Below are 132,080 nucleotides of genomic sequence, written 5' to 3' on the forward strand. Positions count from 1 at the left end.
CCTGATTTCTAAAACCTGAATCCAATTACTCGAACAGCTTAGCATCAATGAAATGTAGAAGGGCTGTAGCATTGTGAAATCAGAACAGTGAGTTCTGAATGCTGATAGCTGGAAGGGACTTGATGGGCTACCAGATCACAGCCAGCCAATAGTGACCTGAACAATCCAGAGAGAAAAGGTGACATACATACAATGGTCCTAAATCTCAAATTAGATCTGTCTTTGATTCCAGATGCTTAAAATTTATACCAGGAGAGTTCACTATCAAGGGAAATGTTCTTATCACAATGAGTGTAAGACAATGAGACTACTTCCTAGTTAGGATGAAACAGGGATAATGTTAACAGGTCTCATTACTCAAAAAGAAAAGGAGGAAGTGATGAAGAGAGCTGTAGCTCACGAAAGCTTATGCTCAAATAAATTTGTTAGTCTCTAAGGTGCCACAAGTCCTCCTTTTCTTTTTGCGGATACAATCTAACACGGCTGTCACTATGCAAGGTCTCATTACTGATTTTCAGAGGCTGCCCATTGTTTGAGCTATACTGACCTCTAGAGGCTCTCTCCTCTCTTTAATCATTTTATTTTTCTATACAATCTCCTCTACGGTAAAGTTTCCATCGTCAAAAAGGGGGAATTAGATGAGGAAGGGAAAGTTGAAATCAGTGTGAAAATCTATGATGAGGAAATCTGAGCCAAATATGCCATGCTATTTTTCATTAGCTGTGGCTGTGCAAGATAATCCTGCTCCAAAGTAAGTGAGAAACTTGGGAACATATTATGAATCTTAAAAAAATCTCAGGTTCCTGCTTTTAGCCACTGGACTACTTCTGTATATCCCAGCAGAGCTGCCGAATGGACCAGGAACGTCCTGACATTCTGTAGGAGCCAATGGAATGTTCATGGCTGGTGGAGATACAAGCAGGAGCAATAGAGAATGAGGACTGGGAAAGTCATTCATAATGATCCTTGTACCTAGAAAACAGCCTGTTTTCAGGTTAAAGCCAGAGGGTGGAGAGAGATATTTTTATCCCTTTCATCATATACCCATCTGCAGGGACTCCCAGGGAAGAAATATCCACAAGGAGCCCCTCACAGAGCTTTCCCCCCCATTCTTTTATCAGGGTGAGGTGCTGTGGCCCATCCTTGCAGAAGCCCTGTGCCTCCTCACAAGTTCTGACCCTGACATCCTATTCCTTGGCGCCCTGGCAACATGACTCCATTGGACCCAGGCTTCCGTGTCAGGGATTTCCTCTGGCCATGATGGCTTCTAGAACTCTAGAAGGAACTCTGCAGAAAAGAGAGCACAGAGCCCTGATTTACTAGCCTTTGCTGCTTAAGCTGCATGGGGCTGGAAGTAGTGAACCAATGTACACCCTTCCCACCACTGCCCATCCACATCTCCCTCTGGTTCACCAGTCCTTGTCCCACAGGGACACTGGACATACAGAGTGCCTTCTGAGAGCAATGGTGCTGTGGGGAAGATGTGAGACCAATACTTTGGAAACTGTTTGTTTCCCACCCTCTTCCTCTTGTGAATGAGGAGATCCACACAGAGATATTCTCTCCACGTGCAGGCCTAGGGAGAATAACATGGGCCAAAATTTTTCAGGTGGCTGGATACCACCTTACCTGGGCTGTTTACTGATAACCAGCTAGAAGACCAGTAGCAATGCTGGCAATCAGCCAGCTGGCAGATAAAGGCCTTCCCCAACACTGAATATCCAATGCCACAACCCTCATCAGCTGTTGCCAGAACCTTATGTTGAATGTAATGATTGGGCCAAATTCATCACTGGCATAAATGGATGCAACTCCATTGATTTCAGGAATTACATGTCAATGGAGCTGTCAGTGGTGAATTTGGTCCATTATTATATAAAAGTTTGCCTAGAGTCTGAATGCAGCAACACAAAACAACAACAAAAAAAGCATTAAAGATGCAACCAATGTCAGCTCATTGAAGTTAGAAATTTCTTTTTAAACTTCTCGGAGAAGTTATCAACTTTTACGTAGAACATGGGGAAAAAATTCTAGGAATACAAATGAAAGATGAAATACTGGCCTCACCAAGGTCAATGGCAAAAACCCACATTGACAACAACAGAGCTAGGATTTCACCCTAACCGTTTTAGTCCAGAAAAAAGACTCGTCTGCATTATTTCACCCTATTTTTCAACCTGAATTTTACAAAGAAATAGATGGTGCAAAAACAGTGCTTATTCATCTGCCAAAACATGAGCATCTCTCTTTAAATTGCAGCTCTGATGTCTTTATATGGAAAAAATAAAACTACAGTTAAAACATGAGTGGTAAAATAAAATATAGTTTGTAGGGTTCTCAGTTACTCCACACACATTCAAGGTAAAAGATGATTTCTAGTGACACTGCGGCACTGCCGACTGAAAATGCTAGAATGAAGAAAACAAATGGCAGTAGGTCTCACTCACAAGTCAAATGAACCATAGCATAAATTTTAATGCATACTATTATTAGCATTTGGGAACAGTCCTGACTGCATCCTACACTCCTTTCCCTGTCAGTTTAAGTAACATTACAGTATCTGTCATAAGTTGGAGAACAAAATACCCCACCTCCCAGTTTTAAGTAAAAAGGTCTGAAATGCAAGGCATCAGCCACCTGAAGCATTCAATACGTGTTAACAGTAGCATAAACAAGCCATAAACCACTAGTTAAACAATTACTATTAAGAACAACCTTCCTTCTGAATGAGCTGCATCTGCATTTAGGTCTTACATTAAACACATTTAGTTGGGATAGTTTCCTTAAAGTCATCCCTGTGCTGGTTTTATTTCATTTACTTTCACTGTTCACATGAGTGCACATCATGACTTTGTATTTTGGTCTCTATAATGAGAATGCATTGCACAGCAGCACAGAACTAAGCCTGGATTGGATTTCTGTAGGATTTTTATGAGCTTCTTGCTCAATAAAAGTTATCTAGAAACCAGAAAAACTGCATTAGAAATGGTGGAATTTAAGATCAACTCCTAAAACTAGCAGAGTTTAATACACATTCTAAAGCCCCTAGAAATTTTATTCACCATCAAGTCTTATATTTTACATAAAAAGTTACTGTGTAGAACAGCATATTTTCACCTCTTGCAAAGAAATCTTAGTAATCAGATTTAACAGCTCTCAGACTGATGAGGTTCTGATCTCACAGGAGTATAGTTTAGAAGTAGGCCCCAAATCTCCTCTCACTATCATCCTTCTCAAAAAGAAAAGGAGTACTTGTGGCACCTTAGAGACTAACAAATTTATTTGAGCATAAGCTTTCGTGAGCTACAGCTCACTTCATCGGATGCATTCTAACCTTCTGAGCAAATAGGACAGTTTGGGTGGGAGGAAAGAGATTAAAGGAAGCTGCTGTATCTATGACACTTTTCTACATGTCTTTTGACCCCAGGAGGTTCCTTCTAAAGTTGAACAGGGAAAAAGCTCTGCAAGGCAGGAGGAAACAAAGCCAGGAACGGGGCCACTGAGCACTGGTCTCCACTATGCCCCCAGAAACTCAGGGGGATTGCTCATGTAAGACATTACTGACCCCATGTGCATTATCTTAAGTGTAAAGAGACACTAAGTAAAATAAAAAGAAAAGGAGTACTTGTGGTACCTTAGAGACTAACAAATTTATTTGAGCATAAGCTTTCGTGAGCTACAGCTCACTTCATCGGATTCATGTAAAATAACTCTCCCAGCTTGAATAACAGGTGTGTGGCAGTTGCCAGCAGACAGCTATAAGGAAGCCAGGGAAGCGAGGAGGCAGTTGACCTTCAAACAGGTCTGGCTTTCTTCAGGCAGCTTAGTCAAGAGGGAAGGATGGGTGGGGAGGAACCCATTCCCTTGAATTGATTCATCAGAACCAAGACAAAGTTCCCAAAGTTAATCCACTTAAGTAAGGAACGCTGTTACATCTATCATTAGAAGTCCTTGCAATTTGTCTACTTAGATTGTAAATACTGTAGGTCAGGCACTGTGACACCTAGTGTATTTTGTATTGCATTGAGGATGTTGTTACTGCTCACCCTTTGCCATTACAGTTTATATTTAACCTCTGTCCTTTCAAAGCAGGACCTCCTGAAGCCATGTTGCCTACTTATTTTTTCTATTCTTTCTCAGAAGAAATTTATATTTATGTTGTACTTTAGCTGTATTTTCTTTCAGGTGAAAATCCAGCAGCTGCTGTTAAGTTCAGACAAATTTCCCCCAGGCCCTGCTTTGGGCAACAAAAGCATATATGGACATATATGCCTTTCCCCAGCCTACCAATCTCAGCTGAGAGAACAAGGAGGCAATAGACACTGGAACTGGGAGCAGGGACACAAATTCGTTGCTTGCTCTACCCCATAACAGAACAATTTTCAGTCGCTCTGAATATAATCATTTATTTATCTTTACAGTGATGATGGAAGAATGTACAGGTGTTTTCACTCAACAGCAGTATAAAAATCTGTTTATATACATTGAGTCACAATAATCTTTAATTCTCCTGATCCATCCTTGTTCTCCTGATCCATCATTATTATAAACCACAGGAAAAACAAATATTAAGTACAGGCAATATAATTCCAGTAGGTTTGCAACCTAGCGTCAAAAGCTCAGCTTTAGTTTAAGGGTACAGTTTGATATTTTAAAAAAGACTATTTTAAGTCGTAAGACACAAAATAAAGTTTGCTTTTCAAATAAGATATATACATCAAAAATAGGAGTCTAAAAAGGCATTGGTTTTAATGCTATTAGAAAGCTATATAAATGTGCATGGGTCCATTTCTTCTTACAATGAAAGACCGAAGGAGAAAGTGCCTCTGTTTTTTTTAGGAAATTCCTCCTGGGACAAGTCAGTGAAAGTACCTGTAAGTTAGAGAGAGGGGTAAACAAATCAAAAGTAGAAGTATTTCTTTGGAGAAATGATAGGTTGATCACAATATAAATAAGAATAACTTTGTTGAAACATATAGCTGTGTTTCAGTCACATTTCACATTAAGGGCCCACTTAGAAATAGTTGACAATAGTTGACAAGGCTAATAAATAGTTGATGTTTTAATAAATGGTTAATCAACTGTTAGAGTCCAACAGGTCAGTAAGTTACTTGTAACCATCTATAAACACTTTAAACTGATGCGCTTATAACCATCTAACTTTACTCACATATATATTTATAACATCTAACCCTTTACAAACTATTTACAAATATACCCTTAAATGTGACCTGCATTTCTATGGCATTTAGTTACATTGCTCCTTAACCTAATTTTTCATTTTTTGATAAATAGCTTCCATTTTATATATATTACATAATATATAAAAGTTCATCTCAATAACACATTTTCTTCCAGTTTAAAGTTTTTAACCCACCAACTATATACACAAACTGATCACTTATTCAAAAATCCTGCTTAAGCGTGCAGTTAAAATGGCTGTTAGAAGAAAACAGAATAGAAAGATAGCATGCCGGCTATGTATATGTAACAAATCCATTTTTCATGGAACTACAAAAAGGTCTATTATTAAGTTTAAATAAGTCAAATTTCTGCAGAATTATCCAATTAAAATAAGGATAATCATTATAAAACACAATAGGTCTATATTATAACCTCATTAATATCCATTTCAAAATAATTATTTGTTAGACAAAAATTTCATACTTCTGACTTATGTTTCTTGACTCCATAACTTTGACGTTTCGCAAATAAAAGAATGCTAAAAGTTAGAGAAGTATCTGAGTGCTTACAAAAATATTTATAAAATTTGTTAGAAGAGGTGATTTGAGTAGAACCAAGCAAAGGATGAAAAGTATGATCACAGTAATTCATTTAAATTGAACAAAAATAATTTCACACCTAGCCCATCTATTTCTCTCTCCCCCCCAATAAAAATCAAAAGTGTAGTTTTATATATTTTAGAAAAGTCAGTAATCTCACTCAGTACAAAGGACTAAATTCACTCTTGTGCAGTAGTAAGTGGTTCACTGGGCTTAGAATAGCACTTTCTGCACTAGCATGATTTTTACTTAAGTATTTTATTATATTGCATGTTTCTACTATTTCAGGACTTTTTTTAAAAAAAATCTAAAGTCTGAGAACCTTTAATATGTACCCAACTCCAATTGGCTTCAGTGGAAGTTGTGAATGTTCAGGAGAGCAATGTGGTTGCCCTCAAAGAGTTAAATGTTAGCTAAATAAAAAATGCACAAATACAAAATGGGGAATAACTGGCTAGGCAGTAGTACAGCAGAAAAGAATCTCAGGGTTATAACTGATCACAAATTGAACGTGAGCCAACAGTGTGATGCAGTCACCAACAAGGCTAATATCTCTCTGGGATGTATGTAAGACTCGGGAAGTAAGAGTTCCGTTCTGCTTGGCACTGGTGAGTCCTCAGTGAGGTATCCAGTTGTGGATGCCACGCTTGAAGAAAGATGTGGACAAACTGGAGAAAGTCCTGAGGAGAGCAACAAAAGTGATAAAAGGTCTAGAAAACCTGACCTATGAGTAGGGCCCTACCAAATTCATGGTCCATTTTGGTCAATTTCACAGTCATAGGATTTAAAAAATCATAAATTTAATGATTTCAGCTATTTAAAGCTGAAATTTCATGTTGTCATAATTGTAGGGCTCCAGATCCAAAAAGGAGTTGTGGGGGGAGTCACAAGTTTATTGTAGGGGAGGTTGCGGTACTGCTAACCTTACTTCTGCACTGCTGATGGCAGCAGCACTGCATTCAGAGCAGGGCAGCTGAAGAGCGGCGATTGCTGGCCGGGAGCCCAGCTCTGAAGGCAGAGCCGCCACCAGCAGCAGCACAGAAGTAAGGATGGCCTGGCACGGTATTGCCACCCTTCCTTCTGCACTACTGCCTGCAGAGCTGGGCCCTCAGTCAGCAGCCGCCACTCTCCAGCTGCCCAGCTCAGAAGACAGCAGAGCAGAAGTAAGGGTGGCATGGTGTGGTATTGCCACCCTTCCTTCTGCACGGCTGTTGGCACGGCGCAGCCTTCAAAGCTGGGATCCCAGCCAACGGCTGCCGCTCTCTGGCAGCCCAGCTCTGAAGGCAGCGCAGAAGGACGGGTGACAATACCACGAACTCCCTAAAATAACCTTGCGACCACCTTCTGCAACTCCCTTTTGGGTCAGAACCCCCAGTTTGAGAAATGCTTGTCTTCCCCATGAAATCTGTATAGTATAGGGTAAAAGCACCCAAAAGACCTGATTTCACAGGGGGAGACCAGATTTCAAGGACTGTGACGCGTTTTTCATGGCTGTGAATTTGGTAGGGCCCTACCTATGAGGAATGGCTAAAAAAAACTGGGCACATTTAGTCTTGAGAAAAGTTCACTGAGGGGGGACCTGATTTCTTCTTCTTCCCTTTATCCCATCATGTGGGGTTAGGTCCTCATACAAGCATCCGCCATCTTCACTTGTCCGAGACAGCACTAAGGTCTACCTGCTTACCATCATCTTTGATGCAATCCCTCCAATGCTTCCTTGGCTTTCCTCAGGGTCTCTTTCCTACTACCCTCTCCTACCACTTACCAGATCCTCTTCTTTCATCCTCTGTATGTGTCTGAACAACAAAGTTGTGCTTGCTGAATTTTGTCAGCCATATCACAGACTTTGACTTCCCTCCTAATGCTTTCATTTTGAAATCTTTCTCTTTGTGTAGCTCGTTTTATAGCATAGAGACATCTCATCTCAAAATACCTGCAGGAGTTGAACCTGCCATCTCTTTACTGCCATGGTTCTGCATCACACAGCACTGTGGGGCACATCATTGTTCTATACTGTTAGGCTTCCAGTTTCAGTGGCATATGCTTGTCATAAATAACACCTGAGATGTTATTCCACTCTTCCAGCACTGCCCAGTCTGGACTGTATCTCAACGTTCAAGCTTGCTGTCTTCCATAAACCAGCCACCATGGCACTTTAACTGGTCAGTCTGGTTTAATTGTCCTCTGTTAATATTTACATCCACTTTCCCTGTACCGTCTCTATTAACCCACACAATATCAGTCTTAATTGTGTTCAATTTCATAACTATGCCTGCTTAGCTGGTCACATCTCTGGTTTACTATTTCCTGTAGGTCTTGTTTCCTCTAGGGCAGAGGTGGGCAAACTATGGCCCATGGACCGGATCCGGCCCCTCAGGGCTTTGGATCCGACCTGCAGGATTGTTACCTCTGTGGCACTGCGGGCCCCACACCACTCTCAGAAATGGCCGGTTGGCCCCTGGTGGGGGTGCAGAGGGCTCCGTGTATTGCCCTCACCTCCAAGCACCACCCCCCACAGTTCCCATTGGCTGGGAATGGGGAATTGCGTCCAATGGGAGCTTCGGGGGAGGTACCTGGAAGAGTGGCAAGGGCAGCATGCGGAGCCCTGTGCCCCCTCTCCACCAGAGGCCACAGGGATGTGGTGCTGCCGTTTCCGGGAGCGGCATGGCGCGGGGCCAGGGCAGGCAGGCAGGGAGCCTGCCCTGGCCCCAGTGTGCGCCGCTGCCATCCCGGAGCCGCTCTAGGTAAGCGGCACCAGGCCGGAGCCCGAACCCCTCCTGCACCCCAACTCCCTGTCCTGAGCCCTCTGCCTGTACCCCACACCCCTCCTGCACCCCACACCCCTCCTGAACCTCCTGCTGCACCCCACACCCCTCCTGCACCCCAACTCCCTGCCGCACCTCGCACCCCTCCTGCACCCAACCCCCTTCATACATCCCGCACCCCTCCTCTGCCCCAACCCCTTGCCCTGAGCCCCTTCCTGCACACTGTACCTCCTCCCACACCCCACAGTCCCTCCCGCACCCCAAACCCCTGCCCCAGCCCTGCATGCAATTTCACCACCCAGATGTGACCCTCGGACCAATAAGTTTGCCCACCCCTGCTCTAGGGGGACCTGATAACAGTCTTCAAACATGTATAAGCTGTTATAAAACAGACAGTGATCAATTATTCTCCATGTCTACTGAATGTTGGACTAGAAGAAATTGGCTTAATCTGCAGCAAGGGAGATTTAGAAAATTTTCCCTAATATCTAACCTAACTATGAGGATATTTAAGATCTGGAATAGGTTACCAGGAGAGGTTATGGAATCCCTGTCATCTGAGATTTTTAAGAACAGGTTAAACAAACACCTGTCAGGGAGGGTTTAGATATACTTGGTCCTGCCTCAGCACAGTGGGATGGACTAGATGACCTCACCAAGTCCCTTCTAGACCTACATTTCTGTGATTCTATACATTATATACCATCGCTGAGTGAAAGAATTAGAACCCTTTTGTCCTGTGGCATGGGAAGTTATTTTAGAAAAATCACCAAATACATTTTTATAAAAGAAAAAAAAATAGAACTGGATGAAATGTAAGCACTTTGTAGTTCTGCAAATTCAGTACATCAGATAATGGTTAGGGACAAATGAAATCTAAGGAGGAGGAAATTATGAACTCAAGCAATTTTCACAAAAAAAAAGAAAAAAAAATGGAGAAATCATTAATTTTTGTAGAATGTTCAAAAATAAGTTTGAAGCCTTCTTAGATGTTAATGTTGCAGAATTTGACCACTGTTTTCCATCAATACCCACTTTCTAGTCAAACAGACTAGTCGCTTGAGTAAGGGTTTTCAGGACCGGGCCAAAGAGTCATGTTTTCTTCTTCTGTTGCAGTGGTATCCTGGACAGCATATTTCTGATATTCTGTGTTTTAGCATGCATGCAGAGATAGCAATTTAGTATTTTGTCAGCCACAATGTATGTTCCTTGATACTTGTATGGGACAAAACAGGGCTCAACTTTTGAGTGAGATGTAAGTGCCCATTGGGTGACTCAGTAACAGTGTTAAGATGAACAGCTGTTAAGATCAACACTGCTAATAACTACAAAGTATTCCTATCTCACAGAAAAACCACCTGGAGTTCTGGCTTTACCTGATCCTTTTCTTATGCATCATCTCCATTGTCCATTTCCACATCCGTATCTTTTGTTGTATCAGCAGCCCGCGACAAGATGTCTGCCATAAGTGCCTCCTCCAGTTTTTTACGCACCTGTTGCACCCGCTCTTCCTGTTTTCTGTTTCAAAAACAGAGCGACAAACATTTGAAACAATAGCAATCCGGTGTGTATATTAACATAGGACTATAACATTTGCCTAACCTTCACTCATAAGAAAGGGTTTGCAAGACTTGGTTTTTAGTCTAAACAGAAACATTTTAAAGCTGAAGTCATGAATCCTACTACAAAACTGACTTTTCACAGCATCAGGTAAAAGGATTTTTTGGATTTTTTTTGTGTACTGTAAATATTCAGCCACCAATTTAGCTCTCACAGAGCCATCACTCAAAAACATAATTGCATAAGTTCTCAGGGCTCATCGGTTGTCACACAATAATACACAACCTCCTGTATCACAATATGGAACAGAGGAAAGAACTATAAGTGCAATGCCAGACTACATTTTTTTTCTGAGGTTTATCAGTATGTACAGCAAGTGTATAAGAACACCTTCCAAGTATTTGTTTCTAAAGTAGATGTTAAAAGCACTATAGAAATCATGTTTTCTGAGATGACAGTTCAAACTTTTATTCCATAAATGTGAACTCTAATTTAGAGAGTTATAGTTTGATGGAAAAATTCCTCTAGGTTCTAAATGTCACTCCACACCTGAGAACATTTTTAAATAGCCACTAGTTTACCAAACCCCATAAAATATATTGGTCTTGTTTAATTATTCAACCTAAGTATAATGTAACAAAACAGTACAGTGACTTTTAAAAATTTTATATTATCAGAACTGAATAAATTGAAGTGCTAGTACAACAGGCAAGATTTTAAAAGTACAGTTTTTATCTGGACATTGTCTCTAATTGAAACTATTCCAAGTTCTATTCTGACTTCAGAGAAAAATGTTAGTTCGAAAAGCGGTTTGATGCTACGGAAGAAGCTGCTAAACAGACAACTGTGTTAATTTCAGTTTCTTTTAAGAAAAAGAAAACAAGCCACCAAATACACAGACAACTTACATCTATTAAAAATAAGTATTTTAAAACAAACTGGATGAAATTCTGTCCTGTGCCTTGTAGAGTTTTTCAAATTTTAAGAGAATGTTACAAAACCCAATTTAAACAGATCTCTTAGAGCCACAGCATAGAACTCTTAGCTCAGGGGGAGGGTGACACTAAAGTGTCTGCCCCCTTCTGATCCTGGGCAGCTCCTGGAGGCTGGAGGAGCCCCCAGCATAAATTATATAGTCTGGAGGTCTAAGTTACAGAAACCACTCTATATTGCCCTACGGGCTTCAGTGCTGCGTCCCCACCCCTACCATACCCCTCCTGGACTCAGCCCCACCATTACTTTGTGAGGGGTTACTCAGAAGGCAGTCTTTTGTCTGTCTTCTGCAGTGCCTGAACCAGGGGATTCTTTCCCTGGATACATATGGGGCTTTTAAGACCCTTTATGCTGCTCTGACCCTGGCATGAAGATCTCACTCTGCATTAACCTAGGTACTTTATTAAGCCACAACCTGCATATGGATACAATGTTAGAAAAGTTTGAGATGCAATAAGCTTCATTTCATGTTTTATGTCAAGTTCACATTGTGGGTGAAAGAAGGTCTTGTCAAAACTTGATTAAATATCTTTCTGCTCAGCACATCACATTAGGTTGGACTTTAGCAGTGTTGGGTACAGTAACAATGCTAATTAATGTGATTTACTTTTAAGCAAGGTGCGGGCAATATGAACTAGATCTCCAAAGTATAGGTCAGGAAATTCAAGAGATATAGCCAGTTAGGCAATGGACCTAAAATTTTTCTCTTACATTAGTTTTACATTGGTGTAATTCCATTTCCTTCAGATTTTCACTGATATAAATTGGAGCAGAATCATTCAGAGTCCAGTGCATGTCCAGATCCTCTGATGATGGCACTCTATGCCTTATAACCACAGCCACACCTAGGAAGTGTTCTCACTTGAGTAGTTCTGATCACTGAAGACTGTATTTTTCTCTACTTTCTCCCCACATTTTCCAGTCAAAATTTCTTATGTGAAAAATTTTCATTTTCCCATGGGAACTTTTGAACAGATTCAAAACAAGAATTTTTAGTTTCAAACTGACACTAAAATCAAAATGTCATTTTGTTTTGATTTGTTTTTTCAAATTGAAAATGACAGTTTAAGTCAAAATGAAAGAAATTTCTCATTTACATTCCAAAGTGTTTGTCTGAAACAAAAAATTCTTTTTGAAGTTTCTCCACAAGAAAAAACTAATTTTGCATCAGAACTGACGTTTTTCTGGGAAAACTTTCAGTTTTGACAAGATCATATTTTTCAGCAGGAAAGCATTTGCACAAAAAATGTATACCTAAATCACTAGAGCTGGTCAAAGGTCGAAGCCAATCTGGACTGTAAGAAATGTGTGCTAGATGGATACACAGAGGATCCAGTGCCTTTGTTTCCATTTGCGGTGGCGGCAAAGATACTAAGAAATCTGCCTCAAGCAAAGATGGAAGCAGGAGACCTGTGAGGATGTCACTGACACTGCTCAGCTGAGCTGAACAGATGCAATCCCTAGCACTCCCCAAAGTACGTCCCTCTCTTCCACAGAGAGCAAGAGGAGAATAAAACAAAGCAGCAGAGGTCAGTAGAAAAGCTGATGTAAAAGCAGAGGCAAAACTGTCTTTTTACTCTAATTTTCTTACTTCTCTCTAGCACGTTGACTCAGGCCTGGTCTACACATAAAAATTAGATCAGCACAGCTGTGGTGCCCAAGGTTGTGAAAAATTCACATCCCTGAGTGCCGTAGCTATGCCTACGTATCCCCTGGTGTAGATACAGTTAGTCAACAGAAGAATCCCACTACTTGGAAAGGTGGGTTACCTACAGCGATGGAAAAATCCCTTCCACTGCTGTAGGCAGCGCCTACAGTAGGGTGCTACTCAGTGATGAGCTGCCAAAATCTTAACAACCAGTTTCCTATAAAAAATTCTTATTTAAGGGATGTGCCCCAGTATGTATTTTTTGTACCAACAGGGTTACCATACGTCCATATTTTCCCGGGAGGAATTTTAAAAATTTAAAAATTCCTCCCGGACGGCGATTTAAGAACCAAAAAGCCTGACCCGTCCGGGAAAATACAGCTGTCTAAAGTTCTTTTTTAAATACCTGCCTAAAGTTCTTTTTTAAAAAGATGGGCCTGAACTAGAAATGACCTCCGTTTCACATGTGTGGGTCCCCGCCACTCCCTGGGGGTGTGCTAGGGTGACCAGATGTCCTGATTTTATAGGAACAGTCCCAATTTTGGGGTCTTTTTCTTATATAGGGTCCTATTACCCCCCACCCCCTGTCCTGATTTTTCACACTTGCTGTCTGGTCACCCTAGGGTGTGCACATGTGTGGGTCCCAGCTGCTCCCTGCCCCTCTCATTGAAGCAGGTGTGCAGGGTTACTGCCCTGGGAACTGCACAGCACCAGTGGACGTGGGGCCAGCTGCAGACAGGGGCATGGGGCACGGCTAGCTGGAGGCAGGGGGTGCAGGGCTGGCTGCGGGCAGGTCAGGGGGTGCAGAGCTGGCTGGAGACAGGAGGGTGCGGGGTTGGCTGGAGGCAAGGGGGTGCGGGGCTGGCTGCGGGCAGGGCAGGGGGTGCGGAGCTGGCTGGAGGCAAGGGGGTCTGCACAGATCATGTGAAGCAGTATCAACCAAGAGTTTTATACTCTGATGCTGGTCAGCTCTTCTGTACCTACTGTAGATGACAAACAGTGTCTTGTCAGGCATTTGCCAAAAGAGAAAGGCACAAACCCAAAGTGAAGCGAATGCTTTACTTGAGAAGGAAAAAAAAATGGTGACTTTCTTGTTTCAAAATTCCACTGAAAACCCAGAAACATGTAACTTCCTACTTTGACTAACAGGGGTGTTTATTTGCACAAATATTGCTCTTAAAGAACTGGACAACCAAAACCTATGGGAATTTTTCAGACAGAATGTAGCAAATGATGGAAAAATTCCTTCATCAACTCAGCTGTGACCTAAAGTGTCACAAGCAGGAGATTATGGAATTGGTGAAGCAGTCTAGATGCTTGTCCTTGGCCACTGACCTATTAACTAGTACCCAAGATCAGTTGTGTTACATATTTTGTTTGTTTTGCAAGGCCTAAATGGTGAAGACACATCTGACTTGGAATTGAAAGCTGTCCTCGCTGATCCAATTTACCTATAGTCTGTTAATTACAACATCACTGCATAAACTATTGCAAGTGCTTGAATACCTTTGGGGTGGATTTTGATGGTATCAGTGCATTTAATCTCTGATAACGCATCCTATAATCAACTGCTTCAGAGATTAATGCCTAACTCAGTTCATCTTACCTGTAATGCTGGTGATATCTGGAGGCCCAATTTACTAGATTCATAGATTCATAGATATTTAGGTAAGAAGGGACCATTATGATCATCTAGTCTGACCTCCTGCACAATGCAGGCCACAGAATTTCACCCACCACTCCTGCGAAAAACCTCTCACCTATGTCTGAGCTATTGAAGTCCTCAAATTGTGGTTTAAAGACTTCAAGGAGCAGAGAATCCTCCAGCAAGTGACCCGTGCCCCATGCTACAGAGGAAGGCGAAAAACCTCCAGGGCCTCTTCCAATCTGCCCTGGAGGAAAATTCCTTCCCGACCCCAAATATGGTGATCAGCTAAACCCTGAGCATATGGGCAAGATACTACGGAAAATTCTTTCCTGGGTAACTCAGATCCCACCCCATCTAATAATATCCCATTACAGGCCATTGGGCCTATTTACCATTAATATTTAATTACCAAAACCATGTTATCCCATACTAGATATTGACAAGCTAATAGGCAATAGTCAAAAAGGTTTTAAACATTGTCTGAGCAGAAAATTGTGTTTTAAAGAGCAATGTGCAAATCACAGTCCAGGCTGTGGGTTCCAATCTTCCTATAAAATTGCCTCTTAGCCCAGGTGAGCAAAGATGGGGAAGCTGGTATGCTGCTACTGAACACCATGCACAGTACATGACTTTTTACTTCAGTTCTGTGGAGGAGCAAATGAAAAATATGCCAAACACAGAAGTGTTAACGGAGCTGAAACGTCTGTTGAACCATTCAGGAAAGTTACAGATTCAACTTGACTTAATCACAAGGAATGGCAAAGAGCTTGTTAATTTAATCAAATAGTTTGAAAGCCATGAGATTTGTGTTCATCAGTTATACAATAAAGTTGCTGGCTTAACACTTATCGAGCACTTACAGGTGAGCAACGCAGCAGCAGTGCAGGGATTCAAAACCAATGTATTAAAACTTTTATGGAAATTACAGACTTAAACGACCGAAGTAAAATTCTTTAGCCTTTTTCTTAAAAATCAGTACTTTCTACTGATGGAAAAGCAGAACAGCAATGCAAAAGTGCCCTCTGCTGGTAGTTATACAAAATATTAATTACACATAAGCAGCTTGTAATTATTCATAATTAAACCTCTCTTCCACTAGGAAGAAAAAGTAAAAACCCTGACTCTAGGTTATTTGACATTCTTGCTGCAAGTTTCCTAGTGAAGCTGAAAAATGTTTAGTCCTGAATACTAAAGATGTTAGATAACTATTATGAAATGCTTTTGTAAGTAATACTTTATGTTTTTAATTTAAGGATTTTGGATTGAGTTTCGAATACGGCTGCATTTCTCTCTTTGGAGCAAATAAAATATAAGGTTGCCTGTTTTTAAATAAATACCTTTCCCAGTTTCAATGAATTCATCTTTAAAAAAAATAAATAATAATAGAGTACATGTTGAAGGCAAAATACTAGCTCTACTGAAGTCAAAGGGAGTTTTGCCATTGACTTCAGTGGAGCCAGAATTTCACCCTAGGAGCTTTTGTGGATCAAGACAGGACACACAGGTCACTGAACATATGTTCTGGTGGCTATTTTTCTTAACTAGAACCACACAACACGGCTACTTGTATATGTATGTGGTGGGCAGAGGAGGTAGGAAAGTATTACACTGAAGAACATAAACTGTAAGAATGTGAATGGCTGGGGGAATATGAAGAAGCCAAACTCTCCAAAAATCAAATTACAATTAGGTTATACTAGTTTTAACTGTAGCAAAAATGCTACGGCAAGAAACCATGTCACGCCTAAATAACGGCAATTCAAGATCAACAGTTTCAAACTCTGAACATACTTTAAATAGATTGTTTTGTTTTCTTGTACAATCAACTATCTAGCTTTTTATACAATGGGCCTAGCATGATTTTTACATTTATACACTTTGTTCCATAGATACAGAGGAGAACACAAAATAAAGTGTTCTTTTAGGCAAATGCTGGTTCAAATAACTGTACATAACCACACTACAGTGTTGTTTGAACTTCCACCTATGATTTCCCCCCTCACTTTTTCCATACTGTGAAGGCCAATACAGCTCCATTTGATTTACTTTCTTGTTTATGTACCAGAACTGCTGTATTTGTTCTGTCAGCAAAAATGTACACTGCTGTAGAAATAGCCGTTAGCTGCTGTTATAGCAGAAGCACAAAATATGTCCCACAAAATTAGTGCCTTTTCATTTGAGACCAGTTTTTGATTTACAACCCTCACCCCATCCCAAACACACAAAGCAGTATATTCTTCATCCTAACATACAATAGGGATGGATATTCCACTTCTAGGCAAGTGTTTACAATTTCTGTAGGCTCTAATACCTGGTAAGTAGCCTCTAATAAATTTGTAATGGTGGTAATTATCCTAATAAAGAGTTACCCAAGGCTCAAACTGGCAATAATTTTACTCTGTGGAGGTAGCTGTTATGCTTGGTCTTCAAAATTCATAGCCATTACTTGCCTCTGACCAGGTGTGACCAAAGCTTTTTCTCTTTATCCCTTAATTTTTCAATGCAATTAGTGTTTTTTAGAATTACCACCTTTTTTTGCAGTGTTATAACAGATAGGCTATATTAGGATGCTACCTTTTACACTGTTTTAGTTTCATAAATGGTCTTTGTGTGAAGTTTGCTTTTCATTTCTGGCAGTAATAAAGGTTAGTTAAAATAATCATACACAAATGGGCAGGAAAGCATTCTGTGCTTGCTAGTGAACAGTCAAAAGGGCCACCGTTGAGTTACAAGTAATTTCAATTACTACACTTGCTGCTGCCCTCAGTCCTCATGGCCAACTGTTGTGATTTATAATTTTCTAAGAAGTGTATCTTCTCCTTTGTTAAGCTGAAAAAACCACACCTCACACACTGTCAATACAGGAAAAGCTGCCCTACTATGAATAAAATGCTGTAATTGTAACAATAACAGGTAAAATATTTTCAGACAGAAGTCTTATTTTTTAAGTTGATGTTCCTTTAAGGGGGAAAAAAAATAAATCAAACAACATGGTCTAGAGCTCTGGACCATGGACTGAAAGTCAGGAACTCCAGTGCCCCATGCTGGCTTTGAATCCAGCTCCCTGGGAGGACTTCAGCATGTCGTTTAGTCTCTCTAACTCAGTTTTCTGATCTATAGAACAAAGGCAATAACATCACATTCAGATTATATGAATGTAATATTTGTTCACTGTTTTGGAAATTAAAAGCATGACAGTGAATAGAATAATTAATCATTAATGAATCACTCCTAAAAAAGAACTCCGTTCTATACTACCCTATTCAACAGTATTCAGGAGACATCTTAACTGCTGGAAGAAATGTTCAGAATTCCAGGAGTTGAAATGCTTAAAGTGGTTAGAGCACAAAACTGGGAGCCAAAACTCTTGGATTCGATTCCCGGCTCTGTCAATTAGAAAAATTGGAGTGCAAGGCTACAAGGTGAAGAGCTTGTCAGCAAAAGGACCCCGACTCCAGCTTTTCCAGCCCTGCCTAGTTTATATATTGCAAAAAGCTAAATGGTGGCTAAAATAGAGCTCAGATTCTTTGTGGCTCAAAAACCATATAGAAAAATGGGTATTCATGTTTTACAAACAAATTTATCAACAAAAATCTATCCAAGGTACTTATTTGGAGCCCCCGTTTCCATTGTATCTGAATGCCTCATAGTTTTCTGGTAGGGAAGTGCTATTATCCCTACTTAACAGACCGGTGACTGAGGCACTGCGTGACAAAATGACTTGTCCAACGTCACAGAGGAAGTCTGTGGCAGAGTAGGGATTTGAACCCAGGTCTGCCAAGGCTCAGACTAGCACTCTAGCCATAAGAGTATTTTTTTTTTATTCTGTTAAATGCAAATATATTTAGGAAGCAACCATTTTATTCTGCAGTTTAACAGATACACTTAACAAGTTCCAATGGGAAGGTACATGATTCTGTTTAACGTTTTGGAATATGCTCTGGTTTTTCATTAGAGATGAAGAGCAAGCTCAGGATATGAAAATGCACATTTTACTGAAAATTTCATGTCTCAACTCCCTTACCTAATGTCCTCATCCGTAACAATGAATGCTTTGCAAAGGGGCTGAGATGTATTGAGCCACACTGCTGGGTTCTTTTCCACTGCAGCAGAGAGTTGCCCTGTGATAGGTGCAGAACTGGTGTGCAAAGCACTGGCGACAGCAGATAGGAGGGTCTCATCATTGTTGCCTGGTCCAACTCCTAAAATGTAAATTACAACACAATTAATTTATTTATGTCTTACTGTACACATGGTATGTATGACCTTAAATGGCAGACTTTCTCCTGTTTGCAAGACAACTATGTATAAGATGTCATCCAGATGGATGAGCATACACTTTAAGACAACATATCTAATGGCAATGATGACTATGAAATACAAATGACTTTGAAACCCTGTTAATGCAATTTTAACATATAGTAAAAACCGCCAAATGTCTTCTATATTTGCTATTTGTAAAGTGCTAACTTACAAATTGGCTACAGTTTCCTCAAAGGTCAACCAATTTAATGATCTGGGTTCCTTCTCCAGCAATTATCTTGTCTTCAAGTACATTTATTAATGTAACATTTGATCTTGAAATACAATTTCTCTTTGTAGCTTTTAACGTTAATCTATACCAGTATCTCAATTCTCTTTACTTCAGTGCCACAAGGAATGAAACCAATGCTGGCAAGTAGTAGTGAAGTCTTTCACAATTCTTTCAAATTTCTATAGAGGTCTCCAATGTGGTAGAATAAACAGTTACTAACTGTGACCTACAACTTACTTGAATTTCATATCAATTGCACTTCTGCCAAGAAAAGAGTACAACTCTTAAATGTTCTTTATATTAGTTAAGTAAGTAACTCAGTAAAAGAGAAAACCCTTTTGAGGAGACAGATGTTTCTGCCAGCAAGTGCATGTCAAGATCTGAGGGTTACTAAAGTAAATTAAAGTCAGAGATACATACTGTAACAGCTTAAGAATATTTGAAAAGCTAACTATCTTTTTTTATACATTCTGCTGACTAAGCATAGCATAGTTACTAAAGGCATACAGTACCTTGAAGTCCTTTAGGTAGCTCCATGGATTTTATAATTTGTTCACTTACATCAGATGCACTTAGGCCTTGTAGCCTCTTCTCCCAGAAAAGCTGAAAGATGGAAAGTGAGATTGCTTGTTAGCAAAGAAAAATATATGTGGAAGCATAGCACAAACAGAATCATGTTTATATTAACATAGAGTTTATTCACAACTAAAACATATAGGACACTTAAACAAGGAAAGTGATAACTGGTGACGTACAACTGCACCCTATTAAATAAAAAGGAATAATATCACTTTTTAATATCCACACCACTTACTACATAAAGACTGGGGCATGTTTATTCTTCCACTGATTATTCCATCCACTGATAGGAGCTTTGTCATTGACTTCCATGGGAGTGGGATCAAACCCTTAGTATTTTCTAATGAAAAAAGTTATCTGAAATACAACTCAAATTAAGTCCACTTTCTCTACCTCTGCCACCTGTTTGCCAGGCACAAAAATGGATTAGTAGCCTGAGATACTCCCACAGAAGGGTACAGATTCCTTCTTTCTACTTCTATCTACCAGTGTTATGACTTTTAGGAAATGTCTACATTACGTTTTGAAATCTGCGGTAGAGTCTCAGAGCCCAGGTCTATGGACTCAGGCTCACAGAGCTCGCACTAAAAACAGCTGTATGGATGTTGAGGCTTAGGCTGGAGCTTGGGTTCTGAAACCCACCCCCTCCTTAAGCTTCAGGGCCCACACTCCAGTAAAGTCTACATTGCATAGCACAAGCCCAAGACTGTAGACCCAGGCTTTGAGTCTCGCTGCTGAGAGTTTTAAAAACACAGCATACACATACTCTTAGGCTCCTCCTGCCAGTACTACTGAGTTCTTAATACAATACTAAACCAGTCATATTAGTGAAGTTCACTCAAAAAATGAAAAATTCTCAAAAAATTGGCTAGAGGCAACCCGTGTCCACTCACTGTGGTCTTCTTGTACATGTATGAGTAGCCTACACTCTGGTTACGATAGAACACTGCACAATTGGACATATAGTCTCCACAGCTATCACCTCTGAACACTGAAAGCAAGTAGGAATAAGTTCCATTTTAAATAAAATTAGGCATTGACTTCATTCTTGGCAAGTTAGTAATGTACCACTTAGTTGGGATCTCCGATATAGAGCACAAACAGTAAGGGATTAGTGGCTATAACATTTGGTTTTCCCCCTCCTTCACCCACCACCTATCTTTGGAATTAATGAGTGTACTCAATGTATTCAGGCTTCCTTCATTAAAAAAACAATCAAGTTCATATTGAAATGCAATAAACTTCTGAACAAGAATCATTAAAGAGAAATCATTTTCTCAGGAATGGAGGGCACTATCCATGGGGAGGAAAAGGTTAACGAGAAAGTCAACTGTTTTTAAGCACTGACAGGAAAATGTGACAAGTAATTGCTCTGGGAATTCTTGTGCTTGTTCCATCATGACATCTGGACCAGTGGGTGAATGATAATTTACCTACTCTGAATGTTGCAAGTAAAAAGAGATTAACTTTCTACAGATAGTCATCCAACACCACTGCTCTCTCAACTGGACAACAAAATATTCATGACTGTTTTACAAATTGGATCTTAACTGAGTAAGACCTTTGGATCATCCAGTTTGACCCAACACTTGTGCTGATTGTAGGACTATTTGACTACAATAGTTCCACTGACAGATTACTCTAACCTGTTCTTGGACATCTCTGTGACTCAACAGTTTCCTTTGATATCCGTCACTCCTCATTTGCTCATACAACTACGAACACTTAATCTGAATCCTAAAATTCTTCCTGTGAACTCTCCCCCAATTTCTGAACTCTTATTTCTAGCTGAAGCTTTCTTTTCCTCATTTTCAGGCCAGGGTTTTCCTGTCTCACCCTTTTGTGAAAAAGATTCCCTCTTTAAGTTATAGCTCCCTCCCTTAAGTTATATTGTTACCTTGATGGTAGTTGAAGACAGATTATTTCCCTTGCATCTTATTTTTTTAATTGTATACATTTAGCATCCTGAGTCTTTTGTGTGTATTATTTGACACTCTCTGTATCATTAAAACATTGTATTCCAAAGAAGTGTAATAGATTTCCTCTAAGAACCAATACCACTCTTTGGATAAAGTGACAATGCCTTTAAAATTCTAGAACACTAAAGAAATCCATGTTATAGTTACTATGAAAGTGTAAGTAGCAACTCTATAACTAAGAGTACATTGAGATATGCATAAGCAGTGAAAAAGAATTAAAATCCTTCTCATTCAGTTTAATCATTGATTTTAGTCTCAGTTTGTCTCACAATAACTCTTCTGAGGACAAATGAGTTATTTTAGTAAATAGCAATCCACAATGAGTTATTTTAGTAAATATTAGTTTTTACTAAAATAATATTATTTTACTAAAATAACTCATATTTTGGTTATTTAGCAATGAGTTATTTTACTAATATTTTATATTATATAAATTATATTATATATTTATATTTATTAAATATTTTATTTATAATTTATTTATATAATATATATATATATATATTATATATATATATATATAATTATAATTAAATAATTAAATATAATTAAATATAATTAAAGTATATGGTGGCCACACACACCAGCTCCCTGTTTTGTGTAGAGTCAGGCAGGCACTTAACTCATTCCTGCAGGAAATGCTTTAGGTATCTAAGATGCTGGACTCCAGAATGACTGGTTCTTGTTTGTGGATTGCTATTTACTAAAATAACTCATTGCTAAATAACCAAAATATGAGTTATTTTAGTAAAATAATATTATTTTAGTAAAAACTAATATTTACTAAATATTTATATATTTTATAAATAAATTATATATATTTATATTATTTATTTATAATTTATTTATAATTTATTTATATAATATAAAATATAATTTTATATTATATAAATTATATTATATAATATTTTATAAATATTAATATATTTTAGTAAATATTAGCAATAACTCATTGCTAAATAACCAAAATATGAGTTATTTTAGTAAAATAACTGCTAATTTCTGCAAAGGAAACTTTTTAAAATGCTTCCTTTCAAAAATTGTGCCCTGTTACTCCAGCTAAACACTCAAGGCCCAAGAACTTCCATCTCCACCCACAGAGATTATATCACAGGGTATGTCTATACTGCAAAGAAAAACCTCCAGCGCTGGGTCTCAGAGCTTGGGTCAACTTACGTGGGCTCCCAGGGCTCAGGCTGCAGGGCTCAAAATATCAGTGTAGACATTCAGGCTTGGGCTGGAGCCTTGGCTCTGAAACCTGATGAGGGTCAGAGTAGGAATATCTACGCTGTTATTGTTAGTCCTGCAGCCCAAGCCAATTGACCCGGGCTCTTGAGATTGGGGTGATAGACTTTCTTTGCAGGTAGATGTACCCTCAGATACTATTGTTCTCTGATGCCAACAGCTTGCTTCCCCAAATCACTCTCTCTACTCCTCACATAGACCATGAGGTGCCAGGGAGGAAGGTTAGATAATAGGGGATATACGGATGTGTGGAGGCACTGGGAGAAACATGGCTGCTCCAGGATGGATATCTGGAGAGCAGGGATATGCGAAGAACTTGGAGTAGGAGGCCCAGTGCCCAGGGAGATTAACTGTACTTCCCTACCTCACAGGAATGTTATGTGGATAAATACTTTAAGAACTGTGAGGTACTCAGATATTATGGTGATAGGGACTGTATAAATACCTAAAATAGATAAATCATTCTAGTCTGACCTCTTGCATATCACAGGCCATAGGACTTCCCTGAATTAATTTCTGCTTCAAGTCCAATAGCTGTGGATTGAACTAAAATCATGTCTTTTTGAAAAACATCCAGTGGGAAAGATTGCTAGTGATAGAGAATCCATCACAATCTTTAGTGAGTTGTTCCAATGGTTATAAACCCTCAACATTACAAATTTGCTCCTTATTTCTAGTCTGAATTTATCTAGCTTCAACTTTCAGTCATGGGATCTTGTTATATCTCTTTCTGCTAATTAAAAAGCCTTCTATTATCAAATTTGGGTTACCCATATAGGCAATTGTAGACTGACCAAGTCACCTCTTAACCTTCTACTTAATAAGCTAAATAGATTGAGCTCCATGAAACTTTTGCTAAAAGGCATGTTTACCAAAACTTTAATCATTCTCGTGGCTCTTCTCTGAAGCGCCTCCAATTCATCAACAACTTTCTTGTACTGTGAACACTAACACTGGACACAAGATTCCAGTAGCTGTTGCACCAGTGCCAAATACAAAGATAAAATAATCTCCCTACTCTGACTCAATATTCCCCTATTTCTACACTAGCCATGTTAGCCACAGCTTCACACTGGGAGCTCATGTTCAGCTAATTATCCACCATTATCCAAGTCTTTTTCAGAGTCACGGTTTCTCCAAATAGAGTCCCTCATCCTGTTAGTATTGGGTACATTCTTTGGCCATTCTCCCAGCACTCCAGTGAAATAAGGAAGTATTCTTTTACAGAGAGGGAATTGAAGGAAAGAGATTAAGTGACTTGCCCAAAGTGACTCAGGAATCTGTGGCAGAGCCAGAAATTCAGCCCATATCTCCTGACTCATCAGATATAACCTACCCTTCTTCTCTGGTGGGAGAAGTAATGAGGGAATGTGAAGCCACAGTTGCAAGGATGGGTAGAACTTTATTTCCTTGCTACGTTTCTGTTGGTGATCCTTTGCACGTCCTTTGCACTTGTACAATTAGTTTATTTGGATTTTTTTTAAGTGAAGTATTTTGTTTGGCAAATCATAATAAACAATAGTTTTAAATAATTTAAATAATTTAAAATAATTTTTAAAAATTAAAAAAAAAACAACAATTTTGCCTCCCTGATATTCTTTCACTTTTCCAAGAAAAATTTTGGATCATGTCTCTGTCTGGCCCAATGATTGAAGTATTTATTCACAGTGGAACAGACACTGGGCCAAGAGAGAGCAAGACCGTGAAAACAGTCCCTCTGCTTCAATCACTTTCATTGTTTATCCACAGAGGAAGAGCTTCAACAGGAGAGATTAAGGAAGCCTACATCAGACTATCAGTGATTCGAGCACTCTCCTGAGAGGTGGGAGACCTCTATTCAAATCTTTCTCTCCCTCTGAGAATTGAACCTTGCTCTCTCACATTCCAAGTGAGCAGTTCTAACCACTGGGCTTAAAGTATATGGTGGCCACACACACCAGCTCCCTGTTTTGTGTAGAGTCAGGCAGGCACTTAACTCATTCCTGCAGGAAATGCTTTAGGTATCTAAGATGCTGGACTCCAGAATGACTGGTTCTTGTTTGTGGATTGCTAAGCAGATACAGGCACCTTCCTGCAGCACAGACTTATGAGCCTATCTCTGAGAGAGAGGTGGGGCTTAGCACACAGCCTCTGGTCAGCATCTCCCTTTGGCTAGCTGAGGCAGCTCTGTGACTAGTGTGCTTCCTCTTGTGGATAGCAGTCTAAGGTGTCTATCTCTTCCTATTCTACGTATAGGAAGCTAGGCGCCTTGTTCGGCTTTGTGGATCACAGTGTTGTTCCTGTGATTTTTCTAGGCACCTAACAGTTAGGTGCTGTAATGTTCAGTATTGGAATGCCCAAATCCCTGTGCAGATCCACTGATAGATTAGTCTCCCTATTACTGTAACCACTGAATACAAAGTGTTATGAGCTGCCAGTTTTCCTTAGCGCAATAAATGGAAACAGCCTGTTTTACACAGTTGCCCCAAAATGACTAAAGAGTAACATGACTGCACTGGCCTTTTCCATGTCATTCCTCATATTAAGTGTTACTTTTAAAAAGGTATGTAAGCATTGGAATCACTTTGCTAATAAGTGATTGCACATCCAGTTAGAACAAGTAGTCCAGAACACAGAAAGACTAAGGGTCTCAGGGTATGTCTACACTGCAATTGGACACCATCAGCTGGCTCAGGCTTGCAGGGCTCAGGCTAAGGAGCTGCTTAAATATGATATAGATGCTTGGGCTCTGGCTAGAGCCTGGGCTCTAGGATCCTCCCACCTCAGAGGGTCCTAGAACCCTATCTCCAGCCAAAGCCTGAACATCTAAACCACAATTAAACAGCCTACAAGCCTAAGTCCAGAAAGTCTGAGTCTGCTGGCATGGGCCCATCACAGGTTTTTAACTGCAGTGTAGACATACCCTCAATCTTGCAAACCCTTAGCATTGGAAGTACTCTCATGGAAGTCAACAAGACTGCCTACAGGAGTTATATTGTGCAAAACTGGACCCTAAGAGGACAGGGCAATCTTACATATTATAATGTAAAGCATAAGATAGTTTGCAGCTTAATTACTGAAAAGCTACACTTTAATCCTTCTATGGTGACAGCTACAGAAATGATTTCTCTTCCTGATATTCCTTGCATTGGTAGTTAGAAATTTAGATTTTTTCCCCCCAGTTACTATACAGTTTAATAGAGAAGAAAGAGGGACCAGTTGGTTGGGGCACTGGCCTGGGATACGGGAGACTCAGGTTCAATTCCCTGCTCTGCCACAGAGTTCCCATGTGACCTTGGGCAAATCACTTAGCCTCCCTGTGCCTCAGTTCCCCATTTGTAAAAAGGGGGTCGAGCAGACAGGAGCCTCTGAAATAAAACTGCACATGGAGAGGTCATGAAAATGACACCCCTAAAACCATGTCAAACTTTATGTGTGTATGTAGTCTGTGCTTAATAACACATATTTTACCAGGTATCACAAAATGTGTGAAGTTGTTCAATACTGTATTAAATCAAGAAGTGCAATACATGATTTAGAGTCTCCACAAAAGGTTTAGCTGGAAACAGGAACTATGCATGGAAGATGCAGGGAAGCCCTTCTTTCTCCAACTTCTTAGAGTTAACGATCCAACAATCCAAGGGAAAAACAGAACAGGCAACTCACACATTTACAAGCTCTTAGGAGTACTTGTGCTCCATTAGTATATATTATCAGTTTTTGAGAGTTGTTTAAAAAATATCTTAACAGAAAATGGCTTTGGAAAATTGTTACAATATAATCCTTAGGTACCACTGATCAGCTAGTCAAAGTTCAGGCCCTGGGACAGAGGCACTGACTTTCTAATGTGCCGAGGGGTGTGGGGGGGTGCTCAACCCCCAGCTCTGCCCCAGACCCCACACCCACTCCACCCCTTCCCTCAAGGGCCTACCCCGAACACGCCCCACTCCCTCTCCCTCCCCGCGCCTCCTGCATGCCGTGGAATAACTGATCCGGGGTGGGCAGGAGGCATTGATCGGCAGGACTGCCGGCAGGTGGGAGGTGCAGGAGCAGCTGATCAGGGAGCTGCTGGTGGCACCAACCAATTTTTTCCCTTGAGTACCTGAGGAGTCTGCGCCTATGCCCTGGGGCATTTCCAGTTGGAAAGTGGAAGTCCAGTATTCTGTTTGATGCAATCATATATTTACACAGAATGTAAAAAATCCTGCTTCTCCAAATGCAGGAGAAACTAAAAACAAAAGGAGCAGCTTTTTAGCTCACAACTCTAAACCTCTTTTGCCAACAGATGCAAAATCTCTCTTTCTAGCTTTTCAGAGTCATAGTTGAGCCCACAGACTTCTGCTTGACTTTCTTGCTTCTCCCTCTTTCTCTCACTGTTCATTCTCATTCTTTCTCTCTCTCTCTTTCTGTGAGACATCATATTAGTTTCTTGGCAGACTCCATTAGGCCTTATTTTTTGTGGCCCCTGAAACTCTCTCTTCCAAGTAACTTAAATTAAGGGTGTGTTCAAATATCAGATTGAATTAGGTTTTAATTCAACCACAACAAGAATTCACCCAGCTCATAATATAAATACATGCAACGGTTTTAATTTAATACATTATTCAACCAGGATCAGCCACTACATCCTATTCTGTACTACTTTTCCTGCTTAGCTGCAGATTCTCAGAGTTCAACTCTCATTTCAGTGAGCACATGTGATCCTTAGGGAATGTTACAAGGCCCATCTATTGCTCAGGATTATCCTGAGGTAAGTGGGTGAAGAGAAGAGGGTCAACCCCTTTTGGAATTTCATTTTGGGAGGATCTAAGACATCAGCTGGGATATATCATCTGATTCCTTAATTCCTATGGTAGAGGACCTTTTTCTGGTTAGACTGTATGAACAACCTGTGTATATTTAAATAATCCATGAGAACCTCTGGACTTTTAAAGCCACACGAAATGTGAAGGCACCGAGCTGAAACATTGGCAAGACAAATGTGATTAGCACTTATGTCATATTATACCAGCATTAAAAAAAAAAAAATGTAAAAATTAAAACCAGATTTTATTTAAAACAGATTTTTATTTGAACAAGTTTATTTTTAAAAAAAACTATTTAAAATAAATTTGAAATTGACAACTTATTGTGATCTATTTAAATCATTTAAATACAAAAAATAATATAAGCAATACATATTTGCTGCCAAGTTTCAAAGAAAGTCAAACCACTGAAAAAGAGGAAGTCACTGGCTTAGCACCTGGAGCCAGAGTTTGCTGAAGTGCTAAACCAGCTTTAGACAGCAGTAGCCTTTTCTGCAGCTGCAGAGAGAATACTTTCTTCATTTCAGTTTATTCACCTAGTTCAGTTCAATAACTAATTCATTCAAAGTTCAGAAACCAACTGGGAGTTAAAAAAAAAAAAGCAGGAAAGCTTGTTTTCCTTTTCCCAATCTATGAATAAAATCTAGGTGTGAGAGAGTATGATCTACTTGTTCTAAAATCCTGAAGGACATGGTGACCACAAATCAGTTCATTTCACTAACTACAAATACTTCCTTTAATCAGTTTTAACTGCAGAACATGCTTTGATAAACATTTTTTTCTTATTATCAAACACTTAATATTTTTATTGCATAAAACTAAAATGCTGTTTTTGTGCATTTTAATGGAATTTGAATTTCTATCCAAATTGGGCTTGACATAATAATCACAAGTAAAATATTAATCATCTAGTTAATAAGAAATGCATCATTCACCATTTTCTAACATAATAAAAATGTAAAAACTAAGAATCTGAATAAATATGTTATGTAATTACTTAAAGAAGTGTGTGTGTGTGTGTGTGTATGTTGTATCCTCCTGATTAGCAAAAGGAAGCACCAAATTAGTGTAAATGCTATGTTGATTTTCCAAAATCAACATGTTTTAATGGTTACCAATTAATGAGACTCAACCTTTCTTTAGGAAAATACCTAAAAAGTACAAATAAACAATAGATTAAAATCTATTATTTAAATCAAGGTTTTCTGCTTGTTGAGTTAAATCATTTTAAAATCAGTGATTCAACTAGTTTTGACTTAAATCAATCCATCCTGAATTATACAAACAAAATGCTTGCCCTAGGCACTTGGCACTCATATTTAAAAGCACTACACTCATGTAATTCCAGCAGATAACTGGTCAAGTCTCAAAATATCCACTACATAAAAAACCCTATTCCCTAAGTGAGACTTGTGTTCAAACTTTTGGGGAAGAAACAGGTGGGCTTTGTAGCATGCACTGGAGGTCAAAAAGTTCAGGCTAGTTAGCACCAAGGAGACCTGTGTTTTCAATGAGAGAACATGTGCTTCACAAATAGTACAGCTTTTGATTACACCTTGGAGCAGTAACCTCTGGAGACTGAAACAGAGCGGATACCTAGAGGGCAGGGATACTGAAATCCATGAGGAAGAAAGGAGTTTTGGTTTGCCATGTCACTGAATATTCTTCAGTCAGATGTGAAACACTGAACAGGCCAGCAGTACTAACTTAAGCAACTGATTGGCTAACTTATTGCCTGTTGACTTGAGGTGTAGCTCTTGGGTCTCCACTGGACTGTATTTTTTTTTCTTCTGGGAATCCCCACTCCAGGTTCAAAAGGAAGTATGTGGCAGGACTAGAGAGTATGGAGTACTACCACATCTGGTGTTCTTTTGGATGGGAAGGGAGAGAGCAGTAGTTGGAAGAAGGTGCAGTTTCCTGACATTAGGCAAAATCATACTAGCTTTCAGCAATGATGAGGAAACAAGCTTTCTGCTTCTTACTGATTAAACTGCTCTTGAAGCCAATAGCTATTCTGACATTTTTCATCCAGAGTGATTCTGGGTAGCAGTCCAAGGTTGACTGCTTAACCTCAGCCAAAGCTGAGTGCAGTGCAACTCTGAAGCAGTAAGACAAGCAGCCATGACTGGAAGACTGAGGGTTTCTGGTCCACGTAACGAAACAGACAAGAAAATGAAGCCTGGAATAAGGGAAACAAAATGCTACAAAATGCAAGTAGAAAAAAATAATCATCAAAGGAGTAATTTTACTACTTTGAGCCACCTCAGTGAGACCCCAAAACAGGTTTTGGGTATGAGAGTAATTTCGGAAGAAAGTGAAGTAGCTACAAAAGGACTGTGTGAATGAGACAGACTTGAAGTTTGGCAGCATGTGGGCAAAAGCACTGTGCTTTGATGACAAATATAGTTTTAGCAAAGTGCCTCTGGATTGACTGGTGTCAGTGTATGAAAAAAAAAGTTTGAGGATTTTAAAACAATTCATAGAAGTTGAAAGTGCATTCACTAGTTCAGCAGTGGGGGGGGGGGGGGGAAGAGGAGAGAGAAAAAAAAAGAGTAGTTTGTCAGCAAGCTTCTGTCTTCAATAAATAGACTCAGTCCCCACCTAAGGATACAGCCTAGATCTAGGAACCCTGGATGTGCAGCTCTACCTTCTCACACCCTCGTGTGGATTCCTCTTTCTTGATGAGCAAGTAAGATAGAGAACCAAGAACTACGTATTCCAGATGTTCCTGAACTGTGATCTAAAAGCTCTTTCCAGTGGCACATGAAGAGCTGAGCAGTGTCATGATGATCCTGGCTCCATCCTTTGTGTGCAACTGCTGCCAGGACACCTAAAAGCATAGAACCACAGGTGCCACTAGGGTCTGTTGCTCCATAAAAGGAGTTCCCAACTCTACCAACACCCACCCCAGAAGGAAGCTGCTGCTGTAAGGTCATAGAGGAGCGACCATAAAGACATCTGCTACCTGAAGGAGCTGAAGCCCGAAATCTCACTGCAACACCACCTAGGAAGCCAACAGAGAGATTGCTTCTGAGGCTATCACGTGACAAAGAAACTACTGGAATTGCTAAGGGGATAGCTACCACAAAGAGGACCACAAAAAGAAGCCATTGAGACCACCACATGAAAAGTCAGGCTATGAAGGACTGTTGGCAAAATCTGGTTTCAAATTCTATTGTGAGGAGGGAGGTAGATGGAGGTAAAAAAGAGAAAGGAGGCCAGACAAAGGTACTTAGAAAAAAAAAAAGGAGTCAGGGACCTAGAGGGAGATTTGGGTTAGGATGGGAGAATAGTGAGGAACGTAGGCATAGAGAAACCAAGACGCCTGAAGGTAGTAGATTGATTGAACTTGAGTTTTAGTATGGGGGAAATTTGTACGCATGTGGGACTTGTGGGGGTGGCAACATCAACAGCAGTGGGAGTTTATTTTGAATGTGTATATAGGGGAAAGCGTGGAATGGATTTTGTTTGGAGGGGAAATTGATTGTATGTGGGAGGAATTCACTTTGATTTGGAAAGAGCAATCATGAGATTGCCTCCCTACTAAGAGATGCTCTACAATATAAAATGTTGGGAAACCCTGGTGTACTCTCTCAGAGTCTAACTGAACTGTCAGTATCCAGTCCTGCCTCATTACTTTGTCCTGTAAAAGATCCTAACAGGGAACCATATCCTTGTTTTGTGGAAAGTAAGCAGGGCCTATGCACTCCATTGGACTTCTTCTATACTCGGTAGAATGTGCAGAATTACAGAATTTGAGTGTGCAAATCTATTCAAATGCACAATTAGGATAAAACCTATCATATGCATACACACATATGCAAGTGATTGCAGATGTGCAATTGCACACAGAGGTGGTAGTTGAGATCCCTCTGGACCATTTGGCAATTTATATACCAAAAAGACTTCTATCATCATTTTGTGATAGATTATTTTTCCATGGAGGAGACTAATTTTTAAGAGATTTACATGTCCTATATGAAAAGCATATAATCAATTGTCAAATTGTTTCACTAATATTTGTTACAATGTAAATAACAAGTAATCTATGGCCTGTTTTGAATTGCGACTTTCCTGAAATACAAAGCACAGGGAAGTCTTTTTATAAACACAGTCTCTATCACAATTTATCTGGAGGTTAATTGAGAAGTGCTGGGAAAGTCTGCTTCTATCTGCATAATATTTCTACCAAGAAAACCCATCCCTAAATTTTAAAGAGGGTTTTAGGATTCCAGATTATTTTCTCTTTCTTTCTTCCTCCCCCCTCCCCCCACTTTTCTTTTAAGTTGTTGTACCAGAAAAGTCTCTACACATAGTTTGGAAGAAAGTTTTAAAGTATCTAGTATGCAACTAACTTCTTTGTTTACTGCACCATAATAAAAAAAATGTACTGTTTATAAAGTTTCCAGGAGGGACTTTTACAACAATTCAAATTTATGGTTTGAAAATCTAACAACAGACAGGCTGGAAAGGAGTACAAAGGAGTGGGAAATATCTTTGAGCTGAACTTCACTCCCATGGTTGGTCCCCTCAAATCAGTCATCTTAGCAATTGTGAAAAGTGTAATTTTTTGTCACTGTACGCCACCAATCCAGATTAGTGAGTTTACATATCACAGGATTAGTCAAGCAATTGCAGCACTACGGATTTTAAGCTTTTTGGATTTTCTGCATACTGTTAACTCTGCACTACCCAGAACCACATGAGCTTTACTGAATAGAAGAAAAAGCTAGAATCAGTGCCTTTAAAGACCCAGGGAAATTGCAGACAAGCTGAAGCCACACCAGCTTGTGCTTTAGAAGTCAGATTTAAACAAAAAGAATGGCATCTCCAGGTTCTTGGGATCTATGTGACCATTCCAAAGAGATGAAGTGCATTGGAGAAAACAAGAACACTGCTTTTAAGTTAACAACAGCCCTAGAATTATTGTCTAAAATCAGCACTAAATAGGGAAGGGGTGGGGGGAAAGAGTTTTTTAAACCATTTCAAACCCAAGTCTCCAAAAACAATAAAAAAATGTCACCGATCTTTATAGAAACCTCTTCTGCTCAGAACACCAACATTTTGCTTGGTAATTTTGTTCAGTGTGTCCTCTTACCAAGAAGTGATGCTATAAAAGATGAGAATGGAATCTGTTCAAAAGTAACCAGGATGTCCAATATAGCAGGTGTTGTTTAGCTTTAGATCTCATTCCATCTTCTTAATTTATTAAACCCTCTCTTAGAAGGCAAAGACCTCGCCCAATTGAGTACTGAAAGTCATCTATAATGGGAATCTTTAGGAGGAAAGATTACTCTTTCACATAAAGATCAAGGGACTAGTTGTAGAAGACCTCAGTCACTAAATTTGTGGGAGGTAAGGGAGCAGACAACCAGGGAAGGGTTTTGAATCAGTCATCAAGGTATGAACTGGCAGAGATCCATTTCTCTAGAATGAAGGTGCTACAACTGCTACCATTTGGTGAATATTAGTGGTGCAGCAGCCGCACTGAAAGGAAAAGCCTGGCACTGGAAGTGTAGTAGCTCAAGGGAAACCCAAAGAATATATGGTGATAAGAGGCTGTAGACCCATGCAGTTATGTATCTGTTAGATCTGGATGTGATACACTTACATGGCCCCTGCTGAACTTCGTGGGACCAACAGTGAGGCAAGTCGAGACCTTCAAATCTTGCTGAAAGACCTCTATAACAAGATGATCCAATATGGCTCCAAATCTCTTCTTTTCTGGCTCACCTGAAGAGGAAGAAACACTACACAGGATGTAGGATCCAAATTCTTTAGATAGATTCTTTAAGAAAACAAAGCCCAATCATGTGTGATAGGTCAAAACTATTTCTTACAAGATCTGCACACAGGAACCTTGAGGGAGCAATGCTGATAGAAGCAGTCTTGATTTCATAGGAAATGAATGTTAAAAGCATGTTTGCCCCAGAACTTAACTCTGTTCTATAATAAGAAAGGGGCCATGAGAGTGTACCGAATACATACATAAGTGCTATAGTATTTTCTTCTTAAAACAGCCAATGTATAAGGCATCTTAATTTGATGGTAGCAACCTTATAGGGACTTGATAAATAAGATTACATTGATCCTTCAGGTACTGTTTTTAAATCTCACTCATATATACACAGCACTAATAATTAGCTAACAGGGAGTTCCTTGTGATAGTTCTTGCATTTGTTCATTTCTTTTCAAATGAAGATCCCTTTGGTGTGAAGAGATGATCAAACATCAGTAAAAGAAAGGGATCTAAATGAAATCCTGTACAAAACAGAATTTATAATAATATACTCTACTATTTTCTAAAAATGAGCATTCATCAAAAGTCTGCTTAAAGGGGATTTAATGAATTTAAGAGACACAAAACAGCATTTTTTAATGTTTTATGTAAAGCCTTCTTCCAGTAAAATGCCTTTTACAAAGGTAAGGAGTACTTGTGGCACCTTAGAGACTAACAAATTTATTTGAGCATAAGCTTTCGTGAGTTACAGCTCACTTGTATGTTCTATCCCCTCCCCTTTATAAAACAGCAAACTTTTTAGGAACAAATGCTGTAAAGAGGGCAATACAATGAAGTTTGATGCTTCATGTCAAAATACAAGGATTGTTTTTAAAAAGTGTTATAACTCAGTGAAATTCTCTAATTGTAGAACCATGAAGGAAGGTACGGATTAAAGAGTTAACCTCCTACACACTCATTTTAACATGCATGGAATCAAGCCTTTTCAGCTACTTCTCCACTACACTTTTTTTTTTAATAAAAAGAAGAGACACTTAATAGAATCACATTAAGGACATAATCTCCCCTGGAATGAAATTATTCTGTCTTAAATTTAAACTAGAGCCAATTAGACCTCAGGTCACAATACCACTTTCTGAATGGTAACAACAGGGAACTGATGACCTTCTTACCTGGCGTGGCTGTTCAGTCACTCGTTGTGGATCTGATCTCACTTTATTGCTAGGATGGTTGGTAACTTTGGTTACTGGCTGTTTGAAAATGGATGCTGTTTGTCTGATTGGCAGTGTCGTATTTAAGTCTGGTTTACCCTGTTTAAAAAAAAAAAAAGGATTAGCAAGGACTGTATAACAGATTGCTGTTGGATTAACCCATTTTTACTGACTTGTGAAAGAATTTGTTGTTACTGCACTAATGAGTTCTTGGATAGCTAACCTTTCAACCAACTCACTTATTTTAAAAGAAAAAAGTGAGGTTTAGAAGTTTCACACCTACTTCTATCTCGTGGAAAAATAAAGCCGCATGAGAGCCCACCTTTCCTTATTGGAAAATATACGTTATTTATTTAAATGACTTGTTGCTAAAGTGAGCTATTGTCAGAAAGCTAATGACAAATTCAGCCTTCCAAACCTGTTTGAAAACATAATCAAAGCAAGTAATTTAAGGTTCTAAAAAACAAAAGTGTTATTCAGAAATTCACAGATCTTAAGATCAAAATGGACCAATATGATCTAAATGAACCGCCTACATAAAAATAGATCACAGTATTTCCTGTATCAAGGATCTTCATAACTTTAATTGAGTTAGAGCATCTCTTTCAGAAACATTTTAAATCTTAGACTAAATGACACTAAGTGACAAAGAAACCCCCACAACCCTAATAAACTGTTCTAATAGTTAATTACCCTCACTTCTGTGAAAATAACTTGTCTCTATATCAATACCTTCTATAATTTTTTAAATTTTATATTTTGAATGCGTTTCATCTTGGTGTGCTGTATTTTAGATTTTAGAAGATAAGCTGTTTGACCTATAATCTAGTTCCAAACTAGAATACTTACTGTAAAATCTTGTTTCCAAGAAGAATGAAAAAATTTCCCTATTTTTAGATCAGCTCAGGAGAAAATGGAGATAAAAATGTATCATAAGTCTGAATTTATTTTTATTTTACTGAAAAATGAATGTTTGCACGATTGGCTTTGTTGTGCTCAGGTATTTGCATTAGGTATTTTATAAGGGGATGATATTTTATTTCTCATATACCAGTGACAATATTTTTAGGATACATGATCCAGATAAGAGTATGCAAGTTTCCTCAGAAGTAGTCTTATGCTTGATATTTTGGCAGTCGTGTCACAGGTTGAAAAAAACTTCTGAGACACAGAAAATACCAAATATTTTAAGAATTGCTGGCTAACACACCCCACATACTTAAGAACTTCGGACAGTCTTTTCGTCCATGATAACAGAGTAATTTCGGATTTTCAAAGCTTTTTATTTCAGAAATTTCAGATATGCATTATATTAATACAAAAATACATGTATTGACAAACCTGAGCAATATGTAATCCTTTACAGCACAAAAATGCGGTAGCCTACATTACGTTTACAGACAATTTTTTTTAACCAACCAAAATTGTCAGGTTTAGAACATAAAAAAATGTATTAAGTGATAATCACTATAAACACAAAACAAAATTCTTGTTACACAAGACTATACAATTAAAATGAAAGTTGGAGTGTTGTTTTATGCAACAATCTAACAGCAAGGGGAAATTTGGAATATTACATTTCTGCTTAAACTAACATTTTATTGCAAATATCTGTATATCACCTATATCACCATACAAATATTCATTGACACATGCTTAGGATGCATTAAAACTCATTTGCGCGTACATCTTCATACTTTCCAATCACATACAGTAACGTTGCGGGGTTAGCACTCGTTCAAGATTGGAGAAACTGCGTTCAGCATCAACTGAATTGCACTGGATTGCCAAAACAACATGAGCAATCTGGCTAAGTCTTGGCAAACATTTGTCCATGCTTTTCCAAAAACTGGAGAGAGCAGTGTCATTGATACTAAGAAGTTAATTTACAGTGTTCAAGTAAACTGCTCGCTCACCCTCAGATACAGAACTCAGCAGTGGTATACTCTCTTCATAGTCACTGAAGTTGCAGGAGAGTACACAAACTTGCTTGGGATCAAGAATTCTCACATCACGAAAAAAATGTATATGCTGGCTGTTTGTATTTAAGTATCCCTGCAATTTCTCTGCAGAGCTCTGAAAAACGTAACACTTGAGATTGTACAGTGCATTCTGTCCTCTGTACTGAAGTATTGCTGGCAGATCAGATGCAACGTTGTACACTTCTGTTGGTAATGTCGACCGTGATTCAAACTTAAGTGGCGTCTGAACTAGTGGAGTTGCTTCTGCTTCAATAAAAATTAAATTTGCCACAAGCAATTCTCTCTGCGATTAAACACTTAGCTCCTCTAAAACGGCAGTCATATCCTCCCCTTCGATTTCCCAAGCAACGAACCCACATGTAGTACTCCACGTGATGTACAGTGGAGTACTCCACATGATGGCAGTGATAGTCTATGGCTTTAAACAAAGTAGTCCATCTTGTTACAACTATTCCAGAGGTAATGTTGGACTTTCAACTCCATAGTCAATAAGATAGTCTCTGAAATGAACACATCTGAGTAGGGGTTTTCAGAACAGCTTTTTTATTAGAGCACACAGATGGTCCACTTCTGTATACAAATGGCACCAGCACTCACCTAGTAAAGCTGTCTTGTGTGCCCACCAGGCACATGAATGCAGTTGGTTAAAATGCCATTTAAACAGTTTTTGAATGACTTTCACATGTTCTTTGCATTATCTGTCACATAAGCCACTACATTTGAAAAGTCAATTTCATGGTGTACAAGGGACTTTATAACAGCTTGTGCACTGTAGTTTAACATGTTCTAACTCTATCGTTTCTACGAGCTTGGCAGCAGCTGGGAAATCTTCTGAAACCTGCATCAGCTCTATTAGAATATTTGCAACACACTGATGCAGGCTGTCTGTATATTTATCCACAATTATAGCTGCTTGTTGATCCTTCAGTTCAGCAATCAGTTGTTGCTTGTTTTGTTCAAAGATGTGGGAAAGATGGACTCATCTCAGTGTACTTGTTTGCTGGATACAGACCCCATTTCATGTGTGCTTATTTAGGAATTCTCTCATTTTGGGATTGTCTAGTTTTTCTAGTGGGATGTTTGCACTGCAACAGGCCTTCACCCATTCTTGTACTATATCTTTTCCCTGTAATTCTAATTTTCGTTTTGTCATACAAGCACACCAATAATCATGAGCTGTGCCTTTGCTACTGTCACTTCACCACTCTTTGCCCTTTGTTTTTTGTTTTTCCGTTGCTACAACATGACATGGACCTTTAATGTGGTTGACTATGTAGTCCTTTTTAACATGGTCAAGAACTTTGCTTCAAATTGTACAAAATAACATCCCTCCATCCATATGGAACATATACTTGCCGAATTCTTTAACACTAGCCTCATGTTTAACCATTTAGATATTGGTAGAAAACGACTCAAATGCCTGAAGCAGAAGGTAGAAAATCATAAGGACTCGGTGATTTCAGAAATGGAAGGTAATTTCATGAAAAAAAAACGCAGCAATATTGCCAGTTTCCAGAAAACACTGGCCCTACTAAGAACATCCCAGCCTTTTTCAGGGTGTACCAGTGAAAGCGTGGCTGGGTGCACATATATCTGTGCAGACACCTAATAAAGCCACACAGGACAGGCGCTCGAAAAAATGAAGTTCCCCAGGATTAAACAGCCTGAAATATTTTCCCGTAAAGTATGTTCTGTGTTTTAAAAAGTCTTGAGATACTTTATATTGTCATCTGTAATTTTTGACAAATAATTGTTAAACTTGTACTTATCAAGAATATTCTTTTTAAGATTGTATTATAATATCTGTGCTGGAAGGAAGGAAAAGGGTACCCCATCATGTATGTTAAGGAAAAGTTAACACACGTTAAGGAAAAGTTAGCACATGTGACTCCATTTTGGTTTGGGGCCCACCATTGTCTAAAAGCAAGCACATCATGCACCAGGAGGAGTGTTCCTTAGATACTGCATTCCTGTGAAAATCCTCCTCCTTGTCTCCAGCCTGCCTTGACTCCCAGTATCTGTTCTTTGTCAGTCCCTAAACTCCTTATCTCCTGGCCTTTGATGTGAGGCCTCCCATCCTGATAATAAAAGTTACTGATGCATCGCTTTAGGACCATGCTGTGTAATTAACATACTGGTTTAGCACGAGAAATGCACCAAGCAGGGATAGGTGGTAGATAAGAAAAGGGTTTGTTTATTGGCTAAGGTTTTCGGTGCACGAGGGCAACATGCTTTGCCAAGAGGTATATAACCTTTGTATAATCTGTATTCGGGGTCCCCTCCTGGCTAGCAGGGGGGCACCACACTCGAGCGTAATAAACTTGGTGTTTTTGGGGAACTCGGCAGTTGTGGACTTTGTTTATGTGCCTCAGCCTAGATTCAAACTGTGCGTGACCTACCAGGTATAATTCGCAGCATCTGTGTGCGTGTCCTACCAGGTGTAATTCGCAGCATTTGTGTGCGTGTCCTATCAGGTGTAATTCGCAGCATTTGTGTTGTCAAGGTTCCTCCCCCACTCTGAACTCTAGGGTACAGATGTGGGGACCTGCATGAAAAAACCTCCTAAGCTTATCTTTACCAGCTTAGGTCAAAACTTCCCCAAGGTACAAAATATTCCCCCCGTTGTCCTTGGACTGGCCGCTACCACCACCAAACTAATACTGGTTACTGGGGAAGAGCTGTTTGGACGCGTCTTTCCCCCCAAAATACTTCCCAAAACCCTGCACCCCACTTCCTGGACAAGGTTTGGTAAAAAGCCTCACCAATTTGCCTAGGTGACTACAGACCCAGATCCTTGGATCTTAAGAACAATGAACAATCCTCCCAACACTTGCACCCCCCCTTTCCTGGGAAATATTGGATAAAAAGCCTCACCAATTTGCATAGGTGACCACAGACCCAAACCCTTGGATCTGAGAACAATGAAAAAGCATTCAGTTTTTTACAAGAAGACTTTTAATAAAAAATAGAAGTAAATAGAAATAAAGAAATCCCCCCTGTAAAATCAGGATGGTAGATATCTTACAGGGTAATTAGATTCAAAAACATAGAGAACCCCTCTAGGCAAAACCTTAAGTTACAAAAAAGACACACAGACAGAAATAGTTACTCTATTCAGCACAATGCTTTTCTCAGCCATTTAAAGAAATCATAATCTAACACATACCTAGCTAGATTACTTACTAAAAGTTCTAAGACTCCATTCCTGATCTATCCCCGGCCAAGACGACTACAGACAGACACAGACCCTTTGTTTTTCTCCCTCCTCCCAGCTTTTGAAAGTATCTTGTCTCCTCATTGGTCATTTTGGTCAGGTGCCAGCGAGGTTACCTTTAGCTTCTTAACCCTTTACAGGTGAGAGGAGCTTTCCCCTGGCCAGGAGGGATTTCAAAGGGGTTTACCCTTCCCTTTATATTTATGACAGTGTGCGTGTCCTATCAGGTGTAATTCGCAGCATTTGTGTGCGTGTCCTATCAGGTATAATTCGTAACATGTAAGAAGGAAGCTTTATAATTGGCTCGGAGGTTGTAGATCAGATATAAGTGAATAACTGCTTTCAATATAAGTATATACATACCTAACCAGATGAGAATTATAGATATAACTGATTTGGTGAAGTTCTTTTGTTTGGTTATAAATCCCAACAAAAGCCACATTCTTAGACCCCTTAGAATTTATAAGGGGATTATTTTTGTACTCATCTGATACTTTACTTCCAATATTAAGATTCACTTGTCTGATTTGATAGTTTCATAGTGTTTTATTTTTGTTTAATATTCAGGTTAATTCTGGTGATAGGTTTTCTTGATTAAACTTTAGTTTTAGAGTTTTAATAAAATTTATAAAATAGAAACTGATAATGAGTTACAATTCCTGAGTCATATTTCTTTCAGTAAGGAACATGGGTCCAGAACCTTTCAAGGCCTGGGATGGATACCAGCCACTCTACCTAAAGGCCTGACCAGCACCCCTAACAAATCTATAGATCTTATGCTACAAAATTTTCTTATTTTTAGTCTGAATGTGTCTCTTTGAGCTTCTAAGTCGAACAGCTTAACTCAAACAGCTTCTATTTTGAGAAATCTTCTCCCTATGTAGAAGGGATATTTACAGACTCTGATCTCCTTGTGTGTATTAGTGCCATGTGTTATAATAATGAATCCTCTAAACATTGCTGCCAATGACATGTCAGACCCATAGAGCTTTACTGGATTCCTTTTAAAAACATTCACGAGTGTGTCACTTATTGCTCACGTCCTATTGAGCAACTAGTTTTCAAACTGTAGAACTAGATCTCAAATTGCTTGTTCACTTTCACAAGGCCAGAGCTACAGTAATCTGGCAGGTTTGGATGTCCATGCACTGCATATATGGGCATCCTGTGTTTACAAATAGGAGGTCATTACCCTTCTCCCCCCCGCGCTCCCCATGCTCTCACTCAGGAATAGAGTGGTCTCCTCTTGGAGGAGGATTAAGTTACAGCAAAATAATTACTCCTGAACAACAGCACCCACACAGGGGTTAACATTTTATGTGCACCGACTTCACACCTTTAGTTGATATGCCTCAACTTTGTTTAGTGTTTTGGTGCAGACATGCCCTAAGAAGTAGCCCAATGAATGGTAACAAATTAACACATGGTAACTTGTAAATCTCATTTTGAAGATGTTTCCAAAAGGGAAGGGTTGGGAATTTTCAGGGTGGACTGAGGGCATTAGTTTGCTTTTGCTGAAGTCCGAAATATTGTTGTGCATTTGTTAATATAGTAAAGCAGCTTTGGACAATGAGGGTCACAAAAATGCAACAATGTTCTTACATTATGCACCTCTGATTTTCTAGCAGATAAAGAAAACAGACGTTTTGAGATTGTCCTGCATCCAATAAGAGTAACTTGTGTTAGGCTAATGAATATAAATGTTTCCGTCAAAAATAGGGCAATTTTTTTCTTTTAAAAATACTGTGTTGTAACTATTTTTTTCACTAATGACACAGATCTAATGGAGTCAATGGAGTTAAGATAATGGATGAACTTGGCCCCATCGTTTCTAAGTGTATTATATTCCACAAGCACTTTCAACATAGACATGAACACCAGTCTTTCACAGCTTTTCTGAGACAATGACAAGTCTTTTGGCATTATCTCCAGAGACTTTTAAATCCAAACAAACTTTAGAATTTCAGAACTTTTACATTATAAACAACCAGGGACACTTAAAAACAAACAAACAAACAAATAAATAAAAGGCATTTTGAATTGTACGTTCAAGACATTTTGTGCATGCAACTTGAGTTCCTTTTAAGGGAAAGAAAAAAAGTGTTCCCCTCAAATTATTCAATGAAATGAAATATACTGTGTAAGTACTGTGTAATCTTTCATCTCATTCTAGCTCCAATTTTTATTTTAAAGGTATGTTTCTTTAGATATCTTTCTATAGTCATACAGGAGAGGGATAAACAAACCAAGCTGTGATACTTTAGCACACTACTAAGAGGCAAATAACAAGATATTGTATTTTGTGTATGTGATAATACGTATAGAATCCACGCATACACTTAAAAGCAGTGAATGGGAAGCTTTCCCTGGGGAATGTAAGATTCTGGAGTTGTTAAGATTTCATTTTTTAAAAAGTTTTTAAGCCTTATAATTGCAGAGAAATGCGAAACAAGTATTAACGATGGGGGAGCATAAGATTTACCAGACACCTAACTAGCCTGAAGTCAGCCAGGGTTGGTCTGGGCTTCAAATTTCTGTGGTGCCATGGCCCTGGAAAGTTCCCAGGCTCTTCCATATCAACCACTTTCTAGTTTAGTCTGACAGCTAGCAGGTGTCTTTCAAACCGTACAAGCAAAGAGTGAATCAATGTAAAAGTATTCTGTAACCATGCCCTTACCCTCTTTCTGGCCTGCTTTTAGCGTCCTTATTATCCTCACTTTTAATGTCATATCTGTACTTTCCATTGACTTCCGTGGGCTATTGAGGAAGTCCCTAACGTTTCCCACTAATTTCAGTGGGCTCTGAGTCAGTCCCCTAAACAGTTAGCAGGGAACTCAGCTATACTTGTTTTGATGCAGCTCCCCGCATACTTCTGGATGTTCAGAAAATCATAATTAATTATAATTATGCAGTACAGTGTTTGGTTGATTTTCAGAGTACAAACTGAGAATTTTTAATGAAACCATAAACTAGCATTCATCCATAGTTCATTTCATGGTGTTGGATTATGCTCCAATAGTTGCATCCTAGCGGTGAATGAAGTAGCACCTCTGTATTTCACATAGTTTAAATTTGTATAAATTTGGAATCCTTCACAGTAAAGGACACAATGTAAAATGTAATGAAATGTCTATAAAAGGTCTAATAAACATCACTTCATTTAAGACACAAAGTAAGTTATGGTATTCAGTTACCAACATACTTGTTATAAAAAGCTCAATATTCTTAATCAGAATGGGTTTAAAGGCCAAAGACTTCTCTGCCAGGTTCTGCTGCTGCTTGATTAACATCCTTTAAAAGCAGCTCTCCCCAAATAAAGTCCCTTTGCCCTTGAAGGAACTAAGGTATTACATCATCTGTCAGGCCTGTCAATGCATCCTTGTGCCACATCTATGCTCCATCCAGCTGTATTCTTCCTTACATAATATTTCTATGCTAGCAGAAATGTTTTCCAGAAGGCCGTCCACTATCCTCCTTCTGGAAAAGATACTTCATACTGAGTATGATTTAGAAAGTTCCCACAATATTATTTGCAAGCCTTTCCAACCAGATGATCCTTAGGTCACTCATTACATAAATGTTTGGTTAGACAGTAGTCTAATATACTTTTCTTTCAAAATAAAGCAAACCACCAATTTGGAAGGGTCATGGAAGGCATTTTTACAGCCTAACAGTAGCACCAAATAACTGCATTTATTAGTTCTTATTCAAAACTACTCTGAATCTTATCTTCAGTTCTCTCTTCAGGAACCTCTCAAACCAGCAAAATAGTTTTAAATACTTAAAATGTCCAAATTAAAGGCATTACAAATTATTTGAAAAGATTACTGTAAGATTGAAGCAAAACTCCTCCTTCCCTCCCCCACCCCAACAAAGCCCATCAATCAAAAGGGTTTTATTGCTAATTCTGTAAGTGCACTGATACCTAATCAGGATGCCTTGCAGTTTGTGTAGAAGACCAGATGACAGATTGTAAGTGACCCATAAATGTTAACAGCACAAAGAAGACGATAACTTATTTGCAATATCTATATGCTGGTTTCAAGCTAAAGATATCATAAAACTTAACTAATATGTTCAATTAATGATTGCAGAGGCAAAAAAAATTTTTTTAAACAGGATTTTTCAATTACCATCTGTATATAAAACATAGAACAAAAAAGCAGCCATACTGAGTCAGACCAAAGGTCCATCTAGCCCAATATCCTGTCTTCCAACAGTGGCCAATGCCAGGTGACCCAGAGGGAATGAACAGAACAGGCAATTATCAAGTGATCCATCCCGTTGCCCATTTCCAGCTTCTGGCAAACTGAGGCTAGGGACACGATCCCTGCCCATCCTGGCTAATAGCCATTGATGGCTATATATTTAACTGTCTCAATATGGTTGAGAAAGACAGCTTAGCTGCAGTTTTATACTTCGTCCTTTGCAAAAAATATGAAACAGAGGCAAATGATTTAGAAACCACTCATGGTAAACTGTTTGTACAAGACTAACAACTAGCACAGTATGTGTGAATAAGTTTATGCACAAACATGACAAGGTAAATCTGTTAGAGGTATTGAAAAGAATTCAGCTGCAAGATTTACTAGAAGATGAACACCACATATCACTCTGCTCTAACAACTGTGTGTTAGAACTCACAAATAGCAAACTTCAAGATTAAATTTGAAGTCCTTTTTACTACCTACTGAAGAAATAATCTAGTAGCCCACAAAGTACGGATTTTAAATAGCATGGGATATTAAAAAGGATAGATTCTGCTCTCACTTACACTGCTGTAAACCCAGGATAGTTTCTGTGATTTCAAAAGCATTACTTGCAATTTGCACTAGTGTAAAAATCAGAATGTGGCCCAGACTTTTATACATAAAATTCTGCAAAACTCACTGAATTAGTGTCCTGGTACTACTCCTCTATTACATGCTCTTTCAAAAAAGTGCATGTCGGTGAGGGGGGTGTGGTTTTTTTTAAACGCATACATTAAATATAAAAGATCAGCATGAACTGTGTGGTCCATGCCTTCTGTCATCTGCCATTAATTTAATCTTGTGGATCCATGTCCTGGAAACCAGATATAGCTTATTATGCATTTCCATGCACTGTTTAAATATATAATTGCCAATTTAAATGAAAACATTGAAAATTATTTTAAAAACCCAGCTGTTTTGGAAAGAACTTTTGGAAAGAATCCTTACAGTATAAGCATCCTTACTGCATCTGTCACTATGGTATCTATGTGTCAGCAGTCATGGCTTTATTCGTAATTTTCCTAACATACTGCATCTATTATCTTTGCCTGTGTGTGCTATAGGGGACCCCCCCGCTGCCCTTTTTTTCCCTCTAACCACTATCAGAAGAGGAATATATTTTCCTATTAATGAAAAAGCCTGATGCCGTCTCGTTTCACAGACCCCATCTTTTAAAAAACTGCTTCTTTTGGATGCATAATTTTAAAAGACACCAACGTTTGTATAAATATTATGTAACTGCCTCAAAAGACAAGCTTCCTGGCACATATGAAAAAATATGAAACATTTTAGCTCAGAACAGGAAGATGAACACAACAAGGGTAAAAGCTGGACAAGTGAACAGGATAATCTCTTGACATCAACTAACTTAACAGGCCTAATTTAGAAATGTGTTTTAACCCTTACTGGTCATCAGATGAACACTACTGAAATTTGTTCTCAATCACACACACGGGCCAACTCTTGAATTATTGTTTAAATTTGATGTTCCAGGTTTAGCCTCACCTTGATTGTTCCTTGTAGTAGCAGAATATTGCTGCTACTCAAAAAAATCTATATCTCTATGACAACTAAAAAGATAAATATACAGACACACACACCCCGGAGCAGCAGGCTGCTTTATGCAGAAAAGTTGCTAAATGCTCTAGAGGTAAGGGCAATTTTAGGATCTCAAGTAGCATAGATACACTTAAACATAGTGTATTTACTAACAAACCTTATTTTGATTGAGAGAATCATTCCTTAGTCTTTGTTTGTTCTTCTGTAATTTACTGGGCATCATCTTTCCCGTTCTGAAGTCAAAACTGCTGAGATCAACAGTGTTTCCCAGGTATCTTGCCAACTGAGGCTTGCTTCTGAACTTCTTACCACTTGGACTAAAAAGAAGAAAACACTTTAGTATATTTTGTTGTGCGAAATGATACAGCTTTGACTTCTTAGAACAGGTTTCATACCTTTTTAATTGATACTTTAAGAAGCTTCCATATCTTTATTCCATGAAGCATGTTCATTATCGTGTATTTATGCATTTATTAGGCAACTGAGCCAAGGTATCATTGCTCACCTAAAATCCAGTCCCATCATTTGCTTAGGATTCTAACCTATGTTTCAGGATGATGGACACAAGTATGCACTACTGGCCTGGAAGGTAGCTTCAAATGGAAATTCAAAACTAAATGATTGCTTCAGCTACTCTAGTTAAGTATAAAAAGCCCACAATGAGAGATTAGATTCTGCCCAACTGCAGGAAGTCACTTGCTCTGTACAAGATGTAGGGCAGTAGACTAGGGCTTCAACTGACCATCCATTAAACCCAATCATTAATGCACCAACCATCTCAAATCATTAATGCCAATAGACTGACACAAATGTATAAAAACAGGATATGATACAACATGGCGCCATATACATAATTCACTCACTAATGCTGGTATCAGAGGGTGGAGAAATAACTGAGCAGTAAGCAAGCAAGATAAATGACACATGATATGAAGCGAATAGTTTCAGCTTTGGACCAGCATGTACCATATTAAATGAAATGATGCTGTTTGTAGCAATATTTTGTCTTTGAGGCTTTATTTAGAATTACTCCATTTGCCCCATTTAGCTGATGAATTATCAGCAGTACCCTATTCCCACCTGTTCTTTTGAGCACCATCTGCAAACATTTGGTTTACCATCATCCTAAAACAATGCTATTTCTATCAATCTGCATGCTACAGAACTTTCTTTTCCCCCATACCTGCAGCCCTTAACTTTCAATAGGTGCACACAAATGGACTCCTGCACCCATGCAGCCCTCCACCATCGTAAATGGAGCTCCAATGGGCACAAGGTTTTGACCAAATACACGTCTTTTCAAGACCATGGGCCAAGCCATTATTCAATGAAAGAAAGTTAACTTAGAAAAAATTAGTGCTGCCTTAATAAGACTTAGAACTGTGGCAGTGTCCAGCAGAACAGGGGCTGGACACTCAAGTAAAACAGCAGGCTTGAGTGGCCTACAGCAAAGTTCTTGTGTTGCCTGTGGAGTTGGGAAGCTGACCCCCATCAAGTACAGATAATACTTCCTCATGCTGAGGGCAGGTGGTAGCAAGGTGCCTCACAGCCCTGGCTACCCTGGGAAGCATCACAGATATCCCATGACCTAGGTGAGTGCCCCAATCACTGGGCTATACGCTATACTGGGAGGAAGTGTCTCACTCAACCACCAAGTTTCAAAATCTCAAACATTTTCAAGAAATGGGAGCAGCAGCACATGAGCCAGCAAATAGAGCTGGAAACAGAGGAGTCTGAGTGGGAATTTGGGGCTGGGACTGTGCGTATGTGTGCTTTCTTTTTTCTCCTTGACAGAAGCTTAGGAGGAAAGGCTAGGACAGCTACAGAGGCAGCAGTAGTAGTGACCAAAGGAATGGAAGAGTCAGTGAAGATGACTGGATGTGGAAGCTGCAGTGCACATTATCCTGGAGTGGGTATCTGAAAAGTGCTTCGTTTGTATGAAGTGCTGCCTGAAGAGCTGATAGAAGAAAAGATCTGAGGTTTGGAGACACAGGTAGAAACCATGGCTGAGTTTCAAAAGGGATTTAAGCAGATGATGGAGGGAAGCAAGAGGAGACTGAAGAGAAAACTCAAGACTCACAGATGCAAGCTGGACTGGAAAACTGTGAGGGTAGATTGCTGCATGAAGAAAGTGGCCAAAGGAAGCATGTGACTTCAAGAACCAGGCAGAGAAAAAGACTGATTAGTGAAGGAGAAATAGAACTCAGAAACAGGTTTGCTGAGATGGAAAATGAAGAAGGGGCAGAGCAGGCAGTAATAGAAGACAAGAGTGCAAGGAGAAGAAGAGAAGAGCGGCTAGTCTTACAAGAAGAGGGAAAGAGTCAATGGAGATACCCAGAGTTTAGAGTCCCAAGAGGATCGAGGATGACTCTTGGAAGATTGCAAGTGAAAACAAAAGACAAGAGGACTTGCAACCAGAAAGAACAGTAGAGGGAAGGCCAGAGAATCACACCCACACCAGGAAGAGGGAGGTCTACATGACTGGGAACTTCCTACTCAGAAAAATGGAGAGGTCTGTCTCCAGAGTTGATCACAGAACAGAAGGGTGTACTGTCTGCCGGGAGCTAAGATAAGAGATGTGTCCCTTAACGCTCCATCCTGGTCTGTCTCTCACAATGCTTTGCTAGTGACAAGCAGCAATCCCCTCCAGGTGCTGTTATCACTTGGCACAACCACATATGGAGCCCCATACCCAACTATATTGCATGAATGCTCCCAGAGCCACTCATGAATCACACAGAGAAAGGCACCAGCCAAATTCTCCCAGCCTTATACCTCAGGAATATACTGTCTTGCACTATTCAAGAACCTTTCTTGAGCAATGCAAGTTTATTGATTGGTTCACCACTTCATCAATGGAAAGTGGATAGACACCAGCCTTTGTAAATACAGATATCTCTTTCAAAGCTATTTGCTCAGCTCCTCCCCAATAATCTAATGACCTGCCAAGCAATAGTACAATTTACTATTGTACAATAAAATAGTATTGTAAATACAATTGTAAAATTGTATAGTACAATAAAATTCAGTTAATATACAGGGTATCTAGTCTATTTGACTCCCAAGACTCAAGATGCAAATTACAAAATTATTAAGGTTGCCCAACACCTCCCATTTTAAGACCCTGTTTTCAGTTGCTTATAACTATGCCAAACATTAAACATTTTGGGCTGAAATTTTTGACACTGGGTGCCTGCGTCAAGCTGAACTGCTTTAGAAGATTTCAGCCAATATAGTTCAGCCATTTCTGAGAACAAAGCTAGTGTTTTGGCCACACTAATAAATTCTGGCAATCTGAACAGTTCTAGTATCCCCATCCTCTCCTGCAGGGACTTGTAACCTGGTCTTTGTGCCAGTGTTGTCCCTATGAAAATCTGTCCAACTTTCACCAAGTTATAAGCCTTTGACAAAAAATTGTTTAAAAATTGCAGTTCACATTCAGTAGAGACTTTTAAAGAGTTTAATAGTTACAGTCTCCAAAGATTTCATGTGACTTGGTCATGCTCAAAGCTCTAACAGTTCCTTTTGCATCTGCCGTCCCCAGAGGGACAACTGACCATTCTCCATCCCCTCACAGCTACTTCTGTCAGGACTACACGTGCCATCCACAATTTTTTAATATTTATTTGACCACAAGAATTTGCCTAAGTATTATGTAGTCCTGCTGCACAGGCCAATTTGGATCAAGAGCAACCTGAAGTCTAACTGTTCAGGCTGGAAAAAGATGAAGTCTCCTTGGTGACATTTCTCCCTCAATGGACAGAGTGCAGACAGCAAAAGGAAGACTGGATGTTAAAGCTCAATAATGTGACAAAAACTCAGAGGCCACTTGAACCTAATATTATGCATCTCTAGAGGGGTAGCAGAAGTGCTGATAGAAACTTTTGGTCAGGTAACATAGGTAAATAAATTCTAATGCCCGCTGCTGCTAAGTTAAGAAAGATTGACCAATCCACCAGAATCAAAATATAATTTCTTAAATACAGCTTTAAGGAAAATCCCAGTGACAATTATCTATTGTTTGCTTAGCATTAACAATGTGTATTACTGTATATTATATAACTTTTTTCAGAAGAGAAAGGTCTTTAAGAAAACACAATATACTAGAAATCCAGATGTTAAGATACAGGTTTGTTGTTGTTTTTTAAAATAAGAGGTGGCTTTATGGGCTTCAAAAGAGAAGTAGAGAGTTTTAGAATAGATTTGAAGAATGAGATGATAGTGTTGGCTTGATAAAATGGAAAAAGGAAGTCATTCAATGAATTGGGAACAGTGTGGAAAAGAGATAATAGACGAGAGCAGAGGAAAGAAGTTCACAGGTGATGGAAGTTGGTATTTTTAGCCAAACAGATGGGGTAGGAGACAAATTCCAAATATTTAGCCCCTCATTCTACAATTTGTTCCATGCAGGTGGATCTCAGCACCTGTGTGGAGCCCCAGTGACTTGAATAGGGTTCCCTGAGAATACAGGGGTCAGTACCATTTGCAAGACTGGGGACTTACCTAATAGTAAACGAGCTAAGAGTAATTACACAAGCAAATCTATTGAAGAGATATGCAAAACTGTTGAACTATCTATCCTTTGGAAGAGCACAGAATCCTGTTAATCCAAATGTTGTTGGAACACCTAAGTATTTGCTTTACTATCAAACCACAAAACAAACATCCAGAAGCAGTGTCAAAGCAATGTCCATCTGCCTATGTGTCAAAGCAATGCGGTCCAGCTTTTGTAGTTGCATTTAAAAGGAATCTATTAAAGAGGTTGTTAATCTCAAAGTGCTACTTTCAAAACAATAGCAGCGTAAGTAAAGCCACCAGTTGGTCTTGATTTGTTTACAGTTTCTTTTCAGGAAAGAAGAGCTACTTTACAATTTTAGTGGACAACATCAAACTGTTCAGTTTTTAAAGTAACTTCTTAATATGTAGAAATATTTAAGGCCCGGTCTACACTAGGAGGGTTTTGCTGTCTAAATATTTTGGCAAAATCCTCCTAGTGTGGATTCAGTGCCTCAAACCATAAAGTTTACTGTATAAGCACAGTTATAAAGATAAAACTGCATCCATATGATGGTTCATATAGCTATGCTGGGTTGAAAAATTAAAAAAAAGTCATATCCCAAACTGACAACAATATTTAGTGCAGATCAGTGCAGAGTAATTTTTATTACTGTGTTTGGATTTCAGAAGAGGCACATTATAAGTAAAATATACATGCACACATGCACGCACACACACACACTGTGGGGAGCCACGTGTCCAACAACAATGAACTTCCCCCGGAATTTTTCTTTCAACAAGCTTTTATTTAAGAAAGAAAGATCTCCTACCACAAATTTGTAGAATTCAAAGGAAGTCTATGATTATCTGTTACAAAGCTATTCAAGAAGAGATCTGTTTCTTTTGAGGTACTGATGTAATTATCCATCCCATTCACCACCCCAACATGATGTAAACTTACAATCTGCTTTACGGTATTGGCAGTATAACCACAAACTGAATTCATGTATTCTTTTAACTGTCAAATGCCATTTGCACTTTTTAGCACTGTAGAGTGAATAAAAACATGTCTAATGACTATGAGGCTGTTAGTTTGTTTCAATAGAGCAAGACAATCTTTTGTTTTATTTCAAATATTTCTTATTTTTAAATAAAATCTCAAACATTTAATAACTGTAATATATTTACCCATGTTGCCATGGATATGTGTATATTAAAACATATACATATTATAGATAGCAAGCTGAAATATGGATTTAAAAATTTTAAGTGTGGGTTTACTCTGAAAACGGCATCTCAGGTTTCCAAAATTGCTCTGATGCCATGTTGCTTGTCACAATGATTTCGGTATCAAAGAGGTTCAGTTCACGACATCAGCCTATAAACACAATTTCATCTACAAAAGAGCTGCATTTTTTATTTCAATGTATCATCACTATTAAAGGATCTGCAGGCCAAACTAGGCCCTCAGTGACACCTGTGCAAGGCCCATTATTGTCAAATTATGTCAAGAGTGATACCTGTGCAAACCCATTTCTTTCAATGGTTTGCACAAACATAACTCATTGAAAATGAAAGTAGACAATTCTGCTGATAATACATGAGAGAATAGAATGTAGATCACAATTCCAGAGTTGTACTGGCTCTGTTTTGCTACAAGGAGGAAAAATCAGTACAAACTTATTTTTGTCATTAAAATAAGATCTGGCTTTGAATGCACAAAATAAATCTTGAAGAGGGGCCGGACACTATAAAGAGATGTCTCTGGGGAACTCAGGCCCTGGGGTTCACCGATCATTACAGGCAAGACAAAGTTAAGATTGGCAGAGTCTTGAGGATTTTGCTGGTGAAGCAGTCAAGACTGGTGTGGCATAGAGTTGACGCAGTCTAATTTCCAGCAAAGCTCACTCTCGCTAAAGCAGAGGGGATAGGTTAGCTTATGGTTCTGAGCTGCCCTGAGGAAAACATCACTGAAGAACCCTAGAGTCATAGGCTGTTTAGCTGTATTTGGCCCATGCTGATTTACCTTCCTGGATTTTCTTTTACTTTAAATATGGTATTACTGACATTTTCCTCACAGTTGAAACGGAATGGAATTAGACAAAGTTACATTTCCTAAACAAACCCTGCACAATGTGCTAAACGCTACTACACACTTTTTATATATTTTGTATGAGTAGTCCTCTTGACTTCCACAGGAGTACAGTTAAGAATGTTTGTAATGTAAGTGTGAGTGCTATACATCTCACTGTAACCATCTGCAAGATCAGGGCCGAAGATATGGAATCTACTGTGCACGATCTGTATTCTCATTATTACTTCCCTTTCCTTTTCAAATCAATGTCTGCTATATCCACGGATTAAAACAAAAATAACAATGTATTCATATACAAAGGAGCATGTCTGATGGTCCACTAAGTGAAGGCAGGCCACTTATCTTTCTTAGTCAAAAAAAAAAAAATCCTGTTTCCCGCCCCATATTTTTAATATAATTATACTCTGGCATTTCACTAGTGCCATCCGTCTGATTATTATAAAGCACTTTACAAATATTAGATATCCAAACATCCCTATATGACTGCTACTATTAGAGATGGTGAAACTGAGGTATAGAGATGTTAAATGATTTATTGAAGGTCACATAGCAAGTGACCATAAATAACTGCTCAATTTTAGTGCCCTGCCATGTATAATGAAATCATCAAATTGCAAGCCATGAGTTGCCTGGCAAATTTTTAATTTCAATTTTGTGGTGCTTTGGCAGAAGATCTGCATCAAGTGCTGATAATGCTGGAATGAGTCCTAAAATTTGAACCATTTACTCCTAATTCTTTCCCAGATAAAAAAGGCATATTTTTTAGGTTAAAAACCAGATTATAATCCTCTTCATCTTTAATACATATTTTTTAAAACCCAGAGTTTCTTATTATGTCTTCCAGCATAAGCAAAATACTTTTTCTTATTGAGATATGGACCACAGTGCACAACTAATTAAAAATAAAGCTACATTTTCATCTGGTACAGTATTTCTTAAGCAGTATTTCCACCCCATCCATATTGTTAATGAATAGTTGGATTATAAAACTTATAAATTAAGTCAGTAGGACTAACTGGCATCTATCTCCAAGAAGGGCAGACACCGTCCCACACAAAAATGCTAGAGGGCTCCACACTGTATTATCAGCTTGTCCACATGACCAACAAATTATCAAACCATGTTATGTGAATTTGATATTAAAATTCTGTAATGCAATGCTGAACCAAAGTGGATTTCAAGATCAATAATCATATTGATTACAACTTATTGCAATCCTGTAAGAGTTCTGCTTAGCCACCATCATTTACTTAGTTGGTCATGCTAACTGAAATTGCTTTTAAAACTTTTTCCTCTTTTTTCTTGCCTTTAGAAAAAACAAACAAGACCCCAGTTCTGCAGTGAGCTCAGCACAGAGCCACAATGAGGTCACTCATGGCTCACGGCAGAATCAGGGTGAAAAACTGGTAGTATGGGCCCAGATGCACCTAGGTATTTAGGCTCCTAACTTCCACTGAAATCAATGGATACCTTTGCAGAGCTTGGCCATAATGGTTATTTCAATTAAACTGCTTTGTCCTCCCCCTATTTTAATCAGGGACCTAAAATATAGAAAACTGAGCATATTAAGATCCCCAGAGTTCTAGCAAGACAGAAACAGTTACAAAGGACTAAACCGTTTAAGTAGCGTTTTTCCAAATGGTTGTTTTAGGATATATCTGTAATCACTTAGTTGTTCTGAATCAAATGTTCCTATTAAAATAATACTGTCCACAATAAATGTTTGTCTTAAGCAAAATCTGGCACTTAAATCTGTGAACAGTGACTTTACGTGTAAAGTGCATCACCAGGCCCACAATCAACAGGGAACAACTTAGAAAATAAGAATCATGTTGTGGGCCTCAAGTTTAAGCTTTCAGACAGGCTTCACAATAAGGTGGTACTGCAGCAAGAAAAAGCTGATCGTGATGCCAGATGTTATCCAATCATCTGCCACCATATTCGCATACGGTTAGTAGCACAAATCAGACAAAGGCAGTAATACAAGAACAATGGCAAATTAAACTCCTTTAGAAAGGGGTTTCCAATAAGATTTATTTAAAATGCTAATGGAAATCAATGCTTCCCCTTCCACAAGTATAGACACTTCTTTTGTCTAGTGGCAACACATGATGGGTCAAATGATCCTATGTGCAATGCTAATAGAAACTGGCTTCTAAATACACTGACAAATAAACTGCCCCCAGTAGGACAATGAAAAGGCTAAGCCCTTAGTCCTTCATTGGGCTAAGAGAAGAGAGTAAGCCCTGCCCCAAAACACTACTTTAAAGTTAGGGAGAGGCCTTCAGGTGTGACTCATTAGAGACAGCCATAAATAGAAGAGCTCTGGTAAGAGGGTGGCCATAACAGAAGGGAGTTTCCTTTAACACAGAGCAGTGTGGACTTCTGTCTGACTGTATGGTCTACAGACAAAGCACCAAGACTTACTACTTTTCTCAGAAGAGAAAGGAAACAAACTGTAAGTTGTTTTTCAGTGCCTCTAATGCAGGGGTTCTCAAACTGGGGGTTGTGAGGTTATTACATGAGGGGGTTGTGAGCTGTCAGCCTCCACCCCAAACCCTGCTTTGCCTCCAGCATTTATAATGGTATTGAATATATTTAAAAGTGTTTTTAATTTATAAGGGGGGTTGCACTCAGAGGCTTGCTATGTGAAAGGAGTCACCAGTACATAAGTTTGAGAACCACTGCTCTAATGAGACACCTACAAAGAATGAAGGTAAAAAGAAAGAGTAGGGTTTTTGTATTATTGTTGTGATTGTGATAGTAATATTGAATATAGTTACAGCTACAAAACTGTCCATCTAACACCCATATTTTCACATATTTTTAACTTACTAACAAAGTGTTTCAATTTGTTTGTCTAAAAGTGAACTCTTCAAACAGTTCAGCAACTTTAGAATTGAGAGTAAAAACAATATTTTGCTAGAACGAAAAAAACTCACTTCTGAACAGTATTTACTCTAAATTTAAAAATACTGGTTTTAAAATAAGAGATCCAAGTTTGTGACTGTTTCTCTTGGCACAGCTGTGAGCATTCCATTTAATTTCATTTTCCCAAAAGGGAAAAAAACAAGAGCAATTCAGCTTGCACCATTTACAAGTAACACCTATTGCTCAGGGGCTCATTTAGCATCAAAGATGTTAAGTGTTTTAGAACCTGATTCTGCAATAAGCTGTCAGGGACAAATCATCACTGACTTTAATGGGAAGTTGCATGAGCACGTGGGCTCTCCCATATGGAAGTCAATGGGGATCCTGCAACTAGTCCATCCGCAAGGAGTTGCACTGCAGGACTGCAACCTTAAACTGCAGCTGATAGCTTCACTTGTGTAAGGGGACTGTTGCCCCCTTACTAACATTCAGTGGGGGTGTTTTAGTTGCTAGCTCCCAGTACTAAAAAGGGGGAAGGGTTGATGGGGAATCAGGACCCTGAGACTGACAGCCCCCAGGAACAATGGGGAGAGGCCAATGCTCCAGGTCAGCCTGAATGACAGGGTGGGCAGGCTAATCAGGGAGTCAGGAGGCCAGGGAGGTCCTGTCCTCTGTATGAGCTGGAATTGCCTGGGCCAGACAGAGTGGGGCCGCGCTAAGGAGAAAGCAGGGGCCCGAGCTGAGCTGGGGAGCAGAGCTGTGCCAGACCCAGAGGGACCAGAAAAGCAGCCCAGAGAGAGCAGACCCTGTCCTGGGAGCAGAGCTGCAAGCCCAAAGCTAGAGGCACAGCCTAGAGAGAGCAGACTTGCCCTGGGAGCAGAGCTGCAGCAATCAGAGCCAGAGGGGCCAGAAAAGCAGCCCAGGAAGCTGGTCAGTGCTGGGAGCAAAGTCACAGAAGCAACCTGCAGAGCAGACCTGTCCTGGGAGCAGAGCTGTAGCAACCAGAGGCAGATGGGGCCAAAGAAGCAGCCCAGGGAGCTGGAGGCAGAGCAGCAGCACTGAGACCGAGTGGTGGAGCTGGGGCTGGAGCAGTCCGGAGCTGGGTGTGGTGAGCAGCTGGGGAGAGCAAGGGGGACCCTGGGCAGCAAGCCCAGCACAGGGAGACGCCTCAGCAAAGAGGCTCTGCAGGCCAGGCTTGGATCGAAACCCCGACAGGGCGGGGGTGACACTGGGAAGAAGGGTCCTACCACTTAGAGCCTGAGAGCGTGTGGCCACCACCAGAGCAAGTGTCCAACCCACAGCATCCCTGCAGCACAGCCAGGGCCTGAGAAGAAGGCCTGGGACTTACAAGGAACAGACTGTGAACTGCCCTGACATTCCAGAGGCACTGTTTGTGATGTTCCCGGCCACAGAGCGGGGTGATGGGTTTCCTTTAACCTTTCCCATTTTTCCTTATTCTTTTTAAAATTGTTGATTTAAATAACTTGCATTTGCTTTAAATTGTATGTAATGGTCAGTGGATCAGAGAAGTGCTCAGTGCAGAGAGTGTACCCTGGAGTGGGGACACCCTAGCCCCTGTCCTAGGTGACCACAGCAGGGTTGGGGGTCAAGCCCCCCAGGAATCCTGGGCCCAGCCTTGTTGGGGTTACAAGGACTCTGCCAGACAGGAGAGTGGAAGGGGAGCCCTCAAGGGAAGGGAGGCCACTGGGTAAAGGAAGTGGGAGCGACGACTCAGATCCTTTCGCTAGCCCACTTCACCGGGGTAGTACAGAAGCCAGGAAAGTTCCCCACAATAGCGGGACTATTCCCCCACTTACACATACAGGCTCTACTAGCCCTTGCTTCAGAATTCAAATTTACAATATTCCTGCTTCAGAAACCAAGCTTGATTATTTCTCTAGTTAAATATCTGCACTGTTAACAGCCTGTACATGCCTGCCACACCTGTAGTAGTATAAAGTCTGAATTTGCAAATGCACGTACACAGAATTCAGATAAGAATATATATGAGGGTGGAGTGTAATGATATGTCCGAAGCCGGCACTAATTCAAGACTGATCAATCCAAGCTCTTCAAATGACCAACAGGAAAAAATCACCATGGAGAGGAAGACAGGTGCTGTGACTTAAGCAGGGAGTGCTTTCTGAAGGCCAAAACAGGCAGGAGGACAGCCTGTCAACTTTCCCCAAACCAATTATCTGCAGATCAAAGACATGGCTGTGAGAAGGTGACTTCTTGAATATTTGGTTTTTTTAAACAAGTCACTTGCTTTCAGGTCTTCCCAATGACGTGTGAGAATGTGAAAGTGTCCTATTCCCGTGGATGTGTACATGTGAATGGGGGAGGGGAAATGGGGATGGCGGGGCTGCCAGTGAATAATGGGGTGGGGGCAAGTGCATGTCTGAATGCGGGTGTCCTGGCCCTATGGGGGGGGGGGGAAGGGTGCCACGTAGGGGGTCCTGGATGTCTGATGTCGATGTCTGACACATCGTGGCCCCAGTGGCAGCACTGCCTGGTATTATTAGTGCTGAAGCCGACACTGGGAGTTGCATCTCCTCCGTGGAGGGGGGGGGGGGGAATGTGGCTGGGGGCGCGACCCCCGCTGCCTGGCGCGGAGAGCCTGTGGGGGTGGAGAGGCCTGTCCGGGGAAGGATGTGCCGGGGGCGGGGAGCGAGGAGGGGAGCCTGCCCGGGGGAGCGGTCCGTGTCCCGGCCCCGGGGGGGGGGGGGGGGGGAGACAGACGAGGGGGCCTGTCCCGGCGGGAGGGGGAGGGGAGGGGCGGGGGCCGCCCAGGCGGTACCTGAAGTAGTAGACATCGCTCTTGCCGGCGCTGAGGCCCGACTTGCGGATCACCTCCTCCTTCTTCCAGCCCGGGGGCAGCGCGGGGCAGTCCATCCTCCCCCGTCTCTCCATGCACCGGGCCCGGGGCCCGACGCGGCAGCGGGGCGGGGCCTCGCGGCAGCGGCGCTATGGTGCCCGGACACGGCCGGGGCCGGGACCCCCTAGCGATGGCGACGGCCGCGCTCTCCTCGGCGTCTGGAGCCCGGGCTGCGCGCGCAGCTGCCTCCTCGCCGGGCGGCCGCTTCCGTAACTGAGCCTTGGAACCCGCTGTCATCGGCTCCCGAACGGGGTCATAGAGCGCGTTCTAGAGGGGCCAGAGCGGCCAAGCCCGAGGCCAGGGAGCCGGCTGCCGGAAGGCCAGAGCAGCCATTGAGCGGCCCTGCGCGGCTGCCCGCTGCAGAGGGAGCCTGGAGCGGAGCCGGGAAAGCTAGCGTCTCAGGAGTTGGAGGCGGTGCTGGAGCTCGGGGTGCACCCCCGGCTTGAAGTAGTGATAGCAGACACCAGATAGAGGGTTTCCGTTCCATCATCGGCCCAGGCGCTATAGAAAGTGTTCCAGCACCGCTGGGTGTAGGAAGCTAATTGAGTGATTACAGCAGCCAGCCGTGTCAGCACTGTAAAACTCTTCCTGGAACAGCCAGCGTGCCCAATGCTTGTGCTGTAGCGTTACCAAGTCTATCCAGATCAAAGCATGCATCCTAGAACAGCCAGAATTACGCAGTTCATAGCCCCGACTCTTAACAGGGCCATCAGTTGGTGGGGAGGCCGGAGAGGATGCTCAACAATTTGCAGCCATAGACATTAAATTCAATATTAATATACTGGGATTATATTTTGCTCATGATCACCTTAAAATCTATTTTACATCCTCTGAAATATAAAGTGTCACAATAGAAGATGGGGTGTTGGCTGACGGTTTATAACACTCAAAAATCCATGGTTTTTGTGCATTTTGCTAAATGAAAAATTTAAAAGAAAAGTTATGAATGAACATAAATAGCTTATTGTACATGTTTGGAACACAATTTTCCTTATAGCTTTGAGTTCACATGGAGTGTGGATAACCAAACTGCCACACAGTCAGGTGTGTATACTGGTGATGTACTGCCGGAAAAATGTGTCCCCTGATGGATCGTGTGTAACCCATAGTGCATATGCTTGCAGAGAGAAAGGGAGAAGCTGTTCATTGATTTACTTTACTGATTTCCTCTTTCCTCCTCCACGCCTGATTTAAACACACATACTTTGTCATTGTAACGATAACGGAGGAAGGAGGCAACATCATTAGGAAAACAAACATACTGTATTAGCTTTGTATACTGGGAACTTCTATACTACCTATTTGTTTTACTGTTACCACAGACAATATAGTTTTCAGAGTTCTGCTTGGTTACAGCATTGTTGGAAATGGGCTGGGGTGGCAGTGAAGTATCCTGCCTGAAGACTTTTAAAAAAAAGTCTTTTGCTTTTTTGTATGCCCTGGTTCATTTGAAAGTAAACACATTTGCTCTGCTTATTTGTATATATCACAGTAATAAATTGTCTGTAGAAGGGATGATTTAACAGAACCCAAGAAGTGAAGTCTATCACAGTTCAGTAGAATTTTATCATGGATCTCTTAGGAACCAAAAAAAGTTCACTACAAACCACCAAAAGTTCACTACAAATAATCACTGAATATATCCCACATATTCAGGACTCCATGGAGTTTTTTAAAGACCTTCTATGCAGATCTAATTAATCTGAGAAGTACTTAAAGCTCTATGGTGATGGAGGTGATAGAAAACCCAAAAATAGATATAGAGCTAAAAGTATTCAGACACAAGGGGAACTCGAATGTGAAATTGTAGAAATACTAACTGTGGTATATAACCTATAATTTAATTCAGCTTCTGTGCCAGATGATGGGAGGATAGCTAATGTGATCCCAATTTTTTTTAAAAGGCTCCAGAGGTGATCCCTGCAATTACAGGCCAGCAGGCCTAACTTCAGTACTGGGCAAATTGGTTGAAACTATAGTAAAGAACAGAATTATCAGACACAGATTAATACGATTTGTTGGGGAAGAGTCAGCATGGTTTTTTTTAAAGGGAAATCATGCCTCACCAATCTACTAGAATTCATTGAGGGGATCAACAAGCATGTGGACAAGGGGGATCCAGTGAATATAGTGTACTTAGATTTTTTGCCCTCACCAAGGCTCTTAAGCAAAATAAGCTGTCATTGGATAAGAGGGAAGGTCTTCTCGTGGATCAGTAACTGGTTAAAAGATAGGAAACAAAGGGTAGGAATAAATGGTCAGTTTTCAAAAAGGAGAAAGGTAAATCGGTACTGTTCACTATTTACCCCTTTTCCAGATGATTTATTAATATGTTGAAGTGGAAAAATTTGAAGATGATACAAAACTATTTAAGATAGTTAAGTCCAGAGCAGACTGAGAAGAGTTACAAAGGGTTCTTGGAAAACTGATGACTGGGCAACAAAATGGCAGATGAAATTCTATGTTGATAAATGCAAAGTAATGCACATTGGAAAACCTAATCCCAACCCTACATATAAAATGATGGGGTCTAAATTAGCTGTTACCACTGAAGAAAGAAAGTCACTGTGGATAGTTCACCGTGGAGTCACTGTGGATAGTTCTCTGAAAACATCAACTCAATGTGCAGCAGCAGTCAAAAAAGCTAACCGAATGTTGGAAATCATTAGGAAAGGGATAGATAAAAAGACAAAAAATATTATATTGCCTCTATATAAATTCATGGTATGCCCACATCTTGAATACTGTGTGTGGATATGGTCGCCCCATCTCAAAAAAGATATATTGGAATTGGAAAAGGTACAGAAAAGGGCCACAAAAGTGATTAGGGGTATGGAACAGCTTTCATATGAGGAGTGATTAATAAGACTGGAACTTTTCAGCTTGGAAAACAGATGACTAAGGGGGGGGGGGGATATGATAGAGGTTTATAAAATCATGACTGGTGTGGAGAAAGTAAGTAAGGAAGTGTTATTTACTCATAACACATGAACTAGGGGGTCACCAAATGAAATTAATAGGCAGCAGGTTTAAAACAAAAGAAAGTATTTCTTCACACAATGCACAATCAACTGTTTGCCTGAGGATGTTGGGAAGGCCAAGCTTATAACAGTTCCTGGAGGATAGGTCCATCAATGGCTATTAGCCAGGATGGGCAAAGATGGAGTCCTTAGCCTCTGTTTCCCAGAAGCTGGGAATGGGTGACAAGGGATGGATCACTTGATCACCTGTTCTATTCATTCCCTCTGAAGCACCTGACATTGGCCATGGTCAGAAGACAAGATACTGGGCTAGATGGACCTTTGGTCTGACCCAGTATGGCCATTCTTATGTTCAAGGGGGAGAAAACAGTTTGCCTAGACTTCTCATTCAGCCTTTTGAAATTAACATAACAGAAGATCTGTCGAAGTAGAGAGTCAAAAATAAGAACGTTTGCACTAGTTGAAGGTACACATTACTATCAATGACATCTTGCAGCAACAAGACCTAACAAGGAAGAAATTCTGACAATGTACAGTAATGTGGCAACAATCTAAAGCTTTATTCCAATGATGTCTTCACAATGGATACTTGGGAGAGAAATGTATTTCCCTAAATCATTTCCTAGTTTGGAGAAAGATACCTGTATGGTTTTCACACCACTAGAGGTCACCACAGGCCACCCAAATGAAACATGACTAATAAATTAACCTAACCTACTGGCTTCATGGTGGCTGTCTCTTGTGATTTTGTAAACTGTAGGTCTTTTGTACTGACTGTGGTTTTCCAGCCCAAATGGGCTATTTATAACTGACAGTTGCAGGGTTTCTTTTAGCAGTTGCAGGTTGTTATTTTGTGCTATTTTGCTGCCCTGCTTCCTCTGACCCTGCTGCTGGGGAGTCTGGAGGGAGCCTCCTGATCTGCCCTGCCGAAATGCCCCACCCCACTGTCAGGGTCTCTTGTCTCTGCTTTCCTTGGGTGATGTTTGTTTGCAGTGTGCATGGAAGATGTTGCTGCCCCTTAGTCCATCTCCCCTTTTCCCCCCTGCGGCCTGCTCCCGTGCCCTGTGCTCTGAAGCGCTTGTTATGCCCCTTCCCCCATCCCCATGGAGCTGCGGCTGGCTGCAACTGCTAGTCCAGACTGGGAGTCTCCTGATCTGCTCAGAGCCATGTGCAATGTCAGAAACTTCTCCCTGACAGAATTTGCTGCTTATGTTCCTCAAAGCAGGAGCACACCAACTGAGCATGCTCGGTAAATCTGCTGAAGCTGCTGCCCTCACTTGGAATCAGATTCTTCTGCCTGCTCTTGACAAGTATTAAAAGGGGGCAAATCGGAGGGGGCTGAGTGGGTGGGCAGAGTCTGAGCAGGGGGCAGAAATTAACTGGCGAGGGGGATCAAGTAGCTGGAGGTAGGGGCAGGAGAGAGGCAAAATCAGAGGGGGGATAGCAGGCAAGGTTAAGCCCAGGCGTGAGGAGCTGCCAGATGGTGGCAAAACCCCTGCAGGGGAAGGACAGGGAGGGGAGTATCAGTTACCCTGATGGGATAAGCTACCTGCCATGTGTGCAAAAACAGGGTTAAAGGCAGAGGGCTTTTTTATTTCCTCTCTCACAGGACAGACTAGGTCTCAGCACCGACTTCCTAGGGCTGGGTTCTTAAAGGCACAGGCACTGACTGCCTGGACAGGGAAGCTCCTCTCTATCTGATATACTGACGCGTTACAGGTTTCAGAGTAGCAGCTGTGTTAGTCTGTATTCGCAAAAAGAAAAGGAGTACTTGTGGCACCTTAGAGACTAACCAATTTATTTGAGCATAAGCTTTCGTGAGCTAGAGCTCACTTCATCGGACTTGATTCAGTGAAATATTTTACATACACCCCCAAAAACTGTGTGTCAAAAAGTCTCATAGCAATTCACAAATGTGTTTTATCTGCTGCGGTAACTCCCTGAATTGCACTCCTTTCCTTGTAATCCATTTGAAATATAGTTTTGCTCCTTTTAATTGTGTACTTTTAAAAATTACTCTTATGACTCTTAGCACTTCATCATTTACCTTTGTTATCTTTGTGCAAATGCATGTCATTGTGCTACTTAATTTTAATAGCAAATACTCATCGAAAATATTTATAAGTAAATAGTTGCTAGAAGTTTTAGCAATGCCATCTGGGTTTCTAGTATAGCACTTGTCCTATATATGCCTCCCATTGATATCAGTACGAGCTGTTCATATGTTCCGGAGGAGATTTAGGATAATTTGGCTGAAAATATCCATTTAAAAACAGCTAAAAGATTTAGAAAGGTAAGTTAATGGATGACTACAATAAAGGAAATGTATATTTAAACTACAGGATCCAACCTAATAGTTTTATAAAACACATTTTAAAAAATCTTTTATGTCATTAAGAATGTAATGCTATTTGGGAAAAGAATGAATTAGCTGTAGAATAACTCACTTGCTTTTTAAATTTAAATCAATCCAGCAAATGCAAAGACATCTCCATGCTGTCCCTGGTTGTAAAATGGCTTGCTCAAATAATGACAATTTAATATTGTAAAGTTGTTTCTTCCAGTTCATAACATGATTGAAGAACTTTTAGATTTTTTTCCCACCTTTCTTCATAGGTCAGGTTTTCAAAACCTTTTGTCATTTTTATTGCTCTCCTCTGGACTCTCCCCAATTTATCCATATCTTTCCTAAAGTGTGGCACCCAAAACTGGACACAGTACTCCAGCGGAGACCTCACCATTGCCAAGCAGAGTGGGACAATTACCTCCCATGTCTTATATACAACACTCTTGTTAATATACCCCAGAATATTAGCCATTTCACAAGTGCATCACATTATTGACTTATGAGCAGTTTATGATCCATTATAGCAGTGGTTTTCAAACTTTTTTTTCTGGGGACCCAGTTGAAGAAAGTGCGGAGCCGGTGCTTGGGGCAGAGGCAGCGCGCGGAGCCCCATGGCCCTCCTGCTTAGAAGCCGGATCCACTGCTGGCTGCTTCCGGGATGCAGCTTTGGAAAAGGTAGGCACTAGCCTGCCTTAGCTGGGCAGCACTGCCAACGGGACTTTTAGCGTCCCAGTTGGCGGTGCTGACCAGAGCAAGGCGACCCAGTTCCTTACATGCTGTGACCCAGTACTGGGTCATGACCCGCAGTTTGGAAAACATTGCATTATAGTATAATGTATGAATGGTGACAGTGACTAAAAATATTACCTAATGGCTTCAACGATCTCTGCTCATTTCTCAGTAGACAAGGGTTCACACATTGCAATGAATACTTTTAATTGTACCACTGGTGACAGCCTCAGAGATGCCAAGGATTGAGTGGACAGAGAAGAACATCAAACGAGATCCCTCTGCTTCAGGGGAGAGGCACATTAGAGGGGCAATGAGGGGAAGCTTGCACAGCCGCACTTTGGACATTGGATAAAATAAAAACCAATTAGACTACTCCTCTCAGTCCTTTTCTTTGAAATTTAACTGGATGCTGGGCTGATATTTGAGATCTGCCAAATTTCAGATACTGTGGACAACCTAGTGATTGATTTGGTATTGTATTGTACTAGCACAGCAGCACCTGTTTGGACCACTTTTGATTTCAGATCTAGTGCCAATCTCACTAAAAGTTAGGAACACAAAATATGTGATAAACAGTCTCTGAAGAGGAGGATCAGCTCTGCATTTAGCCTACCTTTATATCTAGTTACTTTCAGGAGAAGGCTTTGCATATGGCTCTGAGCATAGGACCCAAGGTGTTCATATATTTATGTATACAATGACCAGGTGAATGAAAACCATCTGACAGGTTTCAGAGTAGCAGCCGTGTTAGTCTATATCCGCAAAAAGAAAATCCTTGCAACAAAGTCTGTTGCCAACTATGTCCACATATCTATTCAGGGGACACCATCATAGGGCCTAATCACATCAGCCACACTATCAGAGGCTCGTTCACCTGCACATCTACCAATGTGATGTGCCAACAATGCCCCTCTGCCATGTACATTGGCCAAACCGGACAGTCTCAACGTAAAAGAATAAATGGACACAAATCAGACGTCAAGAATTATAACATTCAAAAACCACTCGATTACAGACCTAAAAGTGGCAATATTATAACAAAAAAACTTCAGAAACAGACTCCAGCGAGAGACTGCTGAATTGGAATTAATTTTCAAACTGGACACCATTAAATTAGGCTTGAATAACGACTGGGAGTGCATGTGTCATTATACAAAGTAAAACTATTTCCCCATATTTATTTTTCTCCCCTACTGTTCCTAACACATTCTTGTCAACTGCTGGAAATGGCCCACCTTGAGTATCACGACAAGGTTTTTTTTCCTCTCTTGCTGGTAATAGCTCACCTTACCTGATCACTCTCATAACAGTGTGTATGGTAACACCCATTGTTTCATGTTCTCTCTGTACATAAAATCCCCCTACTGTATTTTCCACTGCATGCATCCAATGAAGTGAGCTGTAGCTCACGAAAGCTTATGCTCTAATAAATTTGTTAGTCTCTAAGGTGCCACAAGTCCTCCTTTTCTTTTTGAAAACCATCTGTTTCACTGATGTTACTGCTTTTTTTCCCTGGTTTCTCTATCATTACTTTTCCCATTTCCCTCCCACTGGTCTGCTATGGTTTGTATGTGTTAAACTTAGTCACACTATCAAGCCCATCTTTCTCCTGGACTGGTGGGGCTGGAAAAGTTTTATTAAATTTACACATATGGTATTGTGTATTTTGAATGCTAATTTATCAGGGCTTTGTATATGCATTTACTGAGATTGTATACACCTAAATGAATCCAGCCCCCAAGGAATGGGAGTGAATGCATGGATTCTTAATGCTCTCGGAAAACTACACACAAACTTTCCTTAAATTACAAATCACTAAACCTATTAGTTCTGTGCTAAAGTTTAAGCAGACATCAGCAATATCTACATATACAAACTACTGTAATAATACCTAGCTCTTATGTAGCACTTTTTATCTGCAGAGTCAGAGTTTAAGGTCAGAAGGGACCAGTAGATCATCTAGTCTGATCTCCTGTATGTCATAGGTCACCAATACCTGCACATTAAACCCAACAATCGAAATGAGACCAAAGTATTACAAGTCATCGGAGAATAGACTAATTCATGCCACAGTCAGAATCGGAGAGACAAAGGCACACCAGTGCGCAAAGCCCCTCCAATAGCAGGAATAATGGAGGCAGAAAATCCTGGCATGTGACTCATACCTACATGCTGCAGAGGAAAGCAAAAAAAAACCCAATGTCACTGCCAATCTGACCTGGTGGGAAATTCCTGTCCAACCCCACATAGGATGATCAGTTAGACCCTGAGTATGTGAACAAGAACCAGACAGCCAAGCACCTGACAGAGAATGTTTGGTGCCACCTCATGGCCCTGGCCCATCTCACTCAGTTTCCTATCTCCAGCAATATAGATCTCAAAGCACTTTATCAAGGAGGTCAGTATCATTATCCCTGTTTTATAGATGCAGAAACTGAGGCACGGAGAGGTGAAGTGACTTGGCTAAGGTCACTCTGCAGGCCAGTGGCAGAATCAGGAATAGAATCCAGGTCTTCTGAGTCCCAGTACAGTGCTCCATCTATTAGGAAGTACTGCTTCAAGTGAAAATCAAATATTGTTACATCCCACTATTCAAGATAATATTTTGCCAATTAAGTAAAATTAATAGTTTTAATCTGTATTTGCTGGACACTGGTATACATCAGTCTTACATACAATTATGGTATGGGATTGATTTCATCAAGAGATTTTGTTGGTGTGGTATGCATTAAAACATATGATGGAGGTATCTTTACTACTAATTGTAAATTATAAACAATTTTTGTGTATTTATCTATTTTGGCTGTGTTCTGGAAGGTTCTTTATTGGTCATTATAAGATGCATTCTGCCTCCTACTCGCATTTAGTACCTTGTTCCACCCATAGTCCCATTGAAATAAAAATGCACACTATGGGATTAGCTGCAGATTTACGTACTACTCAATTTTAAGTAAATAGTGGGATTGAACCTCATTCTTAGAAGATCAGTAGTAGCTTAATCTCATTTTGTTTTATGTACACTAACTTTTAAGAAAAAAAAATGTTTTGCAAATCTTTTTACAGGCAGTTTTGTGAGGTGTATACCTACTTTAGAAGCATGCTGTATTATAAATCTTTTTCCATGAATGTAAGAGACTACTTCTTCTGTAGTAACACTCCTCCTGAATTGCATGTTAGTTATGAGATTTAAATTGCTAAGGGTGATGAATTTGTTTCTATTACTTTGTTAGATAAATGATAATCTTACAGATCAATGTTGCTAAATCTAAGGTTTGTTAACTGCATTTCTAGTATAAGCCACATCTATTCAGAGACACAAGTATTCCCATTACCAATAGTTTTCATTTTGTGGGACGTTTAATTGGTATTTGTCTATACGATTTTTCCTGCTTCACCCCCCCAAAATGTAAAGAAATAAATAGACATTGCCAATAAATAGAGTTGAGTTAGGAAGCACTAGAATGGAATCAATTGGGGAGAATGAGGCAGGAAAGAAATTAAAGCTAAAGCTTTAAAGCTTCTTATGTTCTATACTATTACCATTATTTTGTTTCACTTTCTTGATGGATTAAAAAAAGATACACATTACTTACTTGATCCAGTTGCTTTGAAAGTATTTGTAAAGCAGTGGTAATGTTTATTTAAAAATATAAAATTTTTTTTGAAGGTAGCTGTTAAAGGTGAATTGCAAAGGAAACAAAAAATGTTTGGTTAGTCTTTAAGTATAAAGTAGGCCTCAATTTAAATTTTGTTAAAGTCCCCTATTAAAACAGGAAAACTAGGATTCAATATTTCTAGTACTAAAAAAGCAGAAAATAGCTTTTTGGAAAAACTAACATTGAGGCTGTCTTGTACAGCATAAAGAGCACAATCTGTTTCCTTTGCAATCCATCTTCCATGCATGTGGGAAGCATTGAAAAACAGACTGTATGGCAGACCTTGGGTATACAAAATAAAGATGACTAACAGTTCCCTTTAGAGTGTTTCTTCGAGTCAGTTTTTCTGACACACCCATTTGGGCACATATCAGCTAGGGGGCTAATGAGGACAAGTAACAGATCCAGCCGGTCCATCTTTGTTGGAACCACTGTTACATAAAAAAAAAAATTAAATAGAAAGTTGATTAAGTAAATAATGTGCACACACACAAAGCAGGGAACAACTGTATTATTTCTGTGTTAGTCCTCATTCCTTTGTGTGGGTGTAGCATTTGGGTGATGGCAACGTAAGGTGTTTTTCACACTGGGTACTTCATTTGATCACTGAATAAGTACACTTTTCAAGCACTGTCTGACATAATAGAGCATGACAGTGGTGTTGTGAAGACCACTGCAGTTAAGGTGCAACACACAGCAAGCATAGCTTCCTTCCCCTCTCCCCCAGTTGCATTTACTAATTATTGATGTTTGCCAGCTGAGTGACTCTTCTACCCTGAAATACTGCCACACCTTATGGTCTTGGACATAAAGGATCAAATCTCAAAGGTGGTTTTAATAAACTTTCCTGTCAAAACATACATGCTCTGTTAGAAATCTGCATTTAGGGCAATTGTTTGCACAATCATAGATATCTTTTTGAAATCTAGCCTATAGAATGTAATTGCTAGAAATACATATATTGATAACTGTATTAAGTTTTGTATTGTATATTTGGGGAAAGAAACATTTCCTTTTTAAAAACTACTTTAAGGTCAACATGACTGACTTGTTTAATCAATAGATTCTTCATTTTTAATTCTGTGTTTTGCTCACTTAGCTGTCACTGTGGGCTATCAAAAATGCCACCCATCTCCATCTTGCATCCGTGGTCATAAAAACCCTTGTGGATGTGTGTATTCAGCCCTGCCAGAATAAGTATTAATGTCTTATATAAAGCTAGGTCTCTGAAATACAGTAATCTTCTACCTACAAAAATTAAAACTGATCTCATTTTGACTTAGATCTATGAATTTCTGTAGTACTAGTTGTACTCTGGGGACACTTTGGATTTGATTGTAGATCCAAACTTTGTGGCTCAGACCTGCCTCTTCTAACATTGTGATTGAGAGCACCATCACATGAGACTTGCATGTGGTTACACTGGTTTGCTGAAGCTCATTTTCTATGAACTCTGTGTATGCTACATCCCTTCACTTTAATAGAGAGGATATTTCAGCACGTACATTTTGTGGATCATATTCAAAGATTTATTCCTCTCCAGAATTCTCATTGTTGGATAAATACATATTTTATTTTAACATTTCAGTTCCCTTTCTTACAGGAATCCAGAACATTCCAAACTAATTGTGTTTATCCAGCCAGAACAGGAAGCAATGCTTCAACCTTCAGTGGTGGAGAGAACACTGCTTACTACCCTCATAAATCTAATCACTGAAGCAAGGTCTGGAATAAAGATGCTAAAGAATTATACACCAATGCCAAACATAAAAGGAAAGTTGTATACATATAAATCATATGCAGCTGTCACCTGGGTTCATTTTAAAATTAAAGAATTTGAGATCTTTAATATTTTAAGTGTGGTCTATATGGAGAATGTAGATGTGTAGTTTAATTTCATGTACTTCTGTTAGTAGCAGAAATGATGACTAAGCATAACAGTATATGTTTTGCTATTTTTTAGGAAAAAGCTTTTTGCTTTTTTTTTTTTAAAATTAGAACCCGAGTTGCCATCAAAACACATAAAATAGAGTCAGACTTCACTGTAACCTAAAGATACAGTGATGTGTTCTGTAACACACATTCACATCATTTACTGTGTAAAGTTATTGTGAGATAATTTTATGTAGCAATTGTTAATTAGTATGTTCCTCTCAGGAACTAGTCAGTATTTAGGATTTAAGCATAATTTGATTTTGCCCTGGAATTAAAAGCATTGACATTTTAATAGTAAAATATCTCATTAGATTAGTACATCTCAAAGTTATTTTATCTTGAATAAAACAGGCAAGGTATTAACAACTATAAACGTGTTTATTACAAGTTACTTTGCAACAATAATTAGCTAACATTTAAACAGCAATTTTGTAATCAGTCTTCATTGGCCAAGATTTTTTTAAAATTATATTCCTAAATCAATATTGAGGTAAATCAGCAAAGTAGTTAAGCATGTTCTTAAGTATCTTTCCAAACTGGGACCTCGCCTAATCAATGGCTGGAAATGCTGACAACTGTCTTGGTGGCTATTCCAACTACAAATAGTAAAAGCCTATTTGTGATTAGAACTGCCTGTAGATGATGCTCCGTTCACATTACTGATGTATTTTACCTCTAGCAGTTAGTGACTAACTACTAAGAAAGCAGTACTATTTTCTCTTTATTCCATTAGTTTCACAAGCCCCACCATTCAAGTCAGTATTTTCTGTATTTTGAGTTTAAAAAATGTTTTAACAGCAAGAACACCCATGCCCTAATGGATGCCATTTGGTTGATACAAGAACAAGTGTAAGTGTTTCAAACTGGTTTGCAATGTTTTAATATGGGTAGTAACAACTGGAGGATTCATCGCATCTAATGTGCATTTTAGGGGAAGGCAGTCTCCATTGCTGCTCTCTTTGGACTAAATAAAACATTAATCTGCTAGTTTAACACAAGAATACATAGTATTAATCACTTTTAAAAGGAATTATCAATAGTTTTACACTATTAATTGTTGAGGTGGTCTGGTAGTTTCTGTATGCTATTTTGTCACATTACACTTTAAAACAGTACATTTCTTTAATGCATGAATATGATTGTATTACCTTCAAGTGCCACGGCTTATGGTGTCCTTATTTTTACAGCAGTCATCTCTGTATTATGTATATAATAATCACTTTGGTTTAAAATACCTTAATAAACTGTTAGACTGTGGTGAACACAGCATCACATTCTTTTTTCCTTTGTTTGTTTTTAACTTTTCAGAAGGTTTATTCATGTGCATTTTGGAAACAGGTTTTAGATTCTTCCATTCAGCCAGGAGTTCCTTTTGCATTTCTGCAGGTAGTTCAGAAAAAATATTTGGGTCAACATTAGGAGGAAATACAATTCTCCCTACTCCTGACGCTTGTTCTCTCTGACCTTCATCCTGAGAGGCTGCTCCAATGGGCTGCTCTTGTGTGTCTGAACTGTGGGGCTGAAGAAAATGTTGTTGACTTTGCAAGTTCAATACAATTGAATCAGTGTTATTGAAATTCAGTGATTTCTTAGGTACTTGTTCCATACAGTCATCCATTAATGCACTTTCAGGGTACTCAGGAGGATCCTGTAGACTGAGAATACAATTAGGATTAGGCCTGTGTACCATGGCAGTCTCCACCTCACTGGTAGGTTGAAAGTGTTCACTGCATACCAAACTGCTGACACTATGATCTGCTCTTCTGGAATTTGGGGTAGTGTGCATTTGTTCTTGTGCAAAAAATGGTAGTGCTCCTTTAGAAAAAGGTAATGGCTGGCTCAAAACATTCTGTGTATGGATCCTTTCCCCAGTTTTGTCAGAAATAATTTCCCCTTTAATATCTTCTGGAAGCTGACTGAAGACCTCCTGGTCAATGCCAGCGGGAAGCAAATGAAGTAGGCAAACAGGAATTTCAGGTTCTTCTGTGCAGCTTTTGGTTTCTAGTGAAGATTCTCTAGTTCTTATATTTCTAATTCTTCCGTCTGGTACAAAACTGCAGGAGTTCACTTGGTCTTGTGGAACACCTTCCATTTTCTACAGCATAGAATATATTATTTAGCTACGTAATGCATATGAAAAATATTAAATGATTAAAAGGACACTGTCATAAATACATTTATACTGATAGTGATCCCTTAAATCCTGCTTCCACAAACAAAAATTACCACTGAATCACCCAGCAACAAAGATTTTTCTATTCAACATAGTACTTAGAGATAGATAATGGACCAGATATTTAAAGAGTTTTGCTGCGGTTGTAAAACAAGTACCCGTCTGGCAGCCCAGCTACATCAAAGTCCTTCAATATGCCTAAATACTTATTTAGGGACTGTATCATTAATTTTGCATCTAAAGAAAATTTAAAAGGACAAAACTTCCAAACCAAATTATGTTGCACCCAGAAAAGAAGAATGAGCCTCTGTGTAAAAGCAATTATCAGAGAAAAGAGAAGATATGAGAGCATGGAAACCTGAGAAGTTGGGATAGGGGTAGGGAGTTAACAGAGCTGGACATCTGCATATAGGTTGTATGATAGATTGTGGAAGGGAAGGTGGTCAGCTATGGACAAATGTGCAGTGAAAAAAGGAGAGAACCAAGAACAAAACTTTGCACATCTCACCTAACAGAGTAATTGCATACCAAATACTGATCATTATAGACACAAGATCTGTTTGCATGTATAAATGTGTGACTTGAAGTCATGATTACTTGTATGTAACCAAGGACCAGAATTTTGATAAATTAACCTCAAGTTTCTAAATACAAAGTAGATCTTAAATGATCAACAGTACAGTGACTCACAAATACTAAGAATTAAAAAATACAGAATCATAGAACATCAAGGTTGGAAGGGACCTCAGGAGGCCATCTAGTCCAACCCCCTGCTCAAAGCAGGACCAATCCCCAATTTTTGCCCCAGATCCCTAAATGACCCCTCAAGGATTGAACTCACAACTCTGGGTTTAGCAGGTCAATGCTCAAACCATTGAGCTATCCCTCCCCCCAAAGAATTCTGGGGTGAAGTGCTAGCTCCACTGAAATCAATGGGAGTTTTACTGTGTCTTCAATGAGGCCAAGATTTCAACCATGGTCTTTTGTCAACTTCTCTATATTTCCATTAAAAAAAGATCTATATTAAAGTAACACATCATAGTTGATTTAAATTATATAAGTGAGATTTGACGATGAAATCCTACCCTTAATTCCTAGCCTGAACAGGGTGAGTTAAGAGCATATGGAAAGAAAAGCAACCCAGTGTTTGAAGACACCCTTATAGCTAAGTGCAAAAAGGTAAATTAAGGGCACTTTAACACGATTAAATTCAAGCTAAACAGTTAAAGATATTTTATGAGAGAAATATTTAGATCACTTCAGTTCCACCATGACCTATAGATCACACATTACAGAAGCACTGAGGTTTTCAAAAATGGATGCTGAAAAATTAGGCTCTTAACTTCATACTTAGGTATCTACTTAAGTAGCCTGATTTTTCAGACGTGCTGAGCAGGCAGAAGAGCTCCCATTAAAGTCAGTGGGAAACCTAAATTTTAGGCATCCACTTCTGAAAACCTTGGCTCCACAAGCTCCTCTCTTTTTCCCACAAAGTTTCATTGCCTAGTATTGTCCCATTCAAGACATGGTAATTGAAAACCGATTAATACTACCAAAGAAGGATAGCATAAACTCATCTTGTAAATAGCTTGTACTCAGGAGAGCCCACAGAGTCCCTCATTTTTACTACCGAGATGATATTTGGGACTATAAAACTTCTTAAAGTATTAAGGATACTACAGCATATATATAGTCTCAGTCTGAATTTAATGCACTTGATTTGATTGACAGTTTTTAATAATCTTCAACTTACTTTGCCAGCACTTGAAGGGGGTGACGACCGAGTTAAATAAAATCCTATGGATCCTTTGGCGAGGCTAGGCAGAGCTTTAAGATTTGAGAAGCAGACACTCAGAAGGGTAAGATGAAATGGCATCTCCACTTTTATCATCTTTCTAAACAATTTCATAAGGATACCAACCAGTGGGGCTACAACATCATAGGTTCCTGAACATGAAATGTAAACAAACAGCAGAATTAATTTAAATCTTTCTATAAGGGGCTGAATGGAATTAAGGTTTGTGCATGAGATAGTCTGGACTTTTAACACTTTGCACTAATGCGAAATAAGTTAGCATTTACCCTAATTGTTCAATGCACTGAAAAAATCTCAGTTCTTAGGAAATGTGAGGGATTGTAACTACAGTTGTGCCAAGTAAGGCAGCATTTATTTGATCATCTGAAAATAAAGAGACTTAAGTTTACAGTTTTTGACACTTAAAAAGGTTTTGTAAAATAAATGTTATGGTTGCAAGAAGTGCCAGATTGACAACCCTAGGGACATGCCCACGGAATCTCTGTAGCATAGACATTAATGATACAAGCTCTCCTGTTCTGCCCTGTCATCTCTGTTGAGAAGTGATGTGATAATTGGAAAAGTGGTCAATTTAAACAAACACAATTAAACTAGGATCCTGCAAATGGAAAAGGCCTTTTTATACAACTGAGAGTAGCTCACTCTCCATTTCTATTAAATCGTCTTCAAACGGATCCAATTAATGACAATGACAATTTGTGTGATACGGCTATCTGACAACAAAGAGCTAGACTATGACCACTTATTTACTTTCGCAGGAGCGTGTGGACCTATCAGAGAGTAATAACTTTTGGTCTCTTCCAATCTAGATCAGGTTCAGAGGTGAAACCCTTTACTAATTCTGGTCTATGATTACAGTATTTTATAAAACTCTATACTTACTAAGAGAGAAAACATAATGATACTGAATAGTAGTGAAGTGATTGGTCAAATATAGGGAAAAGATAAACTCCATATGAAGTTGCAAATGAAAGACTGTGATCCTTATTTAGGATGGACAAACCCTAGCTTCAGAGGAGGAAGACTGTATACATGTCACACACTGTTGGATAAGGAGTGATTCAGAAAGATCCTGAAATCTTATAACTAACAGCCACACAAAATTCCTTTCACTCACTCATCCCTTGCATGTAATTTCTCTCTCTTTTCTTTTTGGACAGAGATGAGTTACATTTAATTAATTTTTCAACATCAGGGTAAAAGGCAGGCAAGTATATTTTGTGCCTGGGTTAGTAAACTCCCAAAACAATCTTGCAAGGCTGAGTTAACAACTTTGTTACTTATTGAACAAAGTTATTCCTGCCAGGAAGTCCTGTGTTTTTAACCAATACATAAAACCAATGCAATACGCCTCTACCCGGATATAACGTGACCCGATATAACACGGGTTCACATACAACGCGATAAAGCAGGCCTCCCCCACAGCCCAGGGTCTGGGAGGCAGGAGCTGGGGGGGGGGCATTTTGGGGGGCCCCGCAGGCCCAGAGTGGCCTGGGTGATTAGCCGGGGGCTGGGAACAGCCCGCTCCGCTTCCCTCACCCTGGCCACAGCCGTGTCGCTAGGGGGTGGGATCCCCCCCCCCGCACTCACCGGCGGTAGCGGAAGTGGAGCAGCCCAGACCCAGCCCGCTCCACTCCGCCAGCTCCCAGCTGCGGTGCTCTGCTTCCCGTCACCGGTGAATGCAGGGGGCGTCCTTTCCCCAACCTCCCCGCATTCACCAGTGGCAGGAAGCGGAGTGCCGCAGCTGGAAGCTGGCGGAGTGGAGCGGGCTGGGGCCACGTCGCTCCACTTCCCACCGCAGGTGAGTGTGGAGGGCATCCTTTCCCCAACCTCCCTGCACTCACCGGCGGCGGGAAGCGGAGTGCCACGGCTGGGAGCTGGCTGAGTGGAGCAGGCTGGGGCCACGTTGCTCCACTTCCCACCACTCCCAGTGAGTGCCGGTCAGGGGGCAGGGAGGTTGGGTAGGGGTGAGGTCCTGGGGGTGATTAGGGACGGGGTGTCTCTGGAGGGGGCGGACAGGGGACAAGGAGCAGGGGGGGCAAAGCAAGTTCGATACAATGTGGTTTCACATATAACACGGTAAGAATTTTTGGCTCCCACGGACAGCGTTATATCGGGGTAGAGGTGTACTTTAAATTAAAAACCAGCATATGAAACATTGTTCAGAAACCTAGATTTAAAGTAACTTAAAGCAAAGCAAAGGTAACACTTAATACCTGAAACTTTATTGATACTGAAATTAATAGACTGATAAACCTTCCTTCCCAGAAGGAAGTATCATTTCATCGTTCCTATGAATGTGCCAAATACTTGGGCATTTCTCCAGTTAAAGCAACCCTGGTTAAAATTTCAAACAACATATTGGGCACCAAAGGAATCCTTAACCAAACTAACAACTGACCAAATACTTTCTGAAAATAAAACTTCTGAAAAGCTCTTACCTGTCCCAAATTTCTGAACAACATGAGAGGGAATAGGACACTGACGACTCTCCCGACTAAACCATTTATTGGTTGATGAAAATTTACGGATGGTTAATCTTATTGTATGTGGCTTTCTTCCATCTTTGGATATTCTGAAGAAAATAAAGGTGTGCAGAGCAATTAACATTACCACTGCTTTACAAATACTTTCAAAGCAACTGGATCAAGTAAGTAATGTATATCTTTTTTTAATCCATCAAGAAAGTGAAACAAAATAATGGTAATAAGAAGCTTTAAAGCTTTAGCTTTAATTTCTTTCCTGCCTCATTCTCCCCAATTGATACCATTCTAGTGCTTCCTAACTCAACTCTATTTACTGGCAATGTCTATTTATTTCTTCACATTTTTTACACATGGTTTCAATAAATAGTTTTTGTTTAGTATTGCACACAGTTGAAGACTGGTAGAAAAAAACTTACTGTTTTATTCACTTAAGGAAAAAATCTCTACATTAGTAAAGAAAGTGGTGGAAGCCCCATTGCTTGAGACTTTTTAGACATGGACTGCTGGAAGTACTAGAATATGGTTCTCAACGTAGAGATGCAACCATCTTGTCCATCCCATATTGCTAAGTGGTAGTAAGGTCCCAGTATTAAAAGGCAGTCCTGGTATGTAAAAGGTTGAGAATGACTGTACTAGAAAATATGTTGAAGGGAACAATTCTGCCCTGACAGAGTGGAAGGCTAACACCCTCCACCCCTGTGGTGTCCTGGAACTCTGGATCCAAGCCCAGGGTTAGCACAATTTGTGTGTAGATGGAAGGGGAGTTAGGCCTGAGCCTGAATTTGAACCCTCAGCTTACACTGAAGTGTAAACATACTTGTGGTGGCTACATAATCAAGACAGGAGATAAGGGGAATGAATTAATTCTTCCTGTCTGTACAAAAATAAATGGAAGTATCTTGATGATGATGTGGGAGAAGCAGAATTTGGATACTGCCTGGATGTGAGTGGTAATGGAAAGCGAAGAGCTGAAGATGACACCGAGGTTATACGCCTGAGTTACAGGAACGATGATGGTGTTGTCTGCGGTTGTGCAGAACAGTAGAAGGCAAGATAAGGAGTGCAGTTTTGGCCACGTTAAGCTTAAGTTGATGGCACAACATTAAAGAGATGTCAGAGAAACCGGCTGAGATGCAAGGTCTAACCAAGGGAAGCAGTCAGAAATGAAGATGGGAGACAGCAGCATAACAATAGTAACTGAAACCGTTCAAGTGGATAAGATTACCCAGGGACAGGGTAGAGAGAGAAAAGTTTCAATGGAGTGGAGAGGGTGAAAGCCAGACTGGGGGAGAGGAGCAGGATGGAGTTGCAGGAGGGGAATTTGAGGCCACAGTTGTAGAGGACACATTTCACAAGTTCAGAGATAAAGGTAATGAGGAAGTAGTTAGAGAGGCAAGTGGGGTTGAGGGGCAGCATTCTGAAGATAGAAGAGACCAAAGTATGCTCTGCAAAATATAAAACAAACCTTACATATGCCCAGTGTTCTTTCAGGTCACAAACACAGTCAGCAATAAGAACAAATGAAGACAGTCACCTGTCTAAAAGGTTAGCAAGTAGTTCTTCCATTTTCTTTTTAACTTCCACTTCTGATGAACATTTTTTAAAAGAATCTTCATCACTAAGGGACTGTAAGAAATGCAATAGTCCTTTTAATTTTGTGTATTATCAAGTGACCAAGCAAATTCAAAAGGTATGAAAGGGAATAGCTTTTCCACATAATTCACATATTAACCTCTGGAACTCATTGCCACAAAATACCATTACACCTAGAGCTCAGCAGGATTCAAAAAAAGATCAGACATTAGTAGAGGTAACAAGAATATCCTGAGTTATAATAGTAGATATAAATAAAATTAAAAGAATTTTGGAAAGGATATGAACTGCCATGTCCTCTAACTATGGGGAGTTGGGAAAAACTTTCCTGAGTGGCAGGATATCTCGTAATTGTAGGATTTCTTGTAACTTACTCTGAAGCAGATAGTACTGACCATTGTCAGAGACAGGATCCCAGAATAGATGGACTACTGGTCTGATCCAGTATGACAATTCCTGTGTTCATTATGACTGGATGTCAGCAAGCTCAGCAAAACTGTACTCAAAGAGTGCAATCTTTCTCATTCTGAAAAACTGTATTTTCATATGTCATTTGTACCTGAGGAGGTCCTGAGGAGGCCACAGGGGAGTCATCCTCTCCATAGCTGAGCTTTTGAATGTGCTGAGCAATTGAAACTCCTAGTTCCTTTTCTAGTATTACAGGTGAAAAGGTCTGGAGATCACGCACACTGCTGAGACCCAGCAACTCTAGGCGCTTGGTAGTTTTATAGCCAATCCCTAGATGAAAAAAGTGTGTGATAACTTGAGTAAAATCTCTTTACAAAATAATACAGTACACAGGAAAGTCATTTAAAAGATTAAGATATGCTTAGCAAGTTGTATTTATAATTTATATATTATATAAAATACTAAAAACTAATTTATTATTTGGTTAATAAACTAAAATACCTTTTCCCTATAAATATAATTTATAATGTTTTGCCATATAAAACTAGACATTATCAAATATAATTATTTTAATTATAGAACTGGAAGTTCTTTGAAGCAACATTTTCAAGTAATTGAGACCCACATTTTAGGATTGAGCAAATTTTTTTTCAAAAGTTATATAAGTACTGATATCAATATCAGTGTTTGGGTGTCAATGAAAACAGTCTGAGATTTATACATTCTTTTTAGGTATTTGCAACCCAAATGCTGCAGCACTTGTGTTAGTGCAGAACCAAAAAGTGACATGGACTAGAGAACAGAAGTACAACAAACTAGTATAGTTTCACTGACTAGTTTGAATAAAATGCAAAAAATAAATATAAATATGAAAAAACAGATTTTTAAAATTCTTTCCGTTTTAAAAGCATAGTGTGTATATTAAAATTATGAATTCTCACAATGTCTAAATGAAAGATTGTGGCACCAATATCTTACCAGGCACTTTTCTGATGTGATCGAGGCTGCCTACTAGGTCCTGACAGCTTTCAGGTAGAAGAACTGTTTGTTGATTTGGTTTGAAGGTACCAGATACCAGTTTAGATAGTAATTTGTTAGAGGCCACTCCTGCACAGCCTGTAAGACCCAGTCTATTGTACACGGCTTCCCTCATCTCTGCTGCAATCTGAGATCCAATGACAAATCTTATATGCATCACATCATGTAAATTGACTGCTGTGAAGACAAAAAGGAGGTGGTCACTTTTCAGCATACAATGACCACTCAAATCACTACAGGTCCATTCGCTAATAAGAAGATTCATGTGCTTATAACCTATAAAAAACTTTACGGGAAAGAGTGTGGTCTACTGGGTAGATCAAGGGGCTGAATGTAAGGACTATTGGGTTCTCTGCCATAGAGTAAGTATTTAACCTCAGACAAGTGATTTAACCTCTTTGTACCTCAGTTACCTCCTCTCTAAAATTAAAAGGGTAATACTCTACCATCACACAATTATTGTGAAAATTACTTAATGTTTGGAAAGTACTTTAAGGATAAATATACTCTATAAATGTTTAATAGATATCAAAGAAAAATATTTAAATATCATCATGGAACAGACTCTTGCCTCAATATAACCAAATGGAAAAATTAATGAATTAGAGATTTAGGAGTACAACATTTGTTTAATTAAGATAACTGGAAGGTGTCCATCTCTGTTACTCAAGGGTGAACACTAATGAAATGAGACCTTATTAAGCCAGTTCTTTCTCAGAACTGTATTAAAAATTATAGCAACAGTTGATATTAACATCTGGTCTGGTAAAAATCAACTGCTCTTTTCCTTCATTTATTAAATGAATATAAATCTTGCTATGCCAACTGTGTGCACTTGTGACCTAGAAGGATCCTAGGGGAGAATATGAATCAGTCCAATTTCTACAGTCAGTCCCCAGTGACTTCAGTACAAGTCTCCCATGCAGTCACCCTGTACAGCAAAACTTTTTGCTCTGTTTTTTGGTATACATTAAGGATATGTTTGATGAAAATTTCAATTAGCTGACACACAGTAACTAAACACTTAAAACTAAATTTTCATGAACTAACATGAAAGCTGTTACTTTAAGCTCAATCAAACTAGATATTTAATTCTACATTTAACTGTCTTTTTTGAAGACCACATAAACAAAAGAATCTATTCTCTCAACTCACTGTGCATGCCCAACTTCCACTGACATTAATATACGAAGGTACACATGCCACTCAAAATGAGATTCTCAGATATGAAATTATGGTATATTGCAAGTCGTTTTCTGGCAGTATAACCATAGGAAAAATAAAAGTTTTCCAGACAATACTGTATTGAATAGGAAATGTGTTATCATGCAGTTTTGAAAGTTTAATAAACTTAGTTATCAAGATACTTTTTGTAGTAAATTCTACTAATATTTAATAAAATATTTTAGCAAAATAGGGAATAACCACTCACTTTGATTATTATACACATGACCAGACACAGACACTTTGGAACAGCCATCTCTCTGCAGCTGTGCTAGTCTCTTCTCTACCAACTCTGTGATATCCACAAAATTTTCATCAAATCCAAGTCTTTCTACCAGTGGACTAAATTCTTCCAGTAGCTCTATGGAAAAAAGCAAAGTATGTAACTGGGACAGGTATGACAAACACAGGGATATCTTTAAACTACTGTATCCACTTTATACATGTTAATTGTATCTCTCATTGTTGCAAGCAGTGTTGCTGCAGCCGTGTTGGTCCCAGGACATTAGGGAGACAAGGTGACCTGAAGAAAAGCTGTGTAAACTTGAAAGCTTGTCTCTCTCACTTCCAGAAACTGGTTTAGTAAGAGATATTACTTCACCCACCTTCTCAGCTGTATCTCAGTGAGCCAGGAACTGTATGCTGGCTGGTGGGGAAGATTACCAAGCTCCATCTAGGACCTAAAATCGCTGGGGGGCATAATTACTACAGACCCTGGGACAGGTAAACTCTTACAGAAAGGTACCAACCCCATGATTAATTGCATATACTGGTTCAAACCAAGCCCTAGTTTTGATCCAACAAATTGACAAGACTCTTTAACCAAGACGGACACCCTCCTTAAGTGTTTGAAAGAGTGGAACCCAATAGGGTCTGTGACTAATGCACCCATGTATTCACAACCTATACACCACTGTAATAATCTTTCTACAAAATATGCCTTGTGAGGTATCACTTGAAAACTAATAACTTGTTGGTCAATAATATCATGGTGAAAAATGTGTAGCAACATTATACGTAAAGTTATGAACATAAGCTGAAGTTTTGACTGAAATGTGTTTACCAGACAAGTCTGTGGAGTGGGTAAAACAGCTGAACGACAAACTGACACTTCTAGCCCTGTGTCATTGAAGTCGATTGGCAGCAGAAACAGATGGATTTGTACATTAACAAACATGGAACCTCTTTCACCACAAGACCCCATGTCTCCATCCTCAGAGTTGGAAGGAACTTCATCTAGGCGTAACCCTCAGGAAAATGCATTTCAGAGGGTGACTGGACAATAAAAGGGAGGTACAAAAACACCCCAGGTACCCTTGATCCTTCTCTCTCCCCAAAGGAACCAGCCTTTGGACTTTGGGAGGGGTTCTGACCTGAGAATTTGGTCAGTCCTGTTGCTGGGAACATGTGGTAAGGATTTCACCTTACCATTGATGACCTTACCTGTCATTATGCAAGGCACTGCATTTAGCCGTATGGAAATTTATAAATTGGTTAGTCTCTAAGGTGCCACAAGTACTCCTTTTCTTTTTGCGAATACAGACTAACACGGCTGTTCCTCTGAAACCTTAAACTATGTCTCGTTTGTTAAGTAGAAAGCATTTAATCTTTATTTCTCTTGTAACAATTTGTTATTTCAATACCTTATACTTGTACTCACTTAAAACCTCTCTCTTTGAAATTAAATAAACTTGTTTTATTATTTAAGCAAAACTAATCCAGTGACATCTTTAATTGGAGTTACTGAACAATTCAGTTTAAAGTTTACTCATCTGGAGTACTGTGTCCAGTTTTGGGCCCCACACTTCAAGAAGGATGTGGATAAATTGGAGAGAGTCCAGCGAAGGGCAACAAAAATGATTAGGGAACTGGAACACATGAGTTATGAGGAGAGGCTGAGGGAGCTGGGATTGTTTAGCCTGCAGAAGAGAAGAATGAGGGGGGATTTGATAGCTGCTTTCAACTACCTGAAAGGGGGTTCCAAAGAGGATGGCTCTAGACTGTTCTCAATGGTAGCAGATGACAGAACGAGGAGTAATGGTCTCAAGTTGCAGTGGGGGAGGTTTAGATTGGATATTAGGAAAAACTTTTTTAACTAGGAGGGTGGTGAAACACTGGAATGCGTTACCTAGGGAGGTGGTAGAATCTCCTTCCTTAGAGGTTTTTAAGGTCAGGCTTGACAAAGCCCTGGCTGGGATGATTTAACTGGGAATTGGTCCTGCTTCGAGCAGGGGGTTGGACTAGATGACCTTCTGGGGTCCCTTCCAACCCTTATATTCTATGATTCTATGAAAGTACCATACTGTCATACATTGATCCTTACAGGGGCAACACATCTCGAATATCTGAACTGTCCAGGAGAGGGCTGGGCATTGCAGAACACAAGTTTCTGGGGAAAATTCGGGTCTGGAAGTGTATTGGTGTCACTCTGTAAGTAGTAACCAAGGCTGCTAGAAGCTAGTGTGTGGCTGGTATGTTGCTGACAGGCTGTTGGAGTCAGAGTTGCTGAACCAGGACAGCAGCTATAGACACAAAGGGTGTAACCTACATGCTAGAAGGCTGTTTGTGGGACCTACAACAGCAAAACATTGTGAACCACCCAAGGTTGCAGGGCAGGAGGTGACAACCCCTCACTAGTCTGGATTGGACCCTGGAATGTTATTGGGTCTCCATAAGGAAAATGGGGGGAATCTCTAGTAAGCTAAAGTATGTGTTTAGACTTATTATTGTTTTATTATGTTTTCTCTCTAATATTTTTGTCCTAAAATAAATGTACTGTGCTCTGCATACGGCTGTTTGGTCTCTGGTAAATCACGGTCTTAGCCCTTGAGAGAAAGCTGAACTAGGGCAGACCTGCGGGAATAATCACAGTGAATTGCAGGACACTGCAGCCTACATGTCAGCTCTGGAGGGAGAGGGACGCAGGTCCCTGTCTGGAAAGAGCTGATGGCTAGATCCCTTGATACTTAAGAGAACATCCCTTGAGCAAACTACACAGGAAGTCAGAGGTGCAGTTGTTCTGAAATTGTGACAATAACCACATAGTGTAATAATGTAAACTTGGGACTTCATATTCTCTACAATCCACAGTGGATTTCCCACTGATCTAAGTGAGAAATTTGCACAGAACTCAAGGGGAGAACATAGCTGCAAGGTAATACTACTGAATACCTTATTGTCTCTTCAGCACTCAATGAGAAAATCTGCTTCCCTTTAGGCCACTGCTATTTTGCCCTTTACTTCCTTTCTCTGTTCCTTTCCCTTTTCTCTTTGTGAGTCTTCAAGGTTTTAACTTCTGTAATTCTTTCCCTGCAGCAACTCCAAATTCCCAATTCTGTGGACTTCATTATCAACCCCTTGAAGAAGATTAACAAGGGACAGGGGAGTTCATATTTCTGAGTCTCTGACTCAGGCTACCTGCAGTCTCAGGCAGATGTCATGACATCAGTTTCCCCTCAGTTCATTTTTGGAAGGTTCTCTCTGCAGCCATGAGGGCTTGAAACTTACCTTTCATTTGAAAAATATTAACATTAAAGATTCTGCAGAATCCTAGTATGTCATGTAGGCCATTTAAATACACCCAGCTGTCTGAATCCAGCATGCACCTCTAATCTAGATAATGACTGAGCCCAACTGCTTAGTTTGTGAAATCTGATGGAATCAGAGATTGAGATGGCATCTCTACAAGCCTTATGACAATTTTCTGAAGCTCACATAAAATCAGAAATGTTTATGGAGGAAACTTTTTTTTACCATAATAAGTATATGTACAGTACTTATTTCCCACTATTAAGAAATTGTTAACCTGTACCTGTAACCTTGTATGACATTTCTCTGTATTGTGTCAGGTCCTCTCCATTAACTAGCACTAGCTCTGGGCATTTTTCTTTAGCATCTCTGACAGACATAAGTTTCTGAATTCCAAGTTTCCTGGCTTCATAGTTACAGGTAACTACCAAGTATTTCTGCTGAACACCTGGAAACAAAGGTAAAAAATTGTAACACTTTACATTTACAGAACATTTTAATGAGTCACTTGTTTATTACAGTACTTCCATGCCAAATGGTTTACACTTTGCTGTCAAAGCCTGTAATGCAAATCCCTCAATCAGTAAAAATTTAATACCGTTTTTGAGAAGAAATGCACCCTAATTTTATTGAGTAAGACTGACGGAAGCAGGACCCTTGCTCATGGTCTTAGAACATTTTATGGTAATAAAATATTTTTTCTTAAATGCCATATTAATTTTTCACTTATTAAAAAGGTATTCCCACTATTTTTGGCCCTTATCATGCAACCTGATGTATACATGGGCACATCTGCATTAGTATAGAATTAATTTAAAAATATTTACTTCACTCTTTTCTTCCATTGATTAGTTAATTCACATGCAATAGTACCAACAGTTTTAAGCTCAACTGACCCTTAGAACCAAGTGGAGTAAGTTATGAAAGACAGAGTACAAATAAAAAAGTATCTTTATCTTTCCCAACCACATAAACATAAACCCAACAGCAATAAACAGCAACATATAAATTTACCTAAAGGTCTGTCTCTTAATTCAGGATTACGGATCATTTCTACTTGTGCATAAAAGCAATCCAGGTCAGTGTGCACAATTACTCTGTGCGCTGTACTTCCTGATGGTACAGTCTTGCCATTACCTGCTGCAATGAAAATGTACAACCAAGTTTAAAGATAACATCCTTCTTACCCTTGTCAATAATGCAACAAACAATCTCCCACATGAAAACTATGCTTGGAAATCAAGCACTGTGTGGCAAAGTAGAGAGAGTTTATAAATTATACATTAATTTGGTCAGAAGCCAATTGGCACAGTGGTTTGGTATCAGTAAAGATACTGCTGTCTACATCCTGAAGACCTCTTGTAGATGGCCAGTGCCACCTCGATTCTTTTTTACTGAATAATTTTATAAAGTTGTATTTCTGATACAGCACCCTTTACATTGTATGCCTTGGTTTATTTTAATTATTGCTAGAAAATGTATAAGGATTTTCCTACTCTGTTTAGAAGCATCCAGTGGGTGGGCACAAAAGTGACAACACCAAATATACTTCCCACCTCTTTATCTCTGAGAACACACCTGCCTAGTATCTCTACAATTTCAGCTTCTCTACTTCTGCAGGTTTAAATAAATAACCTGTCTATGAAAGAATATGCACATGAACTCCACCTACTAGCAGCCCATGAGTGATGCAACCGATCATCAACCAGAAAGCAAAAATGCTGTCAAGTGCAAAGAGCAAACTTTATAGAAATATATTTTTAAACTATATAGTAAGGCCCATACTATATAATTTCAAAAAAATATATTTCTTAAAGTTTAAATCTGTTATGCTGGTTCTTGACCCAAAGATGAACATTTTCTTAGGAAAGTTTGAGAAAAAATGTACTAAGCTACATTTTAATACTTAAGTACAGATTTAATGATTTTAAAAATATCAGATTTTCCCCCTTCTGGGGACTTGTTTTTTTTAGATGAAAGGGAATGCACTTTAAGTTATATGAAAATGTGCTGAAATGTGCAACATTTAACTGTTTCAATCCAAGGTTTCTAATTCCATTGAATTGGTGTTTTGCATGTTCCTAATGTGAAACAGGACTGAGCACTCGGAGCAGCACCATTTTCTAGATATTATTATTTATATGGCACTTCACGCAGATGTGGTGTTTTACAAGCAAAAATGATGCCTTGGTTCAGCTACACTGTTACCATTTAAATAGGTTTGGAAGCATTAAATTTGTGTTGGTATACTGATTTCCCTACACACACACAAACCAACAATAAAAATATTTCCACTGATAATAACTGAAATGTACAGACAGGCAAAGTAACTAAATTTCTGTTTGAGAACTTATTAGTGTGCGATTTGAGAATATTTACTTTATATATTTTGACAGGTGGTGTTGACAATTTGTGTTTTAACCGTTATAAAGCCTTAACTTCTTTAATCTCTCTCAGTCTATTGTCATTAAATTATTGTCTGCCACCGCCCGATTGAGCCCCCCCCCCCAAAAAAAGTGAAAAATTAAAAACTGCTAAAACCCGGGGGAAATGCTTAAAAATAAGCATGGCTATTAGCCATCAAAATGATAAAAAATTAATCGAATTCTGACAAGCTTCACATTTGAACCAGTCCCAACACCGATGGGGCTGTGCGGAGACCAGGGCAATGGGGGACACTGAGGGGGAAACAGGGAGGCGAGGGAATGGGGAGACGCTGGGGGGGGGAGCGAGCCGGGCGCTGGGGGCAGGATGGATCCCTGGGGGAGTCGCTCAGCTCCGGGCGGGACAAACACTCGTGTCTCAGGGGCCCCAGCTCTCGACGTCTGTCTGACCACGTCGCCCGGCGGGCTCCAGATTTTCCCCGCCGGCAACAGCAACAGCAACAGCTCCAGCCCCCGCCACCCCGTTCTCGGGGCGATGGGGCCCGTATTTACATTGTGCTCCGGGAGTGGCGGAGGAGCCTCTCGCGGGCGCCGCATGGCTCCAAGGCCCGCCAGGCTCCGGGCAAAGCCAATCCGGTTCCTCCTCCTCCTCCTCCGGGAGCTCCATGCGGCCGCCGCCGCGGCGCAGGAACACGCTGAGGTGAACGGCTCCCGCCCCTCCCCCGAGCGAGCGGCCGGGCCCGCACGCGGAGCTCAGCCCCGCGACGCCGACCAAAGGCTGGGCATCGCGAGCGCCTGGCTCGGAATCCACCCGCCCGCTTTCCGTAGCCACGCCCACTGGGCCAGGGCCGCAGCCTGGGCTCAGCCAGCACCTCCGGCCGCGCAGGGGGCGGGTCCAGACCGCGGCCCTACAGCGCCCTCGAATTCGGCCCGGTACTCAGACCGCTGCAGGCGGGAGACCGGGGAGCTCAGCCTCACCCACAGCAGCCAGGCTGTGTGGGACGTAACACCGCTTGCTGCACCGCCACTTACCCCCACCCAGCCCTGGCCTGGCGGGCAGGGCCCGCTCCTCAGACGAGCGCAAGCGGGGTATAGGAAAGTCTTGGCTCGGCAACACCCTTCGCGCCCCTGGCAGGTGTCCTCGGGTGGTATTGCTATCAGCAGCACTGCGAGAGGGGCCACAGACGGCCCTGGAGAGATGGGTAGATAATCTGCACGGACAGCAACAGGGACATGGAGGCGGGATGAAGAAAGAGGAGGGTTACTGCAGTACAACGAGTGGGGTGAGATAGGCACATTTGAGTGGCTCAGGTTGATAGATAACATATTATTGGGTCCTCTATTGTAGACATAATTGAGGACGTAAGTTTTCGGGAAGGACTTAAGCGAGGAGCGGATACTTTCCCGGGCACACGGGCTCCAGCTTAGCTCCCTGAATCACAGCAGCGCATGTCTGCGGCGACGGCCCGCGGGGCATTCTGGGAGTTGTAGTCCCCGGCTCGCTCCGGAGGAGGAGGTAAACTACAACTCCCAGAAAGGAGCGAGACCTTGTGCTCCTGCGCAGTGAGTAGCCCAGCGCCATTTTGAAAGAAGTGTCGTTGTACTTTAAACTAGCGGGCGGCAACGGCGGATTACGGGCGCTGAGGGGAGCGGAGGTGGGTGCTGACTGTCCCGGCTGGGTATGCGTGCCTTAGAGGCCCCTCGGGTAGTCTCCCCGGTAGTTGTAGTCTCCCCGGCCGGAGCGGGCAGTGGGGCGGAAGGTCTCCGCGGGGGGCGGTCGTTGGGGGTCGGGGCTTGGTAACAGCCCTGCCCTCGTGTGAGGTGACCAGGTTGAGTGAGGCTGTGATTTTCAACAAGGCTTACGGGAGCTAGGTGCCTATCTTCATGGGATTTAATTCCTTTCGGCTTCTTTGAAAATCCCAGCGTCAGCCTTTAGTACTAGTCTAGGTTTCTGATCCTTCAGTAAATGTCAACCCATGGGATTGTTATAACCAAGCCAATTTAAAGGGGCTGTCTCGTAATTGCATAGACAGGAAAAGCTCTTCCAATGCCTGTCCAATGTCACCCACACCTGTAGTTGGCAGGGTTCTTTAATACACCGTTCCCAGTACTGTTGCATCTAAACTGTTCTTGACTTCCTGCAATGATAGTGCTTTTATCACTTTGATATGTTCAACTGAACCACTTGCTTATACTGTTAAAACCATTTTTACTAATCTCTTCAATTTTGTTCTATTATTTTGGGGGTTTTCTGTGCTAGCTGTGATGTCATAGACTGACATTTTGGGATGTTCCAGCTGAAGGCAGTGGTCTGGCAGACTTTAATCTCTTCATGTGCTAAATGCCCCTCTTGCTAAACCGGGGTTAGTCGGCATCTTGCAGTACCAAATGTTGTTTGGAAAAAGCTAGTTTAACAGTGTGATGTCTGCACAGCATATGAGGTGCCTTTTGCATATGAATACTCAGATTTGTTCACTTTTCTCTGTCCAGATGCAGATTTATTTTTGTTCTGTGCTTTGAATGCCTTTGTTTTTCTTGTTATTGCCTACTCATATACATGCATAAATCATAAACATTTTTTTTATTTTTGTAAAGCTATGAGGTCAGTAGCCAGATTGAATATCTGGCTTAGAGCTGAATGGAATTTGTTAGCTTTTAAATAGTGCAACTATCAAAATTGGTGAAACTCTTACTGGAAATTAATAAACATACAGATGCTTGATTTGAAAGTACAGTGTATGAGAGGACATCATGAGAGGTGATTGATTATATTTTTATTTCTTTACTCAGACTCTTCAGAAAGATGAGAAGAGATTCCATCAGTCATTTGGATAAAAGCCATGGCATGCTCGTTTGAAAAAGACAGCATTTACTTGCCTGAATCTACTGTGTCTTCTCTCCTAGCAAGCTGCAGCCTTAACAGTAGTAACTCCTACTCAAACGGCTCAATTCAATACAAAGACAAGGTATACAACTCTGCATCTCAGGCTTTAGAGGCCTATATTGAAGATTTTGATCAAAGTCTTATGTCTTCAGAAGTAAGCACTGGAAAAATCTGCATAGGTCAGAGTACTCCTAAAGATAAGTCAGCACAGTATGGTTCTGTACAAAAATACGGTATGTTTCCTGCAAATGAAGCTTAAATTGTGGTTTTGTTTAATATTTTGACATCTCTCTAAAGAGAACATCTCATGAACTGGTTCTGTCATCTTTTACATTTTCAGTCTATTCTTGTTTGTTATGTATGGCTATAGATCCTCTTATTGAAACTTTTTTAAATTCCTTTTTGGAATTTGAATCTGTCAAAAAGTCTTAACACTGATCAGTAATCTATTTGATTTAATGAATATTTACTGCATAAATTCTAGGCACATATTGTGTAATAAATGATGTTTAGGTAGTGATACTTCTCATTCTCTGTAATAGTCTTCAGTAAAAATGAATTTTTACATCTTATTAAAAATAAAACCATGTAAATTTGAAATTAGAGATGTATGGTGGAAGTGGAATAAGTCTACTACACTTCCTCACTTTCATCTCCTGTCTGTACAAGTTTTTAGGTATATAAAGGAACTGGATCTCCTGGACTGCAAACTTGGCTGGCGTGAAACTGCACTTTCATACTATGCTGTTTACTTCTTAGTTTCATATTAAAGATTAAATGAAACTTTTGTAAATAATAACTTAAGATTTGAAATCATAAGCAAATATAAGTAAAAGGTGGAATACCGCTGGAGTGGTGTATTACAGAGGCTACAGAATTTTGGTCTAATTTTAGTTGTTAGGTTTAGTGTGTTGGTGGCCTGTAATATATACAGGCACTAACTACATGATCTAGTGGTCCATTTTGGCCTTAAACTCTGTCTGAGTTTGGAATAGCTGTTATTGGCAAATACATAAATATAGTGCAAGTCTTACCACAGGAGTGAATAAAACCACTGTTTGTTCTATATATGCCACACATTTATATATGAAAGCACTGTTTTAGATCCCAATCCTGCATCACTTACTTACCTGCTTAAAACTGAGAATGTGAGTAATACCACTCACATTACTAATGCTAAAAGTGAAGATGTGCATGTTTGCAGGATTGAAGCTCTCACTTTTTAAAAAATGAAGTTTTATTAGGTCTACTTTTGTGTATCTGTTGATCTGTAGTGCCTTTAGTTACTATCAGTCCAACAGTGGTAAGCTTAGTGGAAATCAAAAATATATTTCAGGGAAATCAAATTTCAAAATAGCTTTTTGCCCGCTCCCCCGCAAAAAAGTGTTTTTTAGATCTGAGATTGAGCTCTTAGCCAAAAGCTAGTGTTAAGGATACTTTCCAGCTTTTCAACAAAACTCATCAGATTGCATATGTCACTGTGACACAATGGACTTAAATGCTATTTTAAAAATAGAAAACATGTCTGTGATACCGCATTGAATATTGCATGTCCTGGATCTTAAGCAGGTGTCATTTTATGGAAAATTCTACATTTTGGGGGAAAAGAGGAAAAAATGTTGGTAGAATGACTAAATGAGTAACTGATGTTTGGAACTAATCAGAGGCTAAGAATGTTAGAATACATCACAGTGGGGAAATAGATTTGTGGTCTGATGACACAGTCATAGGTACAGGAATAAACTTACTGCTCTGCAGTTGATTAAATATAAATCATCCCCACAATATATGATGTGCATGTCTAGAACATAATATTGTAAATCAGTGCCTAAACTTGGATCTTGACAAGGATTCAATTTCTGTTCCTAGAGTAACATCAGAATTATATAAAACTAATTTGCTAGAGCACCTGTTAGGTGCTGATGGTATTACCAGTTCAAATAGTTGGGGTTACTTGTTACTTTATCTGAACTAGAGTTTTTTGTCTGAACCATAGGCTGCACCATGACTGGGAACAAAGGTTTGTAAAGGTGTTGCATTAGCCTTTACAGCTGTGTTAGTTAACACGAGTTTATTGGCTATCAACTAATTTTAACCACTAAAAACTCTAGTCAGAAACACCTGGAGATGTGTGGGTGTGAGAGAAACCGTTTTAGTGGCATGCAGTTTGTTTATGGTTAGGTAAGGCTGATATTTTTGTTTAATAGCTTTGTGATTCTAGTGCTTGCTTAAAAACAACTTTTTCTATTTTAAAAAAATATTTCTCTTTACTTTATATACTGAAAGCACTTTACAAACTGGGCCCCCAATCCTGCACCGAGCCTCATTGATGCTTTACTGAGCATGTCTGCACGTTATACATTTGCAAGACTGGATGTGTTTAACACAGTAGATTAATATATTATGCAGTTGAAATTGGTGGAAGATTTTGGGTAGTAAAAATACCTAAAATGGAATTTGGCTAGGAAAGTAAAATACATTTTAATGATGCCATCAGAATCTCAGTTTTAGAAATCTCTTCTAAAAGACTGAATTCTGACCCTGCATATCTTGTGAGTTCTAGTACGATCACAGGTTCAGGTTCTGTAGCTGCAGGCTATTTTCTTGTCCTTTCAATTCTACTTTTTTCTTCTAATATACTTGCTGCACTTTGGGAGAGACAGGGAATCAGCTTTAATATTTGTGTATAGGTGACAGTCAGTACTCTGCCTGAAATATTACAGATGTATTAGAAAAATATCTAACCTTGAAGGCATGCCCTAAAATTGGACAAGTCTGTTTCTTTTGCTGACACTAGATCCTACAGTATTCATGTTGTAAGATTTTTTGGGGGCCAGGGACTGTCTTATGTCTGTGAGACTCCATGTGCACTTGTGGTGCTACATAATGTGATAACAGCTACAATTTACATGTGATAGCAACTTGGACACTCTCTGTAGGGTTTCAACATTTGTACATCAAAAAGTAGTTAGCTGTACTCCACTGAATGCATCTGATGAAGTGAGCTGTAGCTCACGAAAGCTTATGCTCAAATAAATTGGTTAGTCTCTAAGGTGCCACTAGTACTCCTTTTCTTTTAGCTGTATTCTGTGTCCCAATAAAACTTTAAAATTAAAAAGCTAATTGCTGAAAAGGTTTCAGTATCTTGTGAGTTCTGTGCATCCTGTAAATTGTTATTTGAAATGTATTATGGGCAAAATGGTCAGCTGTACACATGCATTACACAGATTTTTAGGTACACAAATATTTTTATATGAAAGCAATTCTTTGAAAATACAGCACTCAGCCCTGGTCTACAGTACAAACTTACGTTGGTATCTAAGTTCCCTGTAAGTTGCGCAGCCGCCTTCTTAGCGCTGCACAGATGCTTAGGGAACCCACCCGGAGAACCTGCTGCGGCTGGGGAGGGCACCCGGCCAAGGCCGGGGCGCCCCTCCCCCAACTCCAACTCTGCTGCGCTCGGACTGGCCAAAGCGTCCCTCCCCTGACCTGAATCCAGCCCTGGCCTGGACCAGCCTGGAGAGGGGTGCCCGTCCTGTGGCCCTAGCCCCGGAGCTTCTGCAGCAGGGAGGGGGCATCTTTTTCCTCCCACTCCCCGCCTCAGGTGCTGCTGCGGGGAGAGAGGGCTGTGGGAGTCCTCTGTCCCCACTGGAGCCCCCTCCTGCACCCCCAGTTGGAGCATCAAACGAAATGAGGGCTAGATCAATAATGCCTCCAATCCAGGTGATGTCTGAAATATGCTGCCATTTATAGTCCTGCACTGAAGTCAAAATACTTCTCTGAATGGTGCACCATTTTGGTTTTATGAATCAGATAAACAGCAGAAAGAAGATGCTAGATTTCCCACAAAACCACCCCCCTCTACCGTTCCACAGGCATAACATGAGTATCTTGACTCATGGGGAGTAAGACAAAAGTTTTAAATGACTTTATTTTGTTCATTTTTGCCACCAATATTTTGAGAGAAGTGGAGTCAGAATTGATCGACTATGATGCTTTGAAACATCAGTCCACAATATTCACATTGTAATTTAGTAAAAGAACTGTAATGTAAAAATGTATCTATCATAAGTTTTTCAAGTACATAGTTTTAATTTTTTTAAAATTTAGAAAAATATATAAAAACTGTTTCTCTGTTTTTCAGCTTTGGAGGACTTTAACCAGCAAGTAAAACTCAACTCCAATGCCTCACCTTTTATAAGACAAACTGTTTGTGACCCAGACTTGATTAGTCTCACCACAGATGATCTACTAGCATTTCCAGCAGATGGATCACTGCCTTTTATCCACAGGATACCTTCTGGGTCAGGGCTTCAAAGCGGGAAGTGGATTAGGAAGTCACTGAAAAAATCTCCCTTCTATGCTTATCAAACTTCCTCATTTGATGTTGAAAAAGACTTTGGTTTCCAAGACAATGGCAATGCTGTGGATAATCGAAATCACTACAGAGACATTAACAAAGAGAAACACAATGTGTATAAATCTCACAAATATAATTCTATATTTTCTAAAGAAAATGCAGGGGATTGCCTTTTTCAACAACACTCTAAGTCCATTTCTGTCAAGAATTATCCAAGGTGGCTTACTAGCCATAAGTCTGACTTGAATGTGTCGGGGATAAGTAGTATTCCTGATTTCAAGTACCCAATCTGGCTAAAGAGTCATAACCTTTTATGTGATTCAGCTAATCAAAGTTTTATTCAGACAGTTAACATACAAGATGAATTTTCCTCTTCAAAAATTTGTGAGAATCTGAAAAAATGCCATGTTGTGGATAAATTGGACTGCAGTTCTTTTGAACAAAATAGTTATCTGGATCCAGCAGGTGACAGTAAAGTATCAGGAAATTGCCGATATGTCAGACCAAGTGCAGACTTCCAACCTGGCAATGGTCTCTCAAGACAGTCCAGACAGCCATTCAGAGGTAACTGCATTACGCATGATTTGTTTTGAATGTTTCTTGAGAATGTTAAATGCAAAATGTTACCCTTTTAGTCACACATGGCAGAACATGCTCCTCTTATATTGCACAGTAAGACTATTCACACCTATTCTACGTGGGGGAGTGGTGAAAAATCCACGCTCCTGAGCGATATAGTTATACTGATGTAACTCCCCGTGTAGACAGCGCTATGCCCTCAACATCGCTACTGCCCTCAACATAGCTACTGCCGCTCGGGGAGGTGGATTAACTACAATGAGAGGTCTTCACTAAATCGCTACAGCAGCACAGTTGCACCAGTGTAGTGTTCATGAAGACAAGCCCTCAGTAAAGTTAAGGTAAATCAGCTAAAGTTCTGAAGTCAATATGTATAAATTAGTACATATTTAATCTCACCCACCCATCCAATGGGTGCTGTCATTCAGGAGTAAAGTGGGCTTAGTACACTGTAATTTAATCTGGGAGGGTTAAGGTCTGGTCTACATCCAAAATTTAGGTTGACCTAGATACGTCAGTCCACTGAGTGTGAGAAATTCATGTTGGTGAGAGACATAGTTAAGTTGACCTAAGTCCTGGTATAGACACAACTAGATCAAAAGAAGAATTCAGTCCACCTAGCTACCGCCTCTTGAGGGAGTGGATTTACTACAGAGACAGGAAAAACTTCATGGTCTAGAAAGTGTCTACTCTATGGTGCTACTGTAGCACAGCTGCAGCGCTATAGCTGTACCACTGTAGAGTCCATAATATTAACATCTCCCTAAGTTAGAGTAAACAAAGGGCACTTTACTCCTAAATGAGAGTATCCATACAGGGTTAACCCTGTTTTAACTTATGCATGTTGACTTCACACTTCTAGCTGGTTTGCCTTTGTGACCAGCCTCTGCCAGTTTCTCTCAAACAGCAGAAGCAGATACTGCACTGAGAATACCTGTGACCAGCTGCAATAGGAAAGAATGGAGGGAGCTGGACATTACTGTGCCCATTTGCGGGGTCGGGGGGAAAGGATTCAGTGCTTTATGCCTGCAGGGGGGCACAACATGGGCAGTAGCTCCCTCAACTCTTTAGGGGATGAGAAAGCCGAGCTCACCCCATAACCAGTTTGTGCCCAGTTTCCAGTCCTCCCTGGGAGCACCATGTGGAGCAGGAGCTCTTTCAATTCCCAGGTGAGGGGCAGCTTGCTGAGCTAGACTCTATTAAAAAAATCTCCCAGCATGTGGTGCCAGCAGCCCACCCCCAACAGCATTTTCCTGTTGCTAGCTAATGTGATTAGTCAGGTAGCTCAAGAGGTAGAAGTCTGCATTGCAGTGTTGAGGATTCAGCATTCACATTGCTGGTAATGTATGGTTGGGATTAGATTTATTTTTAAAAAAAAAAAAACTAGGAAATTCTATAAAATCTAATTTAAAAGCATTATTTTAGATGGCAAAGTCAAGCACTCAGAAGTTAGGAAATGTCAGCTTTACAGATGCCTGCATAACTTCAGTTTTCACCCCTTTGCGTATATCTATTATAATGCAGTTTTTAATTATATGATCACATACTCCCCCCTCCCCCCCCCCCCCCCCCCCCCCCCCCCGGACCCCTACCTCACTCAGTCCAGAGGCTAGTTGGACAGGTAGTTGAATTAGGGTTGCACATGAAAACGTAAATCTGCCACTTTCTAATTTTTGAGTGCTTGACTTTGCAATCTAACTAATGCAGGTTTTGTATGTAATTACATATGGTGTGTGTATGTGCAAGCAGAACTTCTTGAAGCGCCTATTATGTAACACTATGAAGACCTATTTGCCAGCCACTTAAGAATCCTCAGTATTGACATATATTTGATTAAATGAAAATCTTAATATCAGAGGGCTTTATAAAGTTAAGGAATCTTAAATGCTGTACTCTATAAATGAGGTATGGAAGGAAACATCCTACTGCATGGAAAGGCTGTGGCTATGTTAATTTTCCCTTCAATTCACATCTGACACAGATGGTGCAATTAAACAATAATATGCCCTACAGCAGGGATCGGCAACCTTTGGCACGTGACCCGCCAGGGTAAGCCCCCTGGCGGGCCTGGCTGATTTGTTTACCTGTCGCTTCCACAGGTTTGGCCAATCGCGGCTCCCACTGGCTGCGATTCGCTGTCCCAGGCCAATGGGGGCTGCGGGAAGTGGTGGCCAGCACATCACTTGGCCCGCACCACTTCCCGCTGCCCCCATTGGCCTGGGACGGCGAACCGCGGCCAGTGGGAGCCACGATCGGCCGAACCTGTGGAGGTGGCAGGTAAACAAACCGGCTTACCCTGGTGGGCCGCATGCCAAAGGTTGCCAGTCCCTGCCCTACAGCCACAATAAAGATCAGCAGAGGCTGATGCTGTCCCCTACTATAAAGAGGAGACAGCTGTTAGCAGGGCGTTCTTTGAGAGGGATACTCAACTTTGGAATTCTCTCTTCCCACTCCACCAGATCTGTTAATCTTCAGGGTATAATACAAGATAATCTTTTCCCCAAGTGTTGAGGTGGGTTGAAGGCTAGAGGGTTTTTGTTTATTGTAGAGGTTATTTTATGTTCTCGGATGTATTTTATGTTGGGAAGAGCGGTATTTGATTCTTTTCTGGGAACTTAGAGCTTGGAATAGAGGACTATTCTATAAAATCATATGGCAAGATTTTTAAAAATAGGTACCTAGAGTTAGTCTCATAGTTCCATATTAAGAGGCTTAATTTCATATTTAAGCAAAATTTAGGCACCACATTTTGAAAATTTTGGCAATACTGTCTGTGAAAGAGGACAGACTATTTCCAGTGTCTTACAAATCATTTAGACTAAGTCTGAACAGTATCTTGTAATAATGAAAGTGAAATTGCTGACTTGAAGAATCGTAGTGAATAGTAACTGGTGATGATGCTGTGTTGTGTTTTTAGATGACCAGATTGAGTTGCTTATCTTGAAGGCAAAGAGAACTCTAGAGTCTTCTGTTGAGAATTTATCAAGTGCTCTGAAAAATGATGGCAGCCCTTGTACAGTAGATATACTGGAAGCAGAAAGATCATGGGAAAATGTTCCAGTTGCTTTGTGAGTAAACAAAAATAACCATTAAAACAATTTGTTCTTGAAAGTGTATCATTGCCTAAGTATATGTGTTGTGTATACTGTGGATAAGTGTTTCTCAACCTATTTACCATTGTGAGTTGCATATGCAGCTCTCTGTGTTATGTGGGCCCCACACACACACACCACACGTATGGCCCTGAGGATGTCACATGGACTGCAGCTGTGTGTTGATTGGACTGCAAGCAGCCCACAGGTTGAGAACCATTGCTATAGAATATTTTAGATAAGCATGATTTTCTCACATAAAAGTGCTAAGGAAAGAGAAGGGAGTGTTTTTAGAAGATGCAGCTTGAATTGCTAAGATTTTGATATTTTATCATATGAGGTGGTACTCTACTGTCTCCTGTTCAATCATTTTATCAATTACTAGGTTTCTACTTTTCACTAAACCCACAGTGATATATTTCTGGATCCCTAGTTTTGTAAATTTTGTTAGTGCAGGAAAAGTTTTGATGTAAGGCAACACACTGTCATTTGTTTATGGAGGGAACAGTTGATAGCTGTGAAGGCTCCTGGACAGCTTCAAATATGGGTCTAGATTCTTGGACTGGGTGTTTGGAGTAGTCCTGGATGTAAAAAAAAGGATTGTCTTCTACAGGACCAAATAATTTGACCTACACTGTAGGGGAAAGTAACCTTAAATGTTTTGATGTGAAAATGAAGTTGGGGAGGATTAGCTAACCCAGGAAATGAGGGCTGTAATATAAATAGGATGTTCTGATGAGTTGTTTGAAGGAGGAGAGTGAAGATTTTTGGTGCATTGGTAATAGGGTATTGTTCCAAATATAGGGAGCAGAATGAATCCGGTATAGTGGAAAGCTATAGTAAAAAGTGTTAATATCTTATCTTCCTTCCCACTACACCCCCTCCTTTTTTAAAATGACTATGAAGGTCTTGTCTACACAGGAAAAAGTGGAACTTAATCATCAGTGGTGGAAAGAGGTGAACCCTGTCTGCACCAATCAGTACCAGTGGTGGAATTGAACTTGTGTTGAATCACATTTTGGTAGGATAGGCATCCTAGAAATGTAGGGCTGGAAGGGACCTAAAGAGGTCACCTACTCCATCCCTGCACACTGAGGCAGGGTTAAGTATACCTAGACCATCCCTGAGGGTTTGTCTAACTAGTTTTTGAAAACCTCCAATGATGGGGATTCCATACCTCCTTAAGTAACTTATTCCCTTACTTAACTGGTTAGAAAGATTTTTCCTAATATCTAACCTAACTCTCCCATGCTGCAAACTAAGCCAATTACTTCTTGTCCTACCCTCAGTGGATGTGGAGAACAATTGATCATGGTCATCTTTAAAACAACTTTTTATATATTTGAAAACTTACGTTCCCTTCCCCAGCCTCTTCTCCTCTAGACTAAACATGCCCAGTTCTTTCAACCTTTCCTCCTAGATCATGTCTTTGAAATATATTATCACTTTTATTATTCTCCTCTCTATCTCCAGTTCATTGTTTTTTTTTAAGTGTTGTGCCCAAAACTGGACATAGTACTCCAGCTGAAGGTCTCACCAGTGCCAAGTAGAGCGGAACAGTTATCTTCCATGTCTTATGTATGATACCTCTTATTACAGCCCAGCATCTTTTTCACCACAGCATCACGCTGTTGACTAAGCTTCAAATTGTGACCCACTATAACCCACAAATTCTTTTCTGCAGTGCTGCTACCTAGCCAGTTATTTCTCACTTTATATTGTGAATTTGATTTTTTTTCTTCTTCTTAAGTTCAGTACTTTGCATTTGTCTTTATTTAATTTCATCTTGTTGGTTTCAGAGCAATTCTACAATTTATCAGGATCATTCTAATCCTATCCTCTGCAACCTCTCCCAGCCTATTATCTGCATATTTTATAAGCATATGAAACATTAGTCCCAATGACATGTGAATGTATCTTATAGCAATTTGAGTTTGTAAAGCTGTTTCATACTTTCAATTGCATGTTTAACTTTTTGTTTAGCAAATCTCCAGTACCTGTACGCTGTGAGGAAGATGAGAATGCCCTACAATCCCCCAAGGCTAACATGGTTAATGAATTCCTTGAAGACTGTTTAAGTAATGACAATCAGGTAGGTTAAGTTTAATTATACCTATCTTGTAATATTTCTTGCTTATAGTAATCTTAAAGGAAATCATAAGACTTTACAGGTCTGTAAGTTGATTCTAGTGCATGTGCTAACATGGGCATCAAAAGTACATAAGACCAATAAATAGTAGCATGAGGAACACTTGTAATTGGTTTCTGTTTTAGCTTTAATAATGAGTTAACAGCAAAAGGAAAAATTGTAATGGCTTTAAATGGTCACATAATTCTAATGATTAAACCCTACATTCTGACCTTTCCATGATCAAGGATTGCAATAAATAGCAGTTGGTCTTAACCTATTTTGATGATAGTAATTGTTTCATTACTTGCTTGAATTTTCTATCCTATATTTTAATGTTTTTCCTATCTGAAGTAACTAATGGCGGTATCATTATCCATATAAATATCTGATCCTACTAATCTCTTAGCTTCAGTAATAGCTTTTGTCAATCAGTTGAGTTCCACAGCTTGGTTATATATTGTTTTTCCTCTTGTATTAGCTTTATTGTTGCCTTTTAATTAAACTAAATATTTCAGTCTACCTCCTCTAGACCAGTAGTGCTCAACCTTTCCAGACCACTGTACCCCTTTCATGAGTCTGATTTGTCTTGTGTAGCCCCAAGTTACACCTCATTTAAAAAGTACTTTGCTTACAAAATCAGACATAAAAATACAAAAGTGTCACAGCACAATATTACTGAAAAATTGTTAACTATTGTAAAAATGAGAGAGTAATAAAATAAATCAATTGGACTACTAATATTGTACTTGCATTTCAGTGTATAGTATAAACAAATAATTCTGTATAAAATTTTAGTTTGTACTGACTTCACTGGTGCTTTTTATGTAGCCTGTTATAAAACCAGGAAAATATCTAGATGAGTTGATGTACCCCCTGGAAGACTTCCATGTACCCCCATGGGTACACATACCCCCGGTTGAGAACCACTGCTCTAGATCATTATTTTGTATAGTTTCCCTTCATATTCATCTCTTCACTAAAGAAAACATTCCTGATGTTTTCAGTCTCACTTTTGTTAACTGAACCCTTTCTATTTTTTGTTTCCTAACACAGTGTTAATAATAAATGTTCTGTATATAAATAAGTTCTTGTATTAGTAATCAAGTTAGCGAGATCATTATATTCCATGTTGGTATATACAGCATTTTGCCATTTACAAAACAGTTTATGGATTCCAAGGTCAGAAGTGGGACCTTCGTGATCTCCTGTATAATACAGTCCAGAGAACTTCTCCAAAATAATTCCCAGAGCATATCTTTTAGAAAAACATCCAATCTTAATTTAAAAATGGTCAGTGATGAAGAATCCATGCTGACCCCTGGGAAGCTATTCCAATTGTTAATTAGCCTGACTATCAAAAATTTATGTGTTGTTTCCAATTTGAATTTGTCTAGCTTCAACTTTCAGCCATTGAATCATGTTATAGTGATATTAGGAATTTACATTAGAAACTATACTAACATATATTTGTATTTCACTGTGTGCTTGCATTTAAGAAATAAATAAAGGTTTTCTACAAAACGTTCCCAACTACACATGTTTTTCACTGACGTTTTAAGGACACATGTAGAGCTTTTCTTTTGCGGGGGGGGAGGTTATGTTCTAGCTTTTGTGACTTTAACAACTCCCAACATTCCTTTTTGGAATCTCTGAAAAAAGAACACCTTCATGTTGTTTTATATGACCAGGTCTTTCCTAAATCATTTTCTTTACAAAGTTTCATGTAAAGATTATATCTATTACTCTTGGGGGAATTCTGCTCCCAAAAATTTAAAATTCTCCATATTTTAGTTGTCAAAATAACACTCAATAATAATGCCAGTTTGAATTATTTTGGTAATTTATTTCAAAATACCTATCCGCAACTGTCTGTAACAGTACAGACACAAAAAAAATAGAGTTGAGGAAACCCCTACAACAACTCAGTTCTTGTTTCTCTTCTCCCTCCCCCCAGAGCCCAGTAGGGGGGCCAGGCACCCACACCCCCTCCCCTCCCCCCCCCCCGCCCAGCTTCAGGATTTCCCCCAGCCCAGACACTCACATGCACCCCCTGTGCCCGACCCCTCAGAGTTCAGCCGTGGCCAGACACCTCCGCCAGTCCAGACATACCTACCCCTCTCCCCCAGAGCCCAGGGATCTAGAGAGAGAAATAGCCTGATGCTGGGTCCTGGGTTTGTGTGGAGTTTCCTACATGCCGCTTCCTTCCTTCAGGGCATGTTGAAAATTGCAGTTGCCGGGATCCCTCTAGTGCTCTCCCCACAGCAGTGTCTTCTACTTGCAAGCTGTGCTGTGCTGGGTCCAGTAACCCCTAGTGGTAGCCAGCAGCTCTCCAGCCTATTTTCCTCTGTGGAGGAAAAGGAAATTCTGCACAAAACATTTTAATTTCTGCACAAATTGTGCATGCTCAGTGGCACAGAATTCCCCCACAAGTAAGTATCTGTACCGAACTGGTACCTTACACAAGAGGAAGGTGCCGTGGTCTTTGAGAAGACCATCTTCCTGGTTTGTTAGTTTCTTTTGACCCAACACTCCCTAACATGGAAAGAATTGGTTAAGATTAGGTTAAATATATCAAATCTTTATATATCCTAGGTGACTCTTAAAGATCTATAATTTGATTTGATCCTCGGTTAAGTAGTACCCAGTGATAACTTATACTGTGGGCTTATATGCACATGCTATTACCAGCTACACAAACATATCCACTTCGAAAAAAGCTAGGACAGTTTTTTCCAAGCAGGTGTCCCTGTTCTGGTGTTCAAATGTCCTGTTAAGGAGACAAAAAGAATAAAATTTCTTAGAAAAAGTATCTGCTCTTTAGTTTGCTTGTCTGTGAAGCTTCAGAGTCAGTTAGCAACTGTAGTTTGGGGAGCCAGGCAACATCTTCTGGCTTGGGTACTGACGTTCTCAGGCTGCAATGTCTCCATCTACTTTCTTTGGAAGGGGAAGTAGAAGTTGTGATGGATATTGCAATCCCATGCAGTATCTTTGGGGGCTACTGTATCAAATTTATGAATGGCTTATGTACGATTGTATTCTACTCCATAGGGCAGGGTTACCACAAATAGGCTACTACCTAAAAGCAGTGTGGGGTGATTACCCTGAAGATTGTTAAATAACTCTGGAGAAACACCACCTGGTGTTCGCGTATACTGATTCAAAGTTGGCTTTCCAGAGTCTCAGACAAAGAAAGGGCTTTTGGTATAAAAAGTTGAGCTTGAATTGTTATGGGGCCGCCTTTCTGCAAGCAAATGGATAGGACCTTTTGTTCAAGGGGAGCCCTAACCCTTCCAGAAGCACTGGAAAGACGGTGGCCTACTAGACTGCCAGAAGACTAATGGGTAACTCCTGGTGTGTTTAAATCTGTTTATTTTTAATATTTTCTCAGTAATACTTTACCTTAAGAATAAATGTGCTTGCCTAGGATGAGCTGTGTGGTAACTTGTAACTCCTGGCAATATGCTGTTCAGAGTTCTCAGAGAGAGAGCAACACGCAGACATTCGCTGTTAGACTGGTTTGCTGGGTATATCCAACTGTAAGGCAGGGATCTATGAAGCCTTAAAACCCTTGGTCAGAAAGTAGTGGGGCAGGAGTTCCTGATCAGAGATAAGTGATAGCTGGAGACCTAGCACCTAACTTGACACTCCTGGATTGGACTACGGAGGGAGGGGATGCAGGTGCAGTTACCCTGAAACTGTGCAATAGGAATATCCGCCTTCGAGTTGTCATTGTGGTGAACTTCTTCCTCATTTATCTGGTCTCTTATGAGTGAAACTTGGGCTGGTATTATCCCATAGGCCCTTACCTGTAATTATCTGATCGGATCAGAGGATCACAAGATTGTCACCCCAACTGCATTGCCCAATCATGAGTAAGTGATATCAGTCTGACTCTGGGTCCACTTTTGCGATTCTCCTTTTAGGGCACTGTTTCTTAGTCACACCCATGAGTCTGTTTTTTCCAAATAAATAACATTGAGGAAATAACTGGAGATGTTCTCAACCCCCTGAAGAGTCTCCGCTGTTCACCTGAAACACTGGAGTCTGTTCCTGGTCATAATTTATTACCAACTGTCCTATGACTTACAAAAGTGCACAAATACAAAAGTAGTTCCTTACCCATTTATATGCTTCTACGTCCCCAAGGCGGACAAGGCCTTATAAATAAAATAATTTGCAGAACTGTCACCGTTTGGGGAACTGGGTAAAAGTTTATTTCACTCTATCAAAGATTAAAGTCAAGCTGCTTCAAAGATACTTATTGAATTCATTAACAAACTTATTAAAAATACTGGAGGTCTACATTACTATATGCCTGTATGTGCTAAATCTTTGCTTTCCTGCCCCCCTCCACCCTGGAAACAAAAAATCTGGAGTGAGGAGGCCTTTTTTTTAAGGAATTCTCATGCTATCAGAGAATTCTAATGTCATTTGAAATACTGATAATATTGTATTTAAAGTTTATAGCGCACGATTAATCATTCTTAAACAATTAGTCTAACATATAAACTTATTTTAACAATTACACAATTTCAGCAAAATAACTATTTTTCTGCATAGCCTCATCTGTCTCAAGGTCTTCTGCCACTAGTATTGGCAGAGGTCTTACAATTCTTTGAGCAAAATTTGAGTGTGTGGATGAAGAGACAGAGCTTCTACTGTAACCTCGCACCTCACAGTTCTTAGGAGTAACATCATATGAAGCGGGGGGGAGGGGAAGTGAGTTCACAGGATGCAGGGCCAGCCTTAGGGATAGGAGTATATAAACTGGACTCCGAATATGTGTGTCTTATTGATGGAATATAAAATCTGAAGTGTCATGGATTACCATTTCCTCCTCGTCTTTTTTGTCTAGCAGAGTCGCAAAATTGGAATCCCGGGGAAGAAAGTTCCTCTAAAAGCATCAACCATCTCAACATTTGACCCGTAGCTTGGGGGTGTTAGACCCGCGATTGAGGTCTCCCTATGGGCTGGGGAGCAAGCAGATACCGGACACAGTGTTAGTATATAATACTCTAAATGCTCTTTATTGATTACAAAACAAACCTTATTCACTCCACCTTCACACCCCAAACATAGTATACAGAGTCCAAAGGTCAGAATGGTCCTGATGGTCAGTCAAGGTTCCTTCCATCAGGATAAGATCAGAAGATGCGGGGAGCCGATGAAAACCACACCTATATCCACACGGGTCTCTGGATCAATAAGTAATTCTGATTTGCAGAAATCATAGGCATCCATTTATAGTCCATTCCTTTGTGTCATCAGTTCTTTGCCTTTGTTTACTAGGCCTTCTACCTGCACAAAATTCCAAAGAGACAATGTTGGGTGGGCCGCCGTGATCCAAGTCATGCCATTTCCTACAATTCTTACACAATTTTATAATCAGTCCAGCTGGTGTTATTTCCTTTTCTGATGATTTTCCATATTTTTCTTGAAACATAAGATTGTTTTTGCAGAAAGAGTTCTAATAGTCCTTGACCTTAAGTCCTTGCTTCGATTGCTAACTTGCAACGCACGCATTCATGTCTGGCACGCATCGTTCATACCTCCATGACCTATACATATTACATGGATATATGAATCACTGTGTGTGTGTGTGTATATATACATATATATCTCCCAACATTCCCCCCTCTTGATACAATAATTAATGGCATTAATCATGTATCATTTTATAATTTAGCAAGCAATTCAATTTTATTGATCACTTGCTCTAAAACTTCTTGTCGCTTTCTTATTCCATTTTCCACTCTCTTAAGTTCTGTTAGTAACTCCCTTATCCACTGGGTAACTGATACCTCCCCTTCTGGGTACAATAAAGGACTCCACAATCTCCTAGCCAGTACCCAATTGATCACTAGTTCGGATTGCCACCAACACCATTGGGCAATTTATCGACCCAGTCTTTGCCAGTTTCTTGTACTACTTTACATAGAGCTTATTTAATAGTTTGATTCATCCTTTCTTCTCTCCCTGATGATTGAGGCTGATAGGGAATATGTAGTTGTTGCTTTATTCCTAAGGCTTTTAATAAACTTTTAATTAGGCCACATTTTGTAAGAGGAATATTATCTGAATCAATTACTTTTGGAATTCCATATCTACTAAACACTACTTGCACAACTTTTTGGCAGTGATTTCTGCAGTATGTTTTCTGGTGGGAATTGCCTCCACCCATCCAGAAAAGGAATATACTATCACTAACAAATATTTATTTCCCCCCTTGGGTCTTAGGCAATTTATCAGTATAATCAACCTGTATTCTACTCCGTGGCCCCACAATTCTTTGGTGTAACAAGAGTCCCGAATTCGGTGGTCTATTTCTGTCTGTTGCACACCTTATGCAATTTTTAACAACGTTTTCTACATGCTTTCACACCTTGGGCCATATTCCAATTTGTTTTATTTTAAAGAGAGTATTCTCTATTCCTTGGTGGGCCATAGAGTGACACAGGTTTTTAATCTCTTCTCTTTGAAGTTTGTCAGGTACACACTACCTCTCCTGTTTTCTTATTCACCACATATCCACCTTGTATATTCCAGTTTCCCCATCTTTCCTCAGGTTTAACCTCCTGTTTTAAGGCTTGACTACTAACTACCATAACTCCCAAAGGTTCCTTTACTGCTAATTTAGTTAAAGCATCCGCTTTATCAGTCCAATATTTTTCATTCCCTTTTGGCTTTTGATGACCTTTAATATGTCTTGCTCTTAATTTTCCTGGGTGTGTTTTCAACTAATTATAGGTATATATTCCAATCCTCTTTTTGGACCAAATTTTTCCCCTCAGCTGTTTCCCAGTGATCTTTTTCTAAATCCCAATCCAGTATAACAGTCCTTGTACCACAAAGTCTGAATCCAAATAGACATAAAGACAGTCTGCAAAATTATTTTTCTGTGTAATCAGATCATTAAGAGCTCTGACCTCTGCTCCCTGAACTGAGGTCATGCTCCTAGAACCAGAAATTGTTTCCCCATCAATTTGTACAGCTGTATAGTCCGTATATTTCTTAGTGTTCTCATGGTATGAACTACCATCTGTAAACCAAACCTCTTTTTCTCCAAGGTTTAACATTTCATGTACCAGGGTTGCTTCTTCAGCTAACTTTGGTTCAGTTTCTGGAAGTGGGCATTCATGCTCCTCTCCTTTCATCAGGAGACCATATGGTAGCATCATTGCTTGTTTGTTATTCTCATATGTAACATCTCTGCTAGTTAACATCAAGGTCCATTGGGCCATCATGATATGTGATACTGCTTTTCCCTGCAGTTTTCCTGATTAAAATATACTTCAGGGGAGAGTCAGGTGTTGGTATTATAACAGGGACTGTGCCAGTCGTCAAATCAAAAGCTTCAATGGCCCTGTAGCGAAGTGACTCCTCACCGGTGCGGTGCCTCCTGCTGGTCATCTGGGAATTAGCTCTTTTCCAGTGTACAGAGTGCCCTCTGCAGGCCAGTGTCTCGCCTGCCGCTGGCCCCGTGTCCCCCCAGACTCGGGTGCCCTTTACCTCACGGTTCTGCCCCAGCAGTACCCCCACACTCTGGGTCTCCCCTCCCAGGGGAACCCCCAACCCCCTAAGCCCACCTCACTTCAGTGACTACTGTCAGTCATCATCTAGCCCCCTTTTACTGGGGCAGAATGCAGTCTGTAATGGCCACTTATCATTGGCAAGGGGTTAGGACCAGCTGCCTCTGCCTATTCCCAGGCTGCACCTGTGTAGCCTCAGTACCTTTATAGGCCTTCACCAAGACCTGTAGCCTGGGGGTTTACCAGGCTGGAGTTCCCTAGCTCCCTTGCCCTATTCCCCAGCACTGTTCTGCTTCAGGTACTTTCCTTTCAGGCAGCTAGCCCTTCCCACTCCAGGGCTAGAGTGAGACTCCTCCAGCTTCTGGCCCACAGCCCTCCTGTCAGGACCAGCTGGGCCCTAATTGAGCTGGCCACAGCTGTGGTCAACTACTCCCTTAACTGTTTTCACTCTTTTTCCCAGCCGCAGCCCTCTGCAGGGCTGCTTTTATCCCGTTCTGCAGGAGTAGGGCAGCTGCCCCACTACAGACCCACACAGCAGCTAAACATTCTTTTTCACAGATCCCAAACTGCTGCTCTGTAGGGGTTAATTTTCTAGACTCATGTGCTACCGGTATTAACTTTCTGTCAGTTTCTTGCATCAGTACGGCTGCTAGACTTCATTGGGTTGCTGCCAGCTTAATCACAAATGGCTTGTTTATTTCTGGGAATTTCAATGCTGGAGCTTGCATCAAGGCTTGTTTTAAATTACAGAAAGCTTTTTCTTGTTCAGGCCCCTGCTCCCATTCTACTTTATTTTTTAGTAGACGCCACAAGGGTCCAGTTATAGTGGCAAAATTCCAGCAGTTTCCTTAAATAGTTAAACCCTCCTAACATCACCCTCAATGTATGAGAATCCTCTGGCCTTGGTAAATTCATTAATGATTTCACCTTTTGTTGATCTACCTGAATTCCTTGTTCCCCTAGGGTCACCCCCAAACAATTCACTCTCCTTTGCACTAGTTGGGCTTTCTCTTTATTAGTCTTGAAACCCGTTTCCTGGATGAGTTTCAACACTTTCAGTCCGCTCAGTCACCTCCTCTTCTACTTATGAGGTGACACCTCCTCATCTTCACCACCTCCCCATCTACAGGTGAGGTGACATTCTCCCAGTCCTCTTTGGATAATTGATCCAGTGTTCACACCTCCCCTCAATTTCAAATACCTCTAAGTGATATTCCGAATCACATCTACTCCTTTCTTCTGCTTTTTACTCCTCACCTCCTCTTGCTGAATTTCAAAGGGCAAAATGGATGGAGTTGATTAATGTATACTCATCTGCGTTGTTCATCCAAAGGAGGAGCAGCACAGGAACCAGCAAACAATGGTGAAAACAGGAGTTTGAGTGGAGATCTGTTGTTGGAAAAAGGAGACAGGCCCCTGTTCCTTGGGGGCAGTGAATGAGTTCTTGAGAGTATGTCTTTGCTCGGTGGTTTGTTTTCAGTTTGTAAAGTTTGGTAGGGAGCAGAGTGTTGAGACAAGCAGAGCATTAGATGATAGCTAGGCAAGCCTTACCTTCAGTCAAGGTTTAGCTGTGATCTAATGCTCTGCTTCTCTCAACACACACACACACACACACAAACATGGTTCTCTCAACAAACATATAAAGGCAGCCAACTGGCTAACCAGAGGCAGAGGAGCCATCAAACGGAGCTGTGAAAACTGGAGAGTTATAGTGGGTGTTTGGGGGAGGGCGTGTCTAGCGTGTGTGTGTGGTTTTTTGTTCTGCTTGTTGTTTATGGGAGCTTAGGAGGCTATGACAGCTACAAAGACCTAAAGAATGGAAGAAACATGAAGACAACTTGGTGTGAAAGCTGCAGGATGTACATCATTCTGGAGAGGGTACCTGAAAAGTGCTTCGTTTGTATGAAGTGCCGCTTGATAGATCTGATGGAAGTGAGGATCTGAGGTTTGGTGGTGCAGCTAGAAATAATGGTTGAGTGTAGAAGGGGATTTGAGCAGATGATGAAGGGAAAGAGAGAGGAGGCTGAAGGGAAAACTCAAGACTTGAAGATGCATTCTGGACAAGAATACTTAGAGGATAAACTTTTCCTTTATAAATCAAAATTAAAAAAAATTCCTCTCATCTTTCAACTATAGTAATCTGAAAGTGTTACTTGTTAACAAAAGTAGGCAAATAATTTTCAAACAGAGGTGATATTTGTTCTTAAGCTACTGATGTCCATTCTAAAAGTAAACATTCAAAATTAGAAAATGTGAAAATTCACAGTTCAGGTTCTAAACAACTCTTTTCCAAGGTGTTTGCTTTCCAAGTGTTGGGGAACATATGGTGTGCGTGTTATGGGTGAATGTGGGATTGAGTTTGGCTCTGGATTTATCGTATTTTTATTAAAATTGATATTTGGAGTTGTCAGCTAAGAATTTTTGTGTGTTCCCAGCTATGTTCATTATTAGTGTAACATCTATCAAATAAAATCAAGACCTACTAAAAGCATGATCTCTCTACCAAATTGCTGTCAGACAAATTCCTATATTCCTTTATCGTTTCTAGACCTGATTCCACCTCGTGGGAATGTCTACACTGCAATTACACACCCGTGGTTGGCCCATGTCAGTAGGCTTGTACTATGGGGCTGTATAATCGTAGTGTAAATGTTCAGGCTCCGGCTGGTGCTCGGACTGTGGTACCCCACAAGTTGGGAGGGTCCCAGAGCCTGGGTTCCAGCCCAAATCCAAATACCTACACCACAATTAAACAGCCCCTTGGCCAACCCCTGCAAACCCGGGCCAGCTGTGAGTGTTTAACTGCAGTGTAGACATACCCTCTGTTACTCAAGATCTACTGCACTGTATCTATGTTGGTTCCATGGGCTACAGTGCCATACAATTGATGTAGTGGGGAATGAGGCCCTCTATATGCTATTTCTATAGACTGATAAAAAAGTAGTGGAAAATCCACATAGGTCACAACTATCAAATTGTCCTAAAGAAAAATTAAAAGTAGCAGGTCTGATTTTTAAAATATTATAGCTCTTGTTTTATTTCTGCTTTTTGGTTTTAGGAAAATACCTTTTCTGGCGGTAACCACCATGGGCCAGTTGAAGCTTTAAAGCTAATGTTGTTCAACCTACAAGCAGTTCATGAAAGCTTTAACCAGAATAAAACTGCTGAACAAAATGATGAATTTAAAAAAGTAAGCAATCAGTTTCTTTTTTACATTGGGTCTTATTGATATTAATATCCTGTCTAATTTTTCTGTGGGACTGTACTTGTAAAGGCTAGAATTCCAGCCAGCATACAAAAATGTGACCACAGTTACCCATATTCATTCAAGTTGGAGATAAAGACCTATTTTGTCTTCTAGTCCATATACTTGACAATGTAGTATTGTTCCCTAAGTAGCTTTTCTACTTTCTATCCAGTCTACTATAACTCTGTCACAAATGGTAGAACTCATACCAGTTCTGTTGAGAAAACCTAATGGAGCTCCATGTTAGGAAGTTTTTTCCTGTTACTCAGTATTCAGCCTACAATTCCCCTCTAATTTCTAACCACTTCTCATAGTCCCTTGGACCACCCTAAATCGTTTTTTCTCTCTCTCTCTCCTCCCCTTGGTGTTAACAGGGTACAAATATCTGAAGAGTGTAAACAAGCCCTTCCTTTGTTATAAGTTAGGCATGTTGTACATACTATTTCAGTGGTTTTCGATCAGTGTTCTGCAGACCCCTGGGGAAACTTAAGATTTCCAAAGGGGTCCACGCTTCAATTCAAAAATTTGTAGTGGTTTGCTTTTAATCTTTTCCCATAAAGGCCCCAGTTCAGGAAAGCACTTAAACACATTTAAACCTATTAAAATCAAAGGGACTTAAGCATGTATTTAACACTAAGCACATGCCTAGTGCCTTATTGAATTAGGATGTACATAAGCATGATCTTAAGCATGTTCTTGAATTGGGGCGAGTCAGTTTCTCTGCCTCTCCCCCCAACACACTTTTTTTTTTAACCTCTTTAGTGAACTTTGGTTTATCAATATATCTTTATAAAGAGATGTTCAGAAATTAATATTTCAAATGTGGTCACCCCCCAAACCATATGGACAAAAACTGTCATGTTTTTGATGCGATTCTTTACATGCAGTCCATAATTTCTTACTGACTCTTTCTGCCACATCACACTGCAAGATTATGTCCAACTTCCTGTCCCACTCTCATCTTTTGGTTTCTTTCATATTAGATTGGATAGATGGTATACTGTATTTAAGAGAACAGGGCTAGGTATCAGGAGATATTTTATTCTGTCCTTTATCTAGCTCTAAATTTGTTTCTTTTTTATAAACTTTTACTCATCTATTGATCTATTCAGACATTTAATTGGTTCTAGAATTCAAGTGTCTGCTTTAGATCTAGAATGTTTAATATCTTTGTATATTAATATTTTATAAGTGTTCTTCAGTGTTTCAGTTTACACACAACTGTATGTGAATCATCTGTGTATCCTTCTCTGCTTCAGACTCTTTGTCAGACCTTTAGTAGTTTGAGAGTTCTCTATTCCTCAGTTATATGAAACCAGAATACTTCCTCTCACCAGTTGTCCTTGAAACTTCCTGCTAGCTACTGTAGTGCCTCTGACGAGGCTCTCCATCATGTTTAGTGCAAGGGTAGTAATTTGATCTGTTTAACTCAAACACACTGATGTGTAGACTGAGCACGTAAGCCAACATGAGGTGTCTTTTGCCATTTTGGTATATAGTAGTAAAATTTTACCCTATACAGTGTCTTCTTAGGCACAGGAAGAAAAGAAGGATTTACATGAGAAACATGGCATTTCAGAGTAAAGGGATACATTGCCAAGTATTTGGATTTGCTTTTTTATAATCGCTTCAGAAAGGTGGAAAGCCTCTAAGCATATATTTAGATGAAGAAAAATGTATTTAATTGTCCTATATTACAGAAACAAAATGTTTTTAATAAAATCTCTTTAGACATTCTTTATCTACTTGTTATTTATCATGTGCCTGTCCCATTATGCTATCTCCCAAAGCCGTGTTGGAGCAGGTCAGTAATTGGATGGAAGACCTCAGAGAACATGTGCTACAAGTAGTGTTTAATTCAGAAGATGAATTAAAACACTTCTCCAATGAGACCATCATTGTTAGAATGTACTATGCTGCTAGAGATGCTGTCTTTCATGCATAATGTGTTCTAACAAAAATATCTTGACCACTCCTTAACAGACATGGCAATTTTCACCAGGGCAAGGAATTTTAGCCATACTAAACTTACCCTGTTTTGAATTAGGCAATTGCATTTTGCTACCTTAATTTTTCTGCAGTTTCAAGTGGATTTGATGCAAATTAGGAACAGGTATTGAAGACTCTGTTATGTTGCAATGTGTTAAATTCTTCTACTTCACCCACAAAGCTCGATTCAGTGGTGAACAAGCTGATCCTTATAGTATGTGTATACTTTGTAAAGTTGTCAGAGATCCTATGGGGTGAAAGATGCTATATAAATGTAAACTGTTCTCATCTATCCTGTTAGTCATTTGTTTATATTTGACAGATTTCTTTTTTAAGCTTTCAGAAGAAGCAGTTTCTGAATTAAAGCTGTGTGACAATGATGTGATCCCTATTACCAAGTCTCTTCGAAGGTAAGTGTACTAATTCTCTTTCTCCGCACAATTAAACATTCCTCCTGTCTCAGTCTTGCTTGGAAAAATAATTTAAATTAGATTGGATATGAGAATTATCACTTGGATTGGAAACTAGCTGAAGTATAAACAAAAGTTAGTTGTGAATAATCAAAATACATAGCAATTTATGGATCTAAGGAGTATCTAGTGAGCTGCTGTAGGGTTTTATCTTAATATTTACATTATATCTTTTGGGAATCTTAAAACTGAAGTAATAAAAGAACTTGGAGAAGTTAGAAATATGGGACAAGGAATTTTTAAAAAGTGATTCCACCTAGAAAACAGTTTTTTAAAAAGCGGAATAACCATGTTACATTATAACTTTAGATGGGTGGAAGAAAGAAACTTGTAGGGAATAGCAGGCAGAAAAATTAGATTTGTACTTGTAATGCAGTGCGGTCGCAAAAGTAGTCAATGTAATTCGATGCGGGGGGAGGGGAGGGTGTAAGTAAAAGCATACCGTTGCATCAAGAGTAACCATAGAGTTGATCCTTCCAGAAAACAATTTACTGTGTGGGAAATCTTCATTGCTGTTGTCCTTTAGTTCTTTATAACTTCAGGGAAGCATCATAATGAATAGCATACCTGAGAAAACATTTTCCATACATGAAATAAACATGAGTCCCATTTAAATAAATGCTCATAAATTGGTAGGAAACCTCTTGAACACCAAAAGGCAGATTGGAAAAAACAGACTTCATAATAGAATCATTTTAAATTAATAACTGCTAGAGTATAATTCTGTTTCAACAAACTGTCCATCTTCATGACATACTACACTTTTGTATTATAATGTTAAATAAAAGTAAAATGTAAAAAGTGAAAATAATATAACTCTTAGGTACAGAAACAATTTCCTAACATAGTGTGGTGCACTACTTTAGCATCCTAATTTGACTTTTAGACCAGAGCCTGGTCTATACTACAAAGTTAGAGGAATGTAAGCCTCCTTGCATGGACTTAGTTGTGCATTTGTGCACATTTAAATTTGTCTCCCACTGATGTAAACCCTCCATTACGCTGGCATAGTAACGCCACCTCCCCAAGTGGTAAGCGAGCTGTGGTCAATGTACTGAGATTGACACAGCATGAATATAGACACTGCATTACTAATGTTGACCCTAACAGTCCTCCAGCAGCTGTCCCACAATGCCTGACACTGACCACTCCAGTCACAATTGTGAACTCCACCCCCCAGGGGTCACCGTGACTGGAAGGCACCCCTCTCCCCTGCCTTTGAAGCCCTGCAAATTTTTGAAATGCCTTTTCCTAATTGTCCAGCTTGGCACACCTGGCAGCTCGCCATTTCTGTGTGCGACTGACCAGCTAATCATGTTGGCTACATGCTCCAACTTGGAGTAGACCGAATCTCCTGGGCCTGTGGGGAGAAGAGGCTGTGCAGGACTATAATGTGGACATCTACTAGCAGATTGCACAGAGAATGCAGGAGAAAGGGTACAACAGGGATCAGCAGCAATGCTATGAGAAAGCATAGAAACAGCAGCAGATGGGTCACAAGGCCAGAGAGGCCAACAATCAGTAGGGTGCCAAGCCACAGATCTGTCACTTATACAAAGAGTTGCATGCCATACTTGGTGGAGACCCCCACCACCACCACGCACATCACCCTGCAGTTCTTTTTTTATAAACCTATCTCATTCTCTTAAATAAGTAATAAAAAGAAAGGACCAGTCCTCTCCATTAAAACTCATTGACTAAAATGGAAATAAGATCAAGCCAGAAGTTGGCAATTCAGGTTTATAAAATTTAAAGTATTAAGTGTGGTGTTAGGCAAAATCATTGACCCTAGAAGAAGCTGTCGTTTTTTTATATAACACAGACTAAAATGTCATCCTTACTTGCTTTTAACAGTTCTAAATAGGGAAACTAGACATCTGTAGCAAGAATAAAGAAATGCAGTGTCATGAAAGTAGTTGTCTACAGTTGAATTGTCCCTTTAAATCAACATTTAACAAAATGTTTAATTTGTTTTCACAGTTTTACATGTCTGTGTATTAATTTGAAGAGATGCCTCAAAGCTGATGAAGTGGTGTTAAGGAAATATTGCCATTTCTGTTAAATATATGTAACGTCAATCGTAAAATACACTTGTTGATAAGGGTGGCTTTTGTTTTTTTAAATGTAGGGCTTTACACCATTTGTCCCGGCTCAAAGGCCTAGTTGAAGATACCAGTGGCAAACAAGATCAGAAAGATGATCATCAAGAAGATGGAAAGGAAAAAGCAATCTACAAATAAGAAATATTTTGTTGGAAACTGAGCAGTCTATATAATTAAAATATTAGTACCTGTATAATAACCATTAACTTTCCTTTGAGAGCAGTTTCATAGGTCAAATATATTTTTATTTTTTTAAAATTTGAGAGAAGTGTGTATTATTTTAAAAATACCATGCAGGATTTCTATACTTTTTTAGCATTGAGGTGAAAATTCCAAAATGTATGAGTAATAAATATAAAATCTAGTAAAATCTAATATTATTTGGCAAGATCCATACTATAAAGAATATTTTATTTTATTAAAATAACTTGAGCAATCAAGGAAAAGGCTCTGTGGTCTATAAATAAAATAATTCAGACACTCAAAATGCTACACCACATTCAGTGACCCGATTACATTCCCCACACTCTGCTACAAAATTGATAGAAATAGGAAACTGAAGAGTGAGGTATAAACTTAGGCAAATAGGAAGGCTTTGCAACAATATTACATAAAAGCTCTAGGATCATTGCTTTCTGATAGAACTTTATTTTGACATGATTATAGTCAGGGGAGCAAAGCCTAGAGACTATTGAATTTGCTAAATCTAGAAACCCTTCTCTGGCATTTCTCAAATACAAGTCATGTAATCTGCTTTCAACCACTATTTCTAGTTACAGTAAGACAATATCATGACATATATATGGGATGAAACACCAAAGCTCCTCAAGAGGCCAAATGAGTCTAGCTGTGTTCTATTTCTTTGGATAGAAGTGCCATAAAATAATATCACCTAACTTTGAAAAGTAGACCTTTTTAAGCATGTATTCGCATAGCTGTGCATTTTCCTTCATGCACTTTGTCAGTTGAGAGATTAATAGCTAAAGGTCAGTTTACCTTTTTGTACTAATACAGTTGTATAAAATCCCCTCAAACCAAGTTGTCAGTAAAGAAGTTTGAAAAGAACCAAAAGAATGCATTTAAAAGTTCCAAAATGCTGCATCAATTCTTCAGGCTAGAGCAGTGTTCAAGGAAAAGTTAGGTTTCAGAGTAACAGCCGTGTTAGTCTGTATTCGCAAAAAGAAAAGGAGTACTTGTGGCACCTTAGAGACTAACCAATTTATTTGAGCATGAGCTTTCATGAGCTACAGCTCACTTCATCAGATGAGGAAAAGTTAGTCACTTGAAGCCTGGTGCAATTATGTTTAAAATTAAAAATAAAACAAGAAATGTTTCAAGTGCCAGGGTGCAGGAATTCTGTATTTTATTTATGCTGGTTGCATACTTCCTAGAAAATAGCTGATTTGGTCTCTAAAGATATACGTTGGTAAATATATATATATATTTAATGAATTAGATAGGGGCTCATTATGTCTCTTCACCACTATGTACATGCTTGTGGCTAAGTGTTAACAAATACTATTTTACTTCTACAGCTCACATGAAAACATTGTTTGGTATTTGTCATTTGCAGTATTTTGATTAAAAAATATTGTCAGCAGTTATGATTCACTATATATACACTTCATTAATATCAATGTGCATACTTTTTGTCCAGGTTTTCTCAGTTAGTATGTAAATTCTAAACCAAATGGGTAAAGAAAGATGTCTGATTATTAGGTAAAGTGGAGTATCTGTGAGTGGAAGTAAAGAATAGGCCACTTAGCATATGGTATAAAGCATAGTTTTTACACTTTTAATTGGCACACAATACATATAAATGTCTGTGGTTCCAACAAGTTCCTTCTGGTGCCAGCCTTCATGGTTCTGCTTTTTATACTAGTCCTGCGTAATTGAAATAGCTGGTTGGAAAGTGGGGGGACAGGCTGACTTAGTGTATTGGTGGTAAAAGTACAAGAAGGCCCTGATTCCTAAGTCCAGCCAAGCTCTGCTTGGCACAGGACCGAAGAAAGGGTATGCCATTCTTGTAGTTCCCTGATCTAGGAATCTCAGTGTTGCTGCATCTTACAACCCAGCTCCTTATGGCCCTAATGGGCCCTTCCATTAGAGAACAGAAGTATAGAGATACGCTAGCCCAGCTTTCTAGTTTGCTTGCTTTATAGCCCTTTCAAACTGGTAGAGCAGCACAAAAGGATATGTACCAGGCTCATGAATTGGGCTCAAACCCTTTGACCTGTATCTGCTTGCTTATATCTGTCCCAGGGTAGTAATGCCGTCTGTCAATGGTCAGTGCAAAAGTTGCTGTCAGTCAAGTTGTGTGTGAACTTGTGTCCACATTAAAAAAAATCACATTTATTACTGAGAAGACAAGAATTGGATGGGAATGAAATCTGAGCAATCACCACACCCCTATATGGTCCCTCAAGGTCTGGGTTGAGGTATATTGACAAGACATTGGTAGGAAGCCTTTACAGCAGCTCTATAAGCTGTACCTGTTCTGTAACTAGTCCAGTCTCCTAGGATGTCAAGCCAACGTTGTATCATTACTAAATTCACTGTAAATAAAACACGAGATAAAACATACGTATCTGTAAATGAAAACAAATGATTTTCTAGAAAGCCACTGTCACATGTACATATGAGACCTCACTGTACAACAGATTTGTGATAAACTCAAATCTGCCAATTTGAAGAACTGAAAGATACCAAAAGAAAAAAACAGGATGATTAGTAATAGAAAGGAGAGAGAATAATTTCCCCCTCTTGGCTCCCTGCAAGTTAAGAATGAGTAAGTAGATGGGGAACACCTATAGTTGTGATGGCTTTAAATACCACTTGACTGTATCTGTTACTTTGCAAAAGGAAGTCTGGTGATTGTCATAGTATGAGAACTTCTGGCTCTGTGCATATGTTGCAAAAGTTTGGATTACACAAATGTGTATTGAGTAAAATGTCTGGAAGTAGAATCAGGGTCCGGTAAATGAGAGGACTGTTCTACTGGGAAAGATTGTTTGCAAACGCTCTTACGCAGCAATATATTGTAAGTACATCAATGGAGATACTAGATAATGTAGTAGACCTATCTAGTATCCATATTAAGACAATCTTAATACAGGGACTAGGTAGGGTCTACTACATAGATTTTCAAAGATGATTATACTAAAGATCTTGAGACTTCGCAGGAAATCTGATGCTATTTTTCAATAGATTTAGTGTGACAAAGGAAAAACAGACAGGGAAGATGTTTTTCACCTGATTCTCCTCTGCTTTGCACAGTCATTCATATTTCTGCAAAGTGGATGTAAAATGCTGCCATTTTGCTTTTTTAGTATTGTACACCTACTTTGCATTTATTTGGTGTGGGTATAAATGTTTTCACAAGGGTTAAAGCAGTGGAGAATAATGTCCTTTGACTCTGGGGTGTTTAGAAGTCAGTGTACCTTTAATAGGGCACAGAGTTAGCACATCCAATTGTTGCTATTTTCAGAAAAAGCAGTAATATAAAAAGCAACAATGCACAACTACTTTCCATGTATTTGAATACAAAATGAGAACCCCCAAAGCATTTGATATTACAGAAAAGTGACTATAGGAGTGTTCCATAAAAATTGGTCACAGCTCCTACTATCAGAAATGTTATACATTTAGAAGCCAAAATAGACTGAACCAAACAGGTTGTGCGTGTCTCTCCACTGAAATAGCAATACGTTTTTGGATAAAGAAATCTTAGATCCCCTATGTTGATGCAGATTAGTGGGCGCCAGTCATGGTAATAGCTCATATGAGCTGACTAGAATATGTAGTTAGAACAACCCTGGAGAAAGGAAAGAGCATTATAGTTGGTTAAGTACCACCTTTGCATCTTGTTGGGAAATTATCCTAACGAACTGTGCTTACATAGATGAGGATTTGTCAGAAAAGACTTTTTATTAGAGCAATTATTGTGTCTCCTCACTTGTAAAAAATAATTATGTAAAATCATTTCTGATTCAGTCAATCTGTTCGGTAGCTCAGGATGATTGAATTTCACAGAGGATTGTGTAATAAGTTTCTTCCTGGTAACTAAATCTTCTTAAATGAAAATTTACAAAAGTGAATTGAGAGAGACATGTTGGGGGAGGTAATATCTTTTATCAGACCAAGTTTTCAAACTACATAGAGCTCTTCTTCAGAGCTGGAAACTTTGGTCCAATAAGAGATATTACCTCACCTAGCTTGTCGCTTTCATATCCTAGGACTGACACACTACAACACTTGAAGAAAAAGGAAATTGACAGGTAGGGTCAATGTTCCTTCTAATTTTTCCATCCATGTGCGGAATAAATTTTGTTATGTGCACCGAGGTATGTGCGGATGTGCGCCACCGGTAGAAACGAAAAAAGTTACAATAGGATAATTACTCCAGCGAGGACAGGTTAGGCATTTTAGAACTCACTACTCAAAGAATTAAATTTAAGTGGAAGAGATAAAAATTATGAAATGCACAGACCAGTCAAAAAACTAAAATAACACACTTTGGAAGAATAAAATTATAGAGAATATATGTTCATCACGGGAAGTACCAAGAAGTAACAACAACAATAATACAAGTATGTGTTGGTAGGTGAGTGTGACCCAGAGACTCTGTGTGTGTGTGTGTGTGACACAGAGACTGTGTGTGTGCTGGCTGCTGGGGAAGTTTCTGAGAGATGCTGTGTGCTGTTTAAGGCACTCACTGAAAGCTGTCCTGAACCCTGTCTCACCTTCACTGCTCTGTGGAGATGGGGTACATGGGAAGGGGGGGTGGGGGAAGAGAGTGAGTGTGTGTGTCTCTCTCACTCACACACACATGTAGACAGAGACTGTGAGCTGGCTGCTGGGGAAGTCTCAGAAACCGTGCACTGTCTCTTTAAGAAAGGCACTCAATCACTGATCAGTGTGGGTCACGCCTTCATAATGGTGTATATACGTCCCTGCTGACTTGCCACCTCTTCAGTTCCTTCTTACTGCCTCTGATGATCATTGGAGCTGTTGCTTCTCTCTCTTGCCATGGAAAGTAATCCCCCAGTGGACTTTGTAGTTGTACCTGTAAATAGTTTAATTAGAGGTTAGTGTTCTTAGTAGAGGATAGTTAGTTAGATAAATCTCTGTGGGGATTTATTCCCCCCACATTCTCATGCCCCTTCCCGGAGAGTGGGGCATGCCTTGGTCTCAAGACTTCAAACCGTGCAGGTCAGGGGTCAGACCCTCATGACTCCTACTTAAAGTGCTTGGGGGAAGCACCAAACTGGTCAGTAAAATCTGTACGGGCGTCCATCCAAGGACCAAAAAGGAGAGGGACTTTAGATTGAAACTTCTTATGGAGTTGGCTCTTCGTCCCCAGCCGGCAAGGACCGTGTTGGGCCTGAAACCCAGCACTTGGGTGGGGAGAACACCGTCCTCAGTGAGGGAGGCTGCGGTGCCGACGAGAACTCTGGGTCTAGAGCCCTGCAGCACTGCCACTCTCCAATACCCAAGATGATGCATCTCTGCAGCATCCCGGCACCGCTCGCACTCGCTGGTGCTGTACAAAAAGCAGAAGAGTGTAGAGAGGGGGCGTTTGCCCACAAGGAGAGCAGTGGAGTGTGAAGCTGCCTGTGGAGTGCTTTCCGGGCCAGGACACTCAGCCCCTGCTCCGGCAAAACCAGCACCATTGACTCTGGCCTCACAGGCAGGTCCATTGAGTCCAGTCTGTTGGACTCCCCAGAGCGGGAGGGCCAAATAGGGGAGTTGGATCTTCCATCCACCCCAGACAGGTTTGAGACCACCGGGGACCTCATAGCGATCAGGGCCCTGCAGTCCCCGGCACCGGTGCCACACGGAGCCATGCTTTCTAAGGGTAAACCTGCCATGATGCAGCACCGGTTGCCCTCCCCTCGGCACCACGCTCTGGCACCGTCCCTCTCAGCGCCGCTGTGGTCACTGAGGTCAGACTCATCTTTGGGGTTGGAGCTGGAATCATACATCTCCAGATGGAGCTGACACTGCTCTTGTCATCGTTCAAGGCAAGAGGACAGGCAGCAAGTTCCCATGATGCTCTGGCCACCACAATGGCAGGTGCCCATGAGGTGCCCTTTGTGGACCCTGTTGATGTATCACCAAGTCCAGGGGCCAAGCTCCAGATCCCTATCTATTGCTTTAGACAGGCGGGAGCCCCGTCATCCTCCATGGTGCGAGAACCTCCATAAGGATCAGAGCCCAGCGCCCAAGCTGGCTCCTAGGCCAACACTGAGAGCAAGACCAGGGTCGGTACCGTACTTGCCACCGTGCAGGAGGTATCAGTGCGGGAGGACCCTGCGAGTCGGAGGGTCAGGAGGACGTGGTGCTGCTAAGGACATCATCCTCTTCCTCCCCAGTCAAGGCAGTAGCAGGCTTATCTGCCACTTTGCCAGCCATGGACAACAGAGCCCACCAAGAGCTACTCAGAAGGGTAGCACAAAATCTGAGCCTCCAGGAAGAGGAGGTGACAGAAGAAACGGATCCCATGGTGGACGTTCTAAGGCCTGAGGGTCCTTCAAGGGTGGCCTTACCCTTGATCAAGACCATCCAGAATACCACGCTTCTACCCCTCTCAGTCAAGACAAGATTACAGTAGTAAGAGTGGTAGGAATAATAGGTGAAGGCCTCCACAGCCCTCTTCCAACCAGGGCCAGCCTTTAACTCCCAAGCAAAACTTTTGAAGGTGTGCCCAGGGGTGATGCACCAATCGCAATCTGGATCCTTCTCCCTGTTTTGTGAATCATCTATCCCATTTCTGCTGGGCCTAGGCCCAGATCACCTCAGAGAAGTAGGTCTTGCACAAGGTAGAATTGGGATATTCTCTCCAATTCTGTTCCCTTCCTCCCTCCCACCAACCCCTCTACCCCATACCTCTTCAGGGACCCTTCTCACGAGCAACTTCTCATACAAGAAGTGCAAGCGCTCCTAGAAGCCAGACGGTAGAGAACACCCCTCAGGAGTTCTGGGGCAAGGGTTTCTATTTCCGATATTTCCTAATCCCAAAAGACAAAGGTGGGCTAAAACCCATTTTGGATTTGCAGAACTTCAACAAATTTGTGAAAAAGCTGAAGTTTCAAGTGATTTCTCTGGCTTCCATTATTCCCTCCCTGGATCCGGGGGACTGGTACGCCGCCCTCGACTTGAAAGATGCATGCTTCCACGTGTCAATCATGCCGACCCACAGGTGGTTCCTCCGCTTCGTGGTCAACAACATCCATTATCAGTTCACGGTTCTCCCCTTTGGGCTATCGGCGGCCCCTTGGGTGTTCACCAAATGCATATCCAAGGAGGCGACAGGTACAAATTTTCCCATACCTAGATGACTGGCTTGTCAAGGGCCGTACCAAAGCCCAGGTGGAAAAGCACATGAACCTCATACAATTGACCTTCAAAGTGCTCAGGCTCATGCTGAATGTGTTGAAATCAACTCTAACTCCCACCCACAGGATAGAGTTCATCGACACTCTCCTAGACTCCAGCCAAGCCAAAGCATTCCTTCCCGAGTCCCATTTTCTAACTATGGGAGCCATCATAGAGGACCTAAGGTGATACCCTTGGGCCTGAAGCTGCTTGGTCACATAGCTCCTTGTACGTATGTAGTACAGCACATGAGACTTCATCTCCAGCCTCTTCAAGCCTGGTTGGCCTCAGTGTACAGGCCATCCTGAGACCGCCTAGACAAATTAATTACATTTCCTCCTCCGGTTATTGAGTCCCTCTTGTGGTGGCTCAACCGGCAAGTGGTGTATGTGGACCCACCCCTCAGTGTTTCTAGTCACGGATGCATTGGCAATGGGATGGGGGGGTGCACTTAGGAGGACTCAGGGTGTGCCCATAAGGGCCGGGGGGGGGGGGAGATACCAGCGGAAGGAGGACACTCAGGCCCAAGAATAGTAAACTATGCTTTATTGAAAGGAAGGAAGGAAGAACTTATGCTCCAATCTGCGCAGGGAGCCCCTAGGATACACGGAGAGGCTGCAGGGGACACTGGCCATTTGGGACAGCTGACCAGGCAGGACTCCGCCGGCGGGGAGTCCTCTGCAGCACTATATGCTCCGCGCTTATCTTGGGGTTACATGGGGTCACAGCTGGTTACATTCTTATATGTATGATTTATGCTTATTACATAAACTAACTTGTTTACAGGCAAAAATATGCTGAGCTATTCTACAGTATCTTTTGGTAGGGTCTGTCGGACAAAGTTCATTGAAACTGCCTGCATCCTCTGCTTACATCCAGTCACGTACTCAGTCCACCACTTAGCTCCTCGCCAATCTTCCGCAACCTTGCCCCTACACTCTACCCCTTGGCGGACTGAGGTGTATTAGTTACTGCCACTGGGGGTTGGCAGGAAGGCGGAGGAGAAATTCACTCAGCATTGAAGAATGACAAACACACCTACAAAGCCCAGTAGTCTAATCAATAGCAGGAGCCCGATGCGTCTCCCCCAGGTGCCGAGATCCAGAAGCCAGGAGGTTAGCCACTGCCAAGGGTCATCCCATACAGAAGCCTCAGAGCCCGTGTCCTGTAACACCTTCAAGTGGTCCCTCATATTATGAACATCCGTCTCAATGCACTTATCCTGATTTGAGTAAAAACAACAACTTTCATTAATCAAGGCACAGATGCCGCCTTGAGCAGCTAATAAATAGTCCAACGCCAGACGATTTTGTAATACAATTTACCACAAAAAGCTAGTTCTAATTGCAGGGCTTGGATTGCATCTATGGTATTATTCTCTATAACCTCTAATGTGGCTGAAATATTTACAATAGCCCGCTCCAGTTCGACCTCCCCTGGCCAGGGGAGGATAGCGTGGCCAAACTGATGGAAGCCTGTGAGTCTCTGCACAATGGGGTTTGGGCTCCGTCGTGGACATGCCACCAATATGTAATTATGCACTGCATGAGCGTGCGTGGTTTGCATTCCATACGTATAGGGGAGGAGCCGTCCCAATGTGCACTGTCCACACCATTGGTTGGGTAGGGTTTTATATGCCCAACGGCCACATAGCCAGTACAGCCCTGCCACTCCTGCCGTGGGGAGCCATGTGCTATCTGAGGGGTTGCAACACCGACTATCGGAGCTTTGGTTACACTGAGACCAGTAATGTGCACGTGGGGTTTGCCCATGCCTAATTGTGCTGAGGGGCGATCTCCATACGGGGGCACTGGCATTGTAGGAATATAGAAAACCATGGATATGTAGTTCCCCACTTGCCCCAACGCCACCACCAATGGCAGAGGGTGGTGCCATTGGTATAAGTCAAATTGGTTTCAGAGGAACTGGAGCAATTGTCACTCGAAACTCACGCCTCTCCAGCTATCCACTCACTGTGCATTTCCGGTGGGCCAGCAGTAACGTTAAATTCCCCGGTGTCTGGCAGGTATTCTGCTATCACTGCACATGAGAAAAGGGGAAGTTTTCTGATGGGACGAGTGGCATCCGTCACTGAAAGCCGCTGAACACACCAATACGCGTCCCCCAGTATAACTACCGGTGTCCTTTGGCGCCGGTAAGGGGGTGTTACAGTATACTTAGTGAGAAGGGTGGTGTCGTTAAGGGCCCAGGATTCATTCCACCGTGTCCCATGGAATGCCAGCGTTGCCAATTGGGGGGCATATGCGCAGTACCAACAGTCCAATTTGTTACCTGCTAGCGCCACCAATTGCATCCACTGGATGGCCTAGTTGTGGTGCCATGTGGCTTGGGCACCTATGGCAGCTACAATTAATTCAAGGATTATGTTGTAGAGAACATGCCGTAGGGCCATCGCAGGTGTCGGCCTTCAGGTGGCGTGACCAGGACACTCCACAGACCCACCCAAACTGCAGTGCGGCGGTTGTGGTTGCCTGGAAGAAAGACGCCTAGAGGGCACATAAATTGGGGTGTCTTCCCCTTTTAGCAGTACGAGGTGAGTGTCCCCGGGACCATCAGCTAGGATTTCCCCTTTGAGTGGGTTATGCTTGGTGGGGTCGCGGACCAAAACTGCATGTCCAGTCGAGCCGAACCCTCCCGCTCGAGTGGTGGGTGCAAGCGCATCCACTTCCTGGACATCAGGCAACCCAATGCACTCGCAAATCAACTGCACAATACTTTCGCCTTGGGGAAGGGTTACTGCCTGCGGGCCATTGTGAACCAACAGCACCTTAACCTCCCCGGTATAGTTAGCGTCGATTACTCCCACCGCAACATCTATGCCCTTAAGGGCCAGACTGCTGCATGGGGCAATGCGCCCATAATAGCCTTGTGGTAATCCTATGGCTAAGCCAGTACTTACAAGGTTTCGGCTATTGGGCTGTAGAGCGAGGCCTTCTTGAGAGACCCGCAGATTGAGACCAGCACTTCCCGGGGTGGCCCGAATGGGGAGGTGGGCTTGCGGGTGCAGGCGCTGCACTCGCAACACACGGGGCCGCTTGATGACCTCCCCCTTGAATCTAGCATACGGGGTGGAGCCATACAGAGGGCGGTCATTGAGCACAGCCATGGCCTGGTGAAGATTACAGCTCCACCTGGCCAGGGACTCAGTGGGAGATAGTCTGCATAACTGTTCTTTAAGCAAGCCGTTCGTGCATCCAATGAGCCCGGCGCCCTGCGGGTGGTATGCGATGTGGAACACCCACGCAATCCCCTGTCCCCTAGCCCATTCTCTTACTTCCATTCCCGTAAAATGTGTTCCCTGGTCACTTTGCACCTCGAGGTAGGATCTGTAATAGCGGATGAGTTCTTCCAACCTCTTTATAGGCTGCTCCTGTGTGGCACTTGTGCATGGATATACAAAGAGCAGACCTGAATATGTGTCTACTGCAGTTAGCGTGTATTTATGTCACTGACTTTCAGGCAGCGGGCCGATGTAGTCCACCTGCCGTACTTCCCCAGATTTCTGACCTCGCTTCAGGTACCCCTTCTCTGCTTTTAAGGGCTGGGGGTAGAGCCTGGTACACTGTGGGCAGTGCTGATGGACATCCCGTTGCGCACCGATCGTGGTCTGCAAGCCACGATTGGTGGCCCATTGCATTGCTTTTTCCCCTCCCAGATGACCACTCTTTTGATGTATCCACTTGGCCAGGCCGGGGGCAGCTACTACATATACTGTGCCTATGTCATCTACCTCTCTGTTGAACCGGGCATCCGCTGATTCCCCCGTCAGGTGGGCGTTTACAGGACGGACAGCAACAGGCCTCTGGCTACAGGCATCCCAAATGGCAGGCCACATGTCGTAACCCCAGAGGGGTTTGTCATGCTTTCCAGCCAGCCGCATGCCAGACAGCCATCCATTGTTTCATGCCTTTGTAGACTGCCCAGCTATCCGTATACAGATAAAGGGGCCCTGGGTTCTCTGTGATGGTCATGAATGCTGCCCGTAGCTCAGCCCACTGGCTAGATAGGCCAGGGCTGGTTTCGAACAGTATTTCCTCAAGGCAGGGATTATATGTGGCCGCTCGCCACTATCGTTCTGCCCCCTTGTATGAGGCCGACCCATCAGTGAACCACGCAACCTCTCGTTGTTCGGTTAAGGAGGCATAGGGAGGGGCCTCCATACAGAGGGGTTGAGGCACTTTGACCAGGGGGGCATAAGTGTGCTGGCCTCTAGAGGGCAGTTCCTCGAAGGTGACAGCACTCAGAAACCGCGCATGCGTGCGCATCGGGAACACTTGCCTGGGTCATTTGCATACGCAGCTGCAGGTAGTGTTTCCACTTCCATAGGGTCTGGGTCTGGGCTACCCCAGTCTGTGTGAGCGGGCTTTCATCCCGTCCCAACCCATAATCGGAAGCGGGGTACGCACCTTTACAGGCTCCGGGCCCGTTATGGGCTCAGTTTGCTGCAGGGCTTATACTACTGCAAGCAGCTCCTGTTCAAGGGATGTATAACACTCAGCCAAGCCTCGTAGGGATCGCGACCAATACCCTATGGGCTCCTTTCGAGACAAAGCTTGCTGCCACAGCCCCCACGAGGCCATGTGGTCAACCACTGTTACCTCAAGTTCAAAGGGGGTGCCTCGTCTGCCTGGGCTCAGCACTGCGTGTTGGCTGAGCGCCTCTTTAGCCTGCTGGAATGCGGCATGCTGCTTGGCCCCCAACTAAACGTGGCTTTCTTCCAGATTGCTGCTTGTATCGGCTGCAAGATGTACCCTAGATGGGGAATAAATGTGCACCAATACCCAAGGAGGCCCAGGAAAGTTTGGGCTTGGCTTACGCTAGTGGGCTCTGGGACGTGGGTAATTGTTTCGTGGCTTTTTGTGGAATCTTACGTTGAGGCCCCGACCAAAGTATTCCCAAGAAGATCACCTCCTGGCTGTGCCCCTGGATTTTACTAGGGTTGACAGCCCATCCCTTGGCTGCCAGAGCCTAACACATTGTTCTTGGCCTCGGAGAGTGCTGCCTCATGGGGCCTTATCAGTAGGACTTCATCAACATAGTGCTCTAGTACCACTCCCTCTGGAAGAGTCACCTGCTCCGGGTCTCGACTAACCAACTGGTGGCAGATGGTAGGGCTATGCTTGTAGCCCTGAGGCAGCACAGTGAACGTGTCCTGCCGATCCTCCCATGTAAAGGCAAATTGATCCTGGCTCTGTGGGGCAACGGCAATGGAGAAGAAGGCATTTGCCAAATCCACCACGACATGCCACTGTCCTACTCGCGTCGCGAGGCACTCCATGATGGAGACCATGTTGGGAACTGCTGCTGTCAGGATTGGGGTGACCCTATTCAGGTTGCAGTAGTCTACTGTCATGTGCCAGGTTCCGTCCTTTTTATAGACTGGCCAAATTGGGCTGTTAAGTGCACTCATGGAGGGGCGAATGATGTCTGCCTGGAGCAGACCTTTAACGGTACCGGTTATTTCCTCGTGCTCACCAGGTATCCGATACTGTTTGATGTTGACCACTGTGGTGGGGATCGGAAGCACTACGGGGTCCCACCGTGGATGCCCCCGCAGCATGGTTACAACCGCTCGGACATACAGCGGGCGCCCAAAGGAAAAGGGTCCCCATAGGGTATCTATTGTCTGCCCTCGGAGGAGGTCTGTACCCAATATGTATTCATGAATGGGGGCGATTAAAATGGTGACTCATATGGGGGGGGCCTTCCTGATGGCCAGCCGTAACTACATCAGCGCGGCCCGAATGTCCGCCCCTCCGAGGCCGCTCACCGTTACCGACCAGCCCCGATGGGGCGGACTGCCATGCAATATAGTCACCTCCGCTCCTGTGTCCACAAGGGCCGTTACTTGTTATCGCCCCCTGGTAGGCCAGTAGATCTCTACTGGGCCATAAGGGCGGTGGTCCCTCACTACATAGCGCCTTACCTCCAGGGTGGGGGGCTAGGGGGACCCACCACCCCATCAATACTGGATGGGCAGCTTCCATTCAATATAGTCTGCTGGCGGGGCAGACGGTTGGGGCTGCTGGAGGGGGTGCCATCTACCTTGTTTTGGGGCCCCCCTTTCGTTGGGACCCCACCCTTCCCTTGGTGCACTGTTCCGGCTTAAGCTGTAACCAGCATTTTAACAACTCAGCATTGGTTTTCCCATCCACTTCCCACAGGGGAATCCCTCCTTTCAGGAGGTCTTTAAACATAGTATTGCGGCTAACCCTCTCCTTTTGCTTCACATTCACCTGCAGCGACTTTGTGATTTTTGTCATACTGTCAATTTCCAATAATTGCATCATGACCTGTGCCGCATCCCCCACCGACCCTACGACCCCCCCAACCATTGGCAGGATCATCGCCTTGAGGTGGGGGGGGTGTTCCGCAGATACCGGGTGCAGATGGTACGGGTCAGCTCTACGACGTCAGGCCCTTCAAAATGCTCAGCAAAGATGCCAGTGAGCATGCCCAGCTGCCAGAGCTGGCTAAACCCCTCTGGGATGGAGGCCCACTGTTCCAGCCCATCATCCATGTCTGTGAGCGAGCTCTAGATGGTTTTGACAGCCATGGTCAACCATGACATGAGGGAGGGATACGGATAATTCGTCTCCGAGTTGGCCCCTATCTTGAGATTCCTACGAAGGAAGGGGGTCTGTGGTGAGCGAGCCCTTCCTGCCTAGATCAGCAAGGGTAAGGGTCATCGCATCCGCTCCATCGTCCCACAACCATAGCAGCCAGCCCAGCAGCGATTCCTTAGGATGCTGCTTGAAACGCGGCATGAAATCCTGTATCTCCGAGGATTTATATTCCCGAATAAAATCCCTTCCTACCATTTGATTCTTCTCCCTGTGTGGTCCCTCATATCATGTCTCAACAACGGGCCGCAGTTGTGGGTACAGCCCCACCTTCCCGCCATCCCCCTTCCCGGGAGACTCGTCCTCGTTTGTCTCCCAAATATCCCCATCCCAGGTCTCTGGATCCTAGTCGCTTTTGCGCACCAGTGCGCATATGGCCAGGGGACGCACGTCTTGCAGTCCTCCCTTTCGCCGCCGGCGGTTCGCAATGCGAGCTGTCATAACCATGCATTGTGCTCTAACCGCTCGGCCTGTTCAGCCGTAATAGTGATGATTTGTTGGGTTAGTGAATGGGCCTCGTTTGCTTGCTGCAAATCAGCTTCTAATCTTCCTATCCTCTGGCGCTGAACCAGCAGTGTCTTGTCCACCGCGTGGCGCTCGGTCAGGAAGACCCATCCCAGGTTCCCCACTGCTTTTCACTCTGTGGGTCCTACTTTGTCCAGCCAGAGCTTGGATATCAGCTCCTCCAGCCTAACTAGGGTAACCCCCGTCTCCTACTCTAGCTCGGCCATGCGGCAGGGGCAACCAACCCCACCAGCTTGCGAGCCACCGGGGATGTGGAGGGCCACCCGGGGATGCGGCTCTCTCTCTCTCCCTTATCCTTCCTTCCCCAAAGAGACATCCCTCCACTGGTATCCTGTTCGTGACGCCAATTGTGCCGGCAAGGGCCGGGGAGGGGGAGATACCAGCGGAAGGAGGACACTCAGGCCTAAGAATAGTAAACTATGCTTTAAGGAAGGAAGGAAGAACTAACTTACGCTCCAGTCTGCGCATGGAGCCCCTAGGACGCGCGGAGGGGCTGCAGGGGACTCTGGCCGTTCGGGACAGCTGACCAGGCAGGACTCCGCTGGTGGGGAGTCCTCTGCAGCACTATATTCTCCGCGCTTATCTTGGGGTTACGTGGGGTCACAGCTGGTTACATTCTTATATGTATGATTTATGCTTATTACATAAACTAACTTGTTTACAGGCAAAAATATGCTGAGCTATGCTACAGTATCTTTTGGCAGGGTCTGTCAGACAAAGTTCATTGAAACTGCCTGCATCCTCCGCTTACATCCAGTCACGTACTCAATCCACCAATTGTCTCCTCACCAATCTTCCGCAACCTTGCTCCTACACAAGGTTTTGTTGCACATCAATGTCAGGGCGCTAAGAGCGGCCCGCCTTGCTTGCCCAATGTTCCAGGACCATCTGGAGGGCAGATGTGTGCCAGTGTTGACCGACAACACAACAGCAATGTTCTATATAAACAGACAGGGTGGTGCTCTCTCCTCTCCCCTCTGCCAGGAAGCCCTCAAGTTGTGGGACTTCTACATCACCCATTTGATACATCTAGAGGCACTGTACCTTCCAGGTTCCCAGAACGAACTGGCCAATCATCTCAGCAAGTCATTTCACAATCACGAGTGGTCCCTCTGCCCGGATGTTTTGATCAACATCTTCCAATGGTGGGGGTTTCCCCAAATAGATTTCTTTGTAACAAAATACAACAGGAAGTGTTACCAGTTTTGGTCCTTCCTGAATCACAGCCTGGGCTCGCTCTGACGCTTTTCTCCTCCCTTGAAAGGACCATCTACTCTAGGCATTCCTCCACTTCCTGCTTGTACACAAGGTCCTTGTGAAGTTCAGAAGGGAGGGACCATCATTGATCTTCATAGCACCACCGTGGCCATACCAACACTGGTTCATCACCCTTCTAGACGTGTCGGTGGACACACCGATAACCCTGCCCCTGGTCCTGAACTTGATCATGCAGGACCACAGCCACTTCCAGCATCCCAATCTGCAGTCTCTTCATTTCATGGCATGGAAACTCTGTGGCTAAACCCTTCGGAGCTCACATGCTCAGATCCTGTTAGAGAGGTCCTTCTTGGTAGCAGAAAGTCATTCACCAGAGCCACTTATTTGGTCACGTGGAAAAGATTCTCTATTTGGGCATTACAAAAAGACACTCAACCCTTACAGGTATCGATTCCCTTTATCCTGGACTGTTTGCTGCATCTGAAACAGTAAGGTCTGTCGGTATCATCAGTAAAGGTGTACCTGGCCGCTATCTCAGCTTTCCACACTGGTGCAGCTGGTTGCTCTGTTTTTGCAAATCCTATGTTGGGCCACTGCCTCAAAGGCCTAGAGAGACTGTACCCTCAAGTAAGACAGCCAATTTTCCCATGGGATCTCAACCTGGTGCTCTCTAGACCGATGGGATCTCTTTTCAAGCCTTTAGCAACATGCTTCCTCCACTACCTTTCCTGGAAAGTAGCATTCTTGGTGGCTATAACTTCAGCCAGGAGGGTGTCTGAGCTTAAGGCCTTAACTTTGGAGCCCCCATATACGGTCTTCTATAAGGACAAGTTGCAGTTGTGACCGCATCCTGCCTTTCTCCCAAAGGTAGTTTTGCAATTCCACGTGAACCAGGACATTTTTCTCCCAGTGTTCTTTCCTAAGCCGCATGCTAGCAACACTGAACGAATGCTTCACTCCCTGGATGTCAGATGAGCATTAGCCTTGTACATTGAAAGAACGAAGCCATTGCAAAAATCAACGCAATTCTTCACTGCAATTGCGGAGTGGATGAAGGGGCTTCCAGTCTCGTCCCAAAGGATCACGTCCTGTATTCGGGCGTGTTATGACTTGGCAAAGATTCCTGCCCGTGTGCTGATGGCACACTCCACAAGGGCGCAGGCATCCTCAGCAGTGTTCCTGGCACCAGTTCCTATTCAAGACATCTGCAGGGCAGTGACGTGGTCCTCAATCCACACCTTTTCATTGCACTGCACCATTATACAGCAGGCCAGAGATGATGCAGTGCTACAAACAGCGATTCTATGAACTCCAACCCCGCCTCCTAGGTTAGACTTGGGAATCACCTACTTGGCATCGACATGAGCAAGCACTCAAAGAAGAAAAAACAGTTACCTACCTCTTGTAACTGTTGTTCTTCGAGATGTGTTGCTCATGTCTATTCCAAGATGCACCCACCTCCCCTCCGTCAGAGTATCCGGCAAGAAGGAACTGAAGAGGCGGTGGGTCGGCAGGGACCTATGTACACTGCCATAAAGGTGCCACTCCAGAGGGCTCCACAGCCAACCTGGTGGGTATCACTAGGGGAAAAAACCTTCTGATGATTGTGCACACGGTGTGTGCACACCTACTTGGAATGGACATGAGCAGCACATCTCGAAGAACAACAGTTACAAGAGGTAGGTAATCGTTTTTTTCTCGGGGCCATCATTGCCACTTGTTATCATTCTGTCAGTTTTTCTTTCCCGATGTAACTAATAGTAATGATTCAGGAATATCTTTATTGTTATCAAACAGATGCCTGTGTATGAAAATC

General features: G+C 41.1%; 3 protein-coding genes across 11 annotated transcripts; 1 reads left to right on the plus strand and 2 right to left on the minus strand.

The window, feature by feature from the left end:
- Positions 1-4,390: 4,390 nt before the first annotated feature.
- Positions 4,391-58,125, minus strand: MBD2 (methyl-CpG binding domain protein 2). 2 transcript variants are annotated; one of them, XM_048850631.2, is made up of 7 exons: positions 57,739-57,971; positions 45,633-45,792; positions 34,431-34,568; positions 19,444-19,534; positions 18,422-18,599; positions 9,925-10,066; positions 4,391-4,872 (listed from the first exon to the last, which is right to left on the minus strand). In XM_048850631.2, the coding sequence occupies exons 1-6, from the start codon at positions 57,849-57,851 to the stop codon at positions 9,937-9,939; spliced, it is 810 nt and encodes a 269-aa protein (XP_048706588.1). In that variant the 5' UTR covers positions 57,852-57,971; the 3' UTR covers positions 4,391-4,872; positions 9,925-9,936. The 2 variants fall into 2 exon arrangements, with proteins under 2 accessions (XP_048706588.1, XP_074984472.1); XM_075128371.1 differs by lacking the exon at positions 45,633-45,792 and having other exon boundaries at positions 57,739-58,125.
- Positions 58,126-69,826: 11,701 nt separating this feature from the next.
- On the minus strand, positions 69,827-86,925 carry POLI (DNA polymerase iota). Of its 2 annotated transcripts, none has more exons than XM_048849828.2 (10): positions 86,670-86,925; positions 84,748-84,873; positions 84,017-84,181; positions 80,414-80,566; positions 78,922-79,158; positions 78,095-78,273; positions 77,477-77,568; positions 75,898-76,031; positions 73,394-73,587; positions 69,827-71,562 (listed from the first exon to the last, which is right to left on the minus strand). In XM_048849828.2, exons 1-10 carry the CDS (start codon positions 86,782-86,784, stop codon positions 70,684-70,686), a joined length of 2,274 nt encoding a protein of 757 aa, XP_048705785.2. In that variant the 5' UTR covers positions 86,785-86,925; the 3' UTR covers positions 69,827-70,683. The 2 variants fall into 2 exon arrangements, with proteins under 2 accessions (XP_048705785.2, XP_048705784.2); XM_048849827.2 differs by having other exon boundaries at positions 78,922-79,155; positions 86,670-86,920.
- Positions 86,926-86,978: 53 nt separating this feature from the next.
- On the plus strand, positions 86,979-116,100 carry C5H18orf54 (chromosome 5 C18orf54 homolog). Of its 7 annotated transcripts, none has more exons than XM_048849830.2 (8): positions 86,979-87,400; positions 88,908-89,234; positions 93,146-93,925; positions 96,858-97,008; positions 99,016-99,124; positions 109,751-109,882; positions 112,265-112,338; positions 114,527-116,100. In XM_048849830.2, exons 2-8 carry the CDS (start codon positions 88,958-88,960, stop codon positions 114,636-114,638), a joined length of 1,635 nt encoding a protein of 544 aa, XP_048705787.2. In that variant the 5' UTR covers positions 86,979-87,400; positions 88,908-88,957; the 3' UTR covers positions 114,639-116,100. The 7 variants fall into 7 exon arrangements, 5 of the variants coding, with proteins under 5 accessions (XP_048705787.2, XP_048705791.2, XP_048705790.2 ...); XM_048849834.2 differs by lacking the exon at positions 86,979-87,400 and adding an exon at positions 87,670-87,772 and having other exon boundaries at positions 112,251-112,338; XM_048849829.2 differs by lacking the exon at positions 86,979-87,400 and adding an exon at positions 87,671-87,772.
- Positions 116,101-132,080: the final 15,980 nt, after the last annotated feature.

Source organism: Caretta caretta, chromosome 5 (assembly GCF_965140235.1).
Source record: "Caretta caretta isolate rCarCar2 chromosome 5, rCarCar1.hap1, whole genome shotgun sequence".
NCBI lineage: Eukaryota > Metazoa > Chordata > Testudines > Cheloniidae > Caretta > Caretta caretta.

What these genes read in the sequence shown, in the direction of transcription:
- C5H18orf54 (XM_048849830.2), top strand. Translation starts at nt 88,958, where the DNA reads ATGGCATGCTCGTTTGAAAAAGACAGCATTTACTTGCCTGAATCTACT. An exon ending in GTCCAGACAGCCATTCAGAG is followed by an intron (nt 93,926 to 96,857) that starts GTAACTGCATTA and finishes TTGTGTTTTTAG; the next exon opens with ATGACCAGATTGAGTTGCTT. An exon ending in GAAAATGTTCCAGTTGCTTT is followed by an intron (nt 97,009 to 99,015) that starts GTGAGTAAACAA and finishes CTTTTTGTTTAG; the next exon opens with CAAATCTCCAGTACCTGTAC.
- POLI (XM_048849828.2), bottom strand. Translation starts at nt 86,784, where the DNA reads ATGGAGCTCCCGGAGGAGGAGGAGGAGGAACCGGATTGGCTTTGCCCG. An exon ending in AATGTCATACAAGGTTACAG is followed by an intron (nt 80,567 to 84,016) that starts GTACAGGTTAAC and finishes TTTTTTCCATAG; the next exon opens with AGCTACTGGAAGAATTTAGT. An exon ending in CCCCTTCAAGTGCTGGCAAA is followed by an intron (nt 71,563 to 73,393) that starts GTAAGTTGAAGA and finishes TCTATGCTGTAG; the next exon opens with AAAATGGAAGGTGTTCCACA.
- MBD2 (XM_075128371.1), bottom strand. Translation starts at nt 58,053, where the DNA reads ATGACAGCGGGTTCCAAGGCTCAGTTACGGAAGCGGCCGCCCGGCGAG. An exon ending in TGACTGAACAGCCACGCCAG is followed by an intron (nt 19,535 to 34,430) that starts GTAAGAAGGTCA and finishes TCCATCTTTCAG; the next exon opens with CTTTTCTGGGAGAAGAGGCT. An exon ending in GCTACCTAAAGGACTTCAAG is followed by an intron (nt 18,600 to 19,443) that starts GTACTGTATGCC and finishes TTTACATTTTAG; the next exon opens with GAGTTGGACCAGGCAACAAT.